The 144,179-nt window shown below is 43.8% G+C and overlaps 1 protein-coding gene, 1 long non-coding RNA gene and 1 pseudogene across 3 annotated transcripts; 1 reads left to right on the top strand and 2 right to left on the bottom strand.

Moving 5' to 3' along the window:
* Positions 1-2,575: 2,575 nt before the first annotated feature.
* On the bottom strand, positions 2,576-79,525 carry LOC143930073 (uncharacterized). The gene is made up of 3 exons (XR_013262704.1): positions 79,401-79,525; positions 72,660-72,714; positions 2,576-2,731 (listed from the first exon to the last, which is right to left on the bottom strand). It is a non-coding gene; the product is annotated as an uncharacterized LOC143930073 (long non-coding RNA).
* Positions 52,454-52,540, bottom strand: LOC143932450 (U2 spliceosomal RNA; annotated as a pseudogene).
* A 23-nt stretch (positions 79,526-79,548) lies between the features above and the next one.
* PPIF (peptidylprolyl isomerase F) lies at positions 79,549-96,836 on the top strand. Of its 2 annotated transcripts, none has more exons than XM_077453986.1 (6): positions 79,549-79,758; positions 86,372-86,402; positions 87,778-87,866; positions 89,973-90,069; positions 91,178-91,253; positions 94,034-96,836. In XM_077453986.1, exons 1-6 carry the CDS (start codon positions 79,564-79,566, stop codon positions 94,167-94,169), a joined length of 624 nt encoding a protein of 207 aa, XP_077310112.1. In that variant the 5' UTR covers positions 79,549-79,563; the 3' UTR covers positions 94,170-96,836. The 2 variants fall into 2 exon arrangements, with proteins under 2 accessions (XP_077310112.1, XP_077310113.1); XM_077453987.1 differs by lacking the exon at positions 79,549-79,758 and adding an exon at positions 85,839-85,941.
* Positions 96,837-144,179: the final 47,343 nt, after the last annotated feature.

A 144,179-nucleotide genomic window follows, 5' to 3' on the forward strand; every position in this document is an offset into this window, starting at 1 on the left:
TTGATATATGCTCCTTCTCTGGCTTTTATATCTTATATTCTCTGTTTTATATGTAAAATGCTCCACAGGTGCAGTGCGCTATATATACCACTCCCACTGATTGACAGTCTGCATAGGATTTAGATTGGAAGTGAGAGGGTATTACCCTCCCTCACCCAGGGGCATTGATCACACCCTCCACAGTGGTAGGTGCCTACACCTCCCACAGCTCCTCTGTCAGACTCTAAAGATGAGTAATGGCTATGGACCAAACTGTCTCTAACTGAGCGGGCTCAACGAAACACCACCTCGGGTCTGTTGTTCACATATTTAGAGATAACACTTCTCAGACAGTGCCAATGGTGGGCCAATACTGCCTGAAATTTCTCCAGATGAGCACTGAATTTTGTGATCACCTTGGTTGTGTTTTGAGCGGGGTGGGCCATAGTTGCAAAAATATTTTTTCTCTCTGATTCGACTTGGCTCTTTGATATGCTCGTTTTAGAATCTTTTTGCTATAACCTTGGGTTAATAATCGCTGGAATAGAGCTTTAGCTTCAGTTTCAAAATCCTCCTCCCTGGCACAGTTCCTCCACAACCTAAGGTATTGGCTGAAGGGGATGCTCCACACCAGGGAGCGAAGGGGATTGCTATTATAGTGCAAAATGGTGTTACCTGCAGTTTCTTTATGGTACAGGTTTGTGTGGATGGATCCATCCGGTTCAGAAATACTCTTAGGTCTAGGACTGGTATGCTCTGTGCATCAAACTGCATAGTAAACTTTACATTATAATCAGTTTTGGAGATAAAGGACATAAATTGTTGCAGGTCCAATGGAGAGCCCATCCATATCATAAGCACATCATCAATATATCAACGCCACAAGAGAATGTGGTGAAGATAGCCTGACACAGCCTCGTCAGAGAAGGGTGGTGAGGGATGTTTGAATACAGCACCTCAATATCAATAGCTACTAGGTAAGAACCCAGTGGGACATTGAGGCCTTTAACAGCTTTAAGTAAGTCAAGGGTGTCTTTGAGATAAGAGGATAATCTCATGTAGGGTCTCAACTAGCTATCGATGTACAGTATCTACTGGCCATTTCAGTGTAACAACCAATTTCTGAGACCATGGGACGCCAAGGAGGTTTGACTAGACAATTGTGCACCTTGGTGAGGGTGTAAAACGTTGGGGTCACAAGCCACTTAACATCTATACAGTCAAATAGGTCCCTATGGATCATGCCCTTGTGATAGGCATCATCAATAAGAGCCTTAAATTCCAACCGTAAAGTGGTTGTAAACCCACAAAAAAAACTACAAAACAAAGGCATAATGAGCTAATATGCATAGCATACTAGCTGATTATGAAATACTCACCTTAGATCGAAGCCCCCTGCAGCAGTCCCGGCACACTGCTCTGCCCGGCGACATGTTTCCCAAAATAATTTCCAGGTATCGCAGGCTCTGGCTGTGATTGGCCAGAGCTGCAAAGACATCATGCGGGAGCTGCCGATAATGGCACGTTAGCTGAAGCAACGGTACGAATGAGCCATTGCTTCAATGCTCATGTGATACGGGGATATCTCCTAAACCATGCAGGTTTAGGAGATGTCCATGGTAGCTACAGGTAAGCCTCATTATAGACTTGTACCTGTAGTGAAAAGTGGTTTATAAGGGTTTACAACCACTTTAAATCATCCACCAGTTGATTAGGGATTACTTTATACCATACCACATTGTGTAAGATTAACTCACACATGTTGACATACCTTTCTCTATCCATAACGACCACATTGCCACCCTTATCAGAGGGTTTGATAACAATGCGGCCCTTGTGGATGAGGTCATGTAGAGCACTACACTGGGATTGCGTCAAATTAGTATTGGAGGATTTCCTAAAAGACATATTATCCACCTCTTTGTATACTATAGCAGAGAATGGTGTTGCGCTACCTAGAGGGGATAGAGCTACTAAAAAAACAGTAATATGCAATTTATCTTACGTAAATAAACCATAAATAAATCTACCATAAAAATGTGTAAAGCCAAAAGTGTACAAACCAACAACAATTAGAAAATTTAGGATAACCAATGGTGATAATCTTCAATCTTAAAGTGAATAGATACTGTAGGCAATAATCCTTATATCTATCTGGTGATATTAAAGTGCTCCGTGCAAAACAAAGCCCATGTTATAATATCATAAACAGGAATTTGAGATGTGCAAGTCTCCTTCTGATACAGTGCTAGTTATTGCTACATATATCTCAATGTATATCTCATATATCTGAATGTGGAAAAAAAAAAAAAAAAGTACAGAGTATATATATATCTATATCTAAAAACCAATAAGCAGGCTCCATAGATGTCTGGCCATGTGTGCGATATCCTTGCATATTCGTCCATTTCACTGGCAACTACGTCACTGGGATGGTTGGTCCCCTTGCCTGATCTAGAGGGAGCTTCTCCACGTTAGGGACCTGCTGGCTAGAGTTTTTTGAGATGGCTCCCAACTCTTAATGTTAATGTCACCTTTAAACATAGATAGTTGTGTTGAACCTGCCACCTGTGCACTACGTGAGTTGTTAGGGGTTGCAGATAAAAGTTTCTTGATGGATCCTAATGGGGATTTCAGAGGTGAAATGGTGTTTTTTTTGCTACTAATACCTTGTGAATCATACCCACCACCATTACACTGCTTACGTGGTCGCCCTCTTCCAACTTTTTCTTTGTGTTGTAATGTTTGATCTCTGTGAAGAAATAGAAGACACAGATGAGTCAGATTCAGATCCATAAATCCTAGTCTCTCCATTCACATTCTGCCTATAAGGTCTACCTCTTCTAGATTCCAGACCCTTTTGCCATTTAAAGCATAGCCACCTGTGAATGCCATCTCTATGCGCAAATGGTCAACAACCAACCAGCATGAAAATGACTTGTTAGCCAATATTATAAAGTTGTCAATAGATAAACAAAAAGTAAAAATGTATTTGTAAGCTAATAAGCCTCAAATGCAAATGGTATATGACTATATTTTTCAAGGTATGTTACCAGTTCTAGGGACAGATGTTATATTCACATCCAATTATTATATGATTTGTACAAAGTTGGGAGACTGTCCCCTAGAGGTAGGACTTTTAAGGATGCACAGTTCACAATGAGGTGAGCACAACGTTGCTTTAAAACCAAGTTTAATGGATACAAAAATTAATAGTTACATACAGAGATATACACATCAATATGTAGAATCATCCAACGTGTTTCGCAAAGTAATATCTCCGCTTCTTCAGGGTAATTCAGGGTCTATCTGATTATTAAAGAGTAAGTAAATCCTGATGGGTTTACTTCCTTTGTCTCCCTGCAAAGGTAAAGCATAATGAGCTACTATGCATCGCATAGTAGCCCATTATGTGTCACTTACCTGACACAGGATCCAGCGATGTCATCGCTGTCCCCTGTAGTACAGAGTGTCCATCTTCCTCCGGGTGTCACTGCTCCGGCCACTCACAGCGCCGGAGCAGCGATGATGTCACTCCCGCGCATGCGCACGGGAGCCGCCACGAACGGCATATAACGGATAGTGCGCCTGCGCGCAGTGCCTGTCTTTTAGTAAATATCTCCTAAACCATGTAGGTCAAAGTGGTTTGTTAGGGTTTACAACCACTTTCAAATTGAAGAAAACAATATCATATTATGCTGTATAATTTTTCATTTATCGCATATTCAATTATTATTATTCCTCAGGTTTTATATAGCGCCAACAGTTTGCGCAGTGCTTTACAACATGAGGGCAGACATTACAGCTACATTACAATTTGGTACAAGAGAAATCAGAGGGCCCTGCTTGTTAGAGCTTACAATCTAAAAAGGAAGGGTCAATTGATACAAAAGGTAATAGCTGTGGGGAGATGAGCTGATGGATGAAGTAAAACAGTATTAGTTAGAAGCAGGATAGGCTTCTTTGAAGAGAAGGGTTGTCAGGGAAAAGATGGATAGATTAGGGGACAGTCGGACAGATTGGGGTAGGGAGTTCCAAAGGATGAAAGAAGCTCTGGAGAAATCCTGGAGGCGAGAATGGGAGGAGGTGACAAGGGAGCTAGAGAGCAGGAGGTCTTGGGATGACCGAAGAGAGCGTCTTGGTTGGTATTTTGGGACTAGGTTAGTGATGTAGCGGGGTCAGAGTTATGGATGGCTTTGTAAATTATTGTTAGTACTTTGAATTTTATTCGTTGGGTGAGTGGAAGCCAGTGGAGGGATTGGCAGAGAGGGGTGGAGGACACTGAATGGCTGTTAAGGTGTATGAGTCTGGCAGCGGCATTCATTATGGACTGAAGGGGGGATAGTCTATGTAAAGGTAATCCAATGAGGAGGGAGTTGTAGTAGTCGAAGCCAGAGATGACCAGGGAGTGAATAAGAAGTTTGGTGGTGACATTAGTTAAAAAGGGGCGTATTCTGGAAGTTTTGCAGAGGCTAAGGCGGCATGATTTGGACAGGGATTGGATGTGGGCCTGAAAGGACAGTTCAGAGTCTAAGGTTACCCCTAGCACCCTTGCATGCGGGGACGGACTGAGATGTGCCATTAATCTTGACAGAGAAGTCAGGGGAAGGGGCACGTGGGGGAGGAAATATTAAGAGCTCAGTTTTAGATAGATTAAGTTTGAGGAAGTGGTTTGACATCCAGGCTGATATGTCTTTTAGTAGATCAGTGATGCGTGAGGAGATTGATGGGGTGAGCTGAGGGGCAGAGAGATAGATTTGGGTGTCATCGGCATACAAATGGTAGTGAAAGCCATGGGAGGCTATCAGCTGACCCAGGGAGGACGTGTAGATCGAGAATAGTAGAGGTCCAAGGATAGTACCTTGGGGGACCCCAACGGAAAGGGGAGTTGGAGAAGAGGAAGTGGAGTTGTAAGTGACACTGAAGGTGCAATGAGATAGGTAAGATTCAAACCAACGGAGAGTGCAGCCTTGGAGACCAAGCAAATTGAGTTTTTTGATGAGGAGGGGGTGGTCGACTGTATCAAAGGCAGCAGAAAGGTCCAGGAGTAAGAGTATGGAATAATGACCATTGGTTTTGGCTGTTAGTAAGTCGTTTGTGAGTTTTAAGAGGGCAATTTCAGTGGAGTGCTGTGGACAAAATCCAGACTGAAGGGGATCAAGAAGGTTATTCTCAATGAGGTGGTCGCTCAGTCGGTTGTAGACTAAACGTTCCAAGGAGTTTGGAGGCAAAAGGGAGTAAAGAGATGGGTCTTAAGTTGTTAAGATTGGTGGGGTCTGAGGCCTTTTTGGTATGGGAGTGACTAGCGCATGTTTTAGAGGGTTGGGGAAGATGCCAGTAGAGAATGAGAGGTTGAAGATATGAGTTAAGGAGTATAGGATTGAGTCAGATGGTGACCGTAGTATTTGAGAAGGAACAGGGTCCAGGGTGCAGGAGGTGAGGGGCGCATTAGGAAAAAGTTTAGTGACTTCCTCTATAGTAGCTGGGTTAAAAGAGGGAAGTATTGATTGTGCAGGAGGACAAGTAGTGTAGTGTAAAGTGAGCCAGATGTATATAGAGTTGAGATCGAGATGAATTGTCTCAATCTTATTTTTGAAGTGATTAGCAATCTCCTGGGCAGTAAGTTAGTGGGTGGGGGTAATAGAGGACAAAGTAGAGTGGTAAATGTAGAAAAGAGTTGAAGGGGACTGCGTGAGAGGGTGTTAATGAGAGTGATAAAGTAGGTCTGTTTGGCAGTGTGGAGGCAGGAATGGTATTTTTTGAGGGCAGATTTATATGGGCTGAAGTCTTGCTGCAACTTCGTTTTACGCCACAGACGCTCAAGAGTGTGGCTATGTTTTTTTGAGGCTTCTGGTATTGTCTGTCTGCCAGGGTTGTAGTGATCGGGGCCTTAATCTGTGTGTAGTGAGGGGGGCAAAGGTATCCAGGGTGGCTGACAGTGAACTGTTGTAGACAGAAGTAGCCAAGTTGGGGCAGGACAAGGATAAGATTTTGTCATAGAGACAATCTGTAGCATAAAAAAGAAGAGAAGGATTAAAATGGCTAAGGTTTCTACGGGTAATAGTTTGGTATTTGGAAGGCAAGGAGGAGGCAAGACAAGGAGAGAGTGAAACTAATAAGGTGGTGATCAGATAGAGGAAAGGGAATATTGGAGAGGGTGTGCGGAGTGCATAGGTAGGAGAAGATGAGGTTAAGGTAGTTGCCAACAGATTGAGTAGAAGCACTTGTCCATTGTTTTAGGTCAAAAGAGGAGGTTAGGCTCAGCAGCTTAGAAGTGGCAGGAGTGTTAAGATTAACAGGGATGTTGAAGTCTCCAAGAATGATTGTTGGAATGTCAGAGGAGAAAAAGTAGGGTAGCCAGGCAGAGAAGTCGTCAAGGAAGTTTGATACCGGTCCAGGGGGCCGATAGATCACAGCAATTCTCAATGAAACTGGAGGAAATAGACAAATACAATGGGTATTAGCAGCGTATAAAGTTGTGCCCTCTATAATCGTCTTCCTAATTTTTTAATAGGTCAATGGGATTCTCTGGTCCCTTGCCCCCAGCTTAAGTGTAATGGGATCCAAAGGTTGTAAGGTTGTGCCCCTTTCAGGACTTTTAATATTTAATATTGCTTTGCTTGTGGCTTCTGTCTACATTCTATCCTTTATGATGACCTGATGAATGATCTTAAACTAGGAGGGTAACATACTCTGCCAATTTTTCACCCTCCCACTAAAAGGTATGATTGAAAAAGTAGACTAACTTTACAAAATTCTCCACCCCATTATAGATTTCTTGGAAGGCCTCTAAGCAGGTCTGTCTTGTTTCAAGTTTCAGATAACATCTGCCCACAGGCGATCAAATATTTTCTGTATCTTTATCGTATTCCCACTCATTTACTGCTTGTACAACTTGATCAATCCAGGTGTCAAAGTCATCTCCCCCCCCCCCCTGGGGTGGGTTGGGGGTCTTCCCAGAAAAGAATTGCAGTATCCTGTACCCGTAATTATAAGGCTTTCAATCAACTTCTCAATGTTGATGCAGAGGTAGAAGAAACCTCTAGCAGTGTCATAGATTCTGAGGTAGCCACATCGGGTTCTGGCGTAACCCATCCAGAACTCTGGATTTGTGTCTGACTTTCTGTGCTGGATCAGATGAGCTCTGACTTCATTGGTTAGCTGAAGATTAACCCCCTGGAAAATGGGGGGGATCCCTTTTTTCCACTCTATCGGTGCATGAGTGCAGACGATGCTTTGAATTGTTTTCACAATGAGGATAAGCACCGATTGGCCAGGAATTAGAGCCACCAGTGCCTGTCTGATCTGTTCTTCCATCCAATCATTCCCCAGCATGCCAATCACTACACAGATTAGCTCTGGTTTACCATTTTGCTCTTGGCACCATTCTACAGCTGCAGCTACATTTGGCATCCAGATAAGCATTAAAAGTAGCAAGGCCACCTGAAGTACAGCAGCGAGCAGTAGTAAGGTTTAATCTACAGAGTGCTGGAACTATATTGCCGGAGTGCATTTATGGCAGTGATGCTAATCCTAGACTGACTGGCTATGCAATATCCAAAAGAAAAGGAGGATGGTAGCGGAGGAGGGGGCAGGGGAACAAAGGGGACTTGCAAAATAATTTTGTTTTTCTGCCAGCTATTGCTGGGGTCATTTAAGAGCATATTTGCACTTAACATTAGTCTCGGGTAACCTGCATGCAGTATAGGTACAATATAGTAGGTGCAGTATAGTCTCAGCACAGGTGCAAGGTATATTTGGTTCAGATGCGGTAAAGGTTCAGTATAATGCGTTATAATAGGTGCAGTCTAGGTTTGAAATGAGTGCAGTATAGATTGGGTACACTTGGTGCTCTTTTAGTAGCTCAGTCCCTGCTAGCAGTATCAGCAATGGGAAAATAGTCCTCTTGAGTTCAGGATGCTGCGGTGACCCCTTGCTGTATTAGGGCCCCCACCGGTCCCTCCGGTGGTCAGTGGGGGGAAGCAGAGGGTGGGTGGATGCTCCAGTCTCCCTGCTGCAGCAATGCAGGTGCTGCAATGTTGGTGATGCTGGGTGTCCTCACTCCCAGTCTCAGGCTCAGATCTCCGCTGGTATGGTCTCCAACTGGCGAATATCCAGACAGATGTGTCTCCTTCCAGCTCCCTCGGTGATAACTTTTCTCGACATTTTACAAAAAAAATCTAAAAAAATAAAATTCTACTGCACAGTGCATATTATAGTGTTGCCATTATATGGCTACTGTCGCTACAACTCTCAGCACACTGCATAGAAGTCTATGGGCCTGCTTAGCTTTAGCTCTCCCTAGCCAGAGGAGAATGGTGCAACAAAACATCAGAATCTCAGGAGAGGAAGAGAAGAATAAACAGCAAAGGGGTGAATTCACAAAATGTTATCTACCACTTTGAGACCAACGGTAAAAAAAATCATAGCGTTTAAAAAAAAATGTTTCTGCAATTCACTAAAAAAATTCTACTAAAATACTGCATATGCCATTTCTTAAAGTGATGTAGTATTTTAATAGTGAAAACTTGTGGTATTTTAATGTGTGCACCCACTGGTCTCCTTAACAACCAGTGAATAGCTGTTTTTTAGAGAGCTAGCAGCCGCCAGACACTTGGCTCGTGCTGACTGACAGCTCTGCTTTCCACCTACTGCTAATTAATCTAAGGGGCAGGGGTCACCCAGTGACATCAATGGGTGACCCTGCCCCCTTGTGACACCACCGGGGCACACTCATTCACATGGGGAGGGGCAAGGATCTAGGGGCCCCCTTGTTAAAGGGGGCTTCTAGATTTTAATAAGTCCAGGGTCAGGGTTGTGGGGAAGAGGCCCTTGTCCTTATCAACATGGGAGCAATGTGTTTTGGGGGGTGAGCACCCCATCATGTTGAAGGCATGTGGCCTAGTCAGATTCAGGGATGGGGGGGGGGGCGCTCACTTGCCCTTCCCCACTCTTTCCTGGCCTGCTGGGCTGTATGCTCGGATAAGGGTCTGGTATGGATTTTGGAGAGGACCTCATGCAAATTTTTGTTTTTGTCATGATGTTCCCCAAAATGCAGGCTCTGGACCACTACTTATTTAACACATGCATGTATTTGTTTATTTGTTGATTTGACTTTAATGCTGTTTTATGCAGTATTTACAGAATGGTTTTGCTTTTTATGAATTGACATTTTTTAGTATCACATGCGATATTTTGTGAAAATGCGTCAGATGGCCCAAATACCGTAGGCAATATGCTTTAGTGAACTGAGTTAAATGTCTCCTGCTCCACATTGCTGTAGCCCTGTACCTAGCTACATATACTTGTAGAAGTCCTTGCAAATACAGTAGGTGAGAACACATCTAATGAGCACTGGTGGAAGAGGAAAACCTATGTGATACACCTAAGAGTAGAATGTGGCACACTGTGAATAGGAGTATGTAATAGAGGTTGACCCATATGGGTTTTTCTCTAGCCGATGCCGATATTTAGAAATCACGGCGGCCGATGGGCGATATATGATGCCTATTTTTTTGGGCCGATATGTTGGCTGATTTTTTTTTTCATCTCATAAAATCTAACAGACAACTTTCCCACTGTGGCATTTTTCAGCACTTTTGGGCTAAAAATAGCACCTGTAAAGTGCCTGCAAAACGGCTCCCCTGCAGTCTGTGTGAGAGCCCGAGTGCTTTCACACTGAGGCGATGCGCTGGCAGGATGTTAAAAAAAAGTCCTGCAAGCAGCACCTTTGGAGTGGTGTATACCGCTCCTCCACCACTCCTGCCCATTGATATGAATGGGCACCACTGCCGAAGCGCATGCAATGCGTTTTGGCAGCGGCGATTCACAGGCGCATTTAACCTCTTCCTCGGCCACTAGCTGGGTTGTATGCGCCCCACTAGCAGCCGAATAGCATCGCTAAAATGACGGTAAAGTGCAACTAAAACTATCAGCGTTTTACCATCAACGCCTACCCACTCCGGTGTGAAAGCAGCCTTAATAAGTGATACAGAAAATGTCTTACATTTAAACATTTATTAAACAAAACAAACCTCCAGTTTACTTGTATGTATAATTTAGATATTTTTTTTTTTTTTTTTGGCCGGATGGAGGTGTGAGTGTGTGTGAGCGGTTGCAGATGCACCGTCTGCCGTCCTACCGCTCTCCCTGATGGCAACTGGGTGTGAGCGCTGACCCACCCGATGAGCCCTGCCGCCTGAGTTGTTTTTTTTTTTTTTTTTTTTCTTGCTTGCCCAGCCCCCGAACCGTGTGCCGAAGAGGAGCCGAGATTGAGAACCGAGCGGGGACTCGGAGGAGCTGGGGGAAGATCTCGCCGCTGCTCGGGCTCTCGCGAGACTTCTGGAGTGTTGGAATGCAGCGTGGAGCGCAGCGTGCGGAAGTGTGAGGAGAGCAGATCCATTGCTGAAAGAGCTATTGCTGGATTTTGGAGGGCAATGCGTAGAGGTTTACTACAGAGAGGAGAAGTGCTGCGCTGTGGAGGACTGGAGGACTGGACCTGCTTATTGGAGGTACCTGTGGGAGAACGAGTGGGGGAGCCCCTGAGCTACTGGGGGCGCTATTGCTAAAGCAGGGGCATTTGGCCTGAGGGTAGAGGGGTGCTCCCCCCCCCTTTTTTTTCTCTTTCCTCTTGCTTTGTTTTTTCTGGGTGTAATATATTCACCTATATTAAAGGAAAGGAAGCCAGCTCGCAGCATCGCAGGCTTTTACCCTTTTAGGGGCAGGCTGTCGGCCCAGTGAACTTGGACATTGCATTCTTATACTGACACCAGAGTGGACGGACAGGGGGTTGTTTAAGTGGAATAAGGCATTGCTCCCCCCCCCCCCCTCCTGGCGCTCCCTTTTCAAAAACTCCTTCCTCTTCCCTATGTTGGCCTGATTCTCTCCCTGACTGATCTTCAACTTTGCTTGATTTAAACTGTTTTGCAATATAAATTTACAATCATGCTAAGCAAGAGGTCCACCGAAGACATGTCGCATGGTGAGGGGGGTCATAAAACGCGGGCAGCAAAGGAGAAAGCGAACCAGGCTTCCGCAGTGGCAGCAGCCGCTAAACTTGAACGTTTTGCCCATGCAGCCTCACCACCAAAAGGAGGCCATCATCAGTTGGAGGGGCAAACAAAGGTGCAGGTCGCAGGTGCAGATAGGAGAAGTGCAGGTCAACCTGTACCAGGCTCCGTTACCCCAAGCACCAGAAAAAATGCGAGCAACCTAGGCGCAGGGAATGGTAAGGCTACCTATGGGGTAAGTAACCCAGTAGAACTCCCAGAAATTGCGGATGGTGAACCTACACTGCGGGATATACTCCTAGCGGTAAATGAATGTAAGGACTCTATCTCTGGCCTTAATAACCAATTGAGTGGTATAAAAAGTGAATTACAATCAATGAGCCAATTGCTGAGCAACACTATTGAAAGAACTGCTGCACTTGAAGGTAGACTAAGCTCAGTTGAGGACGAGCTACCACCACTACAACAAAAAGTTTTGGCACTACAGAATCAAATTGCTAAGCAGGCATATAAGTTGGATGATATGGACAATAGAAATCGCAGGAACAACGTGCGTTTGATTGGGCTGCCGGAGGGTAGCGAGGGCTCTAACCCCGTAGCCTTCCTAGAAAGCTGGTTGAAAGAACTTTTAGGGGATACCTCCTTCTCTCCATTATTTGCAATAGAAAGAGCACATAGAGTCCCTGCTAGGTCCCGGCAGCCAGATGAACGCACTAGACCGTTATTATTTAAACTGTTGAATTATTACGACCGGATGATTCTGTTGCAAAAGACCAGAGATATGAGGGACATCTTCTATAAAGGGACTAGAGTATCGTTCTATCCAGATTTTTCACCGGAGTTGCAAAAAAAGCGGGCAGAGTTTATCCCTGTTAAGCGCATTCTTCAGAAATTTAAAATAACTTACGCTTTGTTGTATCCGGCTCGATTACGGATGACTGCCTTGGGCTCAACCCTTTTTTTTAATACCCCAAAGGACGTTGAAAGATGGCTGGAGGAACATAAAGGGGACTTCTAACGACTGTTACGTTTCAGAAATTATGATTTTTCCCTCCCTCCCCCCCCCCCCCTTTTTTTTTTTTTTTTTTTTTCGTTTGTTTAGTTTTGTTTGTGCTTTGAAAAAAGCAGAGGGGAGCTGTTTATCAGTAGTTGTAAAAGCATTGGGTATGGTGTGTTTAGTTGTCAGTTAGATAGCGACTAAAAAGGGGTTGGGGGGAGGTGGGTGGGGAGTATACACGAGGTATTATCTTACAGGGCAAGAATGTATACCACATTTGTTTGCACAAAATATGTTAAGAATCAATTTAAAACTTGCTTATTTACTCTTTTTCCCCCCACGTGAGGTGCAGGAATATGGGCATTTAGAAAAGGGAGAAGAAGGGAGGAAGGGAAGGGAGAGAAAAATCCCCCCTTTTTTTTTTTTTTTTTTTTTTTTTTCTTCTTCCTGGTTTCTATTTCTTGTTTATTTTTATTTTTGGTTTTATTAATGGTATTGAAATGCACTGTATTGGAAATGTTGGCATGAAGGGTGTCACGCTATGTTATGTCACGAATCGGGAATGTATCACAAAGGGGAGAGGGGTGGGGGGTGGGGGGGGGTTTTGAGATAGGTGGGAACTCTAACATGTATAATTATGGTATATTAATATACACGGTGAATAGGGGGGGGTGAGCTGGTGCCTTATCCCCCTCCTCTTCATTGGAAATCTTTTTTTTTATTTTTTCCCCTGTTTCCTTTTTTTTTTTTTTTTTTTCTCTCTTAGTTCTATCCTTGGTTCTATTTTGGTATTGAAATGCACAGTATTAGAAAGGTCGGTATGAGGGGTATTACGCTATGCCACAAAGGGGTAAGGGGTGGGGGGGGTTTGAGATAAGTGGAAACTTTAAATAGGTATAGTCATGGTATACTAATATATATGGTAAATGGGGGGGACGAGCTGGCTTCTTATCCCTCCCTCTTATTGTAAATTTTCGTCCTTTTTTTTTTTTTTTTTTTTTTTTTTTGGGGGGGGGGGGGGGGGGGGTTAGGGACTAGAACTAAAGGGGGTGGGAATTTGATGTTTAACAGCCCGATTGATATCGGGAAGGTGGGGCTTATAAAAGAGGGGGAGGGTGGAGGGATGGGACGGTGCTCTGGTGTTAGGGTGTATAGAGAATGAGAGGGCCACGGCAGGGACCCCTAGGGGAGACCCAGGTGGGTAGGGTTGTGAGGAAGGGGAAGGTTGGGGGGGTTGGGAGGGTGGGGGTTGGGTGGACGAGGGGGAGGGGTGGGTGGGTGGGCGGGAGGGGGATGGGTGGGTCCTCGAGCACGCGCTGTATGTATTGGGGGAATGGTGGACGTGGGGTGGGGGGGTGTTTTGGGGAGGGGGGGCTGCCCTCTCCCCCTCGCCCTTCACTATTTTTTCTTTTTTTTTTTTTGTAAACACTGACGCCAATGAGTAGAGTGAGTATTACCTCATGGAACGTGAGAGGCCTGGGAGATCCAAACAAGAGAGTGGCGGTTATGCTAGAAACAGAGGGTAGGGGACCTGGTCTGCTTTTTCTACAGGAAACGCATCTAACCCCAAATACAGCTTGGCAGTTAAACAATCGGAAGTTTCAGGCATACTACCATTCCTTCCACTCCTCCTATTCTAGGGGAGTGAGTGTCTTAGTAAGGAGGGGTACGGATTTTCTATGTAAGGAGTCCTTAATTGACGAGGAGGGTAGGTTTGTCTTTCTGTACTGTCTGATTGATGGGCAACATTATATTTTAGCTAATATTTACATACCTCCTCCTTTCAAGCTAGAGGTTATGTATAAATTATTTGCGTTCAGCCTGGATAAACTAGGTATCCCGTGGGTAATACTAGGGGATTTTAATGAAACACTGGATAGTAGCCTGGATAGATTCCCTTGCCCGGATGGGAATAAAATAGGTCGATTGCAGGGGTTCTTATTAGAAATAGGACTGAGTGATCTTTGGCGAACACGACACCCCCAAGAGAGACAATACTCCTGTCTCTCTAACACTCACCATACCCTATCAAGGATAGATATGGTCCTTGGGAATAAGGAGGCATCGGGGCTAGTACAGGATATAGAGTACGGTGTAAGGGGGATTTCAGATCATTCCCCCCTGTCTATTACTCTGAGTGCGGGAGATAGACTGGGCCCTGGGGAGTGGAGGGTGAATCCAGGTTGGCTGGAACTCATTGGAAGATCTAGCCATTTAATGGATAGGATTGGGGAATTTCTCCAAAACAATAGGGGCTCAGCGACACCTGGAATAGTTTGGGACTCCTTAAAGGCTTATATTAGAGGTATATTAATACAGCAAATTGCGATAATTAAGAGGCAAACTGGAGATCAGGAGAGCTTAATAAGAAATGATGTTATCCAGGCGGAGCGAGCGTATATAGAGGATCCATCGCTAGACAGGCAGAGGGCATGGCAGGAAAGCCAACAGGTATATAAAATGGCACTCTTGAAGAAGGCGGAGAATAGACGTATATTTCGACGCCAACATTATTTTGGCGAGGGGGAGAGGGTGGGTCGTGCCCTCTCCCTCTTGGTTCAAACTAATAGCTTTTCAACAGCGATACAAACGATTAAAACGCCGAATGGTGACCTTGTCTCCAATCCCTCTGTGATTATGAAGGTACTCAGTGACTATTATAAAAACTTATACAAATCCACTATACAGGGTTATCCTGTTGATTTTCTACACCAAACAGCAATCCCAACTCTATCAGAACATGATAAAATGAGTCTTGAACTACCACTCACGCTAGAAGAGTTAAAAAGCGCAGTGGCTGAAATGCCCAACCATAAATCCCCAGGCCCTGACGGGCTACCAATAGAAATTTATAAACGCTATGGCGAAGTGCTGTTGCCGGAACTCCTGGCAACGCTAAATCAGGCATTGGAGGTGGGTGAACTTCCCACCTCCATGCTGGAGGCAAACATCACCTTAATACTTAAGGAGGGGAAGGATCATCAAGAAGTTTCGTCATATCGGCCAATATCTTTGCTATGTTCCGATGTAAAAATACTAGCTAAGGCCCTAGCGATTCGCCTAAATAACTGTATCCATAAACTGATACACCCAGACCAGTCTGGATTTATTCCGGGCAGGTCAACCAGTACTAATATAAGGAGAGTTTTTCTTAATATACAAATACCTAGGGACAACGACGGACCTGGAGCTATATTAGCTCTAGACGCCACTAAGGCCTTTGATAGCCTGGAATGGGGCTACCTATGGGGAGTGTTGGAGCGCTTTGGTTTTGGCCCCTTATTTATCCAATGGGTAAAGCTGCTGTATAATAGACCTAGGGCAAAAATTAAAATGGGAACTGTATTCTCTGAAGCATTCCAGCTGGAAAGGGGGACGAGACAAGGATGTCCGTTGTCCCCCCTCCTGTTTGTATTGGCTATGGAACCCCTGGCTGTCCTAACGAGATCGCGTCCGGATATCCAGGGATTCCGACGGGGATGGGGGGAAGATAAAATCGTTTTGTTTGCGGACGATGTCATGTTCTTTATCGGGGATATGAACTCTACCTTGAATAATGTGGTACAGATGATGGGGGAGTTTGGGCAGCAGTCGGGTCTGGTAATTAACTGGAATAAGTCAGCACTCCTGCCGTTGACTAGACCTGGGGATCCATCTCCACCTACAATTATGTGTCTAGAGGTGGTCTCTAAGCTGAAGTACCTGGGTGTCTGGATTACTGGAGAAGTAAATCAGTATGTCAAGGAGAATCTGGTACCACTGTTGATAAAACTGAAACAGAAGGTCAACAATTGGTGTTGTCTCCCTCTCTCCGTGGCGGGGCGCTGCAACTTAATTAAAATGATCTGGCAGCCACAAATTTTATATATCTTGCACAACTCTCCAATTTGGATCAACCAAGAGTGGTTCAAGAAATTGGAATCGCTATTTCGTGATCTAGCTTGGAAGAAAGGGCAAGCTCGGATTAGGCTACAGACGTTGCAGCTCCCGGTCAAGAGAGGAGGAATGGCGATACCACATTTGAGATCATATTTCTTGTCAGCTCAACTCCAGCATTTAGCTGGGGCTGGGCTTCAAAGCGGAGAGTGCCCAAATCATAAATTGATGACTGATAACGCACCGCATAAATCATTGGTTGAAGTTCTGGAAGCTGACTCATTTCCTCATAGGTGCCCTACTAACGTACTAGTGGGGAAGGTGTGGCGGACAGTAAAGCAACTTACGGGTTATGTGGGAGTGACTGATTATACCCCTCTATGGTACAATAGAAACCTGGCTGAATTAAGCAGCATAGATAGATCCTTGGAATGGGAGAGGCAGGGGATTAGTAGGCTAGTGCAACTATATGAAGGGAATCTTATGAAATCCTTTGAAGACCTTAGGCAAGAATTTAGTATCTCCAACAAGACGTTCTATAAATACCTGCAATTGAGGCATGGAATTCTAGCACAGTATGGGTCACTAGTTATTGAAAGGACCGAAACTTCCCTGTTCCAGGGCCTTATTGACCGAAGGCAGGCAAAGGGCCAGATCTCTAGTCTTTATATAAAACTCAGGGATAGAACCTTGAAGGGGGAGGGACCCGATAAGAGCAGGCGTGGATGGGAAGGGGATATGGGGCCGATAACCCAGAAGCAATGGGACAGGACACTTGAACAAGGAAGTTTGGTTTCCATATCTCCATCACAGCGAATGTCTCACTTGTTTCTTATACATAGAGCATACCATACCCCTCATAAGATGTGGAAAATGGGTAGGAAACCTAGGGATGAATGCCCCAGATGTGGGGCACCAGGTGACCTTCTTCATATGGTGTGGAAATGCCCAAAGTTGTACAGGTATTGGATAGAAATTGTACAGAGAATAAACAGGACCTTTAAGACCACTTTGAAACCAGAAGCCAAGGTTTGTTTATTGGGGATCCTAGAGGAGGGTAGAATTCATTCTCTAACATGGACGTCTATACTAAGGTGCCTGTACCAGGCTAGGCGGTTAATAGCAATAAACTGGCAAGCCAAAAACCCTCCTGTATTGGAAGCATGGGCAAATGCAATCAACTCCACAATTTGGTGTGAACGAGCGATGTTCATAAAGCAAAATAATTTAAAGAAATTCAGGGCATTATGGAACCCCTGGTTGAGCGATATGGGTTACCCCTTGAGTGGGGTTGCCGAAGGATAGACCCAGAACTTGCTAGTTCGGCTCGTGGTTGCGGGGGGGGGGGCTCTCCATCCTTGCACCCCCTTTTGGTGGATTTTTCTGTGCTACTCCTCTACCTCCCTTTTTTTTTTTTTCTCCTTTTCTTTTTTTTTTTTTTTTTTTTTTTTTTTTTTTCCCTTTTGGCGACCATGACCTCCCAACCAGCCAACCATGAACGAGGTGGCTGGGGCAAACAGCGCGTGCTCGAGGCGGGGGGGAGGGTTAGGGAGGGGGGTCGAGGGATAGTTAAGTAGGAAAGCCTGTAGTAATTTGAGTGTTGTGTATATGGCTTTGTTTTTATTATATATGTATGATACGATGGTTTCTTTGACTTGTGAAAGCCATTGTAAGCTTGTGCTTAAAAAACTTAATAAAGAGAAATTGGTTAAAAAAAAGATATTTTTTTTAATCATCTGTGTATTTTTTCCCAAAAAAATTGCGTTTGAAAGACCTCTGCGCAAATGCCGTGTGACATAAAATATTGCAACAACCGCTATTTTATTCCCTAGGGTCTCTGCTAAAAAAAAATATATAATTTTTGGGGGTTCCAAGTGATTTTCTGGCAGAAAATACAGGATTTTTACTTGTAAGCAACAAGTGTCAGAAAAGATTTAGTCTTTACATGGTTAAACTGAGAACTCCACACTGAGTTGAGTTCATTCATAAGTATAAACATTGTATCTCTTTACTCTTTTCTTGGCAGACTGCCCAGAGAGGAGGAAAGTCGCTTCTCTGAAGATTCAGGCAACTTGCACTGACTTCTATTACAGAAGTCATTTGCAAGTCACGCTGTAGTTCTAATCAGCCTTTTTATCAGCACAATCGGCCGATGCCGATTAATTAAAAAACGGGAAATATCGGCGGATATAGTATGTAATTTGTGGGACTGGCTCTATTAAGCTCATTATAGAGAGCTTTAAGAGTGATATATACAGAATATTATGTACATATAATATTTTATATACTTTGTGAACACACTTAAGAATTAATTTATATGGACTGTTCTTTATTGTTTTTGAGTAATGTAGATGGCTTGCTTGGTACTTTGATTAAGGGGTAAGAGTATCCCACTATCTAATATCTTCAGTTGTGCCCAGTTAGCACCTGTCAAAACAGTAACCCTTTGCACAGACTCAGGTACCAGCAGATATCAATCAATGTTGTTTATAGCTCTCAAATATGTTCACAGGTTATCCATCCTTTGTACACTGTATGACAGGGGTTGACAAATTTGCTTGGATTCTAGGAGCCAGCTAAAAAAGTGAGGAGCCAGGTCCGTGACGGCGATCTGGACCTGTCCCTGGCCTGACATGGAGACGAGTTAGGGGAAGATAGCCCCCAGCCCCCCACATATGAGATCACCTCTCATTGGACACACCGCTTGAGTGCTAAATGGCCGCTGTGATTGGCCATTTAGCATGATCTGTGATTTGCTGTATCCAAGGGACACGGCCAACACAGAACTTCCCCGATGCGCGCCCATGGCGGCGTTCAGAGGGGAAGTAAACAGGAGGATGTCCAGGGACGCCCTCCCGGCAATTGGTGTCCGTGCTGTAGACATCTTTTGTCTATAGCGCGGGCACGAAGTGGTTAACAAAAGAATGTGACTTTTATTTCCGCCATGTTCCCGCTTATTAACGTCATATCCCCGCTAAGGGTTAGATCAGGTCCGCCTGAAAAACTGACAGGTGAACCTGATCAGACAGCCCTTGTGAAAGGGGTCAAGCAGGGAGGATTACAAATAATATTTTTTTTTTCCCTTAATTAAAATATTTTTTTTTACTTTTTACAAAAAAAAATAATAATAATAATAATAATATAATATAATATATATATATATATATATATATATATATATATATATATATATATATATATTAATATATAATATAATGAGAAGCCATTAGATTCACAAACTGGAGACTTAATGACTCACTCATAGCAGAAGAAATTTAAGCTAAACAGATTGGTGGGGACATCTCCCTTTACTTTCAGGATAATATTTCCCCAGAAACGTCACCAGATGTCTTATGGGAGGCCCACAAAGCCCGTATCAGAGGCAAACTCATGGAATTGGGCTCCAGGAAGAAGAGGGAAAGAACAGTTACAATCCCAGTTCATTAAAGAAATAGGATTACTGGAGAAAAATCACGTTAGCAAGTTCCCCCTCAATATGGCAATCCCTCACCAAGAAAAGAGAGGAGCTGAAAGCTCTTTTCTTTGATGAATACACCTCACAAAGACATCTGGTCTCCCAACAATTTTACGAGTGGGGGAACAAACCCACTCGTATGCTAGCACGTTCAATTGCTCAAAAAAAGTCAGCCTGCTTTATAGCGAAAATTAAATCAGCATCAGACAACTTGCTTTAAAAGACTAATGAAATAGCCAGGGAATTCAGAACATTTTATCAACAGCTATACCAAGTAGGACCCACCATACCGGATAGGGGTGCAACGGATCGTCACGATCCGTGATCCGAACGGGTCACCCTGCTCGGATCGGCACACGCCGCGATCTTGGCCTTAGGAAAGGCAGCGGCTTCGGCCTAGCTCCGAAGCGGCAGCCATCTTTCTACACCCAGGCCATTTACACTGTGATCGCTCCGTCAAATGACGGAGCGATCACTTGTAAACAAACCGGTGTCATGTCATGACGCCGGTTCCTCCCTCCCCTCTCTATACTGATCTGTACAGTGGAGGGGAGAGATCGGTGCAGCAGTGCTGTGGGCTGGATCTGTAGTGCCCACAGCACTGCTCTGTGACAGCCAATACCCAGCAATACCCTGCCAATACTCTGCAATACCCAGCCATACTCTGAAAATGTAGTACCAGAGAAACACAATAGTAATGATAAAGAATGGCAAGGGATTAGGAAATTGGAAAGGCGTAAAAATATAGTAATAAGGCCTGTGGATAAAGGGGGGGGGGACTGGTGGTGCTAACTAAGGAGGACTATGGGAGGGAACACAATAAATTAGTAATGGATAAAACAACTTACCAGGAATTGAAGAAAAACCCTAATAAAGAGTTTCGGTCTAAGTTAAAAGAGTTTCTAAACAAAGACATTGCAGATAAAATATTAAACAAGAAAGAGGGGTGCTACCTGTAACCGGACGCACCAAAAGTTCTGGTCATTTATCAGGTACCGAAGGTTCATAAAAATAGAACAAAGCCACCCGGCAGACCTATAATTAGTGGTATAGGGTCTGTCTACTCAAGATTGGGGGAATACCTAGATGTATTCCTGCAACCATTAGCAGGGAAGGGACAAGCTTTTTTGAAAGATAGTAAAGATGTGATTCAACTCTTGAAAGCAGTAGAAGTTGATGACTCCACGTTGCTTGTCACCATCGACGTGGAATCATTATATACTAATATTAGACAGACAGATGCCCTTGCCGCGGTGGCATGGGCATTAAAGCATTCCTCTAGCATGAAACTAAAACAAAGGAGGTTCATGCTGGAGGGATTGCGGATGGCAATGGGAGGTAATTTCTGGCATGATCATAAATATTACAGACAAATCAAAGGCGTTGGGATGGGGAACAAGTATGCCCCAAGTGTGGCCAACATTTTCATGAATAAGTGGGAGGAGGAGGAGATATTTGGAAAATGTTGGCCACACATTGTCATGTATAGAAGATTTATAGATGACATTTTGTTGATATGGAAGGGCAGTCGGGAGGAATTGGATGACTTTATCCAGAGTATAGGTGAAAACCAGTACGGGATCAAGTTTACAACCACCATACATTGTGATGTGGTAAATTTTTTGGACCTTGAGATATTTAAAAATGGTAATAGATTAAACACCAGAACATACTTCAAAGAAACAGACAGGAACGTATATATACCGTATAATAGTTGTCACCATCCGCAATGGAAAAGGGCAATCCCGAAGGGGCAATTTATAAGAATAAAACGTAATTGTAATTTAATCACGGACTATTACAAACAAACAGAAGTATTAATTGAGAGGTTCATAGAAAAGGGTTATCTAAGAAATGAGTTGGATCACATTAGGGACAAAGTAGGAAAACTAGATAGAGAACAACTATTGATGAGTAGAAAGACACCTAACAAGGAAAACAAAATAACTTTCATTATAGGTTTTAATAGCCAGTATAAGGAACTAGAAAGAATTATATTGAAAAATTGGCCTATAATTTGCAATGACCAGCACCTAGGGACAATACTACCTAGGAAACCAATATTTATATATAGGAGAGCAAAGAGAGTAAGAGATATGGTTGTAAAGAACGTGCCTGAACCCCCTAAGAAATTGTCTCTGTTTGACTACAAGGGCTTTTTTAGATGTGGGAAGTGTAAGCCCTGTAGGTTGACCAAGGGTTATAGAAAAATTACTGAATTTCATTCCCAAGTCACTAAACAACAATTAAAAATTAATAAGTTCATTACATGCAGCAGCATGCATGTTACCTACGTACTGGAGTGCAGTTGTGGCCTCCAGTACGTAGGTAGAACAACTAGGGCCTTGTCGAAACGAATTGGTGAGCATATTAGAAATATCAGAAAGGGATATAAATACCACAGTGTTTCTAAACACTTCAGGGATGTACACAATAGGGACCCTAGCCATCTTAAAATCTATGCAATAGATAGAATTGAACAAAGTTGGAGAAATATTAATATGCGTAGGGAAATTTCACAAAATGAAACTTACTGGATTTTTAAATTAAACTCAATGAAGCCCTGGGGTATGAATGTGGAATTAGACATTAATTGTTTTTTGGAAGACTATTGATTTATGGCTTAGGTTTTTATTTTTATTGTATTTTCAGTTTTATTTAATTTTAATTTTTCATTTTAATTTTATTTTCATGTTAATAAAAATAAAGATTAAAATTAAAAATAATGAAAATAAATAGAAATAAAATAAAATAAAAATGAAAATAAAAATAAAAGTAAATATAAGTAAAAAAGAAGAAAAAAGAAAATAATTTTATTTTTATTAATTTTCTTTTTTCTTCTTTTTTCTTTATTTTTATTTTTACTTATATTTACTTTTATTTTCATTTTTATTTTTATTCTTTTCATCTAGAATAAATTTTAATCTTTAAGGAAGGGCATAGGGGCATAAGTAATATAAAACATGTATAATTCTGGTGAATTACTATATGTGAAATTGTGAACTGTAATAGCATTTTATATATATCTGATACATATTTTTAAGAGCTCTTGAATATCCGTTGTTAACCAGTGGATGAAAAGACTGAAATGATTTGCCTATTAATGTGAAGGCTGTCCAGCCATGTACGTGGGGTTAATTTAGTTATTTTATATATGGAAAGTTTTGGGGAGGGAATTTGAAGGTCTGGCGGTACAAGTATAGGTTTGCAGGAGTAAAGATGGCCGATCTGCAACTTCCGGTGATGTACTTCCAGTGGAACTCTGTGGCCGGAGGTACAGCATCCAAAATGGCCCAACGGGGACATCCAGTTGCGCACTTCAGGTCTGTGATGACTTCCGGGTAGCCACTTCCGGTTTACATGTGGAACAGATGGGAGTGACACATTGTCATTTAGGTTGGGGTATTATAAAAGAGGGGAAGCAGAGTGTAATGACAGCCACCTGAAGACGCAATTACCTATTTATGAAACGCGTAGCGGCTGTTTGAACCCCGCGATTTGGAAGAGAGATTCGTGCATCCATGGGACACCACTGAAGGCTGTGAACGGAGGGTGAGGTATAATTTGTTTCCCACATCCACGTACATTGCTGGACAAGCTTAGTGCCGGCTGGGGCACTGGTCCATGTGAGTGCACATCTGATTGATTTTAAACGTTATTTTAAATAAATTTGCATTTGCTTGCTACACTATGATGGTCCTTTGCATGTCTTTTTGAGCCATATTAGTACTTTCCTTGGGGAGAAACCATTGATGTAAGCAGTGAAGGAATGGTTATCTTTAAATGAACCAAAGGCGATAACACAGACTAGGTCTGGTGAGTGGCCAATCTTTCCGGTGGTGGTGAAGCACTGGGTCTTTGTCTCTAGCTGACACTTTGGGTGGAGATAGAAGCCTTATCAGGAAAATCCTAAGCACTGAAGAGACTGTTTAGATTTATGTATTATATGCACGCAGCACTTTTTCCCACGGGAGATATTTAAGCACTTGTAATTTTTCTTACAGGAGATATTTTAAGCACTTGTAACATTGATGGTACATTGGAACCTATTGTGGCATATACTGTTTATGTTATAGAGTAAGCAGCAAGTAGTTTTTTTTTTTACATATTTTTCACACTATTGAAATTATTTATTTATTGTGGATGTTTTTTTCACAGGTTTTGTATATAAATTCTAATATGATTATTGGGGTTGGAATACTTTAGTTGTTTGTAGTTTGAGCAAGATAGGTTGTGTTTGGTGACACCGGTGCAGGAGTCAGGGGTCTGGTTAACAGACACAAACTGCAGTGGTGCCACCACAGACATATTTTTATATATATTGTTTTTTCTTTTTTGATTTTATCACCTGCAAAAGTGGTGTTTTAGCTGGTAGTGATATCAGTGTATTTTATTTGCCCTTGGAAATAAGACACCATTATAGCAAACAAAAGTTAGCGCAACCTCCATTATACCCATACATACTCTGCAATACTCTGGGATACCCAGCCATACTCTGCAATACTCAGCCGTGCTCAGCCGTACCCAGCCATACTCAGCCAATATTACAGTGAGGGAGATGACGAGGATATTACAGTGGGGACTATATGGTGGTGGAATTTTCACGGGTTTTTGCAAATTCAATTATTATTTGCCGATCTGAATAATGATCCGATCCGTGATTCTGATCCGAGGAACGATCCGATAGTTTTTTGATCCGTTGCACCCCTAATACCGGACAGTGAGACCAGACGAGTAGCAGTTCAAGAATATTTGTCTAGGGCCAACCTGCCAAAATTGTCTAAATCTGTTGTACACTCTTTGGAGGGGACCTTACCGTCGCGGAGCTCAAAAATGCGTTTAAAAGCATGGTTAGTGGTAAGGCACCGGGCCCAGATGGCCTGACGGTTGATATCCTCTTCTACATACAGCAACCACTTATTTCCCTCCCCAATCTTATGGTAGCTTTCCACGAATTTGGAGCAATATCTGATTTTAAAATTAACTTATTGAAGTCGGAAATACTGAACATATTAGTTCCACATAAGATGGCAGTCAGCTTACAATCTACATTTCCCTTTCAATGGCAACCAACAGCCCTAAAGTACCTCAGAATATATCTTACACCCAACCTTGCCTCCCTGTTTCTCAAGAACTACATACCTGTCTTAAATGCAATTAGGGCAGACCTACAAAAATGGTCACAGCTAGCACACTCTTGGCTAGGGAAAATTGCAATAGTAAAAATTAACATATTACCCAGGCTGCTCTTTGTATTTCAGATGATCCCATATAGAGTCCCCATGTTTTTTTTTAAACGTATACAATCTGTAATAGGCAGGTTTGTATGGAACCGCAGGAAACCACAAATTTCTTATAAATGGCTAAAAAGGCCAAAACTGTCTGGTGGTCTGGCACTCCCGGACTTCAAAAAGTACTTTCTTGCTATAATCTTAAATTGTCTGTTTGACTGGAAATTTCACAGAGAGTCAAAGCTATGGGTACAGTTGGAAATAGATTTAAGTGGAAAATACTTATACCTGCTGATCTGGATACCCAATAGATACCGCAAACTGCCCTTGACTACCTCTCCTCTCACCAAATCCTCATTCGCTGCATGGGATTCCTTATGCTGGACACATGGGTGGCCCTACAGTTCTACACTTATGCAGCTAACAGGGCATGACTATTTCCCACCGGGAAACTTGGACTCAAGATTTAATAACTGGATCTCGGAGTCACCTGTTGTGCTACATCAATTGGCAAATACTTCTGGCTTACTACTTATCTCAGACATTATCCCGGGAGGGATGATCTCATTTAGGAGTCAATGGAAATACCACAGCTTTTACCAGGCCTTATTGTCAGTGGCCTCCTCATCTCAATATTCATTCTTAGCTAGATGGGAACGAGAATTACAAGGTCAACTAATGGCTGATCAACGTACCAAGATTCTGCAACTCGCATTTCATCCATATCCTCCAAAGCAATGGAAGTTAATTATAAAATGTTAACAAGATGGCACTATACCCCAGCTATCCTTCATAGGACCTTTTCATCCATCTTGGAACTCTGCTGGAGGGGCTATGGGTACATAGGCACTCACGCCCATATCTGGTGGGCATGTCCATTTATTAGACCATACTGGCTTAATGTTATTTACTGGATCGAGAAAATTCAGGAAAGTTACATAATGATCCTTGGAGGATATTATTTCATTGTACGGATGAGCCAGTGGGACCATATAGGAGATCCATCACCCCACATTTGTTGAATGCCGCTAAGGCTCTTATACCAAAACTTTGGATACAAAGGAAAATCCCCTCCATTAGATTGTAGTTGGTAGAAGTAGATAGGATTTACCAGATGGAAAATAGTACGCTCAAACTTAGGAACAAAGCTGAATTAGCATCCAAAATATGGTCTTGCTGGCTCATCTTCAAGTTCTCACCCACATCTGCTGAAATCATGTCCCAAAAATGAGATCAGGACCAATGAGTAAGGTTTGGTTGTATGTGATATGATGCACTGTCTCGGCTGGACACCTACCCTACCCCCCCCCCCCCCCCCTGCTTCTCCCCACTTTTCCTGACTTGGAGCTTTCCTACTTATCCTTTTCTCTATATAGAAGGGCATAGTTAATAAAACAATCTGTTGAGATTCAAAGCTCACTAGAAATGCAGCCTAACTAGAGGGTGCCTGCAATATAGATGGAACTGCCACACAGGTAAACATATGGAATACCTTTTTCGTAAAGATTAGGAAGTGCTCAAACGTATATTGGAACAAGTTTAATCTATTGCATCCCTATAATGCACAAAGTATTTTATTGCTGTTAATATGCCTAAAAATGCCACCTGTGAAGAAATGTCATAAAGTTATCAGTGCATAAAGGTTTTGTTGAACCTGTTGGTTGCATTCTATTGTAATGTACAATATGCCTTCAATAAAAACTTATTGAACAAAAAAAAAGCAATCCTGCCCCTTGTCAGTGCAAATTATTTTTAGCTGATTCAGTTTCAACCTATAAAAAGGTCTCATTACCAAGGTGTCACACAAGAAACATATCATGATGGATAAAAGCAAAGAGATTTCTACATAATTCCTAAATAATCCAAAAAATGAATGGCACACAATATATATACAAGAACCTAAGATTTGATAGCACATAATTGAAGTATAATCAACCACATAATGCACAAACATAATCTGAAATAAAATTGTAGGATACAGTACAGGGTTTAAAACACAACATCTGTTGGCGCAACGCTTTTCGTGACCTGGTGTCACTGAGATGAGCTGAGATGGTATGTAAACAGACAACCCAACAGGCAACACCCCAGAGGACGGTCATGCATCAGGCTGAAATAAATGGGTAATGACAAAAACAAACTGGGGCTGTGAAAAATAAAATAAAATTGATGTGTGTTAGACCAAAGTACATGAGATCCCTTATTGGAAAAATAGGGAAAACAGTGCATGGGAGTCTATGAAGTAAACCAAACACCTGGAATCAGAAGAGGGCAAGTGAAAGATAGGAGCCCCTCATAGTGGCCTAGCAGGGCCATAAAGTAAGGAGTAGACTTGTGAGAGGCAGAGAGAGAATCATAGAGTGAATGTGTTGCCTACTAACCAGATTGGGATGTTTGCTGTGTGAGGTATCGAAAGGAATAGACAGAAGCCAAATGCTAGAACCATCCAAGGATAGCACCCATATAAGCGCAGCCGCAGCAGGCCCATCAACATCACAGATATGCGAGAAAAGGGAAGGGGAGGCACCATCATCAGTGCTGAAGAGCCGCCTGGAGGTTTGGCGCCAAACCGTTTCCCATAACACTCACAGATGGATAATTGGCGGCATAGCAGAGCCAGAGAACATGACGCCGCCCGTCCGGCGTGTGAAGCGTGACCTCAACATGCAGTACGCTCGCACCCACCCCCGAAAAGGGAAAAGTGGGGAAAAGGAAAGCCCTGAGGAATTCTATAAAGGTGGACTAGAGAAATATAAAAGGGCTATGAAGATGTTCTAATTGTCATAATGGGGAATAAAATAAGGAAGAATAGCATAAAATAATTACAGAACAGGGACATGGTGTTGCATATACAAGTCCCATAGACCCCCCCCCCCCCTTTTAGAAATGAAATTAGGGATGTATGCAGTTTGGGCTAGTAAATGCAATACCATGTTCCTGTTCTGTAATTATTTTATTATTTTATTCCTTATTTTATTCCTCATGATGAAAAGTAGAACATCTTTATGGCCCTTTTATATTTCTCTAGTCCATTCTTATAGAATTCCTCAGGGATTTGTGTGTGCTTTGGCAGTTTGGATGTGGGCTGTGTTGTCCCTGTCTTGGATTTCCTCTGGTCCGGGAGCTGCGACATGCACTGCCGGCGTTCCCTTCCCCCTGCCTTTCCCTTTGCTGGGGTGGGTGCACGCGCACTGCATGTCGACATCATGCTTCTCACGCCGGGTGGGTGTCATCACGTTCTGTGGCCCTGCTATGCTGGCGATTATTCATCCACGAGAATTATGGGAATCATTTTGGCGTCAAACCACCAGGCGGCTCTTCCGAATTGGTGATGGCTCCTCCCTTTCCCTTTGCTCACATATGTGTGATGTTGATGGGTCTTCTGCAGCTTCGCTTATATGGGTGTCATCCTTGGATGGTTCTAGCATTTGGCTTCTGTCTATTCCTTTTGATACCTCACACAGCATACCTCTGAATCTGGTTAGTAGGCAACACATTCACTCTTTCATTCTCTCTGCCTCTCAAAAGTCTACTCCTTACTTTCTGACCCTGCTAGGCCACTATGGGGGCACCTTTGTTCCCATGCCCTCTTCTGATTCCCAGTGTTTTGTTTACTTCATACACTCTCATGCACTGTTTTGCCTATTTTCCCAATAAGGGACCTCATGTACTTTGGTCTAACACACAAATCACTTTTAATTTTATTTTTCACAGCCCCAGTTTTTTTTTTTGTCATCACACATGTTCACCCATCTATTCCAGCCTGATGCATGACTGTCCTCTGGGGGTTGCCTTTTAAGTTGTCTGTCACTTAACATACCATCTCAGCTCCCGGAAAAGATGTTTCCCATGTGGGGATACTCATGACCCACAGTACCGTATTATATGCACATAGATACCCTGTGAGTATCATATAGGGTATTTTACCCTTTGGCTATTTTTTACACGTGTGACTATATTAGACCAACCATAAATGCATAATAGGTCATTACAGACATACTTTACATGCTTGCTCCAAAAGAGTTACATCAAGTCACAAAACGCTTTGAGCCAACAGCTGTTGTGTTTAAACCCTATACTGTATTCTTCCATTTCATTGTGGATTCTGTTTGTGCATTATGTGGTTGATTATACCTCAATTATCTGCAATCAAATTTTGGGTTCATATTATAATCTATATATATATATATATATATATATATATATATATATATATATATATATATATATATATATCACGTGCCATTCATTTTTTGGATTATTTATGAATTATGTATTAAATAACGTTTTTTATCTAATATTCTACTCTATGCAGGTATCTAATCATGTGTGCAGTATACTAATTTACTATCGAATATGAATTATTATTATGAGGCAATGTGCTACTTATTTTTACACATATTACAGATATTATTGATTATAACTCTACACAACATTTGACCCTTTGCGTACTTCCTTTAAAGTCTCACTTCCCTGCTCTCCTCTGTATACTGATAACATTGGTTACAGAAGGATTTCTAAACTTCTGAATGTTCCAGTGAGCACTGTTGGGGCCATAATCCGGAAGTGGAAAGAACATAATTTCACCATAAACCGGCAACGACCAGGTGCTCCTCGCACAATTTCTGATAGAGGGGTGAAAAGAATGTCATGGTTATGCAGTGATCTTCCTCTGTTTGCTTACCTCCCCTCATGTGTTCTGACTAAGAGGCCAGCCACTTCCACCTGATGGTTTTTATAACCTCTCCTCTAAGCATGGCTCCACCCCAGGCCCTATCAGGGAACCCTATATTAACCTGTGCACTGCTGATCAACCATTGTGTGTTTGGCTTCCTGTTTCCTGCTTGCCGTGTGCTCTACATTTGACTCTGTTACTGACCTTGGCGTGTTCTCTACGATTCCTGTCAGCTTACGACCTTGACCTTTTGCATGTCTCCGACCATCCCTGTCTGCCTGTGACCCTGAACCTTTGGCGTGTACTCCATTGTTCCTATCTGCTAGTTGCCCTGACCTCTGCCGTATCCCCTTACTATCCTTGTCATTCCAGCCTGCTGCTTCTTTCTCCTGTAGTCTACTGTGAGTTTGAGCTGTGAGACCCTAGGGGCCGCAACCTGGAGCCAGACTGCAGCAAAGTCCATCCTCACCACTGGAGACTTTGGTGAACACCTGCTGGCTCTTAGACTCCACGCACTGGGGAATCTATGCTCTAGCTCCTACTGGGATCTGTATTAGTGATCCAGTAGACCTGTGTCCTGAATCTCCCTGGGTACAATCCGCTGCAGTCAGTCCTAAGGTCCACTACCTAGCAGTGCACTTCAGACTCTTACAGAGTGCATCTGTCACCTGGTCTCAGGTGACCTGACAATGAATTATCAGAAGAGTTGTCAAAGAGCCAAGGACCACTTGTGAAGAGATTCAGAAAGACCTGGAATTAGCAGGTACATTTGTTTCAAAGAAGACAATAAGTAATGCATTCAACCGCCATGGCCTGTATGCACCCTTACCACACCATTGCTGAAGAAAAAGCATGTTGAAGTTTGTTTAAAGTTTGCTGCACAACCTTTAGACAAGCCTGTAAAATAGTGGGAGAATATACTTTGGTCAGATGAGACCAAAATGTAACTCTTTGGATGCCATAATTTAAACCATGTTTGGAGGTCATATGGCACTGCACATTACCCCCAAAAACCATACCAACAGTGAAGTTTGGAGGTGGGAACATCATGGCGTGGGGCTTTTTTTCAGCATACGGGACTGGCAAACTTTATGTCATTGAAGGAAGGATGAATAGAAAAATGTCTTGATAAAAATCTGCTACCATCTACCAGGATGATGAAGATGAAAAGAGGGTGGACATTTCAGCAAGTCAATGATCCCATACAGAAAGTCAAGGAAACTTAACTGGATTCAAAGAAAGAAAACAGAGCTGCTAGAATGGCCCAGCCAATCACCTGACTTAAATCCAATATACAATCTATGGTAAGAACTAAGAATCAGAGTTCGTAGATGAGGCCCACAGAGCCTCCAAGATTTGAAGACTGTGTGGAAGAATGGGCCAAAATCACACCCAAGCAATGCATGCGACTAGTTTCTCCATACAGGTGTCTTAAAGCTCTAATTGCCAACAAAAGATTTTGTACGCAGTATTAAATAAATTATCAGCATGTTCAATATTTTTCTCTGTCTCATTCCATTTTATATATGCATCACTTCATTTTTGAACTTCTTTGTTTTGGCTTCTTTGTATGTATGGATTGCATGGGTTGTTACCGACCATGTGGTGAAAATATCATGTCAATAGTACCTTTAGGAATATATTTACCTAGAAAAATGGTGACATGTAAAATACTTATTTTATCCACCTGTATATATGTGATGACAAATGCTCATGGCTGATTCATATCATAGAACTGTAAAGCAATGACAGCATCAAAATAGGAGTAGGCAAACTCCTCATTTTGCTTAATATTCCTAGGTACATTTAGGGGAAATGTATGCCAATTGTTTATCCTCAGTTTTATTTCTTTTGTAACCCCCTCTATAAGTTTTACATTTGTATTTCTGTATACTTTGAAATGCAGTAATAAAAATGATAGAAATAAAAAAAATAGGTGTAGGCAAGTACTTAATTGTTATATTGTCCTCAAGTGTTTCAAAATCCGGGCAAAAGGTCGGGCAGTAGACCTGGGCGTCCAGAATCAGCATGCACCTGACTGGCTTTGCTAGACCATGCCAGTTGCCTCTGAGAAAAGGCTTAAGAACTGATCTCCATCTGAGCCCTAATAATGGGGCCTGACAGGAAGATGGTATTGCTGGCCTCTCACACTGAGTGGATGGAAAGGCAATGACGTCACAGCGGTATGGCCTCTCATGCTCATAAAACCACATATAAAATATATAAAACATCCCTTATATACATCTAAGTGAATGTATCCTAAGGGCAACTTCAGGACAACCGACTTCAGTTCCCCCCCCCCCCCCCCCACCATTTATTTTACAATTGTATAAGCATTACCATTTGATGACATCACAACATCATTACTACTGTTTGTATGGTGGCTTTAGCAGCAGGGCCCCTGCACAGTGACCACAATCAATGTGAGCACATACACATGCTCTCTTTGGGGATGGGAGCCACACGCTGGCTCCCACCCCCAAAGACAAAAATTTATTTGCAACCAGTTAGCCCTTTTATTTTCCTATGCCCTCCCAGAAGATGGCCTGGCAGTGATAACAACTAACAAACAGAACATGTAATCGCATATTCAAGCTATAGACATTGAAATATTCTATATATGTGTAGCCTGGGCCTTGGCTAAGAATGGAAAGTGAAAGAAAAACTATCTGCAGCTGTTCTCTGTAGCTGCTTCCCTGCAGTAATGAACTGGTTAATGGCTATATCAACAAAAAGAGTGAGCTTTTGAACTGCATTTCCCAGAGGGAGATTGCCAGGGGGAGGGGGAAGAGCTGCATTTTCTCACGCTGTAGAGAACACAGCTTCTACTTGCCATGATGGAGCCCAGAGAATGCACACCGCTGTCCAATGTGCACCACCACTGCTGCAAATTTGAGGTCTGAGCAGCATACAGAGTACCACGTTTGGGAGTGCCATCAGCCAGGGTCACCTATGTGCAGAAAAAAGAGTGGACTAATCGCTGTATGTGACCGGATGGTGAGCTGTAGTATCACTGGGAATGGTAAACTGTTGCTGTGGGGATTTACTATCTGCTACTAGAGAAACTGAGCCCTTTAGGAACTAACCATATGGCCATCTAGTAGCCTTATTGCTGCCTGCGGGTTTGACTAGGACTACTGTATTCTCATGTGCACCAATGTTACAACTGGGCCCCAACGCTAACCAGCTGAAAAGTTAGGACTAAAGACTGTCACTTTACTGCTGTTATACAGAGACCTTCCTCTATTGCTTATGCTAAGAGGTACCTCTCAGGAGACACTGCACCATATCCTAGCCTTTCTCACAGTGCACTGAAGACTAGTTACCGTACTAACATTCAAATTGCAGTACATGCCTATATGCACGGTTTATTGCTGATTTTGCTGATTCATGAGTTAATTCCAGTCTAGAGGTACAGAATTCTATTTTAACCACTTGCCGACCGCCGCACGACGATGTACGTCGACAGAATGGCACGGGCAGGCATATGGGCGTACCTGTACGTCCCTGCCTTCCCGCGGGTGGGGGGCCCGATCGGGCCCCCCCGGTGCCTGCGGCGGTCGGTATTCGTTCGGGAGCGATCCGGGATGAGGGGGCGGCCATTCATTCATGGCCACCCCCTCGCGATCGCTCCCGACGAATGAAAATGCTCTGTGACATCACTTTCTCTCCTGTAATGTAAACACAGGAGAGGAAGTGATGTAATCTCTCCTCCGTGTCGGTATTTTTCGTTCCGACACCGAGGAGAGAGGATCGGTGAGTTGCACCAACACGACACTACACAGTAGAACATGCCAGGCACACTCACACCCCCCCGATCACCCCCCCAATTACCCCTGCCCCCCAGTCACAGTGACACCAATGTCATTTTTTTTTTTTTTTGCATTGGTGTCATTTGTGACTGTAATAACTGTTAGGGCAGTTAGGGTTAGCCCCCTTTAGTTCTAATGTACCCCCCTAACCCCCCCAATAAAGGTTTAACCCCGTGATCACCCCCCGTCGCCAGTGTCACTAAGGCTGGGTTCACATTGCAGCGGTTTATGAGAACGAATGTGATTCGCACCGCACTGCAGTGCAAATCACATCCGATCTCCGTGCGATTCGAGTTCAGCCATACAGATAGTATGGCTGAATTCGCGCCGCACCCGCCGCAAATTCGCACGGGACCCTTTTTTTGGTCCGCAGCAGAATCGGATCGCATGGGTGTTCACACCATGCGATCCGAGTTTGCAGATCGCACTGCGATATGCGAACTGATCTGGGGGTGTCATTAACATTTCACTGACACTCCCAGCAGTTCGCATAGGGCAGTGTGAACTGCCGCCGGGAGGCATGCGATGCGGGAACCCGCCGCGGATTCGTGGCGTTCCTGCATCGCTCCAGTGTGAACCCAGCCTAATAAGCGATCATTTTTCTGATCGCTGTATTAGTGTCACAGGTGACGCTAGTTAGGCAGGTAGGTATTTAGGTTCGCCGCAGCTTTTTATAGCGCCAGGGACCCCCATATACTACCGCATAAAGCCCCCTGATTGCCCCCTAGTTAACCCTTTCACCAGTGATCACCATATAACTGTTACAGGTGACGCTGGTTGGTTAGTTATTTTTTTATAGTTTCAGGGCACCCGCCATTTATTACCTAGTCTCACTAGTGTACCCCTAAATTTAGGGGTGTCTACTTTCCAAAATGGGGTCATTTGGGGGGGGGTTTGTGCCATCTTGGCATTTTATGGCCTTCAAAACTGTAACGCCCTTAGAAAGCCTGAAGGCGGTGCTTGGTTTTTGGGGCCCCGTACGCGGCTAGGCTCCCAAAAAGTCCCACATATGTGGTATCCCCGTACTCAGGAGAAGCAGCAGAATTTATTTTGCGGTGTCATTTCACATATGCCCATGGCATGCGTGAGCAATATATCATTTAGTGACAACTTTGTGAAAAAAAAAAAAAGTTTGTAATTTTCCCGCAACTTGTGGCAAAATATAAAATATTCCATGGACTCAACATGCCTCTCAGCAAATAGCTTGGGGTGTCTACTTTCTAAAATGGGGTCATTTGTGGGGGTTTTGTGCCATCTTGGCATTTTATGGCCTTCAAAACTGTAATAGGTAGTGAGGAGTGAAGTCAAATATTTACGCCCTTAGAAAACCTGAAGGCGGTTCTTGGCTTTCGGGGCTCCGTACACGGCTAGGCTCCCAAAAAATCCCACACATGTGGTATCCCCGTACTCAGGAGAAGCAGCAGAATTTATTTTGGGGTGTCATTTCACATATGCCCATAGCATGTGTGAGCAATATATCATTTAGTGACAACTTTGTGTAAAAAAAAAAAAAATTTTTTTTTTTGTCATTATTCAATCGCTTGAGGCAAAAAAATAAAATATTCAATGGGCTCAACATGCCACTTATCAATTTCCCTAGGGAGTCTACTTTCCAAAATGGGGTCATTTGGGGGGGTTTTGTACTGCCCTGCCATTTTAGCACCTCAAGAAATGAGATAGGCAGTCGTAAACTAAAAGCTGCGTAAATTCCAGAAAACGTACCTTAGTTTGTAGATGTGACAACTTTTGCGCAAACCAATAAATATACAGTTATTGACTTTTTTTTACCAAAGACATGTGGCTGAATACATTTTGGCCTAAATGTATGACTAAAATTGAGTTTATTGGATTTTTCTAATAACAAAAAGTAGAAAATATCATTTTTTTTCAAAATTTGCAGTCTTTTTACGTTTATATCGCAAAAAATAAAAATCGCAGAGGCAATCTAATACCATCAAAAGAAAGCTCTATTTGTGGGAAGAAAAGGACGCAAATTTTGTTTGGGTACAACATTGCATGACCGCGCAATTACCAGTTAAAGCAGCGCAGTGCCAAATTGTAAAAAGACCTCTGTCATTGACCAGCAAAATGGTCCGGTCTGAAAGTGGTTAAGTTACCTTGGCTTAGTGATATATACAGACTGTGTCTGAACCTACCTTCTGTGTGTAAATTTATGCTTAAACCACCATTTATTCTAACCCATGCCAAAACATTGAGTTCATTTTCAACTAAACAGTCTTGTATCTATTTCCCGGTACTAGTTCACAACCAAGTTAAAAAGTATCTACACTTGTGTTCCTGTAAGTGTAGATAGTAACTTTCACTCAACCAGGTGTGTTAGAGGATCTGGGGTTGTTCTTGGAGTCAAGGTGCAGAATAGAGAACCTAAATTACCAAGTGGCTCCTGCGGGGGTAGTGCTGCACCTGGGATTTCTTGTCCGGGATATCTGTTCTACAACCAAGTTACCAAGACAATGAGCCAGAAACGGCCATAATGAATCCCACTGCTGCAATCCAGTGGTATGAAGAGTAAAATGGCCACAGGTAGTCAAGTGTGGTAGCTGATATCCCTGGAGACAGCTGGACAGAATAGCAATCTGTCAATCGGTGTCAACACTTTTTACTGACCAGAAAGTGTTCATAATAGACTTGAAAACAGACCAAGCAACCTTTTGTACCTATACACTACTAGAGTGGAGAAGAGGGGCTTTCACATGTTTCCAAGCGACTAGCCTGTAATTAACTAATGATGTTGAAGCCCATCCGATTCCCCTGAAAATCTAGGGCTACAATCCATAGAGTAGCAGCCTTCACACCAGTCTCAGGACTCCCTCCTGCCTCCTTCTTAACAGATGTAGGAAAGCTGGTGAAGAACTTTATGAAAAATGGTTCTGTCCCCTTTAGCATGGTTATAGGAATCTGTGGTTCTTCTAGGAAGAGTTCCTCAGGAGACGAGGACTTTGAAACATGGATCAATCAAGCCTCTCAAGCATTAGAGGAATGGGATATCCCCATGCCCCTGAAGAGACAAGGAATAAGCAAGAGCCTGAGGGGACCTGCTACAAAAAGTGATTTGCAATTTAAAGCTAGGATAGCAGGACTGTACAGGACTAAATTACATTGAGGCATGGTATGCTGTGTTCGGGAAGGTTACAAAATACTTAATGATTAAGCACAAGATGTATGTGTATGTATGTCTTTGTGACCACAGTTTGGTGTCTTTGCCTTTTATTTTATTTCACAAAGATAACACCAATCAGTAGTTCTGGATGTGCAGCAATTTCTTTCTTCTTTACAAGTTTCTCATGGAGGCGGGCCGGGGCTAGGACTCTGCAAGATACTCCAATCAGCCTTATCTTTATACACCTGGAGCAGCAGTTCTTTTTCTTGTATATCAATACAGAGGGGAGAAGTTGTATGACTATATAATCTGAGTGGATGAGATCCTACACAAAATTATCCAGAAGAAAGGGATAGACTGACAGAGTCCGGTTTGACCAAGTTCTACAAGGTGCTTGTGCAAAGAATCAATTATCCTGAGGTTTCTCCTGAAGGGCTGCAAAAGCACTCTCACCTATCCAGAGTTGGTGAATGAAGAAGCTTTGTTGAATGAGAAAAATCATGACTCAAACATGAGGGAAAGCAAATGCTCAAGCAAAAGAAGGGTCCCGCATGCCCTATTCAGAAGAAAGAGTACTTCTCAGAGGATAATGACAATGAGTCAATATATATGAGACAGGTGTGAAGCTGTCAAGAGAGACCCCATCCCAAGTGCCAACTAAATCAGACAATGCAAGATCTGCTAGCTCAAGTGGTGCAAACTCACCTGCAGTTATACAAGACAGTAGGGATGAGCTTCGAGTTCGAGTTGAACTCATGTTCGACTCGAACATTGCCTGTTCGCCCGTTGTAATATTCCTTTAAATTTAAATTTCGTACCTGGGGGGTGTCTATAGTATGCCTGTAAAGGGGCGCATGTTTCCCGTGCTTAGAACTGTCCCTGCACAAAGTGTCATTTCTGTAGGAACAAAAGTCATTTAAAAATCACTCGCGGCTATAATGAATTGTCGGCTCCCGTAATACAGAGAACACTCATTGAAAGTCATTGGTAAAAAAAAAAAAGCGAGGGGTTCCCCAAAATTCAATTACCAGGCCCTTCAGGTCTGGTATGGATATTAAGGGGAACCCCGCATCAAAAAAAAAAATGATGTGGGGTTCCCCCTTAAAATCCATACCAGACCCTTTATCCGAGCATGCAACCTAGCAGACCGCAGGAAAAGAGGGGGGATGAGAGAGCGCCCCCCCTCCTGAACCGTACCAGGCCACATGCCCTCAACATTGGGAGGTCCCCCCAAAGCACCATGTCCCCATGTTGATGAGGACAAGGGCCTCATCCCACAACCCTGGCCAGTGATTGAGGGGGGTCTGCGGGCGGAGGGCTTATCAGAATCTGGAAGCCCCCTTTCACAAGGGGACCCCCAGATCCCCCCCCCGTTTGAAATGGTAAGGGGGTACAAAAGTACCCCTACCATTTCACAAAGAAAGTGTAAAAGAATGTTAAAAAAGACAAACAAACACACTTTTGAAAAAGTCCTTTATTAAAAATGAAAAAAAAAAAAAAAAAAGATTCCACCGGTGGTAATCCACTCTTGCTATCCAGAGATGGATGATCATCTCTCCGGGGTCCATCGATGGCTGATCTGATCCAGCGACGGGTGATCTCTCCGTCCAGTCCAGCGCAGCACAGTCCATCCATCCTTCCTCTGTCTCCACTGGCAGAGACATTGCGGGATCCCGGCAGCCTGACATTTCTTATATGAGGGTGGCGGGGCCACCCGTCACCTGACCCCGCCCCCCCTCTGACGCTAGTGGGGAAGCCTGGCTTCCCCAATGACGTGTGGGTGACCCCGCCCCCTCTGATGTAACAGAAACTCGGCCTTACAGAGTTATTTGACCGCCTCAAGGGAGCAACGGTTTTCACGAAGCTTGATTTGAGAATGGCATACAATCTTGTGCGGATTAAGGGGCGACGAGTGGAAAACTGCGTTTAATACCAGAACAGGCCATTATGAATACCTTGTAATGCCTTTTGACCTTGTAACGCCCCGCAGTTTTCCAGGAATTTATTAACAATGTCGTCTGAGATTTGTTGCTGTTATGTGTGGTGGTTTATCTCGATGATATCCTCATATTTTCCAAGTCCCTGGAGAGCCACCACAGATGTCTGTCGTGTGCGTCAGAAACTAAGAGAGAACTTTTGTAAAAATATACTACTAAGCCGCGCTTAACTTATGCAGACAACTGATTGTGCACAAAAAATAAAAATTGAAAACACAGTATAATTACCATATATAAATTAGTGAACATGTGTGCATAGTGTAAAGCACATATAAAAAACTTTCAACATAAAAATTGACCCTTACAACATAAATTTCCGTTATGTGGGCCTCTATCGGCATAAAAGAAAATAAAGTAAAAACATCCAGTATTTTAACAGTGAGTCCGTATGCATAAACCACAAAAACAATTATTATAAAGTGTGAAGATGAAGTCCTTCCAAAACTAAACCACCATATTCATGGAGAAACAGCCACTTAGTCCAATGAGAGGGTAAGTGTTCAATCCGCCACCAACATGTGATAAAAATTTGCCGCTTACCAGAAAAACATGACCTCCGACTACAGAGGGTCACACGAGACTTGTAAGAATGACTTCCGGCCAAAGGGGGATCCTCACTTTCCTCCTGGTTCCACTACTCCAGTGGGGATTGGGAAGAAGGCCTGTTCCCAAGCGTATTCCTCAAAGGCCCAAAGAAGGACTCAAAAGAAGGGACATCGGAACCCTAAAGGGAAGATAAAGCTCCAAATAGTGTATAACCCTTTATTTCTCAAAATAAAAAAATAAAAATGCACTTACAAATGTATAGAAGAAAATAAGCCTTAAGTCCGTTGCGCCGGCCGGACGCACACAGACAGACCCGTTCTCCTGGAAACCGTCACAAACACGAGGTGATGTATAGCGTACCACTCATCCCTACGCGTTTTGCAACAAAATTGCGTCATCCAGGGGCACGAGCGGCACGCTGCATCACTTCCATTTATATTGTCTCTATCCTCCAAACCTCACTCTGGGCACCTGGCTGTTCCCGCCAAAACCAAGCCTCATTCTGATGTCCATACCTGATTGGTCGGATCCCCACCCCCTAGACCAATTAAAGACTGGATCCGGGTCAGAGAACCACACCCCCCAAAGGGCAACCAATCGCATTAGTTTCCTAATGTCTATCCAGACTATAATGGAACCAATGATCAAGCACACAAAACACTGGTATATGTTATCCCACTAAATCTCCTGGGTCACACAGCCATCCACACTAGTACATACCTCCAACTGTAAAAGAGGGGAAGAGGAACGTGGGACATCATGTTAAAAATCCTCCCGCCTCACTTCCGGTCTACAACCATCCTGTGAAGCCAAGCCTCGCTTTCAGTCTGTGATGACTTCCGGTTCGGCGAGGTCCAGTATGCAAACTACTAGTATTTGGTGTTCAACTATATTCAGTGTAACGTGCGCCCATCTACATTAGTGTATATCTCTATCTCTTTGGGAAAAATTGTTAAAAAGGGGGAATGAACATGGAATACTATATTGGGACTTCTCCCGCCCCACTTCCGGTTTACGGCCGCCCCACTTCCGGTTTACGGCCGTCCATTGAAGCCAAGCCTCTCTCTCACTCTCGGCTGCCTAACGGTCCGGCGTCATCACTCAATGGCTGTGCCCACAGTAACCACGCCTCACTTCCGCTGTCATATCCAGTATATGGCTATGACAGTCAAGCCTCATTCCCATTTATTTATGTCATATCCGGTCTATGGCTCACTAAAGAAGCTACCAAGCCTCATTTGCATCAGCCTGTAGTCTCCAGTGCGTCCCGTCCGGTAGCCAATCACCGTCCGCTCGGGCACGCACCTGTTAGCCATAGAGTCAAGCTAATGTCCCTCACAAAGGTAGCATCTATATTAGGGCGCCACCTAGCGCCCCAATTGTGGAACCACACACAGTCCCACACAGAACAAAGTCTCCATTGATAATCTAATAGACAGAAGACGGTTACCACAAATATCAGCCCAGATACCAGGCTCAGGCTACTTTAAAATACAATCTGTATACTCTTACAGCTTGGGGGAACATGATATCACCCCAACAGAAGAGGAGAAAGGTACCATAGATGGAAAATTAAGAGATAAAAAATAATAAAAGATAAAAAATGATAAAATAAAAGTATAAAAAATACGATCAATGAATTTAAAAATAAATGATAGGGAACTTGTTCTGGTACATGGAGGCTCCGCCTACATTAGATGGAGGTGGGTCAATCACCAGACCCCTCTCCTCGCTAAGTCCTAAGATTGGAATACACCAAAAAACCTCCATAATTTTAACCCCAAGAAAAGGGCATTGGGGACTCCCTCATAAGTATCCCCTTTGGACATATGTCATAAAGCCACCGGCCCAGAGTGTAAGTCTAGTGGGGAGAGCTCACAATATCATAAATTGAACATAGTATGTAAACAGACTTAGAAAAGCTACCATCCTTGACCTGGTAAAAATAAAACATCATATAAAACTGTATTCCCCATTTTCAAAAAATTTCTCCAACAAAGGACATGGAAAGTTATTCAATAATACAAAACAATGCCCACAGCATACCAATTTCAGTCCCTATTATGGGCCCCACAATAACTGGGGTTCCTTATTTTACAAAGGATATTCACAAAGTGAACAAACAACTGGAAGAATGTGGCAGGGACGTGCGCGCCCTCACGAATTATTGATGAAAGCGTTCACGTCCATGTCCACATTCAACCCGAACGGAACATAAGTTTTGAGTCTGTATATCCAGGCCATTTCTTGTCTGGAGATCTCTCGAACAAATGACCCACTCCTCCAATGGGGTCTGTATTTGTCAATGCCCACATATAGCGTATTGGAGGGGTCTCTATTGTGTACTTCGTCAAAATGGCATGACACCGGATGTTTTTCGAAACCCCTCCTAATGTTGCCAATGTGTTCATTGATCCTAGTCTTCAGTGCCCTTTTGGTCCTCCCTACATATTGGAAGCCACAAGGACACTGAATCAAATATACTACTCCCTCGGACGAGCAGGTAATAAAGGATTCAATGTCATAGGATCTTGATGTACTCGTGGATGAAAACTTGTAAAGCTTCCTGTCTTTACAGCTATTTAAAGTACACACTTGACAATTTCTACATTTATAATAGCCTTTCATATCCTGAAAAAAAGATCTATTCGCTTTTGGGGGGTCGTGCACACTTGGTGCTACCCTGCTCCCCAGGGTTGATGCTCCCTTAAATACCACCTGTGGTTTGGATGGTAAGACAGTGCCAAGGACTGGGTCACTTGTTAACAAATGCCAATGTTTTTGTATTAGCTGTTTAATACTGCAATGTTGTGCTGAAAAAATGGTGATAAATGGGATCCTATTTTGTGCAATTGTGTCACCAGGTCTCCTGTCCCCTAACAATGTTGTTCTATCCTGTGCTCGGGCTGTTTGAAGTGCTTTTAATAGGTGATCGTTATTATATCCCTTTTCTAAAAATCTCTTTGAAAGGAGGGTAGCCTGATCTTCAAAGGTGCTAATTTCAGTGCAATTGCGCCTCAAACGCGTAAATTGCCCTTGAGGTACAGCCCTCAACCAGGGTTCATAATGACAACTGTCTAGGGGGATGTAGGAGTTACGATCGGTTGTTTTGAAGAAGGTTGATGTTACAAAACGATCACCCTCTATCTTAATCCTAAGGTCTAGGAAACATATCTCTGTCTGACTGGCCTCAAAATTGAACTTAATGCCCCTATTGTTCATATTGAGGATGGCCATAAATGATTGTAATTCAGTCTCCGCTCCCTCCCATAGGAGGAGGACGTCATCAATGTATCGTGCCCATAGGGCCACTTCCGGTCTCCTGGGGGCATCGATTACGTCCTCCTCCCATTCCCTCCCATCCCGATTATTCCACATCGTTTGGGCCTAGAAGCTGTTAGACTATACCTGGAGAGGGGGTCAGGCCTTGTGCCCACACAGATCGAGTTCATTATGGAACTTTTGGAATATGCAGCAAGTCACAACTATTTCTGGTTTGATAATCAATTTTATCGCCAGGATAGGGGAGTGGCCATGGGGGCTAAGTATGCCCCTAGCTTGGCCAATTTATTCATGGCCAAATGGGAGGAGGACGTCATCGATGCCCCTAGGAGACCGGAAGTGGCCCTATGGGCACGATACATTGATGACGTCCTCCTCCTATGGGAGGGAGCGGAGACTGAATTACAATCATTTATAGCCAACCTCAATATGAACAATAGGGGCATCAAGTTCAATTTTGAGGCCAGTCAGACAGAGATATGTTTCCTAGACCTTAGGATTAAGATAGAGGGTGATTATTTTGTAACATCAACCTTCTTCAAAACAACCGATCGTAACTCCTACATCCCCCTAGACAGTCATTATGAACCCTGCTTGAGGGCTGTACCTCAAGGGCAATTTCCGCGTTTGAGGCGCAATTGCACTGAAATTAGCACCTTTGAAGATCAGGCTACCCTCCTTTCAAAGAGATTTTTAGAAAAGGGATATAATAACGATCACCTATTAAAAGCACTTCAAAAAGCCCGAGCACAGGATAGAACAACATTGTTAGGGGACAGGAGACCTGGTGACACAATTGCACAAAATAGGATCCCATTTATCACCACTTTTTCAGCACAACATCGCAGTATTAAACAGCTAATACAAAAACATTGGCATTTGTTAACAAGTGACCCAGTCCTTGGCACTGTCTTACCATCCAAACCACAGGTGGTATTTAAGGGAGCATCAACCCTGGGGAGCAGGGTAGCACCAAGTGTGCACGACCCCCCAAAAGCTAATAGATCTTTTTTTCAGGATATAAAAGGCTATTATAAATGTAGAAATTGTCAAGTGTGTACTTTAAATAGCTGTAAAGACAGGAAGATTTACAAGTTTTCATCCACGACTACATCAAGATCCTATGACATTGAATCCTTTATTACCTGCTCGTCCGAGGGAGTAGTATATTTGATTCAGTGCCCTTGCGGCCTCCAATATGTAGGGAGGGCCAAAAGGGCACTGAAGACTAGGCTCAATGAACACATTGGCAACATTAGGAGGGGTTTCGAAAAACATCCGGTGTCACGCCATTTTGACGAAGTACACAATAGAGAACCCTCCAATACGCTATATGTGGGCATTGACAAATACAGACCCCATTGGAGGGGTGGGTCACTTGTTCGAGAGATCTCCAGACAAGAAATGGCCTGGATATACAGACTCAAAACTTATGTTCCGTTCGGGTTGAATGTGGACACGGACGTGAACGCTTTCATCAATAATTCGTGAGGGCGCGCACGTCCCTGCCACATTCTTCCAGTTGTTTGTTCACTTTGTGAATATCCTTTGTAAAATAAGGAACCCCAGTTATTGTGGGGCCCATAATAGGGACTGAAATTGGTATGCTGTGGGCATTGTTTTGTATTTATTATTGAATAACTTTCCATGTCCTTTGTTGGAGACATTTTTTGAAAATGGGGAATACAGTTTTATATGATGTTTTATTTTTACCAGGTCAAGGATGGTAGCTTTTCTAAGTCTGTTTACATACTATGTTCAATTTATGATATTGTGAGCTCTCCCCACTAGACTTACACTCTGGGCCGGTGGCTTTATGACATATGTCCAAAGGGGATACTTATGAGGGAGTCCCCAAGGTCAGAACTATGGTAAATCTTGATATATCCCGGATCTTAGTGTGAAGTGGCGTGTGGCAAGGGGTCACAAAAATCTGTCTATATGGAATGATGGGAACGTAATATTGATTTAACATTTTTTATATATTAATGGCACCCCAAGGGAGTCAGCAATGCCCTTTTTTTGGGGTTAAAATTATGGAGGTTTTTTGGTGTATTCCGATCTTAGGACTTAGCGAGGAGAGGGGTCTGGTGATTGACCCACCTCCATCTAATGTAGGCGGAGCCTCCGTGTACCAGAACAAGTTCCCTATCATTTATTTTTAAATTCATTATTGATCGTATTTTTTATACTTTTATTTTATCATTTTTTATCTTTTATTATTTTTTATCTCTTAATTTTCCATCTATGGTACCTTTCTCCTCTTCTGTTGGGGTGATATCATGTTCCCCCAAGCTGTAATGCCCCGTACACACGAGAGAGATTAAGTCTGACAGACCTCCAAAGGAGTTCCGCCGGAGTTTCGACGGAGTTCCGACGGAGTTCTGGCGGATTTTTCGACCGAACGGACTTGACCACACACCATCACACCAAACTCCGACGGAGTCGAACGTGATGACGTACGACTGGATTCGACGTAGGAAGTTCATAGACAGTAGCCAATAGCTGCCCTAGCGTCGGTTTTAGTCCGTCGGAGTAGCACACACACGAGCGAATTTTTCGAAGGGGACCGGGTCCGGCGGAGTTCCCTCGGGAAAATTTGAAGCATGCTTCATTTCTAAAGTCCGTCAGACTTTTGCGAAGCTAAAGTCCGTTGCAGCCCACACACGATCGGATAGTCTGACGGACTCAGTCCGTCGGAGTTTGGATGTCGAAAAGTCCGCTCGTGTGTACGGGGCATAAGAGTATACAGATTGTATTTTAAAGTAGCCTGAGCCTGGTATCTGGGCTGATATTTGTGGTAACCGTCTTCTGTATATTAGATTATCAATGGAGACTTTGTTCTGTGTGGGACTGTGTGTGGTTCCACAATTGGGGCGCTAGGTGGCGCCCTAATATAGATGCTACCTTTGTGAGGGACATTAGCTTGACTCTATGGCTAACAGGTGCGTGCCCGAGCGGACGGTGATTGGCTACCGGACGGGACGCACTGGAGACTACAGGCTGATGCAAATGAGGCTTGGTAGCTTCTTTAGTGAGCCATAGACCGGATATGACATAAATAAATGGGAATGAGGTTTGACTGTCATAGCCATATACTGGATATGACAGCGGAAGTGAGGCGTGGTTACTGTGGGCACAGCCATTGAGTGATGACGCCGGACCGTTAGGCAGCCGAGAGTGAGAGAGAGGCTTGGCTTCAATGGACGGCCGTAAACCGGAAGTGGGGCGGCCGTAAACCGGAAGTGGGGCGGGAGAAGTCCCAATATAGTATTCCATGTTCATTCCCCCTTTTTAACAATTTTTCCCAAAGAGATAGAGATATACACTAAATGTAGATGGGCGCACGTTACACTGAATATAGTTGAACACCAAATACTAGTAGTTTGCATACTGGACCTCGCCGAACCGGAAGTCATCACAGACTGAAAGCGAGGCTTGGCTTCACAGGATGGTTGTAGACCGGAAGTGAGGCGGGAGGATTTTTAACATGATGTCCCACGTTCCTCTTCGCCTCTTTTACAGTTGGAGGTATGTACTAGTGTGGATGGCTGTGTGACCCAGGAGATTTAGTGGGATAACATATACCAGTGTTTTGTGTGCTTGATCATTGGTTCCATTATAGTCTGGATAGACATTAGGAAACGAATGCGATTGGTTGCCCTTTGGCGGGTGTGGTTCTCTGACCCGGATCCAGTCTTTAATTGGTCTAGGGGGTGGGGATCCGACCAATCAGGTATGGACATCAGAATGAGGCTTGGTTTTGGCGGGAACAGCCAGGTGCCCAGAGTGAAGTTTGGAGGATAGAGACAATATAAATGGAAGTGATGCAGCGTGCCGCTCGTGCCCCTGGATGACGCAATTTTGTTGCAAAACGCGTAGGGATGAGTGGTACGCTATATATCACCTCGTGTTTGTGACGGTTTCCAGGAGAACGGGTCTGTCTGTGTGCGTCCGGCCGGCGCAACGGACTTAAGGCTTATTTTCTTCTATACATTTGTAAGTGCATTTTTATTTTTTTATTTTGAGAAATAAAGGGTTTTACACTATTTGGAGCTTTATCTTCCCTTTAGGGTTCCGATGTCCCTTCTTTTGAGTCCTTCTTTGGGCCTTTGAGGAATACGCTTGGGAACAGGCCTTCTTCCCAATCCCCACTGGAGTAGTGGAACCAGGAGGAAAGTGAGGATCCCCCTTTGGCCGGAAGTCATTCTTACAAGTCTCGTGTGACCCTCTGTAGTGGGAGGTCATGTTTTTCTGGTAAGCGGCAAATTTTTATCACATGTTGGTGGCGGATTGAACACTTACCCTCTCATTGGACTAAGTGGCTGTTTCTCCATGAATATGGTGGTTTAGTTTTGGAAGGACTTCATCTTCACACTTTATAATAATTGTTTTTGTGGTTTATGCATACGGACTCACTGTTTAAATACTGGATGTTTTTGTTTTATTTTCTTTTATGCCGATAGAGGCCCACATAACGGAAATTTATGTTGTAAGGGTCAATTTTTATGTTGAAAGTTTTTTATATGTGCTTTACACTATGCACACATGTTCACTAATTTATATATGGTTATTATACTGTGTTTTCAATTTTTATTTTTTGTGCACAATCAGTTGTCTGCATAAGTTAAGCGCGGCTTAGTAGTATATTTTTTAATTTTTTCTGTATTTATGTGACACAGTAAAGCCGCAGCTAAACGTTCATTCCCACAGGTATCACTTTAGAGTACATATATTTTACACTTTTTCTTTTACCTTAGCGCAGTTTCTCACATTCTTTCTTTGAATCTCTTTTGTAAACTGGAGAAGTACGAGTTCCATCGTGAACAGGTTACATTCCTAGGCTATGTAATTTCCACTGCTGGTTTTTCGATGGACCCAGAGAAACTTTTGGCAGTCCTACAATGACCTCGACCCGTGGGTTTAAGTCCTCTGCAGCCTTTCCTGGGCTTTGCCAACTACTATCAGAAGTTTATTCGTTTTTTCATCTCTGGTCAAGCCCCTGATTGATATAACCAGAAAGGACGGTAACCCACAGAGTTGGTCTCCGGGGTCCATAAAAGCGTTTGAGACTCTCAAGGCTGCCTTTGTTTCTGCTTGTGTGTTGACACATCCTGATCCTACGTTGCCTTTTATCCTAGAAGTTGATGCTTCTGAAACTGGAGTTGGCACCCTTCTGTCTCAATGTCCTAACTCTGAAGCCCCATACACACTATCAGATTTTCTGCTGATTTTTTCCTTCAGGTTTACCAAAACCATGTAGTGCAAGGGCCTGCCTGATTGCATACAAATTGAAACTCCTAAGGTTTGACCTCATATTATATGGTTTTGGTAAAGCTGAAGGAAAAACTCAGCAGAAAAACTGATAGGGCTTAAGAGCGCTATGCATCTGTGTGGCTAGTTTTCCAGGAAATTGTAACCTGCGGAGTGCAATTACGAGATTGGTCACAGAGCTGTTGGCGATCATTTTAGCCCTGAAAGAATGGAGACATCTCCTTCGAAGGTACCACTGTGCCAGTTCTTATTCTTACTGACCATAAGAATCTCCCATTCTTGTCTGAGGCTAAACGCCTATCTCCCAGAAGGGCGCGATGGGCTCTTTTCTTGTCGTGTTTTAATTACATTGTCTCATTCTTACCCAGTACTAAGAATGTAAGGGCTGATGCCTTGTCACGACAATTTTCCTCCACTTCCAAGTCGGAGTCGTTTCCAGGTCCTGTGATTCCTCCTGATCGTATCTTGTCTACGGTTCGCTCCAGTCTTGCTTATACTTTGGGTGACAAAATTCTTGCTACTCAGGTCCATGCTCCTCCTGAGAAATCTAGTGACTGCTGCTTTGTCCCAGAGAGTCTTCGTACTGCCGTGCTCCAGACTTACCATTCTCCCAAGGCAGCTGCCCATCCTGGGAAGAATCAGCTAATTTTGGCCATTTCCCAACAATTCTGGTGGCCTAGTGTATGGGCTGATGTAACTGCCTTCATAGCTGCCTGTTCCGTGTGTGCTCAGAGTAAGACTCCAAGACACCTTCCAGTGGGCCTAGTACAACCCATACCAAATGGAGAGAGGCCCTGGACCCACTTGTCTATGGATTTCATTGGGAAGTTGTCCAACTCCCAAGGCAACACTGTTATCCTTATGGTGGCTGACCGGTTCTCAAAGATGTGTCATTGTATTCCACTTAAGAAGTTGCTTACTTCTAAGGAACTGGCTTCCATTTTTGCTCGGGAGATCTTTCGCTTACATGGGCTACCCAAGGTGATTGTCTCGGACGGGGCAGTCAATTTGTCTCCCGGTTCTGGCGAGCCTTTTGTGCACAGTTGGGAATTCGGCTTGCTTTCTCTTCTACGTATCACCCACAGTTTATGGGGCCACAGAGCGAGCCAATCAGTCCTTGGAGCAATTCCTACGTTGCTATATTTCTGACCACCATAACAACTGGTCAGACCTATTACCATGGGCACAGTTTGCTCACAACAGTGCCTTGGATTCTGCCTCTCATATGTCGCCATTTATGGCAAATTATGGTTTCCAACCTTCCATGTTGCCTGACTCGTTTGTTCCGCAGAGTATTCCTGCATTAGAGGAGCATCTCCGTGGTCTTCGTTCCACTTGGGTACAAATCCAGGAGTCTTTGCGTCATGCTAATGATAGGTACAAACTCCACACTGACCGCAGATGCCTGCCTGCGCCTTCCTATTAGGTTGGGGACAAGGTCTAGCTGTCATCTCTCAACCTCCGACTTCGTGTTCCCTCACTGAAGTTTGCACCTCAGTTTATTGGGCCTTTCTGTATCCTTCGCAGGATTAAGCCAGTGGCTTATGCGTTGGACCTTCCTCCTAGTATATGCATCTCAAATGTGTTTCATGTCTCCTTATTGAAACCGTTGGTCTGCAACCAATTTACCACCTCGGTGCCACGTCCTCACCCTCTACAGGTTGAGAACCATGAGGATTATCAGGTACAATCAATTGTTGACTCCCGTAGGTTCCATGGGTGCACACAGTACCTGGTGCATTGGAAGAGGTACGGTCCGGAGGAACGCTCCTAGGTTTCATCCTCAGATGTACATGCCTCTGCCCTCCTCCGCGATTTCCATAGACATTTTCCCCTCAAGCCCGGTGGCCCTCCGAGGGAGAGGGGTCATGGAGGAGGGGGTACTGTCAGGGCTTGCTTAGCCCTTCCTTCTCTGGGCTGTCTGCTCAGCTGTCGGCTAATTTCCAGCTCTCATCTCACTCCACAGTTTCCCAGCTGTTCCTGATCCTGCTCGTCTGACCTGCCTACTTAAGGCTGTCCAGCTCACTTCATCTCTGCCTTCGCCTTCGTCACATCGCAAGAAACCATTTCCTGCGTTCCTGTTTAAAGACTGGCTTGCTGACATCCCTTCTGGCTCCTTATCCTGCTTGCTGTTCCTCTACTTGGATCCCTGACTTCTGGCCTGGCTGATTACCCAATTTGGTTACTGAACTCTGGCCTGGCTGACTACTTGATCCGGTTACTGGACTCTGGCTATGCTTTGACTATGCTTACTCTATTTACCTTTTTATTTTTTATTAACAAACAAGTGTGATTTAATTGTACTTCTGTCTCGGTTTGGTTCATGGTTTCTGACAGTTGGAAGAGCTAAAAATATGGGGTCTTGGAACTCAGAATTTCCCCTATGATGGGCACCTGCCAATCAAGTTGTCCTTTGACCCCTTCCTGGCTATGCAATCAACGACATTCAAAACATTTGCCTTTTGTGTACCCTCACCCTTTTGGAGCCAAGAGTTTCCGGATAGTAGGAACTTCCACTGACTTTGTCAGGAGCCTACTCACTTCCTTTGTCTCAAAGCAGACTACCCAGAGTATATGCTATATGCTACAGAAAGCCTCAGTGGAAGCAGTGGGGAAGCTATGACCACTGGAAAAGAATGAGAAGATATTGCAGCCAGAGAAAATAGTGTATGTTTATAAGCAACAGTCAAGGTCACCTGGGCCCTTTGTTGTCCTTGAAGCTGATTCTCAGGGAGAGGACAATAGGGTAGAGCTGATCTTTGAATTGTGTCAACCATAAAGCTGTAACAAAGCCATGGTAAGATCCCTGACAGTGTTCACAACACCACCGACTATCCAGTGAAGTCTAGCTCAATTGCTAATTGGAGAAGTGAATCCAGCTACCCAGTCTTGTCTTCTAATTTGGTGTGGAGAGCAAACGATTGCCATAGAGATGTTCTACCAGCAGAACACCCCATTTTCACCTGAGTGGAAAGAAAGAGTCAAAACCCAACTTCTGAGATGGTGAGAAATGTTTTTGAGGAGTGATTTTAATGTGGGGTGTGCAAAGAGTGCTCAGCACCAAATTCGCCTTCAGGAAGAAAAGCCATTCAAGGAAAGAGCCCAATGGATTCCACTGGGTGATCTGGAAGATCTCTGGGAGCAACTGGCAGAGTTAAAGAGGATCTTTCAAGAGTAATATAGTCCTTAGGCTTCCCCCATAGTGGTGGTGCGAAAGAGGATGTGTATAAAGGATGTGCACACTCAAAAGGAAAACCATCCCGACCTGTATACCACATCTTAGATAGAAGATGCCCTACAATGTTTGTCAGGGGCTAAGTGGTTCAGTGTACTAGACCTGAAAAGTGGGTACTTTTCATGCATCCAGAAGACAGAGATTAGACGGCCTTCATCTGTTTGCTAAGGTTCTTCGAAATCAACAGAATGCCCCAAGGTCTGTTGGGGGCTCCAGCAATCTTTCAGAGATTGATGGAAAAGATAGTGGGGAACATGAACCTGATCAAAGTGCTGGTATACCTAGGTGATATCATTATTTTTGGCAGAACCCTTGGCGAGCATGAAGAGCACCTGGAGAAGGTCCTGAAGAGACTTCATGATGAGGGGTTGAAGTTGTCCCTAAAGAAGTGCAAGCCTTACCAGCCTTATGTCACCTACCTCAGACATGTTATCTCAGCTGAGGGACTGGCCACTAACACCAAAAAACGGAAAGCTGTCCCCTCATGGCCAAGACCTACCAATGTGACCAAGCTTAGGTAATTCTTGGGGTTCTACTCAAACTAACAAAGGTTCGTTGAGGGATTTGCCAAAATAGCCTAGCCAATAAGTTGTTGAGGGGACAACAACAACAACAACAACAACAACAACAACAACCCAGACTCACCAAAAGCAGTCAAACAAACTGGAGGACCCAGGAAGTATCGGGAAAAAACCCAACAGCAGTGGATGGGTCAGTGTGAGCAAGCCTGCCATCAGCTAAAGTGGAGCTTAATGATTGCCCCCTGTTCTTACCTATGCTGATCCAACCGATCATTACAAACTACACATCGATGCAAGTCAAGATGGTGGTTGTACCAAGAGCATGATGGACATATGGACATCTGCAGCCTGCTGCCTAAAGGAGAACTTCTGTGAGCAGAAGTCTTACCCCCACTGAGAAGAACTATACCACCCACAAGCTGGGGTTCCTTGCCCTGAAGTGGGCAGTGGTGGATAAGATGAAAGATTACTTGTATGGTGCTGACTTTGTGATCAAAATCGTCAATAATCCACTTAAATATATACTTACAACAGTCAAGCTGGATGCCACTGGGCAAATGTGGTTGGCCGCTCTATCAGGGTTCTGCCTTATTGTGGAGACCCTATGGCTCGGAGACTTCCTCTTATGAGTGGGCTCATGACACCAGAAGGGATATAAGCTTTGTGTCAATGAGTAGAGCATCAGCCAAGAGCAGTGACAGGGACTGAAGCCATTGAAGCCTCAGTTGCAAGTAAGGACCATACCCTGATCCCCGGGGCGTTAGGCTCCAGCCAGGGACTGAGGTACCAGACTCATCTAGTGGTCATCCACCCTCCCACAAGACTTTCAGGATAGGTCCGAGGACCGACACCCTACTCATCAAACGTGAAGTGACAAACATGACAACACACACAAATAAAATAAATAAAAAGTGAGGAAAGGGATAGTGGAGAGGAGAGTGAAAATGTGACCATTGTGTAATACAATGGCCAGGCCCTCCGGCTAGGAATCAAAAATTCCTCTGGTCCTAGCCAAAAGGCCGGGCCCTAGAGGCAGGTGTGAAAAAGCGTGTGGTCTGGTGACGTGACCAAGGTGCCGAATATCAAAGTGCGGAGCACAGTGAACATAAGGCACCCCTGGACTGCCAATCCAGGGGCACATCACCATGGGCTTTTCAACAGAAGCGTCCCTGACCCCCCAACCCAGACCACGACAGCCCCCACCCCAGCCAGAAAGGCATGGAGATCCAGGAGCTTAGTGAGACCCTTTACCATCAGGTCAAACCCTCGCTCCCATCACTCCTACCTAATTACATTCGGGAAGTACAGGCCGTTCCCCCGGTGGGAGAAAGGGGAACAAACGTTCCCTCCCAAAAAACTGACCGGAGCTAAAGCTGCCACAATCCAAGCCAGAAGGCCAGGGTCCCCTCCCCTGGCGCCGACCAGTGGTTCTCCATTCTCACCAGAAGGCTTCCCAACTGATAAGAACAGATACTACACTTGATCTTAGCCAAAAGGCCTAGAGAGCTGATAGTCTACAAAGGGGCCCCTCGGATGATCCTGAAGAGAAGTGACAACTCTCCAAGGAGAGAAGAGAGAGCTCCTAGGGACATCCTTCACTGATAGTGAAGCACATTAGACGGGAACTTCCTGTGATGTCATATCAGCTCTGTGTATTGTACGCTTCCCGATACAGCATCACTTCCCGATATAGGCAATCTATATGTATATTGATGCAAGTGCCATCAACCGCAAACGCTGACCATAGTTGTAGTTCATTGATTCACAGGACACAACCATAATGCAGCCACGTGGGCAGTGCCCTGCACAGCCACACCCTTTTTGAATTGTGAAATCGGGTGCAGGGAGAAGAAGCATGGAACTGTCAGTCACCACTCTCTGGCAATCCCCTTTTACCACTGGAGCGCTGGGCTGGGGGCAGAAGCAGCTGGCTGAGGTTTTTTAGTGGATGCTGAGAGGCTGAGCCAACTGCCAATCAGGCATCTGGGTAGATCCTGACATAATTGAAACTCTGTGATGTTCTGGGTCACGGAACTGCAAAAGTAAACACATTTCCTGTGACCCAAAAAGCTTTGGTCATGTTTCTCTTTTAACAGTAACTGAAAACAAAATCTATATTTAGAGATCTGTAAATTCTGGTGTTAAAAACTACAGAAAAGTTTTGTTTATGCCAAATATTTCACACTTAGATTTGGAGGAACTTGTAATACCAGTTCAGGCCAACTGAAGATCAATTAGGTTACATCAGGTATGAATCAAACCGGAAGCATGTACTAAAGATAATGACACCAAACTAGACAAGACTTTCCTGTTCTGTAGCTATTTACCTTTCTTCATTAAATGCCTATTAGCTAATGTATTATTACGACAAGATTTAATCTAAAAATTAACAATTGGTGATAGGTAACCAGAGACAGAGGAGGGGAAATCAATACGCAGGAAAGATTTGCCTATTCTTCCACACGTGAGCAGAAATGTAAAATGAAAGCTGGTTATTCCCAGAGAAAATGTCATCAAGTTCCTAATGGATTGGCCAAAATTTAGTCAGTGGGTGACCCTGTTGGCACCACTCCTGGGTGACACTGTTGGCACCACACCACCAGACATCCTTCAACTGAAAAATTGAAGGAGACAAATGGAAAATTGTTGGCTGATCCATGCCTGCATCCAATCAGAATCAGCTGTCAGAATACATAAGCCACAGTGGGAGATTTGTTTAGTGTGAATGGAAGGATATGTAATGCTGCGTACACACGTAGCCGACTAACCGGCGGACTTCCCGCTGGACTGTCCGCCGGACTTTCCGAACGGGCTACTTGCCCACACACGGCACTTTTTCAGCAGACTAATATGGCATACTAAGTCCGCTGTACTATCCGCTCTACTTTTGAAATGAACGGACTCGCCCACACACGCAGAGGAAAGTCCGCTCATTTTGAGCGCGTCTCCAGGTAGGAGACGTCGCTGGCCCCGCCACCTGGTATGGACTTAAAGGGGAACCCCAACGCCAAAAAAAAATCGGTGTGGGGGTCCCCCCAGGTCCACATCAGACCCTTGTCCGAGCACGCTACCCGGCCTGCCAGGAAAGGGGGGGGACGAGCGAGCGCCCCCCCACCTCCTGAGCCATACCAGGCCCCATGTTGATGAGGACAAGGGCCTCTTCCCGACAACCCTGGCCGTTGGTTGTCGAGGTCTGCGGGCGGGGGGCTTATCGGAATCCGTGAGTCCCCTTTAATAAGGGGGCCCCCGGATACCGGCGGCCCCCACCCTATGTGAATGAGTATGGGGTACAATGTACCCCTAGCCATTCACCTGTAAAATAAAGTACAAAAAAAAACAACACACAAGGGTTAAAATAGTTTATTGCACAGCTCCGGGGGTCTTCCGTCTTCGGGGGGTCTCCTTCGCGGGCCCCGCCTACCTGGAGACACGCTCAAAATGAGCGGACTTTTCTCCGGGCGGGAAAAGTCAGTTCATTTCAAAAGTACAGCGGACTGGCATATGAACGGCTGGATTGTCCGCCGAAATGCAAGTCCGACGGGAAGATTGGAGTGCAAAACTACTTTCTAAGTCCGCTGTACTTTCGGGTAAAAAAATGTCCGCCGGAGGCTACACACGGGGGGATTGTCCGGCGGACTTGAGTTTGCCGGACTTTTCCACCCGATTGATCGTGTGTACACGGCATTAGATTTCTCTTCTTGAACAAAAAAAATTGTGGGTGTATGGCCAGCTTTAGAAAGTCTATTTGTAAATATTAGCGTTCAAAATTTCGACATTTAATTGGATTAATTGGATTCAATAGTAAAATATGTGTAAATCCTAGATTAAAGTTAGGTGACTCTTGTGTGAAAACGTTTAGGGCCCACTTACACTAATGCATTGTGGTAACAGACACAGCAATGTATATTACATGCATTGATGAAATGTGGTGCCATCCCTCATACTTTGCCAACTGCTATTCTTTAGTAAACATGTTACAAACCTGACCAATTCAGTGTGATCAAATGCCAAAAAATATATAAACAGCGGTTACCAAAAGGGCCTGTTTAAACCATCACCCTGTTCTACCACAATGCAAAGTAATATACATTGGCACAGTGTGGTGTCCTTTGTTCTAAAAAGCATCCAAACACCAGTCACCGATGGACATGTATTACGTGCCCTGCCAGAAATGCTACATGTACGTTTTTGGTACATTTTGGTACATTTTGGTGCATTGTGCAGTTTATTGCCTTAAGGTAACATGCATTAATGTGAGTTCACTAGTGCACCCGGATAGTATAAGTGGTCCGTGAATTGCCCTATTATTAAGGGAGTCAATCCGGTCTGGTAAGCCTTCTTCTTATGGAGGTGACCGGTGCCTATTGGTTTGAAGGTCAAGAGATACACACCTTTTCTATGTAGAGAGTGCTATTTATACTCACCTCTTTGTGAAGGGGCTTATGCGTTTGTTAAGCCTGGACATAGTGGATTAATAATATAGTACATTTTGTTAACACTTTTTGTGAGTGAGTGTTATTTTTATAAAATTTGAGATTTTACGGCAATATACTACACTATATTATACATTTTTGGTTTTATACTATCTCGGAGTGAAAACACGCGGTTATGGCTCTATAGCTGGAGCCATATACTTCTGGAGAGCTTTTAAATAAATAAAGCATATTTGTGATGTTAGAGAGTGATAATCAGTGGCGTATCATCCATGGGTGCAGGGTGTTCACTGAACACGGGCCACGAGGGGGTGGGGGGGATTGAGCTCTGACCCACACTGCACCCAAGGATGATCCGCCCCTGGTTGATAGTCGGGGGTGATCGGTGCGGCTGTGGGGGCAGTTACAGGCACAGATTCCCCTATATAGCTTTCAGCGAAGCAGCTGACAGCCGCAGGAGGGAGAGGAGCAGAAGCGGAGAGGGAGAAGCTTCTACTCCTCTTCCTCTCACGGCTGTCAGCTGCTTCATTGAAAGCTATACAAGGGAATGGGTGCCTGTAACTGCACCCACCACCGCACCGATCACCCCCTGACTGTTTTCCTGTGTCCTCCCCTGGCCCCTATGTACTCCTCCGCCTCCCCTCCTTGTTCCTCAGTAGAGCTGCCGGCTTCCCTCCTCTGCTTTCCTGTCGGCTGCTGCAGGGAATTTTCAGGATGGAGAGAGGGGAAAGGTGTTGGTAAATATGTAATTTACTGGCCCCTTCCTTCTGAATGAGCAGAGTCAGTAAGCCTCTGTCTCCTGTTCATTCACCTTTAGTGCAGCTGAGGCTGCAGAGAAAGGGACTGGAGAATCTTTGTCCTCAGTCCCTTTCTCTGTGTCAAAGAGGAGATGTCAGGTGTCTGTTTAGAAAAATATAACATTTGAACAAAAAATAATAAAAAAAATGTAATTGTAAAAAAAGAATATAAAATAAAAATTACTGACACTGTCCAACCCCTCCCTCCAAAAAAAATAAAAAAGCAGTGTGAAAGAATTCATTTTTAAAAATATTTTTAAAAATAGTAAAAAAAATGAAATAATAAAAATTTACCCCCTTGAAATGTTCCACATTTTGTCATGTTACAACCAAAAACATAAATGTATTTTATTCAGACTTAAATTCAATTGAGAATCTGTGGACAATCTGACAGAGCTTGAGCTATTTTGCAAAGAAGAATGGGCAAAAATGTCTCTAGATGTGCAAAGCTGGTAGAGACATCCCCAAAACAACTTGCAGTTGTAATTACAGAGAAAGGTGGTTCTATAAAGTATTGACTCCGGGGGTCTGGATACCAACGCACACCACACTTTTCAGATATTTGTAAAAAAAAAATTGAAAACCATTTATCATTTTCCTTCCACTTCACAATTATGTGCCACTTTGCATTGGTCTATCACAGAGATATGCAATTAGTGGACCTCCAGCTGTTGCAGAACTACAATTCCCATGAGGCATAGCAAGGCTCTGACAGCCACAAGCATGACCCCCAGAGGCAGAGGCATGATGGGGGCATGATGGGACTTGTAGTTTTGCAACAGCTGGAGGTCCGCTAATTGCATATCCCTGTAAAATCCCAATAAAATACATTTACGTTTTTGGTTGTACCATGACAAAATGTGGAAAAATTCAAGGGGTATGAAAACTTTGTGTACAGGGGCTTAAACCTTGGGGACAGCCTTCCCAGAAAAGTTGAAGCCATTATAGCTGAAAAGGGTGGGCCAACTCAATATTGAACCCTATGGACTCAGGCTGGGATGCCATTAAGCTTCATGTAAAGGCAGGTGTCCCAATACTTTTGGTAATATAGTGCATGTCGAATAGAAAGATTATCTGTACTAGAGAAATTCAGTAGAATTTTTGTTTTTCTTTAAGGCTTGGTGATGAATTACTAATCCATTACACAATACTCAGGGCAGTTCATTTTTCATAGCAAACAAATATTTACAGACATCTCTGCAGTAAAGAATATTTACAAAGCAGTTGAAATCAAGACAAAGGATAGTGGAGATGGTGACGCAGATTGATTTGTTTTGGGTGGAGCGGGCAGTTTGATCTTTGAAGCTTTCTAGGTGGAGAACCTCATTCAACGTGGCTTTAAAATGACTCTATTTCTGTAGGGTCAAAATAAAACTAAAGCCACCCTGTAAAAAAAGATGCTCTATACAGTACTTACCTTTCTGGTGGCCCGTGTCTCAAAAATGCGCCATACAGCAATTCCCAAACTTATGCAGGTATCCAACATTTCTGGGTGTATGAAACACCTCCTCCTTCACCAGGCTCTCGGGTTCCTACTTCTGAATTATATATACTGTAATGACACAATAACTGGTGGAAGGAACCCCAACAGAAGCAGATATTTGACACAGCCTGAAGTGTCAGATTCCTGTAGCAGCTGAGGCTACACAGTAAATATTTTGATGGGGCCACTGGAAAGATAAGCATATAGCATCTCTTCCTAAAGAGGAACTTTAGTCAAAAAATGAAGCCCTACTAGATCACTTCAGGCTGGCCCCTTTTGCAGGTATAGCTATGTAAAACAATAATTCAAAATGAGTGCCTATACAGTTTAAAATCCAGAAATACTGCCTAACCCCGCTCTGCACATGCTCAGTTGCTCTCCACTGTGGGCATTTTTTGGAAAATCAGAGCCACTAGAACAGCCTTTCTCAACCTCTTCAACACAGAGGAACCCTTGAAATAGTTCTCCAGTCTCTGGGAACTCCTGTTAAAAAATTAGAAATCTACAACTCATGATATATTAGTGTGATGGTCAGTGGGAAGAATGGTCCTTACACTTGTGGTCATTGGGAAGAATTACCTCCTTACAGATAGCTAAAAAGATCAATGGTGTCAGTGGAAACTTATCCGAGAGGCAGAAATTGCCCAATGCTGAAGGAACCCCTAGCAACCTTTGAAGGAACCCTGGTTGAGAATCACTGCACTAGAGGCTGATCTGCTGACAGCCCAAAGATTTACTGCTGTTCAGGGGCTCTGGGTTTCAGCAAAATGACAGCTTCCAGCAAGGAGAAACATGAACAATGCTGGAGGTAATTTACAGCACACTCTCATTTTGGTAGCATAATTATTACTGAGGAATGTATGTCCCTTGCTAAAGAACATTATTTTTTATCACGTTATTATGGGTAATGTTCTGCTTCAAAGACTTTAGTTTGATTTTGACCCTATGGTGGTAGGGCCACTTTATGTCACAGTCCCTCATTTATGGTAGTCTCTTCATATTTTATAAAGCTTCTGGGCTTGTTCACACTTTGGTAGGGTCTAAGTATACATATAGTATGGCACACATTATTTGGTGTTTGGCATTAATGTAGCCCATTCATTATAAATGGTCCGCCAACACACCACAACGGGAAAAAAAATATTTTTTTAGCATGGTTGTGCATTAGGTTGTAATGTGAAGTGTGTTGGGCTATACACAATAAATAGCACGCAAGTGTAATTGGGCGCTCAAAGATCCGATTCCTGGCTGATTTAGCTCTAAATGAAATAATGGGTTTTGGCTTGACTTGTAGCAGCTTCCCCAATTTTATTTTCCTCATGTTGAAACAATTTAAACATTCCTGAATTTAGACACACTGTACATCACACTATTTAATTTGCAAAAAAACAATGTTGAGCCATTAGACTGACATCATATAACTATTTTTGAACACAGCATGTATACAAAGTACTAATGACGAATGATGCTTGCGTTGCTCTGCTCTTTGCACCTTGTGTAATCTACCCGATCTACTACTGGTTATTCCTGTACTGTAAAACAATCTGACTCATTATTACCTTAGGATTGTCTGTAAGTGTGGCTTTGACAAACAATAACGGTATGTAATAAAAGATTTGCATTGTGTGATGTAATGATTGTCCTAGGACTCTTCAGTTATACACAATGTTAATCATTTTTTGGGAATGAGTTACTGTACTAGCCATGGTTTATACAGGTAATGTATGGAAAGGCGACATCCAGGGCTTTTTTTCTCAGAAAATAGGTACAGGAACTTAACCACAACCCTCCAAAAAAAAACCTCGCCCCCCCACACACCCTCCAAACCATATCAAATGGTGTGGTCAAATTTCACTTACAATGGAGGGGACTTAAACTGTGCATTATGTACAGAGTGTTGAGTTGAGGGGGGGGGGGGGGTTTACACACAGAGTGCAGCATTCAGGGGTGTGCTACGTACATTGTTCAGAATGGAGGGGTGCTCTGCATACAGAGTGCAGAGTTCAGGAGTGCACTTTGCCTTCTTCCACAGCTGCTTAACTCTACACCCCCTTTCCACATCTCACTTTCACTCCTCTTCAGCTCTGGCCTCTGCATGCAACCCCCCTTCCACTGCCCCCATCTTCCCCCTCCCTCCTTAGAAGCTCCACCATATGTCTTACTTGTGTTGCCGTACTAAGTTGAAGCACCCAGCCAGCTCTAGTACCTCCCCACACACACATCACTTGCAAGGAGATCATCCAGTAGGGGTTTTGGAATCTGCACTGCACCTCGGGCACCTTCATATCCCTTGTTCCCACCCTGCACTCTGTGGGAGCCGCTCAGGAGATCAGATCTGTGGGAGCTGTTGGGAAATAAGCTGTTACTGATAAACACTGAAGCCAGACTTTTGTGTTTACAAGTGACAGTGGTGATAAGGGAGCAGAGGCGGTGGAACTGAGTTCCACCAAGTTCCAACTGAAAAAAAGCCCTGGCGACATCAATATAGGTCCACCGAGAGATTGCAGAATAATATATTTTATAAAGATGAACCTCAGCTAGGTTAAGCCTTGAGATATTCACTTGCTGTGAGGAATAACAAATTTTATGCAAAAAAGGTATTTTATTTTTCAATCAATGAGTTATACCAACAAGAGACTAAATGGCCAGTGTTTATCCTAACCCTACAAAAGTCTTACCTTGTTGATGAAGCTAGACTGACTTTTTCGTGGGCCATACCTACACTATGCTAAAAGTCTGGAGAGAACATATTTTCCTTTTTTTTCTTTACTTTCAAGATCCAGGACGTTCCAGTTGTATTGTTACACTCCCTTCCATCCTGGTTCAGCTTCTCTCATGATGAAGAGGCGCCATAACTCCTTCCTTGTGGCAGGGTTTGGCACTGCTAGCATAAATATGGTGCCTATTAATCTTGGCAGGGCGGGCTATTTTTTTCTTAAATGTATTTTGGATACATTATCCTTGTTTGTAGTATTGTTGCCCTGATTTCTTCTTCCTGCTATATTGCTGTGAGTGGTGTGTGATGTCACTTATGGACAGTGGAATGCAGAAGTCCATGGTGGCCACTTTGTTGTAGCCAGGCACTCTTTTTTGCATTCTCTGTAGCTCTATCTCACTCTTCCTTTCCCAAATGTCCATCGGACACCGTCGCTGGAAGAGGGGGATGGAATATTGTTTTTAACGCAGACTGTTGGACAGGTTAATTTTGTTGGTTGGCAGACTGGTTGGTGAGTTGAGTTATGGAATGTTCTGTTTTTGTCTTTCATGCTTTTGCCCTTCCATGTGCTCCTTGCTGTGAAGGCCAGTTATAGGTGGGGGCAGGGGCCATTTGTTTGTTACTGGTGTAAATATGGTCCAGGGACACAGTGGGCACCTTCGCTGCCACTGTGCTATTGCTGGGTGTCCAGTGTGCTCCTGTTTCTCTAAGGGGGATTGGACTGTCTCCAGGCCCCCCTGCCCCTCATCTATCCATTTAATACATGTGCTCCCATTGTGGAGAGGCTTATAAATTCAGTAGTGTTAGGACTGCAAGCAATGGTGCCAAGAAGAGGCCTTGTAGCTTACGCATGCGTTTGCAAATGCCTGCTAACTAAACCCCTGTTTTTAACGCAGACTGTTGGACAGGTTAATTTGGTCAGTTGGCAGACTGGTTGGCGAGTTAAGCTATGGAATATTATGTTTTTGTCTTTCATGTTTGCCCTTCCATGTGCTTCTTGCTGAGAAGGCAAGAGAATTTGCAAGATTTCAAAGATTGTGACTAATAATTTGCTTTGTGAGCTTTTTTCCCGGCCAGCAACAAGCTAGTGGACCGGACACCTAAGGTGGATGAGGTTCTTATGCGCCTTGCCAGCCATGTTACTTTGCCGTTACACAATTAAATGACTTTTAAGGAATTCATGAATAAGAGAGCTGATACAGATTTTATAAATACTTAACAACTGGTGCTGCAGCTAAAACTGGCCATACAGTAGATGATTTGTTTCTTTTGTTCAGCCAGAGGGCTGAAAAAAATTAACAAATGGATTCCTCCATCCACACAATTGAGGTGGATAGAAGAATCCTCTCCACTAGGACATGTATGCTGACAGTGGGATTCTCCATTGTCTGAATATACTGATCAACAGCTACAGCTGGCTAATCAAGAAAAACGTTTCAACAAACCCATTCTAAAGATTAAATTCTGTAAAAAAAAAAAAAAAAAACCCAGGCACAGACACACATTGTTGAAAATTTGTCCAGTTCATGCTCTACTGGCCAAATTTCAATCCATCTATGGCCAGCGTAAGCCTTCCATAACTCTAGTATCTAAGGCTTTAAAGTAGAGCCAAAAGGTAAAACTTTTTCTTCTTACATTTTGGGGAGAGTAAGGGAGGGTTATTATAACCCCTTTGTTTTATGTTTTTATCTTTATCCATTCCCATTGCAGAGATTTCCTTCAGGTCCTACCCCATTGCCATAACAGGATATGAAAGGAAATCCCTCCAAAGTGAGGGTATCCTGGGGTGTCACCAGGACTAGTGTCCCCATTGGAAGATTTCCCCTCCATTCCTATTCTGAAGTCAACCCAAAATTTGTGATTTTTCTTTTAATTTCACTCTCTTAGATAATGGTAAACAGGACAAGTAGAGGGGCTGAAGCTACCTAAAAAGGTGCATGGACCTCAATAAAAACTTGACAGGTGGTTATAATCCCTCTCCACTTTATCCAAAAAAAATTATAATTTTTGCCTTTACTTATACTCTAAAGGTTTTGACTAGAAAATAGAACCTTACAGTTATTATGAGGGGGGATTATGATGGGTGGCAAATGACATTGGCTAACGACATGCTGTATCTGGTGGCAGGTGATGGTGATGTACAGAATATTGGCACCTGTTATCATCTTTAGGCCTGAAAGGCAACCGAAAATCAGTATCAGCTCTGAAAAAACAACATTGGACGACCCCTAGTTACCACCTCCTATGCTCACCTCTAGGACTTCTCCAGAGCCTCTTCTATCCTCTGGAACTCCTTGCCCCAGTATGTCCAGTCAGCCCCTACCCTGTCCACATTTATATGCTGAAGAAAAGCTTTATTTTATTTTTTTTACGTTAAACATGTGTTGTTTATTGAACAGTATTGCAGAGATTACAGTCACAGTAGAAAGCACCGAACATTTAAAAGGTGCTGCGTCATAGCCATAACAGTACATAAAGAAATATTTCTTCATCGCAATAGACAATAGGTATCATAGCTGAGCTAAGTTATATCACAGACATGTCATCTATTGCAACAGTACTCCAAAGTTCCTAATTACACGTGCCAGCCTCTTGCAACCACCCATCCCAGATTTTATTGTATTTAGCTGGGCATCCCCTATTTTTATATATGAATTTTTTATATGGGAGTGTTAGATTAACTTCCCGTTTCCAATCTTCTACCTTGGGTGGAAGGGGTCTCATCCACTGTCTAGCTATCACTTTTCTAGCAGAAAACAAGGTTTCCTGTAGGAAAGTCTTGGTAAATTTATCCAGTACTTCGGGAAATATCCCTAGGAGACAGGGTTTGGGGTCGAAAGCCAAGGGTGAACCCATGACGTCGTGTAGAAAGGATACTATTTGTTTCCAAAGTTCCTGGAGTTTGGGGCAAGACCAGATAAGGTGGAAGAAAGTCCCGGTCTCAAGGGTACATATCGGGCATAACACAGATTGATTTGTATTATATTTGGCGGTCCTAAGGGGGGTGAGGTATGCTCTATGAACTATGTAAATTTGAGAAAGCCTATTTTGGAGCCTGGGGGACACCATCTTGCACGTTTCCAGAGCCTCCTCCCATTCCTCGTCTGTCAGCTCACCTACATCACCCTCCCAACGAGACTTTAAGGCATACGCTAGTCTCGCAGAGACGGGGGCCTCGCATACCATAGAAGCATGAAATAAGCTTTTTGGAGTCTGTATCCTTCACTATGGCAACAATAGGGTTGGGAGCAAGCTGTGGCGGTGACTGCGGAAACTGTGCCCTAAGTGCGTGCTGAACCTGAAGGTACTGAAATAGCATATTGCCTGGAACACCAAATTCCTCCTGCAGTGTTTGGAACGTTTTAACAGTTCCACCGTGAATCAGGTGATGCATGTAGTATATTCCCCTTGAGACCCATAACTGAACACCCTGGATTTTTTGAAGTTCTGGTAATTGTTTGTTATGCCAAAGTGGGGTATAGTCATTTGGTGACATTACATTCAATTTAGTTAACGCTAGTTCCCAAATTCTCCTGTAGTGAAAAAGCATGGAGTGTTTACCTGGTCCTAGTGTAGAGCCCCCGACTCCTGTCGAAATAGCAGCTATCGGATCATCAGCAATTTGCGCCCAAGGGGGGCAGAGAAGGGTAAAAAAGCGTTGTTTATCAGTCTTGTCCACATGAAAGAGTTGAGACAATTGTGAGGCAACATAATAGTGATTTAGATCGGGAAGGGCCATACCACCCATATCTGTCGGGCTTTTCAGAGCCTGCCATGCAAGCTTGTGCCTATTAGTCCCCCATACAAAGGGCCTAAGAAGACTTTCAAGGGATTTAAAATATTTTAGCGGCAAGTATACCGGGGTGTGCCACAACATATACAGTAGTTTAGGTAATAAAACCATTTTAATCAAATTAATGTGCCCCAAACCCCAAGGGGGAGACGAGACCAGGCTTGAATTTTATTGCGAACTAGGGAGAATAAAGGTTCTATATTCAACGTTATATAATCTGCCAGATTCCTAGAGACATATACACCCAGATACGTAATAGTTCCAACCTGCTGAAGAGGCAGATTGGCCTGAGATTCCGACTGTGGAAAACTGTCAATGGGTAAGATTTGGGATTTTCCCCAGTTTATGCGAAGACCGGAAAAGCTACCAAACCACTCGATAATGCGTAAGGCTTTTGCGAGGGAGGGGCCAGAGTCCGCTAAGTATAGCAGCGTGTCATCAGCATATTGACTGATTTTTTCCATCAGATGACCCACCGTCAGTCCCCTGATCTCAGGGTCTGCACGGATCGACACCGCCAAGGGTTCTGCAGCCAAAGCATAAAGTAGTGGGGATAGTGGGCACCCCTGCCTGGTACCCCTACTGAGGCCAAACGCCTGGGAGGACCATCCATTTGCCACCACCTTGGCTGTTGGGTGTTGATACAGTAGCTTCACCCACCTAATAAAGTTAGGTCCAAAGCCGTAACCCTCCAGGCACCTCCAAAGGTACCCCCACTCCACAGAGTCGAATGCCTTGGCCGTGTCAAGCGACACCACCACCCGCTCACCCACTTCCTCGTGTGTAGCCTGTAGATTAATATATAGCCTGCATAGATTGAACGACGTATTCCGACCCGGCATGAATCCCGCTTGATCAGCCTGAATCAGGGTAAGGATCACGCCGTTCAATCGAGCAGCAAGTACCTTAGCTAAAATCTTAATATCTATCTGCAATAGGGAGATTGGGCGGTAGGATTCTGGGAAACCTGGGTCTTTGCCTGGTTTGGGTATTAAAACTATCGTTGTTCCCTCATAGAGGGCGGTAGTGTCAGGGTATCAAAAAGACACCCGTAGAGGGCGAGAAGCTTTGGCGCCAGTATTTCTTGGTAACGGGAATAAAATTCAATGGGAAGACCATCTGACCCCGGTGATTTGGATCTTGCAAATTCCGCAATGGCACATACTATTTCATCAGTAGTTAGGGGAGCCTCAAGAGCCTGCACCTGATCCTCAGTTACTTGGGGGAGGGAAACTTGGGCTAGGAATCTGTCCATCGGGGTAGTGTCGTCGGATACCGTAGTGGTGTATAAGTCCGCGAAAAAGTCCTGAAATCTAGCTATTACCTCAGAAGGGTCTGTGATCACCGTATCTCCCTGTCCACGCAGAGAGATAACAATCGGGGGTCTATCTTCCTTATGCACTAAATATGCAAGCAGCTTTCCAGCTCTTTCCCCGGATTCAAAATATTTTTGTTTAGTAAAAAAAAAGTTTCTGCCGAGCCTTTTCATGTTGTATTTGGGAAACTACCCTCGACTGTAGTCTGAGTGCGTCCGCGTTTGCCGTAGACGGATCATTTATGTATGTGTGTTCTATGGAGCTTAAATCCGCCACAGCCTTAGTAAAGGCATTTGCCGAATCAGCCTTAAGTCTATTAATGTGGGTAGTCATTACCGAACGAGCATGCAGTTTAAATGTGTCCCACACGGCCGGAACCAAGGCCGTGTGGTCATTTTCCCCAAAGAACCTTATCCACTCTGCCTCTATGGTGTCATCCTCGGGCAACAATGACAGACAGAACGGATTTAACCGCCACGTCCGTGGGGGCCTATTTAGGGGTACTCCAAGCACTACAGAGTAAGGGCTGTGGTCCGAAAGCAGTCTGGGGCAAAACATTACTTCCATGAGTCTGGGAGTAAGTTGTTGAGATATTAATATAAAGTCAATACGCGATAGGGAACCATGGGTGGGTGAGAAGCATGAGTATTCTTTCTTTTGAGGGAATTTGTGTCTCCAAGTGTCTACGAGATGAATGGTGGCTAGGAGATTGGAGAGCCTAGTGGTTCCCGCTTGCCCCGCCATCAACTCGGGGGGCTTGAGCCTATCCAGTGAAGGATTAAGCGTAGTGTTGAAATCCCCCAACCAGATTACAGGAACCGCAGGGTGCCTGGTCATATAGGACAGTCCCTCAACAATTAATGCCATAGTGAATGGTGGGGGGATATAAAAGGCCATAATAAAGGTAGGGTTCCCCATACAGCTTAGCATGCAGAAAAACAAACCTGCCCTGCGGGTCAGTAAGAACCTCGCAGAGCTCAAAGTGGACAGACTTAGCTATAAGCACCGAAACCCCCCTCGAGTGAGACGTGTAGGTGGAATGAAACGCCCACCCAATCCAAGGGCGCTTAAGGGCCATCTGCATTCCACCCTCCACGTGTGTCTCAACCAACACCATCACCTCCGCCCTTTGTTTCTTAAGGAACGTGAAGGCTGCTGCGTGCTTAATTTTATCACGCAGGCCCCTCACGTTCCAGGTAAGAAATCGTACAGATGCCATGTAAAGTCATATACAGTAATGAATACAGCCAGCGTTCCACATAACAGCTCCCCTGTAAGCGCACCCCTATACAATAGTTCTCGATCAAGCCCAGCTAGGGACTGCATAGGTATTATTTGTAATAAACATTCGGTAAAAGTAACACATAGTCCAATTATGTACTCCAACTCATTTATAGTAATCTTCTGCATGAAAACCCAAACCAACCTACCCCCCTCCCCCCGCCCTACCCTGCACCTGCCCCAACTTGTGCGGGTATATTCCCTCAAAAACCAAAAATGCCTGGCTGGGAAAACCAGTTTCATTGAATCAGAAAAAAACATATGAGAATAAATCTGAGAGAGAGTTGTAGCCACCGATACCAGAAGGCTAAATGAGATAGGCCACCCTGCATAACAGCACACACCGGTGACCCGTGTAAAGAGGCAAAAGTGTCAGTTGTGGTCAAGTCACAGTGATCAACCACATCATCGCAATAAGAAGTCCCAGCAGGCAATAGAGCAGGTTTTCGCTGCACTATGCAATTGGTCCGTAGGACTAACATATTTCCCCTTGCTCCGGGAGAAAAGAGAGAAAAAAAAATATTTGAAATAAAACGAACAGGTATGCATGTAGAAAAAGTCCCTCAGTGGGGACACCAAAAAAAAGGAAAAACTTCCATAAACGTTGACACCACCAGCAGGCGTGAGAATTCTTCCTCCGTCTGACCCGGGAGTGGAAAGCTTCTGTCTAGGCCTAGCAGACCTCAAAGTATAAAGGGCCCAGAAGTCCCGGACGCCACAGATGCCAGCATCCTAGCGATGGTGGAGCAGGATAAGGAAATCGGGTAACATGCTATGGCTCCAGGACACCAGGGGAAAAAAAGAAAAGAGCTTAGCTCACCCATCCCGCAGTTTCTCAGACAGCTCTATCCTGAGTCGCTCTGCGTTCCAGCCATGCTATGACCTCCCTGGGTTGTTCAAAGAAGAGTGCCCAGTCTCCGGCCTCCACTCTGAGGCGCGCTGGGAATAGCATAGAATATTTCACTTGTTGCGCACGTAGTAATCTTTTGGCCTCCATGCAGCTCTGTCAGCGTTTCTGGATTTCCGCAGAAAAATCAGGAAAGATTGCCACTTTAGTATTGCCGACAGGCATGTTACCTTTTTCCCTGGCCATGCGCAGGGCAGCATCTCTATCCTTATAGTTCAAGAGCTTTGCAATAAAGGTGCGCGGGGGTGCACCCTGAGGTGGAGGTCTGGCAGGCATACGATGAGTGCGCTCCACCGCCAGCATGGGGGAGAAAGACTCTCGACCATATGTGTTAATCAGCAATTGTTCCAGAAAAGTGGTTGGGTCTTTACCTTCTGCTCCTTCTGGAAGGCCAATCAATCGGATGTTGCATCTACGTATGCGATTTTCCATTTCGTCCTGCTTAGCAAGCATTAAGTCTATTTGTTTCTGCATGTGGTCAGAATAATTTTGCAATGGCGGGAGAGCGTCCTCCACACTGCTAATATGGGCCTCAGTATCCCTTACCCGTTCACGCAGCTTCTGAAAGTCCTGCCGTATTAAGGAGATGTCCATTTGCACTTCCTCAATTTGGGATGTAAGGGATGTGCGGCATAGTGTAATAGCCTCAAGAAGCCTGTCTGTGTCTCCCGCCGCACGCGGTCCTCCCGTCTCCTCCGCGCCGCCATTTTCCTCCCCCTCCTCACTTACATGTCCGCGGTATTGTGACAGCCTCGCTGCCGCAGATCGCTGGGATTTCGAGGGAGACATGGTCACCTGAGTGAAGGGAAGTCTTCCAGACCCGTTCGGGTGAGTATTTGTGCTGTGGTGTCGCAGGATTAATGTGGGAGACAGGATTACTCAGCGGAGCTCCGGAGATACACGTCCTACGCCATGCAAGGTCAGGCCACGCCCCCCCACCCTGTCCACATTTAGGTGACCCCTGAAAAGTCACTTATTCAGGTAAGCCTACGCCACCTCCACCTAAGAACGGTAGCCAAGCCACCTCCACCTAAGAACGGTAGCCAAGCCACCTCCACCTAAGAACGGTACCCAAGCCATCTCCATCAGATCATTCCCCGCAGCTATTACCTTTTGTACCACCTCCCCCTCCCTTTAGATTGTAAGCTTCATGAGTAGGGTCCTCCTATTCCTTCTGTGTTGAACTGAATTGTAATTATACTGTCCCCCCTCTACATTGTAAAGCACTGTGTAAACTGTTGACTATATAAATCCTGTATAATAAAAATAATGATATATCTAGAGACTATGCATTCATACACTTCTGTCACAGCAGTGTTTGTTTGTTTATCATGTTTGACACTTTAGTGGAGTTTGGTTTTTAATTTCAGTTTTTGTATACAACAGCACTGATGGGATTTTCATTGTCACAAGACTGAGTGGATGACCTATGGTCTCTTCGGAAACAAAAAAACCTGCCAGTCAGGTTTTGTTTTTTTCTTTAGTACTGCTATAAAGAAGGGGAGGTAGATACAATACTAGTCATCCTTTTCTGGCCTCATTGTCCTTGTTTCCCTCTGCTGTAGCATCTAAATATACATTATCCTCCCATTGTAGATGGATCTTCTTTAACAAATTGGTTAATACATCCAGATGTAGCCAGATTAGATTAGCAGTTTGGAGGTTGAACGGAGGAGTCTACAGGAAAGACGAGTCGCCGAGACAGTCATCTCTACTTTCCTTCAAGCTAGGAAGGGTCCCACTAATAGATTTTACTCTAGAGTCTGGGACGCATTTACCTCCATTGCTTCAAAAAAAGTGCTTTTGAAAACCTTCTTTGAAACATCAAGTTGTAGACTACCTTCAAGGAGGCCTGGCATACAACACTATTACAATGCAAATCTCAGCCATAACAAACACCCAGTGGGCTTTGGTTGCTTTAATCATCCAGCTCCTCAAGGTTTAACTAAAGCTTATGCTTCCCAGGAGACCAAACTTTCCTCACTGGGATTTGTCCCTTGTTCTACAAGCTCTGACTACTGCTCCATTTGAGTCTTTTGATTCTGTTTCACTGTGGTATCTTATTGTGAACTTCAGCCATGAAGGTCTTGAAGCTTCGGCCCCTAATGACAATTAGCCCTTTTGCATGACATTCTGAGGTGCTAAAACCGGCACTAGAATTTGTACCCAAGGTCATCTTAAGATTTCACCAGGAAATTGAATGAACTTTGCCTATTCTCTATCTGAATTTAGTTTAATGCCGCGTACACACGACCAGACTTATGTCCGACAGACTTTCGAAGGAGTTCTGCCGGAGTTATGACCGAGTTCTGACAGACTTTCCGAATGAGCGGACTTGGCCACACACAATCACACCAAACTCCGACGGATTCGAACGTGATGACAAAGGACTGGACTCGAATAAGGAAGTTGATAGCCAGTAGCCAATAGCTGCCCTAGCGTTGGTTTTAGTCCGTCGGAATAGCATACACACGAGCGGATTTCTCGGTAGGAACTGGGCCTGGCAGAGTTCTTGCGGAAAAATTTGAAGCATGTTCCATTTCTAAAGTCTGTCAGACTTTTGCGAATCAAAAGTCCGTTGCAGCCCACACACGATTGAATAGTCTGCCGGAATCATTCCGTCAGACTTTTGATGTTGAAAAGTTTGGTCGTGTGTACGGGGCATTAGAGGACATTCATGCTTATTGTAAAACTACCCCCCCCCCACCTCACATTCCAACACAAAGAAGATTTGCAAGGTTACCAGCTGGTCTTCTTAGTTTTGTGTCCCAATAGGGGTTGGATGTATTACCCAGATTCCCACTTTGGTCCTTCCGTACTATCTTCTGAATTGAGCCAATGTTAATAAAACTTCTGATAGTGCATCCACCCTATGGTTTGTGATTGTGCTCACTCCTACGAAGTCCACATCAATGATGACATGGGGAGGCATCAGACACATGGGAAAAATTCTGTTCATGGCTCCTCTCTGTGGCAACACTAATGCCTGCCCTTTTGTTTTTGTTTTTTTCCCTAGTAACATGCAGGTGGAGAATTGACACCTCAAATGCACATACTCGCCAGCACACCACAGATCGTCAATTATGTCCAAATCTTTGTTGAAGAATGATCACATTAAAGAAGATATCTGCAACGTTTCGGAGCCACGCAGGACCCCTTTGTCCATGTGATGAGAATTGACACCGGCCACTTCACGAGAGATGCTGAACAAGAACGGAAGGGAATCTTAACAAAGCAACTTGGGCAGTCTGGATCTTGAAAAGACACAATGAAGGGAACAGGTATGCTAGGGTGATGGGCTCATTTTGTGCTACGCTGAACAGCTGTCCAAGGTTCAAGTGGGTAGAGCTAACTCCATTAGTGATGCCATGGTGAAATTCCAGGAAAGTAAAATTATGATATGTATACTTATGCTATGGGAAATTTTAAACAATGAAGCAAAGAACTAGCTATAAACTCGTAAAAAGTAGTCAAAGAGCTATAGGCACTTTAGTAGACATAAACTGATGCTGCTTATCTTGGCCTGGACATTTAAGCTTCAATTACCTAAGAAAAAAAGGTTTATTTTAAAAGGGTTATGCCCCATACACACGAGTGGATTTTCCATCGGAAAAAACTTGGATGGTTTTTCCAACAGAATTCCGCTCAAGCTTGGCTTGCATACACACGGTCACACAAAAGTTCTCTGAACTTTCCACCGTCAAGAAAGCGGTGACGTACAACACTACGATGAGCCGAGAAAATTAAGTTCAATGCTTCTGAGCATGCGTCGAATTGTTTCCGAGCATGTGTAGGAATTTTGCGCTTCGGAATTTGTACAGACGATCAGAATTTCCGATCGGAACTTTTTCCAACCGAAAAATTGAGAACATGCTCTCAACCTTTCGCTGGCTGAAATTCCGCCAGCAAAAGTCCGATGGAGCATACACACTATCACATTTTCCGACCAAAAGCTCTCACTGGACTTTTGCTGGTGGAATTTCCTATAGTGTGTATGGGGCATTAGGGTCCTTTCACACATGCAGACTGTTCAGACTGACTGCTAGTTTTTCAGGCAGACCTGAACGGACGCTCTATGCGCCTCTATGGAGCGTCGGATGTCAGCCGTCCGCTGACATCTGATCCGCTCTGCTAAATCCAATTGGATGGGAACCATATTTTCCATCAATCCGGCAGATCACATCAAAAAAGACAGGCGTATCTGTTTTCATCTGATCTCCCCATAGAAGAAAGCAGGGCTCTGACAGGTCAGTCTCTGCACCGTGAGCACAGAGCACCGTCATCCTCCAGCTCAGGGATCAACAGGGCGATGCCTGCTGAGCAAGCGGAGTCCGTGAAACGGACAAGCATGTGTGAAAGAGCCCTTAAGGTTATTTCTCACCTAAATGGTTGCAGACACTGCAGGTTTTCACATTGCAACCTTGAGATTGCATCAAGTGGTTAAAATGAAAAGACACCCCTATTCACATGACAGTTTTGTCAAAGGACATGGTAAAACAAACGCCAGGGGGAAAAGTGCACTTTGAAGTAAAGTCGGTGTAGATCCGAAGGGGACATGCAAGGAAAATAAAAAACAGCATTTTAGCTTGCATGATTGGATAATAAAATCAGCAGAGCTTCCCCTCATTTCAGATCTACCCCTCAGATTTACAACGACTGCACTTTCAAGTGCACTTCGCACTTGTAGTTTGCACTTGTTGTGCAAAGTGGGTTTGCCTTTCGTAAATAACCCCCCAGGAACTTGAAAAAAAAAATTTTTTTTATCATCCTTGCAACGTAGTTCACACAGGGCGATTTTTTTTATTTTTATTTTTTTTAAGAAGCTAAAGTTTCTCTTCAGTTTTCAATTACATGGAAAACAAAACCACAATCAACCTGACAAGATGAACAATATTTGTTTTACCGTGATAATCTTGTTATTTTCTATTCTTCCTCTGCGCCTTTTATTTAAAGTAAACCTTGGCAAAAAAAAAAAGGAAAAAGTAACTGTTAAAAAAATGCAGAGTACTGGGAGAAAAAGTAAAACCAAACTCTACTTCTCACAGTGCGAAAGTCCATGTCTGATCCCAATATTCAGAGGCCAGATCATTTCTACGTGAGGGTAATGGGCAAGTCAAGTGCATTCTTCAATACTGCTTATAGGGACAATGGGGGTTATTTGCAAAGTCCACCTGAAATTGCACTGAAAGTGCATTTGGAAGTGCAGTCACTGTAGATCCGAGCAGGACATGCAAGGAAGATAAAAAACAGAATTTTAGCTTGCACGTGATTGGATAATAAAATCAGCAGCGCTTCCCCTCATTTCATATCTACCCCTCAAATTTACAGCGACTGCACTTCCAAGTGCAGTGCAATTTCAAGTGCAGTTTGCACTTGCAGTTTGCACTTATAGTGCAAAGTAGATTTGCCTTTCGTAAATAACCCCCAATGTCGCCTTGCCCACTCAGGACAAAGTTACAGTGTCTATGTATTGATACATGTAGTAGTATAGGCACTTATTTTTAATGTTTTACACAGCTATACCTACAAAATCATGACGTGATCTAGCAGGACTTAATTTTCTGACTAAAGTCACACTTTAGTAAAGTGCTTTAAGTTTTAAATAGTTTTACACTATGGAGATGCCTCTGTTTAAAGTGTCAGCCCTGAGGAGCTAAGGGGTATGGAAGGTTTTCTGGCACTGGTCCTGAGCTGTAGAAGAGCGAAGGGGTTACTGCACCTGGAGAGTGGTGTTGAGTGGTACATGGTGGCTTCGTGGTGTAGACAGGGGGTGACCTGAATGTTCTGCTAACTGCTGTCACTGCACAAGTCTGGTGAACCCTCCATTCACTTGGGAAACCTAAATCTCCTTTCACACTGCCTGACCATTCAGGTCCGCCTGTCAGTTTTGTCGGCGGACCTGAACAGGTGCTCCATGCTAGTCCATGGAGCGACGGATGTCAGCTGTGCCATGTCCACTGACATCTGACCCGGTCCGATCCGCTAAAACCGGATGGATGCCCCTACGTTCGCATCTGTCCCTGGCGGATCGGGTGAGATCTGATGAAAAGGACATGCTGTCCGATCTCCATAGTAAATAGCGGCGCTCGACAAGCCCCTCCCTGCTCAATGAGCAGAGAGGGACCTGTCATCCGCCAGCTCAGTGGAGATCAATGGAAAGATCTCCTGCTGAACTGGCTGACAAAGGCGGACTCCGAGGCAGTGGACCCGCCTCGTGAGAATAGAGCCTTAGCCCTTGTACACACGGTCGGAAATTCCGATGGAAACGGTCCGATCGGATTTTATATTGTTGGAAAATCCAATCGCGTGTGGGCTCTATTGGACTTTTTCCGTCGGAAATTCCGACAGAAAAAATTTGAGAGCAGGATCTCGAATTTTTCGACAACAAAATCCGATCTGACTTTTTCCGATCGTTTGTAGAGCATTCCGATCGGACAAAGTGCCACGCATGCTCAGATCAAAGTACAAGAGTAAAGCTATTGGCTACTAGGCTGAACGTAGTCCCGTCAGAACGAACGAACGTCATCACGTTCCGAACGATCTGATTTTCCGACAACTTATGAGATTCAGATCAAATTACGAGACCAAAGCTATTGGCTACTAGCCGCAACGTAGTCCCGTCGTAACGAACGAACGTCATCACGTTCCAAACGATCGGATTTTCCGACAACTTTGGTCAGGGCATACAACCGATTTAATGTGTCTTGGTCCTGTTTGATCTTATGTTAGGTATGTGGATTTTGTTATGTTATAAATTGGGGGGGGATGTCTCAGAGAGGTCGTAAAACTGTTAATTATAGATTTTTTTATGGTCAGTAGAAACTAAAAGACTTCCTGCCAGCACCCAATTAGCCGTTTACAGCTCTGCAAAGGCTTGTGTTCAGGTGTCTACTGTGCCTAAGTTGAGATAACAGGTTCTTTTGAAGTGCATTAAAAGTTAAGGCTATGAATTGCGTGAACTGTAGGAGGGATAAGATCACGAGCCCAACTTTGTCCAACCATGTGTATGCAACACCAGTTTTGGACAAAATCCGACAGATTTTGTTGTCGGAATGTCCGACCGTGTGTACAAGGGCTTAAGTGTTCCTTGGTTTGATGTTAACAAAAGATGGCAAACTGCCCTGGCATTCCCCTTTTCTCTGGGATCAAAGGGGTGTTGACAGAGACCATCTGACCAATTAGGCGTCTGAGGAGCGGCCATCATGTTTATGACTGTATCATGGCTCTTACAGTTTTATACTATTATTATTATCTTCCAATATGTGCAGGTTGCATTCTAGAAACCTGTAGATTATTGTTCAGCATTAAATTTAATGTCCAGTGATACCAAACACAGGGGATATTAAATGGGCCCATCACCCAGGAGGTAGGAGGCCTCCCCTTCTGTATGCTCTAGCGTAGTCTTGTATGACCTTGATTTGTTCAGTATGATATTCCCCCTTCAAATATACACTTTTTATTAAAGTGGTTGTATCCTCCTCTTGCACACTTTTACCTACAGGTAAGCCTATAATAAGGCTTATCTTTAGGTAAAATGAATATCTCCTAAACCTTTACGGTTTAGGAGATATTCCTATTGCATGCAGCCACTGACATCAGCGCAGGGCCGGTGCTACCACTAGGCAAACTAGGCAGCCGCCTAGGGCGCACTTCTGCCTGGGGGCGCCGGGCCATTGGTGTTCCTACTCTCTTCTCTCTGCAGCAAGCAACTAAGTCTCAGCATCAGCAGGCAGCCACCTTCGCACATAGTGTCAGAGGTGCAGCCTGACTCCCGAATGAATGGAAGCAAGTAAACATTCATTGATGGGCACTGGTAGGCTGCATTGAAGAGCACTGGTAGGCTGCATTGATGGACGTTGGTAGGCTGCATTGATGGACGTTGGTGAGGCTGCATTGATGGACGTTGGTGAGGCTGCATTGATGGACGTTGGTGAGGCTGCATTGATGGACGTTGGTGAGGCTGCATTGATGGACGTTGGTGAGGCTGCATTGATGGACGTTGGTGAGGCTGCATTGATGGACGTTGGTGAGGCTGCATTGATGGGCGCTGGTGAGGCTGCATTGATGGGCGCTGGTGAGGCTGCATTGATGGACGTTGGTGAGGCTGCATTGATGGACGTTGGTGAGGCTGCATTGATGGACGTTGGTGAGGCTGCATTGATGGGCGCTGGTGAGGCTGCATTGATGGGCGCTGGTGAGGCTGCATTGATGGGCGCTTCATTAAAAAAGGTGGGGTATGCATGAGCAGGGGAAATGGGGTGGAGTCAGGGGTGGAGCCGGGGGGGCGGCAAAATTAGGTTTCGCCTAGGGTGTCAAAAATCCTTGCACCAGCCCTGCATCAGCGGCGCATGCGCTGTGAAGGTCCAACAGATGCTGCCAGAAAACCAGAGCTCCTTGCCGGAATGGAGGAACCCCGCACATACGCGGGAATGATGTCATCGCAGCCTCGGCCACTCACAGCGTCGGATGCCGCAAACCCAGAAGAAACGCAGAGGCAACATGTCAGCACCCTAAGCGGTGACCAGGAGGTGGTGCGGACATTTCGTTCTAAGGTAACTATTTCATAATGAACTACTATGTGGTGCATACTATCTCATTATGCCTTGGCCTTACAGGTTTTTCTTTTTGGTCAGGGCATACAACCGCTTTAATGTGTCTTGTTCCTGTTTGATCTTATGTTAGGTGTGTGGATTTTGTTATGTTATAAATTGGAGGGGATGTCTCAGAGAGGTCGTAAAACTGTTAATTATTGATTTTTTTTATGGTCAGCAGAAACTAAAAGACTTCCTGCCAGAACCCAATTAGCCGTTTACAGCTCTGCAAAGGCTTGTGTTCAGGTGTCTACTGTGCCTAAGTTGAGATAACAGGTTCTTTTGAAGTGCATTAAAAGTTAAGGCTATGAATTGCGTGAACTGTAGAAGGAGGGATAAGATCACGGGCCTAGGCCTCTTCTTAAGACAAGCATGGCTGAGACCTGAACAAAATGGATGTTGCCTACAGCTTTTCATAGGCTCAATGTGCACAACCTTTACAGGTATGTTTTAAACAAGCTGCTAGCAGGCTTCAGAACTACTTGCTAGTTGAAATGGTCCCTCACTCACAGAATAATCTCCCTCTAGTGCAGATTCTCAACCAGGGTTCCTCCAGAGGTTGCTAGGGGTTCCTTCAGCATTGGGCAATTTCTGCCTCTCGGATGAGTTCCCACTCACACCATTGATCTTTTTAGCTATCTGTAAGGAAAAAATTCTTCCAAATGACCACAAGTGTAAGGACCAACATAACACTAATGCCGCGTACACACGATCAAACAATCCGGTGTAAAAGTCCGCCGGACAATCCCCCCGTGTGTGGGCTCCGGCAGACTTTTTTTTACCCAAAAGTCCGGTGGACTAAGTAGTTTTGCACCAAAATATGTCCGCCGGAATTGCAGTCCGGCGGACAATACAGCCGTGTGTGCGCTAGTCCGCCGTACTTTTGAAATGAATGGACTTTTCCCACACGGAGAAAAGTCCGCTCATTTTGAGCGTGGCTCCAGGTAGCCGGGACCAGCAAAGGAGGCGTCGCTGGCCCCCCGTCACCTGGTATGGAGTTAAAGGGGAAGCCCTATGCCAAAAAAACAGCGTGGGGGTCCCCCCTAGGTCCATATCAGACCCTTATCCGAGCACGCAACCCGGCTGGTCAGGAAAGGGAGTGGGGACGAGCGAGCGCGCCCCCCCCCCCCCCCCCCCCCCCCCGAGCCGTACCAGGCCACGTGGCCTCAACACAGGGGGGTGCTTTGGGGAAGGGGAGGCCGCGTGGTCCCCCACCCCAAAGCACCTTGTCCCCATGTTGATGAGGACAAGGACCTCTTCCCGACAACCCTGGCTGTTGGTTGTCGGGGTCTGCGGGCGGGGGGGCTTATCGGAATCCGGGAGACCCCTTTAATAAGGGGGCTCCCGGATACCGGCCCTCCACCCTATGTGAATGGATATGGGGTACAATGTACCCCTACCCATTCACCTGTGAAAAAAATGTAAAAAAAAAAAAAAAAACACACAAGGGTTAAAATAGTTTATTGCACAGCTCCGGGGGTCTTCTTCCGTCTTCGGGGGTCTTCTCGCCGGACTCCTCCGCTATCTTCTGCTCTATTGCTAGCTCTTTTACTAGCGGAGGAGCCCGGCTTTCTTCTTCGTCGCCCTCTTCTTCTGACTTCAGGGGTCTTGTTCCCCTCTTCGGTTCTTCTTGCCGGGCCTTCGTGCCTTCTTCTAAATCTTTTACAAGTGGTGGCCCGGTCTTCTGTCGCCGCCTTCTATTCTTCTCTTCTGGAGATGTTGCCTCGTCGCTGTCTCTGGCCACAATGACAGGCACGTGGCGCGCGGCGACTTATATAGGGACATCGCCGGGTGATGTCCCCGCCCATTATGATGTCACAGTCCCAGCATCCTATATACACATGAACAGTGCCCACTATTATGTACGGGTACAGGGAGGTAGAGGTGTATACACATGAACAGGGCCCATCGGTTATGTACGGGTACAGGGAGGTAGAGGTGTATACACATGAACAGTGCCCACTATTATGTACGGGTACATGGAGGTAGAGGTGTATACACATGAACAGTGCCCACTATTATGTACGGGTACATGGAGGTAGAGGTGTTTACACATGAACAGTGCCCACTATTATGTACAGGTCAATGGAGGTAGAGGTGTATACACATGAACAGTGCCTACTATTATGTACGGGTACAGGTGTATACACATGAGCAGTGCCCACTATTATGTACGGGTACAGGGAGGTAGAGGTGTATACGCATGAACAGTGCCCACTATTATGTACGGGTACAGGGAGGTAGAGGTGTATACACATGAGCAGTGCCCACTATTATGTACGGGTACATGGAGGTAGAGGCGTTTACACATGAACAGTGCCCACTATTATGTACAGGTACATGGAGGTAGAGGTGTATACGCATGGACAGTGCCCACTCTTATGTACGGGTACAGGGAGGTAGAGGTGTATACGCATGAACAGTGCCCACTATTATGTACGGGTACAGGGAGGTAGAGGTGTATACGCATGAACAGTGCCCACTATTATGTACGGGTACAGGGAGGTAGAGGTGTATACACATGAGCACTGCCCACTATTATGTACGGGTACAGGGAGGTAGAGGTGTATACACATGAGTACTGCCCACTATTATGTATGGGTACAGGGAAGTAGAGCTGTATACACATGAACAGTGCCCACTATTATGTACGGGTACAGGGAGGTAGAAGTGTATACACATGAACAGTGCCCAGTGGCATTGCTAGGCGGGTGCGGGCCACACCTGGGTGACACCTGCCAGAGGGGTGACACCCGTGGGTAGCGCCACTGGTCTATATTGATGGAGGGTGGTCTGTATTGAGGGAGGGGGATCTATACTGCGGGAGGAGGGTCTGTAGTTAGTGGAGGGGGCTCTGTACTGAGGGGGGGGGGGGTGACGCCACTGACAGTGCCCACTGTTACGTACATGGAGGTAGAGTTCATACAGGACTGCACTCACACTGAGGAAATCATTTAGTACAAGTGTTTCACTTTCCCCACATGTGTTGTCCATGATGACATACAGACTTGAGAACATTGATGAGACATGAGAAGTGTATGTGCTCTACTTACTGTCCATGGTCAGTGTACTCGGCACTGTACACCGTACACAGCACGTTCCGTGTACAGCACGCTCCTCCATGTGGCCGCGTTCCTCCCGGCAGTCGCCGCACTTCCTCCTGCGGCCGCCGGTGTCGCTGTGTGCGGTGTGTATATATGGTGTGGAGGTCGGTCTATGGACACACATACATCAATACACACCATGCTGGCTCTATCTAGTAGGCTGATCCTCCGGGGCTGCCGGGCCGGTACCGGCTCACTCACTGTATGGAGAGGCTGCAGCTCCTCCGAGGGCTCTGCGAAGGGGAACCCGCTGGTCTACCTGGATGTGACGGCGGATAACAAGCCTCTGGGGCGGATCGTGCTGGAGGTGAGACGTGTGATGAGGAATTGTGCATGTAGGTGACATGGCTGTGATCGGTGCAGGAAGTGCGGTGTACACAGGGGGCCCTACCACCAGGGGGCGCCATTATCAGTCAGGATTGGTATATTGAGAGTGAATTTTATATATATTATTGCCAAATATTTTATTTTTTATTTTTTTTGTTGTAGAAGTTGATTGGATGAGAGCTGGTACAGTAGTTGAGGGATCTGTAGAAGTTGATTGGATGGTATCTGGTATGTGTAGGTGAGGGATCCGTAGAGAAGCTGATTGGACGGGAGCTGGCATACGTAGCTGAGGGATCTGTAGAAGCTGATTGGATGGTATCTGGTATGCGTAGGCGCGGGATCCGTAGAGAAGCTGATTGGACGGGAGCTGGTATACGTAGCTGAGGGATCTGTAGAAGCTGATTGGATGGTATCTGGTATGCGTAGGCGCGGGATCCGTAGAGAAGCTGATTGGACGGGAGCTGGTATACGTAGCTGAGGGATCTGTAGAAGCTGATTGGATGGTATCTGGTATGCGTAGGCGCGGGATCCGTAGAGAAGCTGATTGGACGGGAGCTGGTATACGTAGCTGAGGGATCTGTAGAAGCGGATTGGATGGTATCTGGTATGCGTAGGCGCGGGATCCGTAGAGAAGCTGATTGGACGGGAGCTGGTATACGTAGCTGAGGGATCTGTAGAAGCTGATTGGATGGTATCTGGTATGCGTAGGCGCGGGATCCGTAGAGAAGCTGATTGGACGGGAGCTGGTATACGTAGCTGAGGGATCTGTAGAAGCTGATTGGATGGTATCTGGTATGCGTAGGCGCGGGATCCGTACAGAAGCTGATTGGACGGGAGCTGGTATACGTAGCTGAGGGATCTATAGAAGCTGATTGGATGGTATCTGGTATGTGTAGGCGAGGGATCCGTAAAGGGAAGCTGATTGGACGGGAGCTGGTATGCGTAGGCGAGGGATCCGTAAAGGGAAGCTGATTGGACGGGAGCTGGTATACATGAACAGAAGGATCTTGGCTTCTGAGTCTAATGGCCCGTACACATGATCAGAAGATTATACAGATTTTGAAGAGATTGTACGATAAATTAATCATCAGTACACTGCTTTTGAGACCAGATCATGGCAGTTCATCTGATATAGTCTGATGGGACAAGCATTAAAATTTTCTCGTACGATTATAGATTGTATAATATTTTGTTTAATCCGTACGGTTGTCATTTAAAAAATACATTACTTCTGAATTTTTAGTCTGTCGTACGAAAAGTTAACTTTGATAAACTTTTCTATATGAGAATAGCAAGCAGAAAATACAAGAGGCGATCATTTCATCCGCTTAATCTCATTGTGTGTAGCAGGCATTCGTTGGCACTTCAGTATAAGCTATGATCATAGAAAATCCTTTGTAGGAATGAGAGATTTTAGGGTGCTATGTGACTGGTGTGGGGCGAGGGGTTGTTGTACTGATTCAAGGTCACGGTGCGTGTTGTCTGAACTGACCATGTGCTTTTTATTAGGACACTGTGTGTACAGTGACCCCGGCAAGGTGACCTTAGTGGCGTGTGTGTGTGCGTGCGTGTGTGTGTGTGTGTGTGTACAGTGACCCCGGCAAGGTGACCTTAGTGGCGTGTGTGTGTGCGTGCGTGTGTGTGTGTGTGTGTGTACAGTGACCCCGGCAAGGTGACCTTAGTGGCGTGTGTGTGTGCGTGCGTGTGTGTACAGTGACCCCGGCAAGGTGACCTTAGTGGCGTGTGTGTGTTAGACTTTGATAGTCTGTAGACTTCCTGCCACAAGGGAACTTGCTGGCTGGTGGATTCTTAGTAATTCCACTTGTGTAATTTTACTTGTGTAAGTCGGCTGTCAGAAGTAGTTTCTGTATGTTCCTGCACGCCAGTCCTTATTTTGCTGTGTACTGAAAGCGGGTATCAAACCCTAAACCAAAAAAAAAATGTACCAGTCATTAGATGTGGTGGCTGCATTCGTTTTTTCTTTTTATGCGTGGAGGTGTTTTTTTTTTTTTTTTTTTTTTTTTTTCTCCCCCTTCTTCTTCTGTTTTCATCTATATAAAGTTGTGTGAGTCTATACCGTACCAAAGTCCTAGCTGCCTCCCAATTCTGTTATCCCCTGGTGATCTGACTAGTAGCGCACTTCTTATTCTTATACGGGATTTATATAATACCGATAGTTTACACAGCGCTTTACAACATGAAGGCAGACAGTACATCTAAGAATTGGTGAGCTGCAATCTAATAAATGTTTGCTATTTGGTTTTATTACTACTTGAAGTGGTACTGCTGTATTTTGTAGCTTGGCATGACGAGCTGTGGTCTGTTTTATTGGCCTAGTAATTGAATGAAAAGCCTCTTTGGGAGGTAGCTACCTGTAAACCTACATACTGTCCCGGAGTATGCACGTGTCTGTTTGTTATTCCAGAGATGACGGTATCATTAATTGTTCTGAAAGCAGAACTTCACCTTTTTTTTTTTTTTTTTTTTTTTTTTTTTTTTTTTTTTTCAAAAAGGAAGTTGGAGTGGTTGTTTGTTTTTTTTTTTTTTTTATTTTATTTTTTTTTTATTTTTATTTTTTTTCAGACCAAAGATCCGGTAAACGCTTTGCTAGAGTAACTTTATGGTGGTCATGATTAGTTCAATAAGAAACCTAATTTACTGGCCCATGGAGGTTCTGGCTTTTTTATATTAGATTGTAAGCTCACATGAATAGGGCCCTCCTAACCCTCTTGTCATATATTGTAGTGTTCCTTTATATTAAGCATTACACATATTGGTGGTAATGTAAACCCTGTATTATAATTGGTCAATGCTGAAACGCGCACAAAAGCATGAAAATGCACAGCGAGCCACCACTTAGCTTGTTGAGCTACTTTAGGGCATTTGTCGTGCGCAGTGCAGCCCATTTAAGCAAATGAAAGGCACGTGAAAAAACGTGCAAAAGAGAAACCACGTGAATGCACGTTTCTGCTACGCTCATGTATGAATGGAGTGTGCCTGGGCTGGGCATTTTTTTAGGCAGCAAAGATGACTTGGGAAGAGAAGTGAGGGTTAAAAAAAAAAGCTGCTGGTCTTATCAAAGTCACATAGGATTCGCTCCTTACCAAATGTTGATGCAACTTCTATGTGTTGACCTAGAAGTCTGGGGTTGAAATCGCAATGGAGTTGCAACAAAGTAGTGCAGGAACCTCTTTCAAAGTCGCACTGTCGTATTGATTGTAAGTGGCATCATTGAAAAAGATGTGTTTGTTTTTTTTTTTTTTTTTTTTCTTTCCCTTACCATGTGATTTACAAATTCTGATGTGTCGCTGGAAAGTGGCACCAGTGTGAACTAGGGCTAATGGGTAATCTCTGTGCAGTGGGGCTTGATCATTCTTCTATTGCTGAGAAGAGCGAAGTGATTTGACCGTGTATGTTGGATGAAGGAAAGCAACAAGTCGAAGGAAATATAGCATGGTTAAGGTGCCATATAGGCTAGGCAGAGGTCTACCCACCAGTTCTCGGGCATTATCTGCCAGTCAGCCTGAGTTCAAACAACCAAACGGGTTTATATAACCTGTCAGTGTTGCTTAGCATGTCATGCTTGTCTCCCACTGTGCAGCTCGTTTTGCAGAGTGGCCCGATCACTGACTTCTGGGGTCCCTCCATGGCTCCTCCTCACATCAGATAACTTCCTAGGAGAAGCACTCCCCCGGGGGACCATAGGCACAAATGCCGGATTCGGCCCCTTCCTCCCGGCGCCCGTGTCATTGGATTTTAATTCACGGGAGCCAATGGCTGCGCTGGTATCAATCTATCCAATTAAGAGCTGGGACCCCGTGCAGAGAGGGACAGTGCGTCTCCGGCGTGGGAATTACGGGGCTCAGGTAAGTACAAATAGAGATGGATATAGACAGGCAGGGTATGCTCCCAGCACAGCCTGATATCTGAGATAGATGTGCTCTCATGCCCAACCTGGTCAGTTTGAAGTAGGTGAGCAGGGGGGACTGAAAGAATCATTCAATATTTCACACAAAGGAACACCATGGCATGCCCATCTGATAGACAATCAGATTATTTCCTGCTTTAAATCTAGTATTAATTGGCATATTGCACGGTAGGATATCTGATAAAAGGTTATCTGCTCTGCATTATTTACAGATCAGGTGTAATCCAGAAATGCTGGTAGAAGGTAGTCATCAATGTTGTGGGTGTTGAGCGATACTTCAAGATGAACTTCCCTCCTGAGTCAGCATTTTTATCACCTAATAATAGATTTGGATTTGAAAACCTTGGGACTTGATCCAAAAAAAAAAATCCTCTTTCCAAAGAAATGTTTTGTAATTCTGTTGTGTGGGGTTTTTTTTTTTTTTTTTTTATTTATTTATTGTTCAGACTTCATGCAGAATTAGCATCTCTCTGATTGTCTACATAAGCCCTTAGCAATACCATAAGCTGTGCTTAGCTATGACATGCTGTGGAGGATAATAAAACGCTTTGCAATGATTGGATGCTTGTTCAGCATTGTCTGTCTGGGTGCATTCAGTCTAGCTGCGTCTACACAAAATAGAACCTGACATTGCAACTATGCATCTTCCAAATACCGTTCAAAATTCACCTCCCTGTGTGTCATTGGTTTAATTGGTCGTTTGACTGAAGAACGATTAGTCCAATCAGGAGGGAGCGATCGGAAAAGATGATGTTTTATGCGATGCGTGTATGGACACCATTAGACTGAAAGTGAAGCAAGAAGTCTGACTTCACACTTGTGTGGTTTTATGCTTGACAATGCACAACAATGGGATTACGACTATTTGGTGGGGTAATACCGGTTATTAACCGATTCAGCCTCGGAAGAATTTGCCCCCTTCCTGACCAGATCAATTTTTGCGATTCAGCACTGTGTCACTTTAACAATTGCGCGGTCTTGCGACACTGTACCCAAACAAAACTGATGTCCTTTTCCCACAAATAGAGCTTTCTTTTGGTGGTATTTGATCGCCTCTGCGGTTTTTATATTTTGCACTATAAACAATAAAAGTGACAATTTTGAAAAACTTTTTTTACTTTTTGCTATAATAAATATACCCCCCCCCCCCAAAAAAAAAAAAATGTCCTCGGTTTAAGCCGATATGTATTCGTCTACATATTTTTGGTAATAAAATAAAAATCGCAATAAGCGTATATTGATTTGCGCAAATTTTATAGCATCTACAAAATAGGGGATAGTTTTATGGCACTTTTTTTATATAATATATCTGATCTGATGATGAGTCTCCCCTTTTTTGATCTGCAGCATTCAAATGTGTGGTCAGAATTTGGCATAAACGTGAAAAAGCGTGGATCCATCCTTCCTTGTATCAATGGTTCAGGCTGGTGGTGGTGTAATGGTGTGGGGGATACTTTCTTGGCACACTTTGGGCCCCTTAGTACCAATTGCACATCGTTTAAATACCACGGCCTACCGGAGTATTATTGGTGACCATGTCCATCCCTTTATGACTACAGTGTCCCCATCTTCTGATGGCTCCTTCCAGCAGGATAATACACCATGTCACAAAGCTCAAATCATCTCACCACTGGACAATGAGGTCTCTGTACTCCAATGGTCTACACACTCACCAGATCTCAGGCCAATAGAGGACCTTTTGAAATGTGGAGATTTGTATCATTGATGTGCAGGCCAACAAATCTGAAGCAACTGCGTGATGCTATGTGTATCAATAGAGACCAAAATCTATGAGGAATGTTTCCAACACCTTGTTGAATCTTTGCTACAGAGAATGAAGGCAAAAGGTAGTCCAACCTGGTACTAGCAAGGTGTATATAATAAAATGGCCTGTGTGTGTTTAGAAGTTGTGTTTTTATTTTTATTTTTTTGTACCCCCCCATAGTATAAAGCCAAGTTCTGTTTAAATAATGAATGATTTGTCAGCAGAATAAATGATCTCTTGATTAAGTTCTCATATTATACAGCGGCTGTGGCCCAGTGAGACATTGTGCTCAGTAAACAACGCTTTCTTCTCTCATGAGTGACAGACATTGCAGGGAACGTGCTACTTCCTGTTAGTGACGGGCCGTGTATACCACAGACAGTACATGGGGTTTTATGCTGAGATCTGTCTGGGCAAACCTCCAAAAATATGGAACTTTTTATTCAACCATGCCTGGAGTAAAGCTGGAGGTAAAACAATCCAATAGGAGAATGTAGCACATCATGGCTTATTGAAATGTGTGTGTGAAATAGGACAGGAAGTCAAGTTCAAACATGCTCCGGCATTTTTCATGTTTAGAAATGCTGCATCCACGTTCTGAAAATCCCAAGACACAGAACTCCATACTGCTGATGATGTAAATGTCTGCTTCCTTATATAAGAACACGAGAGATGCATTTTCTTCTATCCCTGATGTATTTGGAAGTGCGTTTTTTTTTTTATTTTTTTTTTTTTTTTTTTTTTTTTTTTTTATTCTTGTTTTGCCGCTGTAAACATGAGTACATACTCGTATATAAATAGTGTGCTTGGAAATGTAATTGAAATAATAATAATACATTTGAAACATTTGCATTCCTTATACTCAAAATTATTATTATTTTTTATTATTATTTTTTTCAGTTGAGAAATGATGTGGTGCCAAAAACTGCAGGTAAGTGCTTATTAACCACTTCAATGCCAGACAGTTTCACCCTTAAGGCAGTGCTGGAAAATAATGGTGGCCACACAAAATATTGACACTTTGGGCCCAATTTGGGCTTTTTTTTCACTTACGGGTGTACTCACTTTTGGTGCCAGCTGTTGAGACATGAATAACTGTGGGGAAAAAAAATAGAGAGATAGATTATATATATTTATTTATTTATTTTTCTATCCCAAATCAGTGTATATTATTTAGTCTTTGTGAAAGTTAGCATATACAACTTACAGTGTATATATTTGAAAATTGATCAGTCCTGATGCACTGGCAGCCTATCATTTCATAAAATCATGCCATATCCTAAAATGTCAGGGCAGTACAAACGCCCCCAAAATACCCCCCCCCCCCCCCTTTACTTAAAAAAAGACACCACAAAGTGTTTGGTACGCACTGTACCAAACACTTTGTGGTGTGTGTGTTTTTTTTTTTTTTGTTTTTTTTTGTAAAGTAAAGGGGGGTATTTTTGCAGCATATGATCAGGGACTGGTGACAGTATGGGGTGTGTTTTATTTATTTTTTTATTTTTTATTTTTTTTTTTATCTTATTTTTCTTCTCCATACTGTTACTATTGCAGTATAGTGTCAAAGGTACCACATGCACCTGGGGTGGTGATCAGTAATTTTTCACTGGTTACTTATTTCAGTGCTAATCTTTACATAAGCAATCATCTTAACACTCTGGCATTCATTTAATGTGCCATTGTGTACTGTTTTGATAACTGTGATTGTCCATAGCTGTCACAGGTCTGCTATGATTGCCCCTGTACCATGTGAACAATCAGAGATCACAATAGAACACAATGTCTATGAATGACAAGCCATTGTTTGTTTACAACTGACACCTGGTTGGTCACAGCGATCTCATGGACCAGGGCCACACATAGTGGCCCAGTACAACGGTTTGTGGTCTGCTGTGTCCCAGACACAGAGGGTCACAAATAGCACTGGTGTGCGGCCCCTAGGGTATGCATGGAGTGCTCGAATGGGAGGACGCCATGACATCCACCCGGGAAACCAGAGCACCTGCCCAGGCTATTGTAATAATATGTTAAATCGGATTGCACATCAATGGAAAACCGAGATTAATAAAACCCTGTGTATAGGAAGCTGGTCTATGACCAGAGGTTATGTGAAAAAATTGGAGGTATTATACGGTCAGAATTTTCAACTGGCTATCCTATGTGATTTTTGTACAGTGGCTCCTATGTGTTTTCTACTCAAAAACCGTTACTTGGCATTGAAATTTCTTGTCTGTTACTTGCACATTTTAGATTTGCCCAGATGTGTTTGTAGTTTTAAAACGTTTTTTTAATTGTTCCTGTTACAGAAAATTTCCGATTGTTATGCACTGGCGAGAAGGGCTTTGGTTATAAAGGATCCACTTTCCACAGAATAATTCCTGATTTCATGTGCCAGGTATGTGTAAGTCTCGGGCAGCAGTTATCCTATAGGACCGGTGTCTCCAAACTTTCTAAACAAAGGGCCAGTTTACTGTGCTTTTTTTTTTTATTTTTTTTTTATTTTTTGTGTGGGGGCTGACCATCGCCAGTGGGAGTAAACATTAATTAATATCCCATCATTGGTCGGTGTCAGTGGGGAGGAATAGTGCCCCATTGGTCATGTCAGTAGGAGCAATAGTGCCCCATCATTGGTGTCAGTGGGAATAATGATGCCTTATCGTTGGTGTCAGTAGGATAAATGGTGCCCCATCACTTGTGTCAGTGGAAGGAGTTGTGGCCAATCATTGGTGTCATTGGGAGGAATGGTGCCATATTATTGGTGTTAGTGCAGAAATTACTTCCCCCATTGTTGGTGTCAGGGAGGCGGAATAGTGCCCCAAGGGCCGGACAAATAGCTGCAGTTTGGAGACCACTGATCTAGGAGTATTGTCACCCACTTTTCTAACCTTTTTATCAAGTGTACTGTTCATACGTGCCTACAATGTAATTTAAATGCCAGGGTCATCAGGAATGTATAGTTACTTGATTTGACCACTTTCCCCTGTCCACGTAGATGCAGAAATTTGTTACCATCACTTGTTAGCTGTGGGGCAATGTACATATGAATTTGAAGTGGAATTCTAGACAATGATCTGAAGATCACATCTGAAAGCAGTCTGTCACAACCCCAAATCATTGTAACTATATTGAACTATAGAAACAAAAGTTGCTGAATTTGTCCTTCTGTAGCCACCACTTCTCCACCAGCTTCTGGCTGAACAGTGAAGTGCGCAGGAACGCATTGACCACTGTAGGACATCCTTCTGCTTTCCACTTTGAAAGGGATGTTCAGTATTAGGCTGGCTATATACATGTATTGAAATTACACTGGTTCAGCAGGGACTAGCGAAATTTCAATTCATGTGTAACCACTGCGGTTGAACAGAAATCGATCTACTGACTTTTGCTCAACTGCCCTGTCGGATACATTCCACTTGATCAGCTCCGCAGGCAATAGGCTGCAGTACTGATCTGTGTGTTCTGACAGTGGGGAAGGATTTGCCCATCCACCTTGAATGTGTGAATAGGGGAGTTGGGTTAGTCTTTGGTTGAATGAAAAAAAAAAAAAAAGTCAAAAATTGTCCATGCATGGGTAAATGTATTGGCAGCACTCTACAAAACAATAGACAGCTGGCTCAAACTACTGCCCTCTCATAGTTAAAGGTTAATATCGATCTTCAAATTCTTGTGCATGAGGCTTTTTTAAATTGGACTAGTAAACAAAACAAGACCTTTGCCTCGTATAGCAGGCATACTCTGTTGCCTTAACCTACTCATTCCATGCCTGTTAAGCACCCAACTCCCAGTGGATTCCATACACCCACCCCGCATACTCTGGTGCCAAGTTAGTGTTTGTTTTAGATTGGGGAGCACATTAAACACATTGCCCTGACTCCCCCCCCCCCCCCCCCCTCCCCTCGCTGCAAAGGTAGTGGCTGGTGCCGTGGTTGCAAACTTTATGCCCATAGCAAAAATTATTGCTCCTGTCATGTTTGGCGGATAGTAACACCGGGGATATGCAATTGGCAGACATCCAGCTGTTGCAGAACTACAAGTCCCATGAGGCAAAGCAAGACTGACAGCCACAAGCATGACAGGCAGAGGCATGATGGGAGTTGTAGTTTTGCAACAGCTGGAGGTCCGCTAATTGCATATCTCTGCATTAAACCAAATTGGACACACCACAAATGTGTGCAATGCAGGCAGTTGTAAAGCATTGGTATGCCATTTATAGGGTTAAAACAAGCAGTGAAGAGGCATTATATCACTTCCTAACCACCTGTCAGACACTTGAAGTGCAAAAATTTAGCTAAACATCTAAACTTTGTCCTATAGCTCTCCTATACACTGGAAGGGAGGAGACTTCTATTGAGAGATATATATATATATATATATATATATATATATATATATATATTAGTTTTCCTTGTCATATTTACTGTATCTGTTTGGCTATATAATTCCACAGATTTCTGGATTAAACCCTTTTTGGGGCTTTTTTTTTTTTTTTTTCCTCTTGTAGGGTGGAGATTTTACGAATCACAATGGAACTGGTGGGAAATCCATTTATGGAAGCCGCTTCCCTGATGAAAACTTCTTACTAAAACATACAGGGCCAGGTAAGGCCAGCTTTTGCATGCACAGAGCAGAACATATGACAGTCCTCAAATGATTTGCATGGATTCCTCCACCATCCTAAAATGAGGAGTAATCCGCTTATTCTTTGAGTATTTTATAGCATGAATACCTTTTTGTTCTAAGAAGGTTCCACTGCGCTACACACCAGTTCATTGGTGGGCTTTTTGGTTTTTGTTAGTCCCCGCTCATCATAACCTTCTGGTTCTATAATATAGTGCTATATACCAGCAGTTCTGGATGTATAAGTAGCTAATGTGGTGAAAAGGAATAGCTTTCAATGCCCAACCTATTATGCTGAAGTTGTGTTATAATTATTTTTATTTTGGGGATGGGACATGGGATGACTATTCTGTGGGTTTGTTTCTTCTCTGATCTTTTCTAGTTCTCCCATCCTGTGAAAGACTCCCAGGACATTGCTAAGTGAGGCCTTGTCATTACTGCTCACCTCCACCATCGCAGGAGCGAGCTTTCTCAGATTCGTACCCCCTCATGTGCCATTTCTCTCCCCTGATGCAGTAGTTCTGAGACCAGCATTTTGAGAGCTCGCTCCTGTGATGGTGGAGGTGAGCAGTGATGACTAGGCCTCACTTGGCAACATCCTGGGAGTATTCCAGTCAGGCCTCATGAGGTATGTAAATGGACTACATCTATAGTAAGGACATTACTCAGCTTCAGTCAGAGCTTCCCAGTTTGTTTTTATCCGCAGAGTACCCTTTTCTGCATAGGCAGTTTTTTGGTAAAGGTGAACTTGCCCTTTAATGGACTGAGATGTAATTCAGGCCCAAAGCGTCAAATTCTGTAATGTTGCCCATGTGCACCTGTGTCTGCCATCCTGGCCATTTGGACAACAGATCCACTTTTTTGCTCCAGAATACTTTGTGTGCTGGATATATTTTATATCCAATCCAAAGTTTATTCTCTGCCAATTTACCACTTATTACTGCCTATTTTGTTTTCTATATGTGGTTTTTCTATACATAAATATGCTTGGTTCAGTTTTTCTTCACAGATATTTTCTGTTGGCTTTAATTTTTATTTTTTTCCTTCTGCAGAACTGTTCTGTAATTTTAATGTATTTTATTTATTTAGGTGTCCTCTCAATGGCTAATGCAGGACCAAACACAAATGGTTCCCAGTTCTTTCTCTGCACAACAAAAACTGAATGGTGAGTTTTGTTTTGTTTTTATCACTGGTGTGGTGGTGATCAGGGACACTGACAGCATGTTGTATATAAAATATTATTATTATTATTATTATTATTATTATTATAATATATTGCTAACCGAGTAGTTCAATGTCACCATAGTAACTTTGTACTACTCATGGGAGGGTGGATCAGGGTTGTGGGGTTTTGGTTTTGTTTTGTTTGTTTTTTGTCATGGATGGGTTAAGTTTGTGAAAACGAATGATCTGTGATTGGCTACAGCTAATCACATGTACAGGGTGCTCTGATTGGCCCAGGTACCATGTGTTAGCTGTGGGCCAAGCACAGCTCACTAGTAAAGGAAGCAAAGCGGTTATGAATCATCATATTGCTTCATAACCGCTTTGTTGACATTGTGATTGCATAGCAATCACATGATCACTGGGATCCTTCTGCTGTGTCCATAGCACACAGTGGTAGCAGGGGGTGGCCAGAAGCACCCCCTGTCTGTACAGGCAAAATTAGGTATGGGTATGTCGCTTTGCCTCTACATACTCCCTTCTAGCAGTAAATGTATTGTGGTTAAAAAGGAAAAACTGAAATATCACATTGGCATTAGTAATTAGACCCTTTTCAGCAACACTAGAAATTTTAGCTCCGGTGCCTTGATTGGAGTCCTGGAAAGGCACACTCCTCTATAAAAGGCCTCACAGCTGAAAATGCCTACCGTATCAGAGCAAAAGCCACGAGGGCAAAGGAACTGCCTGCAGAGCTCAGAGACAGAATTATTGCAAGGCACAGGTCTGAGGAAGGCTACAAAATGTCCACTGCACTGAAGGTTCCCAAGAGCACAGTGGCCTCCGTAATGCTCAAATGCTAGAAGTTTGGCACAACCAGGACCTTTCCAAGAGCTGATTGCCTGGACATGCGAGTGGGGAAAAAGGCCTAAGTAATGGACCAAGAACCCGATGGCCACTCTTACTGAACTCCAGATCTCCTGTGTTGCGATGGTACCAGAAGGACAACCATCACTGCAGCCCTCCACCAATCTGGGCTTTATGGCACACACTGTATGGTACAAGATTCTCTGGTCTGATGAAACCAAGATTGAACTGTTTGGCCTCAATACTAAACCTAATGTCTGGAGGAAACCAGGCACTGCTAATCGCCTTCCCAATACCACTTCAACAGTGAAGCATGGTGGTGGGAGCTTAGTGTTGTGGTGGTGTTTTTCAGCAGCAGGAACTGGGAGACTGGTCAGGGTTCAGGGAAGGCTAAAAGGAGCAAAGTACATAGATATCCTCAATGAAAACCTGTTCCACAGTGCTCAGCACCTCAGACTAGGCCAAAAGTTCACCTTTCAATATGACAACAATCCTAAGCACACAGCCAAGAGGTGTGGCTTAGAGTGGCCCAGCCAGAGCCCTGACTTAAACCCTATTGAACATCTCTGGAGAGACCTGAAAATGGCTGTACACCAACGGTCCCCATCCAACCTGACTGAGTTTGAGAGGACTTGCAAAGAACAATGTCAGAAAATCTCCTAATCCAAAAAAGACTCACGGCTGTAATGGCTTCAACAAAGTAATAAGTAAAGAATCTGAATGCTTAAAGCGGGAGTCCGCCGGGACTCCGCGTTTTTTTTTTTTTTTTTTTTTTTTTTAAAGCCAGCAGCTACAAATCCTGCAGCTGCTGACTTTTAAAATAGTGACACTTACCCGCCCAGCGCGCCCGCGATGTCGGCACCCGAAGCCGATCGCTAGATCGTATCTCGGGTGCTGCCGCCGCCATCTTGGGTATGGGAATCAGGAAATGGAGCCTTTCGGCTTCATTTCCCGGTTCCCTACTGCGCGAGTTGCGCTGCGCAATAAGGACGGTCCCCGCTGCCTCTGGGATCTGTGTGTTTCCCAGCAGGCAGCGGGGCACTTGCGGAAGGGGGCTGGCACTTGCGGAAAGGGGCGTAATCTACGCCCCTTTCCGCAGAGAGCTATCCCAGAAGTGGGTTCAGGTACCTGGATTCCGATGAGCGGAAGGTCCATTTTAGGGTGGACCTCCGCTTTAAGTACATGTGACATTTCAGTTCTTTCTTTTTAATAAATTCACAAACCTTTCTAAAATTCTGTTTTCACTTTGCCATTATGGGGCCCTGAGCATAGATTAATGAGGAAAAAAAAAATGATAATTAACTGTAACATGGGGCTGCAACATGACAAAATTGAAAAAAGTGAAAAGGCAGTCCGAATACTAGCTAGATATGCACTGTATAATAATGGAGCAGTTGTTAAAGCTTTTATCATTACACAGGTTTCCCTGTGTCATTCCATTTTATTACACATATCTTAATTTCTGAACTTGTTTTGGTTTCTATGGATGGATGGTTACTGACTGAAAATATCATGTTAATGGCACCTTTTTTAGAAATCTATTTACCTAGAAAAAAAATAATGCAATAATAAATATAAATATATATATATATATATATATATATTTTTTTTTTTTAGGGTGGGTTTTTTAAGTATAGCACCATTTGCATGTTGAATACGTATGAAAAAGACAACAGTTTCTCTTTTTTTATTTTTATTTTTTCTCTTTTCACATGACTTTAAATTTAATGTTTTAGTCAGAGCTGAATTTTGAGAAGATTGATGGAGAGGTGTATTGAACACTGGAATGTATTTTTGTTGTGGCCGTTCATTTGATCTAAAAATTGCTGTTCTAAAGACTAATGAATCTTTTGCAGTATAGTTAGTTAGTAGTAATTCTCACTACTGTTAAATTTTATTTTTAACTTTTTCTCCTAGGCTGGATGGGAAGCACGTAGTATTTGGCCATGTGAAAGAGGGCTACGATGTAGTGAAGAAAATGGAAGGATGTGGACAGAAGAGTGGTCGCCCTACAAAAAAGATTGTGATTGCAGATTGTGGAGAACTTTCTTGAAAACCCCCCCCCCCCCCCCTTCCTTTATTTTTTTTATTTTTTTTTCATGTGTCTTGCAGCTGTGAATTTCCTATCCACATCTGAGAAAGCAGATGTAATGTTGCTTATCAGGGACCGAGAAATGTGATTTCTGCTCTAAGCCATAAATGAACCCATTTAAAGCTAAAGGGGGTAAACGACTAACCTTGGTACTGCATTGTGTTTACCTCTTCCATAAAATGACGTTGCTCATTTTTTTTTGTTTGCAAACCTAAAGTGATGGCAGCCAACACTGATCAAGACTACTGGGATATTTTTACACTGGATAAGCGTGGCTGTGCTTGCATTTTGATTTGATGGCTTTTTTCCCAAAATGTTTGACAAGCTGGATAGCATGAACTGCATAGAAATGTTCCTTTTTAATGTGTAAGACAAAAAGTAGTAACTTTTTCTTACTGGATGATGAACACCAAAACTGTCATACTGTGTTCAATGCCTGTGATCAGCTGTAATGAGTAGAACATTATCAAAGTGTTTTTGAATATGTGTATATTGGGGTACTGGGCCAGGCACTAAATTTATGCTACTGCACAGCTTAAAGGAGTTTTCAATGTAACTCCGAATGCCTAGAGGGGTCACCACTAAAGGTTTTTTTTCTTTGATAATTTGTGAGAAATCTTCCATGTCTGTGTTGGGGAAAACCAGCAGCCGACCAACTTCTGTTTAGCACTCTCAGCCAATGGTAGAGAGAGCTGATCAGAGTGTTTTGGTGGTGGTCCCGTCCGGCTGTCAGAACACAATAGCTCACGCGGGGGTGATCACTATACTAACTTTGCATAGTTAGTATAGCGGCTCCAAAAGGAGCTGACACACTGGGTTGAACTGAAAAAAAAAACGAATAGCGTGTACCTGGCTTTAGAGCCCAGATAGGACTGACCAGTAACCCAATCTTACCAAATCCGATATAAGGGCAACCATGCACAAGTTAATTAAAAACAAGCAATTGGAACCCTTTTTACCATGACTTGCAATTTTGAGTATTAGGCCATGAATATTTACTTGTGCACTATATAGTTAGAAGCAACTGTTCAAATTAGACAACAGACCTTCATGTTACATTAGAGCTGGATTTACATGTGTACACGCAGCCGGCATAGTAATGCACACATGTAGGTTTTAATGGGTCCATAGAGTTTCACTTTCTTTCACACTGAACTGCAGTGCAAAGATGTAAACCAGCCACTTGGGAAGAATGGAGTTTCTACTTTGCATGCATTTTCATGCACCAAATGGAAAATTGTAAATAGGCTCTTGGAGCTATGAAGTAAGAGTAATTGTTTATCCTCAAAGTGGAAAAACGCCTTTTTTGAAGTGAACCTGTGAAACTTGGGAACTACCCATTGCTGGCATAGGTGTGGTCTCCTGGGCTGTTCTCCCCATCCTGTCTTTACTGTGCAGCGAGTAAGTGCCATGGAAGAAGTATTCAGACTTTGAATTCTGCCCTCCATACCATCTCAGCAGGTATTAACGCCAGGATAAGGAAAGCTGACCCAGAACCTACACCAGCAATAGCAGTTCTCACACTTCTGTTTTCATTGGTTCTCTAGAAAGGTAAAATGCAATATGCAAATTTGTTACTTTTGCAGAACAAACCATGTGTATAGTTTCTATTTTATTTTTCTAAAATGGCCTATTTAATTGTGGGGTGTTGTGTGTTTGTTTTTTTAATAGGGAGCCTCCAATTAGCTCCTATACTTTGCTGTTCACATGAACACATTTAGGCTGGATTCACACCTATGCATTTTTAGTGCATTTTGCAGATTTGCACTACAGTCCATTTAACATGGTTTCCTATGGAACAATTCTGTAGTGCACATCTGCAAAAAAGCACAAAAAATGCATAGGTGGGACTCCAGCCTTACACAGTGCTCACAATCCACTTGTAGAATTCAGTTCACTCACAATAATTGCACAGGAGATTGAGCTTCCTGAGCACAAAAACAGAAATATCCTAGTAACAGAGTTTAGCATTACATTTATTTTTGATTATAGAATGTCATTAAAGCGCAGGTCTGCCCACCCCACAAAAAAAAATAAGTCAGCAGCTACAAATACTGCAGCTGCTGACTTTTGCTGGTATTGAAACCTGGCAGTGAAGCCTTTCGGCTTCACACTGGTTCCCTACTGTGCATGTGCGCTGCACTTTCTACTTGGCCTGCTGGTGGAGGAAGGAGGAGGGGGGGGGGGCAAGCTTTGCCGTGGTGCCGTCTCTGGAAGTGGGGAAGGGGACCTGTCAAAAAAACAGTTCCCCCCCATCCCCCCCCCCCCCGAAAGGTGCCAAATGTGGCACCGGAGGGGGGGGGGGGGTGACTAAGCGGAAGTTCCACTTTTAGGTGGAACTCTGCTTTTAAGACTTTATGATAATTTTAAATTAAAAAGGGTTATTCTAAATACTTGAAAATCAAATAGCCTTATGAGCTGCTAATCTGAGAATTTGACAAGAAAAAGTAATTTTAAGTATGCAAAATTTTCTACATCATAAACTGTTTGCACTAGCTAGTGGAAGCATGATCTCCACGACACTTGTACTAATATTGTTTTTGTAATGCAAAGGATTCTTTTATAATTGGTACTTCTGTTTTAAAATGTTTACAACACTTGCACATTAAAACGTTTTATTACAAAGTTGCAACGTTTGATCTTTTTAAGGGTGTATTTTTATTTTTTATTTTTTTTGTTTATATATTTTTAGGTCTTGACCGTTTTTCTGACATTTTGTTTACAAGTAAAAATCTGTAATTTTTTGCTAGATAATTACTTGGAACCCCCAAACATTATTATTATTATTAATAATAAAATGGATAGATATGTATATATCTCTCACAGTTGCGCTCATAAGTTTACATATCCTGGCAGAATTTTTATGATTTATTTGTAAATTTTTCAGAGAATATGAATAACACAAACTTTTCTTTCACTCATGGTTAGTGTTTGGCTGAAGCCATTTATTATCAATCAACTGTGTTTAATCTTTTTAAATCGTAATGACAACATAAACCACCCAAATGACCCTGATCAAAAGTTTACATACCCCAGTTCTTAATGCTGTGTATTGCCCCCTTTAACCTCAATGACAGCTTGAAATCTTTTGTGGATGAGGCTCTTTATCTTTTCAGATGGTAAAGCTGCCCATTCCTCTTGGCAAAAAAGCCTCCCGTTCCTGTAAATTCTTGAGATATATGCTAGCGCTCAGGACATGGGGGGGGGGGGGTAAATGAGACAAAAAACAAAACAAAGAAAAACTCCTCTGTGCAAGTATTAAGTGAAACGGCATGTAATCTGAGACTTACATGGAGGTAAGAGGTAACAAGCTCCGAGGAGGTATGGGCTCCTGGATCAGTCCACAGCGCCCAAGTATCCTAAACAGTCTCCAGGTGGGATGACTTTGTTTTTATATACATACTTTTTTTTTTTTTTTTTTTTTTTGCAGAGACTCTAGTGAATAAAATGGTGGTCGTTACAATATTTTATGGCACGCTGCATTGTGCAGTGGTCTTTCAAATGCAATTTTTAGGAAAAAAAATACACTTTTTAATGAATTAAAACAAAACTGTAAAGTTAGCACAATTTTTTTTTTTTTTTTTTTCTATAATGTGAAAGATGATGCTGCACCAAGTAAATAGATACCCAACATGTCATGCTTTAAAATTGTGGAATGGCGACAAACTACAGTACTTAAAAAATCTCCATAGGCAACACTTTAATTTTTATTTTATTTTTTGTTAGAGGAGGTCTTTCACTAGAATTATTGCTCACTCTAAAGATGAGCATGCGCTTTTTACTTTTTTATTTTTCTTATTTATTTGACTTATCTTTATTTATTTATTTTTTTTTTTATATTCCTATTACAAGGAATGTAAGCATCCCTTGTAATAGAAATAAGCATGACAGGTCCTCATTATTGGGGAGATCTGGGGTCAAAAAGACCGTAGTTCTCTAATTTTACCTTTTTAAAATAAAAATAGTTTTGCCCACGGACCACACGTGACAAAAGTTGCGCCTGGTCCTCCAAAGGGAATAGAGCCGAGTGGGGGGGCCATCTTGTCCTCACTCAGTTTCCTGCTTGGCCATCGGATTGGTTCCAGTTTACCGACGGCTCCGGTAAGCTTGGAAACGACTGTGAAATGGCGGGGCACCTTTCCCACTGCCTATAAAAGTGATCTCGTGGCAAATCCTTCCATGGGGCCACACTTTTATTTGAAGGCTGGCTGCCTAAGGGGGAAAAACATAGTTATGGCTGCAGCTAGCTGCCATAACACTGGTATTCAATGTCAAAATCATGACGTACGTTCCCGGTTAGGCGGCCGGCAAGTGGTTCAAGGAGTTGTAAAGGCAGAAGGTTTTTGATTTCCCCACTGACTGGCTGAGATGCAGCAGTGGCAGCTTTGGTTCTCGGGGCTGTCAAAGTCAGTTAGCCAGTCGGGAGAGAGGAGGCAGGGCCGAATGGAAACTCCATGTCTGAATGGACACACGGAGCTGCAGCTCAGCCCAGGTGCCCCTAAAGAAAGCTGCTTGATGTGGGGGCACTTGACAGGAGGGAGGGGCCAGGAGCAGCGAAGAGGCACCCGAGAAGAGGATGATTCAGGCTGCTCTGTGGAGAAAAAAAAAAAAAAAAAAACGACACAGAGGAGGCGAGTATAACATGCTTGTTTTAAAAAACAAAAGAAACAAACAGCGCTAAAAATAAAAAAGCATTTGCCCCCTTAATGCCCATGCCTTTTTTTTGCAATACAGCACTGCACTGTTTTAACTGACAATTGCGCTGTTGTACCCAAACAAAATTTATAGCGTCCACAAATCGATGTGTATGCGCCCGACGTACAATAATGTGACAGATACTGGTGGCCTAGCTGTCATAAATACTGGTGTAGACACCTTACGTGTTTTAGACTAATTGTAGTCCTTCTTCAGAGGCTTTATGTCAAATGGGTAGTAGTAGTTTTACAATATAAATATATCATATTAGTACCATTATAATGCAAAGAAAAGCCCTCAATAGCATTATCAGCAGCAGTTCTCATACCTTGATGGACATGAGGCTCTTGGCGGCAGAAGTGGAGCATGCAGGAACATCAAATAATACAATTTTAAAAGGAAGCCACAAACTCAGGACAATGGATTTTTGCATCTCCCATGGAGGGTTTGCCAAGGCCAAGGCTCTATCAGAAAGCAAAGAAATAATGAAGCCTACTTTGCTTCTGTCCATGGGGACCGCCTGGGGCAGCATCTGAAAGTATATCCCAACCTGGTTTAGAAACCCTCTGCATGAACTTGACCACCCCCAAATCGCTGGGGAAATGGAACGAAACCAGAAAAAACACAGGTAATATTTGAAGCAGGTGCCTGCACAGAGACTGGAGCAGCAGCAGGGCAGGCCTGCGCCTCTGGTTGTACCCGAAAAGCGGACAGAAGAAAAAAAAGGCTGCACATCCAGAACTCCCGATTGCCTTTTAATGTTCACAAGAATAACTCCAAATACACCAACATTTGGTCACATAGACGCTTTTCACACATATATTTTGTGCTTAATCATTACAATGACTGAAGTAACTAATAGAACTTAAATAGACCGCCCCAGTAACTACAGGTGTTCTGGGGGCGGTGCTGATCAGTGATCCAACACAGGCTGATTAATCACAAAGCTTCAGCCCCTAGGAGCCTCAGATTGGAGACTTGAATAAAAGATAAAACTGAAGATCCATGTTCCCACGTGCACCGAGGAATCCCCCATACACACAAGAAGATGGACCGACAATCGGATAGAAACATAGTGGTTCACATACATAATACCAACTAATGGAAAATAAACCAATTATCCCATATAGATATGCATGTGTGTGCAGGCGCACACATACACACAAGGGACACATGATTTTATATATATATATATATATATATATATATATATATTCCTCAATATAGGACCAATACAGAGTCCAACATGATGAATTCATGTGTATACATACATGCCTAGATCATAAGAAACAAATTCCACTGCAGTGTCTGTAGAGACACACACACACACACACACTAAAGTGCAAACACAAAAGGCATATTGCACCAGAATGCTAGATCTATATATGTATACTATATAAATAACAAAATAAAGAGCTGATCCAGTGTATCTATATAAAGATCCCCACAGTTGGAATAAATAGGGACTACTCACAGATGGTCCTAAGGCACAAGAAACATATATAAAGTACCATCTCGAAAGTAAAACCAAACCCGATCGGGGCATAGGACACAGTGCCCTGTTATTAATTTCAACTCAGTGTGCCGAAAGCCAGAAACAGCCAATGTACCGGAACAGCCACAGTGGGAGGATCCAGGTGAGCAGCACGAATCAGAAGCGTCTGTAACGATATGTCAAACTGATCCATGCAGTGGTTCTGCTTATCCAATGTGGAAAAAATATTACCACTAGGTGGATTTCCAGCATCTTCTGAATTCATGGCCTTCGCCTACTGTCAGGAACCATGAATCAGACCAAGACAGAAAATGTACAAATCACACCTTTTATTATAATGATAAAAATGGTACAGAGCAGTAAACGTAATCAAAACATAGCCAGGGATCGGAAGCCAAAGCGGATAGTCAAACAAGCCAGTAAATTGGGAAACCAGAGATCAGCGCAGCAGAACGGGAAAAGGAACCAGAAGGGACATCAGCCAGGCAAAGTCTTCAACAGGAACACAGCAGAGAATCTCCAGATATGTTTGACCAAGGCGAAGGCAGGAAAGGAATAAACAAGGCAGTTTAAATGGCCAGAAGGGGCTGGCTGTAGACAGGACTGACGAGCAGATAATAACCAGGTGAGCCACTGGAGGATCAATGATTGCTGACAATTATCTGGCAACCTGAGCACGGAGAAGGGAGCTGCTGACAGTTTCCCACTGAAAAAACAAAACAAAGGGGGATTCTGAGTGGTGTCATTGACCAAATATAACTAATAACTATTTTTTTTAAATATTGAATTAAACTATAGATGAACTTAAAAAAATAAGAGGTGATACTACAAAGGGTTATAGACACAAGAATAGGTGGAGAGATGGATCATAGTGTGTTGACATCACATTTAGTGATACCGCTTAACCTCCCTGGCGGTATGATTATGTCGGATTTTAGGTGTTGAAAGCAGTACAATGTTTTGCATGGAAATTTGGCGTTTTATATTGTAGTCCTGTAATTCTTAGGAATAACTCATTTAAATCTGTCCAAACCAGAGTCTAGCAGACATCCCGGGTATGATAAAATTTGAAAAACAAAATCATAAATTAAAATATAATAAATAACTATAAATAATTATACCAAATAATAATATAATAAAATTTATTCAATAATGTAATCAAATCAAAAACACTGAAATTTGCTCAGTTGCAGAATTGTCGCTGTCATTACTTTTCAGTATTTGATAACGGATCTCCCCACAAATCACTATCGCTCAATTCTGCCAGGGATTCTAATTTATTATCGCTGTTTTCTAGCTGGTCTAAAACTGCTTTTGATGTAAAGGGACGGTTTTGGTTGCTATGGACAATCTCCAGTTTCCAGGCAGAAAGAACAGTTTTTATTTATATAAAACGGCATGCAGGGCACTGGGCAGACCACTAGGGACAAAAGGGATGTGAAATAATTACATATAGTAATGTAATCTGTAAGATTACATTATACTGCATGTATAGTGTGTGTTTCATTTTTGAATTTGGCGCCCTTCTCCGTCCCCGTGCGTCGCAACGCTCGCAGGGAACGGAGCTTGGCTCCATGATAGATCGAGCGGAGGACAAACCACTCACACTGCGGGGAGACATTGCTGGATCCAGGGGACAAGGTAAGCATACTCATCCTGGATCCTGCGATGCGATCCCGAGTCTGGCTCGGGGTTACCGCTAATTATTCTGAATTTTCACCCCAAGCCAGACTCGGGAATACCGCCAGGGGGGTTAAACTAGGCCCACAATTTGATTAGCTGTCAGTTTGTAGACTGAGTGTCTTTCCCTCCGAATCAATGATAGGAACTGAGCTGCTAAATCTCTTATGCCGCGTACACACGACCGGACTTTCCAGCAGAAAAGGGCCGAAAGAATAATTTCATCGGATACGCCAATCGTGTGTGGGCTTCATCTGACTTTTTTTTTTAAATTCTGACAGACTTAGAAATAGAACATGTAAATCTTTCAGACGGAATCAATTCCTATCAGGAAAACCGTTCGTCTGTATGCTATCCTGACGGACCAAAAACGATGCAAGGGCAGCTATTGGCTTCTGGCTGTTGAACTTCCCTTTTCTAGTCCTGCTGGGTTGTTCATTATCATTTTGCCAACTTCACTTTCGTGCTCCCATAACACGCACCTGACTCCAACAGTCAAAGTTTAAGTTTTATTTCTCTTTATTTGTGGAATAAGTCTGGGGTTGTTTACTGAGAGATATGAGATGCTCCACCAGACCCCACTATATGAGGGTGTGATCCAAAGCCGTAGCTTTGTTACTGGACTCTCTTAAAGCGATCTTTTCCTGATTCTATTGTTTCCTTTAGTGCAGCACTCCCAAGCTAGGCAAGAAAAGCATTACTCTGAATAATTCCCACCGCCGGACTGATAGATTTCCTTTGGGTGTTGGGCCTAGAGCCACAGGCCATCACCACCTATTTCCATGACTCACGTGCCAACATCCCTCAGTCATTGGAAGTACTGTCTTAATAATTTATGCTGCGGTCCTTGGACTCACAATATATAGTTCCAAGCACTTCTGCACTAGTTTCTCTGGGCTTCCACTGACCTATCCTCTCCCAATCAACAGTCTATGTTTCACTCACATAAAGTCGATCACCCAGTTATCTTCTTCCGCTTTACTCCTGCTTCCTCCTCAGTTCTCTCCCAAAGTTACATGCTGACTCCGCTGCACTTCAGGCGTCCAGCCTGAACCTCCTCTAGCACTCCCCGACTTCTTTCCTTGCTCTGCGGGGCCCTAGGCCCTCTGTCCGTACTCGGGTCCCCAGACCCTTCCTGTCCGTGCTTGGGCCCTCAGGCCCTTCCTCCTTAGAAGTATGTGACCCCCATTTATATAGGAGACCTCCTTTCGACCACACAAGTTAATGATTGGTCAAGACTCCCACATAAACTTCCTGCCACTCAGGTTTCAGTCCATCCTCTCCTGCTAGTGCAATTCACCGTCAGACAGAGAAGGCATCTCTGAACCCAAGTGTAGGTGGCCAGACCCCCTACTACTCTAACACTTCCAACCCGGAATCAAAACAACCAGGCCTGGTGGAAAGAACCGCAGGCCTGGCTAAATTTACCTATACTAGATCCTACGCTACCAATTCTACCATATCACATCTACCCTTAAGTAGAGGGCGCTACATAATATTCCAATTCAGTAACTTCCTTCTGCCGTGCTTCAGTTTATATACGGTAGGTCACTAAGTGCTAAAATGAGGGTAGAGCATGCACACAAATTTTCGCCAATCTGCATGCTACGCACGTGCTCCTAATCGCTAATGCATGCCAGCATTTCCCTTATGCACAGAGGTGTTGGTGGCTTAATGCGCACGGGCATATGCCCACACAAGTTTCTTTCTGCTGCTGAGAATCTGACCTTTCTTGCACTGTGTTTTCAGAGGCTCTGTTAGGGCTGGTCTCAGCCCTTCCTTCTTTGAGCTGGCCGCTCAGCTGTCGGCTATTTGCCAGCTCCTGTCTCTCCACAGTTACTCAGCTGTTGATGATATCCTGCTCTGATCAAGCCCCTGCCTGATATGACCAGAAAGGATAGTAACCCACAGTCTCCGGAGTCCATTAAGGCCTTTGAGAGTCTCAAGGTTGCCTTTGTTTCTGCTCCTGTGTTGGCACATCCTGATCAAACGTTACCTTTTATCATTGAGGTTGATGCTTCTAAGACTGGTGTTGGCGCCCTTCTATCTCAACGTCCTAACTCTGAGCGCGCTATGCATCCTTGTGGTAACTTTTCCAAGAAATTGTCATGTGCAGAGTGTAATTACAAGATTGGTGACAGAAAGCAATTGGCAATCATTTTAGCCCTAAAGAATGAAGGCATCTCCTTGAGGTACCACTGTGCCAGTTCTCATTCTTACTGACCACAAGAATCTCACATTCTTGTCTGAAGCTAAATACCTCTCTACCAGAAGGGCACGATGGGCTCTTTTCTTATCAAGTTTCAGTAACATTGTCTCATTCTTACCCAGTACTAAGAATGTAAGGGCTGACGCCTTGTCACAACAATTTTCCTCCACTTCTAAGTTGGAGTTGGTTCCAGTGCCTGTCATTCCTCCTGATCGTATTCTGGCTACAGTTTGCACCAGTATTACTTCTCCTTTGGGTGACAAAAATTCTTAGTGCTCAGGCCCATGCTCCTCCTGAGAAACCTTGTTACCACTGCTTTGTCCCAAAGAGTCTTTGTACTGCCGTGATCCAGACTTACCATTCTCCCAAGGCTGCTGGCCATCCTGGGAGGAATCAACTCTTTTGGGACATTTCCCAACAATTCTGGTGGCTTAGTCTACGTGCTGATGCAACTGCCTTTGTAGCTGCGTGTTCCATGTGTGCTCAGAGTCAGACTCCATGACACCTTTCAGTGGGCCTCCTACAACCCATACCCAATGGAGAGAGGTCCTGGACCCACCTGTCTATGGATTTCATTGCGGAGTTACCCATCTCCCAGGGCAACGCAGTTATCCTTATGGTGGTTGACAGGTTCTCAAAGATGTGTCATTGTTTTCCACTTAAGAAGTTGCCCACTTATAAGGAACTGGCTTCCATTTTTGCTTGGGAGATCTTTTGCATGGGCTACTCAAGGTGATTGTCTCAGACAGGGGTAGTGTCAGAAACCATAAACCAGACTGAGACAGAAGTGAAATTAAATCACACTTGTTTATTAATAAAAAAAAATAAAAGGGTAAATAGAGTAAGCGTAGTCAAAGCATAGCCAGAGTCCAGTAACCGGATCGAGTAGTCTGCCAGGCCAGAGTTCAGTAACCAAATCGGGTAATCAGCCAGGCCAGAAGTCAGGGATCCAAGTAGAGGAACAGCAAGCAGGATAAGGAACCAGAATGCATGTCAGCAAGCCAGTCTTTAAACAGGAACGCAGGAGATGGTTTCTTGTGATGTGACCAAGGCGAAGGCAGAGATGAAGTGAGAGATGAGAGCTGGCAATTAGCCGACAGCTGAGCAGCCAGCCCAGTGAAGGAACGGCTAAGCCAGCCCTGACAGGTAGTCAGTTTGTGTTCCGCTTCTGGCGAGCCTTTTGTGCACAGTTGAGAATTCAGCTTGCTTTCTCTTCTGCGTATCAACCCCCCAGACTAATGGGGCCGCAAAACAAACCAATCAGTCCTTGGAGCAATTCCTATGTTGCTATATTTCTGGCCATCATAACAACTGGCTAGACCTATTACCATGGGCAGAGTTTGCTCACAACAGTGCCTTGAATTCTGCTTCCTGATTGTGCCCATTTATGGCGAATTATGGTTTCCAACCTTCCATGTTGCCTGACTCGTTCCGGAGAATATTCCTGCTTTAGAGGAGCATCTCTGTGGTCTTTGTTCCAACTGGGCACAAGTCCAGGAGGCTCTGCGACATGCTAATAATAGGTACAGACTACATGTTGACCGCAGACGCCTGCCTACGCCTTCCTACCAGGTTGAGGACAGGGTCTGGCTGTCATCTTGCAACCTCCGACTTTGCATTCCCTCACTGAAGTTTGCACCTTGGTTTATTGGGCCTTTCCGTATTCTTTGCAGGATTAACCCAGTGGCTTACGCATTATACCTTCCTTCTAATATGCGTATTTCTAATGTATTTCATGTCTCTTTATCAAAACCTTTGGTCTGCAACCGCTTTACCACCTCGGTGTCACGTCCTCGCCCTGTATAAGTTGAGAACAGTGAGGAGTATGAAGTACAGTACATTGTTGACTTCCGTAGGTTCCGTGGGCGCATACAGTACCTGGTGCATTGGAATGAGTACGGTCCAGGGGAACGCTCTTGGGTCTCATCCTCGGACATACATGCTCATGTCCTCCTCCGTCCCCTCAAGCCTGGTGGTCCTCCAAGGGGAAGGATCGTTGAGAAGGGGGTACTGTCAGGGCTGGGCACAGCCCTTCCTTCTCTGAGTTGGCCACTCAGCTGTCGGCTAATTGCCAACTCCTAGCTCTCAACAGTTACTTAGCTGTTGATGATATCCCGTTCGTCAGTCCTGCCTACTTAAGCCGTCCAGTCCAGAGGAGCTCTGCCTTCGCCTTGGTCAACATCACAGTAACTATTTCCTGCGATCCTGTTCAAGACTTGCTTTGCTGACATCCCCTGTGGCTACAGATCCTGCTTGCCGTTATACTACATTGATCCCTGACTTCTGGCTTGGCTGACTATCCATTCCGGTTACTGAACTTTGGCTATGTTTTGACTATGTTTGTTCTTTTTACTTTTATTATTAAACAAGTGTGATTTAACTGTACTTCTTTCTCAGCCTGATTTCATGGTTCCTAACAGACTCTTACTTGTGTTCCTGTGACTCCAGCATCCTGGAGACTCTCTCTCCTGAATACACTTAAGAGTCTTGTTCTGCCTTCCTGCTATCAGGTGTCTCCATACATATCTGCCACTCCGTGACCCTATCTTCCAAAGTTCTCTTTGGTGACCCTCAGGGAAATTATACTTCTTGGGGTCTTCTGAGGCCTGTGCCTTCAAGTTGTCTAGTTGCATTCCCTTAAATTCTTGGTTAGCCTGTTCCTAGTGGATACAAAAATCCCATCCATGATAGCTGATTTGGTTGACTCAGAGGGGGTATAAGGCCGCGTACACACGCGGGGACTGTTCGCTCAACTTTGTCCGTCAAACAGTTTCAGCGGACAGTCCGCTCAAAATTAGCATGGATGGACTTGCCCACACACGATGAACGAACAGTCCGCTGAAACCGTGCGCGATGACGTGAACGGCACGTACGACGGGACGAAAAATACGACGTCCTATACACTGCAATGCAAACTTCGGCGTGTAAATCCTTTCTGAGCATGCGCGGAACTTAGTTTGACGAACAAGCCTACACACGAGGGGACTGTTCGCTGAAACGGACAGTTTTTCGGAATTTCCGAAAAACTTTGTTCAGCAGACTGTCCGCTGAAACTGTCCGCTGAAAGCCCACACACGAGCGGACTGTCCGCCGAGACACTGTTCAGCGGACAAAGTTGAGCGAACAGTCCCCGCGTGTGTACGTGGCCTAAGAAGTTCTTTTTTTTTATTTATTAGGCTCTTGCATCACATGTAAGATGGATGTAAGATGTGTTTAAATTACCACACAGGAGCCTTTAGATGTATTTGAAAATGCATTTGGTAAGGTTGGGCTGATGGAAGTTTTATAAAATATGAGCTGTAAGTAGTGAGCAGAGTTTACTGTGGGTTTTGCCTATGGTTTATCTTATTGATATGATAAATATTTCTTTGGCAATACTTTTTAGCTTTATTCTTTCCATCAGGCCTCAACTTTTTCCTTCAGAATTAGCAGACTTGCTCTTAGGATCTGCAATCATTAAATACACATGGCAGACTTTATTTTGGATTGTGCTTTGATGACACAGCACAGCAACTAGTGCGAAGCTTGGAAATTCATGTGAAAGGATCCTTTCTTACCTACTGAATTGCTCAGAAGGGGCAAAGCCATTACTGATGCTGGATGCTAGTCTTAGATCCCCCAGCTGGAAATCACACGTAAAACTGAATGCCTAAAATTCCCAATCCTGTACATAGTAAACTAACTTCACTAGATAGACAATATGATTACTATTTGCTATAAAATCTCTATGAAATACTTTGGAATTTGAATTTCTTTAAATAACGACTGGAGTGAATCAGTAGGGATGAAGTGTGGGTTTGTTGTTACCATGAATTTGAGATGAACGCTGCAGGTTTGAGATTTGAGACCCATAGAAATATATACAGCTTCACCCAGGACATTTTTTTAAACCATAATACACTGCATGGCCTTTCAACTATAGCCAAGCGGCTTAGAAGGGCCAATAAGGGGCTTTTGGTAATCTGGCCCTCTCATTCTAAAGAGTATGGGGCACAGAGCAACCATAATGTCAATGATTTGAAAAATGTTGCAGGGAAAGCATAGGAAGAGATGGCAAACCACAAAGGGAACAATTGGGGCCAGTTAGGAAATTGTACTTTAATTCGGATTGCTAGCTCTTTGAGCAATAAACCTATTTGCTCCATTTTTTTGTTCTTTTTATTGGGTCCATTTTTGTATTTTTTGTGGTTGATTTAGGGTCAACATTCACATTCAGCTGCTGTCATGTTGATTGAAAAACCCTAATAATAAATAATGAACTTTTTGTTTTTAGGGGGTGGTATTTTAAGGTTGGCATTTATTTTGGTTTGGGGATATATTTTTTATAAGGTGTTAATAATATCTTTATTTTAGGCTAAACAATATTTTGTTCCAAGGCTTACCTTTAACCACTTGTGGGCTGCCTGCCATGCAATGTGATTGTACAGGGAGTTTGCCAGCAGGGCCAGGCCAATGATTCATGGCTGGGACCTGCTAATTGGCTGTATCCAATCACAGCCCAGAGAGCTGTGTTGACAATTAACACAGGGCTCTGTACAGAGGGAATGATCTTTCTGTTTCTTATCCCTGCAAAGAAGGCAAATAAATGTGTTTATATACACCCTAGACCGGAAGTGATGTCATTGCGTTGCTCTGGTCCTCCAAGCCCATAGAGGTAGTCAAAGACAACCTAGTCTCTCATTGCCTATATGACCAGCCGGCCGCATTTCTTGGGTGCGTGGTTGGAAACAGTAAGCCCAAGAAACACCGGTGAGCGGCGGAAGGGGGTCAGCCCCTCCTGCCACTTCGTAAGACGATCCAGTGGCTAATGAGCCACTCAGAACGCTTTCACAAGAAAGCCAGCTGCCAGCTGGAAAAAAAGATACCGGGGTTATGACTAATAGCTTCAAGTATATACTGTATATATACGTATTGCGGTCTGGAAGTGGTTTTAACGATATCTTTGCAGAAATTAGCCAGCGGCAGGACAGTTTTGTAACAGTGAGGACAGGGATGGCCAGGTGGTGACATTTGGGTTGGGTATCAAGTTCTGGATACAAAATTAATTGTATATCACATAAGTCTTGTGAGTACAAGGAAGCTTTTTTAGGGTGTGTGTTTAATTCTGAGAAGGACATCACAGAAAGGTGCAGATTGTTATACAACTATATATATATATATATATATATATATATATATATATATATATATATATATATATATAATCTCACAAAAGTGAGTACACCCCTCACATTTTTGTAAATATGTTATTATATCTTTTCATGAAGAAATTACACTTTGCTACAATGTAAAGTAGTGAGTGTACAGCTTGTATAACAGTGTAAATTTGCTATCCGCTCAAAATAACTTAACAAACAGCCATTAATGTCTAAACTGCTGGCAACAAAAGTGAGTACACCCCTAAGAGAAAATGTCCAAATTGGACAATATTTTGTGTGGCCACCATTATTTCCCAGCACTGCCTTAACCCTCTTGGGCATGGAGTTCACCAGAGCTTCACAGGTTGCCAATGGATTCCTCTTCCACTCCTCCATGATGACATCACGGATCTGGTGGATATTAGAGACCTTACGCTCCTCCACCTTCCATTTGAGGCGGTCCCACAGATGCTCAATAGGGTTTAGGTCTGGAGACATGCTTGGCCAATCCACCACCTTTACCCTCAAATTTTTTAGAAAGGCAGTGGTCATCTTGGAGGTGTGTTTGGGGTCATTATGTGTTGGAATACTGCCCTGCGGTCCACTCTCTGAAGGGAGGGGATCATGCTCTGCTTCAGTATGTCACAGTACATGTTGGCATTCATGGTTCCCTCAATGAACTGTAGTTCCCCAGTGCCAGCAACACTCATGCAGCCCCAGACCATGACACTCCCACCACCATGCTTGACCGTAGGCAAGACACACTTATCTTGGTACTCCTCACCTGGTTGCCTCCACACACACTTTACACTATCTGAACCAAATAAGTTCATCTTGGACTCATCAGACCACAGGACATGGTTCCAGTAATACATGTCCTTAGTCTGCTTGTCTTCAGCAAACTGTTTGCAGGTTTTCTAGTGCATCATCTTCAGAAGAGACTTCCTTCTGGGATGACAGCCATGCAAACCAATTTGATGCAGTGTGCGGCGTATGGTCTGAGCTTTGACAGGCTGACCCCCCCACCCCTTCAACCTCTGCAGTAATGCTGGCAACACTTGTACATCTATTTCCAAAGACAACCTCTGGATATGACGCTGAGCACATGCACTCAACTTCTTTGGTTGACCATGGCGAGGCCTATTCTGAGTGGAACCTCTCTTGTTAAACCTCTGTATGGTCTTGTCCACCATGCTGCATCTCAGTCTTCGGGTCTTGGCAGTCTACTTATAGCCTTATGTAGAGCAATTCTTTTTTTTCAGATCCTCAGAGAGTTCTTTGCCATGAGGTACCATGTTGAACTTCCAGTGACCAGTAAGAGAGTGAGAGCGATGACACCAAATTTAAACACACCTACTCCCCATTCACACCTGAGACCTTGTAACACTAACTAGTCACAAGACATCGGGGAGGGAAAATGGCTAATTGGGACCAATTTGAACATTTTCACTTAGTGGTGTACTAGTGGCATCTAGATGGCATTGAATGCCATCAATGTATTAGTGGCATCTAGATGGCATTGAATGCCATCAATGTACTAGTGGCATCTAGATGGCATCAAATGCCATCAATGTACTCGTTTTCAAAGTGAGTGAAAATTAATTTTGTTTGTGTGCGTGTATTTTTACCTAGGCTGTGTATAAACCAGATTTGATGCATTCTTGGTACACATTACATATGAACACTCAAACAGATGTAAACACAGATAAGAATGCACATAAATGTATGCAGTACATAAAAGTGTAAAAAACAATCACTTAACCATGCTGAGAAGAACCGCCCTCATGTGAACTAGATGTAAGCATTAAAATATATCTAAAGTTACAACTTTTTTTTTTCTGATTTTTGATAGTGAAGTGAAAGGTTAAAACATTTTTTTTTTTCATCTGTTTCTCATTAGGGACATTTTCCTAGACTTTGTCCTGTAGACTCGGGAGGAACTGAGAAAATATATTTTCAATATGAGGGAAACTCCAAAATTTAGACTTAAAGCAGAGCTCCACCCAAAAGGGGAAGCTCCGCATGTTCGCACCCTCACCCCTACACTGTCACATTTGGCACTTTTTGGGGGGAGCGGGTACCTGGTTTTGACCAGATGATCTCTGAGTATTTCCGGCCCCTCCTACTTCCCGCCGTTGCCTTCTGGGATACACACATGTCCCAGAAGATGCCGGGACCATTCAGAAAGTGCAGCGCAACTCACGCATGCACAGTAGGAAGCCAGCTGTGAAGCTTAAGGCTTCACTGCCGGTTTCCCTTAGTGAAGATGCAGGCGCCTGCACCCGAAGCGGATTGAAGAATCGGCTCGGGGTGCTGACATCACTGGATCCTTGGACAGGTAAGTGTCCTTACAGTGGAGAAAATATTTATTTGATCCCCTGCAGAATTTGTAAGTTTGCCCACTTATAAAGAAAGGAAGTATCTATAATTTTTATCAAAGGTGTATTTCAAATGATAGAGACAGAATATCAAACAAAAATCCAGAAAAAAACACATGATACAAATGTTATAAATTGAGTTGCAGTTCAATGAGTAAAATAAGTATTTGGTCCCACAATCATTCTGGCTCCCACAGACTGGCTATTGTATGTGCTCATGTGGTACACAGATTAGTCCTGTCAATTTAAGAAGGTTCTTCTAATGACAACTCGTTATGTGTATAAAAGACACCTGTCCACAGAATCTCTTTCTTCCATTCTAATCTCACGATCACGGGCAAGACCAAAGAGCTGTCACTGGATGTCAGGGACAAGATAGTAGACTTGCACAATGCTGGAATGGGCTACAAGACCATCAGCAGGAAGCTTGGTGAAAAGGAGACAAATGTTGGAGCGATTATTCACAAATGGAAGAAATACAAAATAACCAGTCTGGAGCTACATGCTAGATTTTGCCTCATGGGGTAAGGATGATCATGAGAAAAGTGAGGGATCAGCCCAGAACTACACTGGAGGAGCCTGTGAATGATCTCAGTTGGGAACGCAGTCACCAAACAAACCATTGGTAACACAATATATTGCCATGAATTGAAATCCAGCAGCGACCGCAAGCTCCCCCTTCTCAAGAAGGCCCATGTGTAGGCTTGTCTGAATTTTGCCAATGAACATCTAAATGATTTAGAAAAGTATTGGAAGAAAGTGCTGTGGTCAGATGAGACCAAAATTTAGCTCTTTGGCATTAACTTAACTCGCTGTGTTTGGAGGAAAATAAATGCTGACTATGACCATAAGAACATCATCTCTTCAGTCAAGAAGGGAGGTGGGAACAATATGCTTTGGAACTGTTTCTCTGCTAGAGGTATAGGCAGACTTTGCCGCATTGAGGGGCCAATGGTAGGGGTCATTATTAGTAAAATCTTGGATGAAAACCTTCTTCCCTCAGCCAGAACTCTGAAGATGGGTCATGGATGGGTCTTCCAGCATGACAATAATCCAAAACATACCGCCAAGGCCACAAAGCAGTGGCTCAAGAAGCAACTTAAGGTCATGGAGTGGCCTAGCCAGCCTCCAGACCTCAAGGCCCCTTCCACACAATGCAGATCCATTTCAGCGGAGTCCGCCAGCTCAGCTGGGGATCACTCCATTGATCTCCATGGAGTCAGTGGATGACAAGTCCGTCTCTGCTCACTGAGCGGGGAGGGACCTCTCAGAGCCCTGATGATCTCTATGGCGAGATTGGACGAAAACAGACAGTATGTCCATTTTCATCAGATCTCATCCAGTCCGCCATACGTCTGTCTTAAACGGATCGGATTGCAGACGGGTGTCAGCAGGCACATCTCCGCTGACATCCGCCTGCCCATAGGAGTCAATGGATGTCCTGCTCGGATCCCCCTGAAAAACGGACAGTTGGATCCGAGCGGGCTTGTTGTGTGAAAGGGGCCTAAAGGAGAAGTATGGGGTTTTTTGTTTTTTTTTTGCCCATCATACTTACCTAGGTGGATGCAGCATCAGACTGATGCTGCATCTGGAGTGCTGAGCTGTGGAGGGGCAGGGAGTGATCGTCTCAGGCTCTCAGTAGCTTGCTGAGAGGCTGAGATTGCCATCAAACGAGGCACCTGGAGGATCCAAACTTTATTGCCGTTATGACAAAGTGCCTGAACTTATTCCTGTGACGTCAGCAGAGAGCGGACTTCAGACTGCTCTCTGCTGAAAACGGGTCACAGGAGTGCAAAAGAAATTGCACTCCTGTGACCCACAGGAGAAGCCCAGACAAACTATCTCAGGCTAGTCTTCTCCTTTAATCCCATAGAAAATTTATGGACGGAGCTGAAACTTCAAGTTGCTAAGTGACAGCCAAGAAACCTAGTTGTATGTAAACTCTGTTCTACAACTTGTACCTACAGGTAAGCATATAAGGTAAGGTAATGTTTTACAGGGCCCGCGCCGTGACCGGCGACTCCCGCGTGCAAGCGGGAAGTGATGTCATCGTGGCTTTGTCCAATCACAGTGCCAGAACCCCCGAACCCACAACTAACTCTGGTGAAAGATGTTGGCCGTGTGAGCGGAGTGCGGGCGGCACTGCAGGGCATCGTTCTAAGGTAAGTATTTCATAATGCGACGCATACTAGCTCATTATACCTTTGTCTTGCAGGGGGGGGGGGTTTCTGGAGGTTTACAACCTCTTTAAGGATTTTGAGAAGATCTGTAAAGAAGAGTGGACCAAAAACCCCCTGAGATGTGTGGAAACCTGGTAACCAACTACAAGAAATGTCTTGCTTGGGGGATCAAATACTTATTTTACTCACTGAACTGCAACTCAGTTTATAACATTTGTATCATGTGTTTTTTCTGGATTTTTGGTTTATATTCTGTCTCTATCATTTAAAATACACCTATGATAAAAAAAAATAGACCCTTCATTTATTTGTTAGTGGGCAAACTTACAAAATCTGCAGCGGATCAAATAATTATTTTCCCCACTGTATATATATATATATTTTTTGCCCAGACTGGAGCTCCTTTAACTTTTATTACTGATGATGATCAGGACAATTAGACAGGGGAAATTTTCCTAACATGGACACAGAGAACAATAAAAAGTTGACAAAGGTTCTACCCCATCACCATTCTATCCAAATTATGTTGTAAAAAAAGTGTCTTTAGTTATTCTTTAACCACTGCGCAATCCTTAAAGTTGAATCTTTCTAATTCAAAGAAAGGAACTTTTTAGATTTGTATTAGCAATAGCACTATATCAGTTTGTCCACTAGATGGCAGCCTTAGGTCATGTAGTTTTAGTAACATTTTAGTTATAGAAATCTAGACAGTCCTAAATGTCCTTGTACTGTTTTACCCAAATGGTTTCAGCTTGAATTCTACTCCCACTATTATTTTGCAGTTTTACGTTACATTAACGTTTTTTTTAACAAATGCCAAATACTGGAAAAAGGGATTACTTTACTGTGCACATGCTGTGATTTAAAAACATTAATTGCTATAATAAACATCAAAAAAATAACACTTGGTGCTAAAAGGGATTGATCCTAATATATATTATATGGTGTAGAGCAGGGGTCTTCAAACTATGGTCCTCCAGTTATTCAGAAACTACAATTCCCATCATGCCTAGTCATGTCTGTGAATGTTATGGGATGCATAGTTCCCGCAAGAGCTGGAGGGCCGTAGTTTGAGGATGTAGAATATATGCAGTGAAGCATGGTGAACATTGTAGTTCTACAGAAAAGATACATAGGATGCAGTTGGTAGCCATTGGGCGACGTTGGCAGTGGGGAAGTAGTATGTTTCCATAAGGTTGGGAAGTGAGTGATGTTTGGTACAAGGATATTTGGCGGCTGTGCATATGGAAAAGAGTGCAGGTGGATATTTGTTGGGTTTAAGCAGAATGGTCAGTTGGTGGAATTTTGAGTTGTCAGTACTTAAAAGGAGATGCAGTAGTTTGCTGCTGGATAGGTATAACTGACAGTTGTGGTTAGGCAAGACATGCTGGGTATTGTAATACAATTTGAAAAGGCAGCATCTGTTGGATGTTATTTGCACAGGCAGAGTATGCTGGGTATTGTAGTTCAGTGCGAACAAATTAGGCAGGATATGCTTGGTGTTGTGGTAAAGTGTAAGCAGCAGTGGCAGATTATGCTGGGTTTTGTAGTACAGTGTTTTTTGGGGGGTTATGGGGTCGGGGGGGGGGAGGTGGTATGAAAAATGGCCCTTACCAAACAGAATATTGCACTAAACCTGTAGGTAAATAAGAGAACCAGGACCTTCAGGGCCTCTGTAAATAGATGGGATTCCCTTCCTGCAGAGGAACTACTGCAACTACTGCAATCAGCATATAACATTAACCATAAGTATATAAGTATATAACATAGGCGTGCGCAGCCTCTTGCATTAGCAAAGCTCAAACACACGACTTTCTATGCAGCCTCAGCTGCATGGAACAATGAATGAATGGGAAGTGCTCTGTGCTGAGTGGCTTCCTGTTCATTCACAAACTGAAGTGTAGCAACTATGCTTCAGATATGAATGGACACGGTGAGCGAATGTGTTTACTGTGTTCATTTAGAAAAGGAAGGGGCTGGTAAATTACACATTGGAAGCCTGGGCAGTAGGGGGAATCAGCACTGCACATAATAATTCGTGTGTGCCATGGCACACCTGGCACCACCCCTGCGCACATCTATGTACGCCAGTAAGGAGATAATACAAGCTTTATATAAGAAAAGATCAAGAATAGTACATATATATAGTACATACATCCAATGTACAAACAGCCTCCTCCCCCCCCCCTTTTTTTTTTGTCTTCCCGCCCCTACCGAGCTCCCCCCCGTCCTGCCATCAGCGACACATCCCACAGTGGGCGGACCCCCACAGGGGGTTAAATTCACCTCTTTGAATGTACGGGGACTTTCCACCACTGAGAGGAGGTCCAAGCTCCTCTCCGATCTTAAAAAATCCAACACCCAGATCGCGTTCTTACAAGAGACGTGCTTTAGTCAGCAGGCGGTCCCCAGGCTTGGCAACCGAGGCTTTCCTACAGTGTACTATGCTCCCTCCTCATCTCAAAATCCAAAGGGGTCAGCATCTTAATAGCGAAATCAGTGCCATGGACCTTACTTGAGACGAGGGCAGACCCGCAGGGTTGCTACTTGCTCGTCAAGGGCAAGATCAGGAACGACATTATAACTATGCTGAACGTATACTTCCCGAACGTGGGTCATTTAGATTTCATGAGAACCCTGACCCCTATACTCCTGGAAGTTGGCGAGAGGGTCCTTCTGGTGGGTGGGGACTTCAATTATGCCCAAGAACCACTGCTGGACGTGTCGAGAGGAGCATCTCACCTCATGTACTCCTGCCTTAAAAACCTGAAGGCGGAACTGCATGGTTTGAATCTGGTCGATCCCTGGAGCGATGTTAGCGAGGGCCCTGCGGGGTCCGAGACAGCGCACCTTCATTCCATTTATCACCACTAGACAGGGCTCCAGAGCCAACACGTCAATAGAAATAGCGCAGGAATTCCTTTGTTACTATTATAAACTTTACAATCTCCACCCGGGGGCAGACACAGAGACCATAGCGTCTAGGAAAGCGGCGGCGGGGGAATACATCAGGGCCTCCGGCATGCCTACTTTGTCTGTAGAGGTCCGTGACTCCTTGGAAGCAGACATTACAGCTGAAGAATTCCAGATGGCCCTGGCCCAAATGGAACCGCAGAAGGCACCGGGGCCTGATGGCTTCACCTTGACTTATTACCGTACCTACACAGAGCTACTGACACGGCACTTTCTTAAGGCATTTAATACGGTGAAGGAAGGAGGTGACATGCAGGCTGACTCGCTATGGGCGTTCATATCATTAATACCTAAGGAGGGGAAGGACCTCTCACAATGCGGGAATTTCCGCCCAATTGCCCTTTTGAATGTGGATCTGAAACTTTTTGCTAAGATCCTTTCAAACAGATTAGTGCCGCATATCCCAAGCTTGATACATCTTGATCAAGTGGGGTTTGTCCTCATGCGGGAGGCACGGGATATTACGACCCGAGTTCTTAATTTGATTCATGCTGCCTGTGGGGAGGGGAGGCCTTTTCTCCTTCTCTCTACGGACGCAGAAAAGGCCTTTGACAGGGTGGCCTGGCATTTTTTGCAGGCCACCCTGGCACATGTGGGTCTAGGTCCCAGCATGCAGAATTGGATATTGGCGTTGTATTCTAAGCCTTTGGTGGCGGTACGGGTGAACGACTGGCGCTCGGAATACTTTTCAATCACTAACGGGACACGGCAGGGGTGCCCCCTGTCCCCATGAATCTTTATCCTGACACTGGAACCCTTCATGTATCATGTACGTAAAGACCCCAATATAACGGGCCTACGGAAATCTTCAGCTCACCACAAGCTCGCGGCCTATGCGGACGATCTTATTTTCTCTAACCCCACCATCTCCCTCCCAAATATCTTGGAGGCGCTGCGAGTGTATGGGGCACTCTCAAACTATAAGGTCAATTGCACCAAGTCCGCGGTTTTAAATGTCTCTGTCCTGGAGGTCGAGGCCCAGGGCCTGCGCTCTGCTTTTGCATTCCACTTGGCAGCTGACTTCATTAGATATGGAAACAAAAAATGCAGCGCTAAAATAGTCACCAAACAGTGAAGATAAATGAAAAACAACAAATCAGTGGCTTATTTGGCACTGAGCCAAAAAAAATTTGATAATATGAACAGTGTTAGTAAACCCATAAAAAGTTTCCTTTTACATAAAAAAACTGATGATAAGTGAAAACAAAAAAAGCAAACAAAAAACACACCCAAAAAAAAAAACACCATGAAAATGAAATAAATGGATGACTTGAAGTCAGGCACAAAGCAAAAGAGGAACAATAGTCCCTTTAACCATATAAAGTCCTTTCACAGTGGAGAGTGGCCGGAACTAATAATGATACAGAACGTCCCAATATCTCCACAAATAAAATAATGAGGGCAATCCAATCGCCAACTCTTGGGGTGTCTTCTTACAAATAACACAGCTCACTATGCATACACAAGAAAGGTAATGGGTACACTTACCCGAAGGTGTGGACCCACACACCTTAGTGATGAGTCATTCAGGCATCAAATAATGGTTGTCTGCAGCCCTCCCATAGGGATGGCGTGGATTCCAGCTGTACCAAACGATCCTCCGTGATCTCTCCAATCAGGATGTCGAATATGGAATGCCACGAAATTGGACTCCCCAAAAGTACGACATAAATTCACACCCAAATAGGTGCATAAAAATAAAAGAGGGGAAAAACACAGAAGGCCACCTGATAGAGCAGATAAATCCAATAAAAAATGGTAATTTATTAAGATAAAAAAATCAATAAAAATTGGATACATGCATGTACAAGCCATCAGTGAAGAAGGGTACACAGCAACAAAAACTATCAATAAAAAAGCGTGGAAAATCTTGCCTGCAGGCTATGTACCCTCGGGTACATGATGCGCTTTTCCCCATCGGTCCCTCCTGATTTTCTGTCTCCTCACCCCCCCCCCCCCCCCAGTCTCTTGCATACATGCTCTGTGTGTGCTGCTGAATCCCCCCTTCCGCTATCTTCAGTGCCACATGATGAGAGAACACAGAGGAGCACAGCTCACAGGACATGCAGGGAGAGAGGTGAGCTGAGGGAGGAACATCAGTTTGGGGTGGTAAGCTGAGCACAATACTTGGCAAAGTTTAATGCCAGGAGGTAAGTTTGTGTGGAAATATGTGAAGGGTTGGAATAGCAGCGAGTGTGTGTTGGAGCCCTGCAGAGTTTGCAGCCCCCCAAGCTAACATACATCTCCTAAGCAGGAACACATCACTATCTCCCCAAGAATTCTGTCCAGTTAATGTGCAGTTAATTTATGACCTTTCTGTTTAACCCTGTGTTATCCAAACTCTGTTCAATGAAAAGTGTAAACTCACCACATAAACACTCTATATACAAAATAACATTCCCCAATAAAGATCAGAACATGATGTTCACATTTGCATGGAAGCACAATTGAATGAATGCTGATTATTCCGAGAATTACCATATTTATGTTTATTGAGGATTGTTTTTTTTTATGTACTAACAGTTAAAGTGGAAAGTAAACCCATCGATTTAAACAGTTAAAAAAAAAGGCATGCCGGGAATGCTAACTGCACATTGGCTGTGCTCTCGGCCAAACTATCAAACCATCCAATGGCTGGTGTCATAACGAATCACATGTGCAGCACCATAGCAGTTGAAGATTAAACAGAGGCAAAGATGGCAGCTTCCTTGCCTGAAAACGATAGGGGAGTTTACTTCCACTTTAAGCTTCATACACACAAATACGAAAATTGGATGAAAAATACCACTTTTGAAGTGTTTGTGCATATGAGCGTATCTTCTGGTATGGGGTTTAGCAAAATGAACAGGACGTGTGGCTGAGACTTTCTCTCTCTCACTCCATTTCTTCCTTCTGGGGTTTCAAAACCAGCAACCCAGGAATAGGAAGTGCATACATAATATATTTACAGGCATATATTTACAGGTATTAACAGTAGAGGGCAGCAGATCTATAGACATTGTACTTTGCATTATCATGTACTGTATGTGTTAGTACAGTTTTAAAGCATCACTCAAGCTAAATTACAAGGTTTATGCCAATTCATATTCTTCCACAAGTAAAGCTTTCAGTACGAAGAAACATTCAATTTTACTTTTAACATAATAGTTTGAGATTTATTCCTGCAACTATCTGAAAGTTTATTCTGCATTACAGAAACTGGTAGAAGAATGGTCTATATATCAAATATCCTGATTTGGCAGCTCTGCATCTATGGCTACACTCCCCAAACTATTGTATCCTTTCAGAGCTTTGCTGGGAAGTGTGATTAAGCCCCGTGTTTTTACATTTCTGCGTATATCAAAAAAAATTGGTCAGTAAGAATACAAAAAAAAAAACACACTCCAATGACTAATAGTGGATGTAATACCCTTAATTTCCAGCTTTAATATCTTGCTAGTCAGTGGTCTCAGATGAGCTTGGAATGTCGCTCTTCACTGTCTTTTGTGGGTTAATAGTAAAGCTAAGACTTCCTAATTTATTTCATGAGTTGCCTTAATGTGGATACTGCAAACCTTGATAAATTTACCAGGTGGTCTTAGCAGTGTCAGTGGCAGAATCCTCCATCCCTGTGCCCAAAACGGCATCATATTTATTGTATGCCCTGACAATTCCCAAAGGTGGCTAAATATGCAATATTTGGCACCCCAGAGTTAATAGAGTGGTGTATTAATGAATGATATTAAGCAACATTCCACCATTCTCTCTGCTGCAAATGACACCTTAAGCCTTTCCTTAAGGACCTTCCTACAAGAGAAGACTTCAGTACTTTGTATACCTCTATCCAGTAAACTTTCTCATGGTTCCCTTTGAATCTGATTGTGAAATATCTTGATGGTAAAAAAAGCTTATTTCTCTATTATACAAAATGTCCAATTTGTTTTCAGAAGGGAGTCAAACCAGAACGGGGCTAAGCACCAGTCTTTTATGCTTAGCGTTAGACTAATGCCCCATACACATGATCGGACTTTGCGCCAACAAAACCATGGATTTTTGTTCGAAGTTTGTTGGCTCAAACTTGTCTTGCATACACACAAATGTAGGCCAACAATTCCGAACGTGAGAACGCGGTGATGTTCGACACGTACGACGAGCCAATAAAAAGGAAGATCAATAGTCATGTGATATCTCCATTACGAACGCTAGTTTTACAAGACCAAGCGCTTCCAGCTCGTACTTTTTGATTCTGAGAATGCGTGAACTTTTGTGCGCGGACTTGTGTACACACAATCGGACTTTCCGACAACAATATTTTGTTGATGGAAAATTTGAGAACCTGCTATCAAATATTTGTGGGCGGAAAGTCCGACAGCAAATGTCCGATGGAGCATACACACGGTCAGACATTCCGACAAGCTCACATCCAATATTCCCATTGGAAAATCCGACCATGTGTACGCGGCATTAGGCTGGGTTCACACCTATGCAAATTGGATGTGGGTTTCTCCATAGCTCTCTATGGTGCTGGTTCACATGTTTCCGGGGCGGCTTGCGGAGTGCACTGCACTGAAACTCTGTGCGTCTTTGCCTCTGTTTCAGGGCCGAATTAAGGCAAAGATTCTGCCCTGATTCGTCCCTGTGCGTTGCTGTGTGATCCACAGCCAGTTTAGGTGTAAACCGAGGCTAAAGTTGAAAAAAAAACTCAAAACCTAAACCTGTATTGTGGAAACGTTGCCCAGAAAAAGCATGCAAAAGAGAAAGGACAAACACCAATATTTTTAGTAGACTCTCTGTAGCCAGGGGCGGACTGACAACTGATGGGGCCCCTGGGTAATAGGAGATTATGGGGCCCCCGGGCAATAGAAGATTATGGGACCCCCAGGCAATAGGAGATTATGGGACCCCCAGGCAATAGGAGATTATGAGGCCACACAGTACACACACACACACACACACACACATACTGTCCCTGGTTTTATTGAGGCTGGCAACCCTGATGGGGTCCCCTAGTGGCATGGGGCCCTCGGGCAGTGCCCGAGTGCCCCAATGGTCAGTCCGTCCCTGTCTGTAGCTGATCTTTTCTCAATGACTATTTTACAAATTTGCCATGCTTTGTTTTCATCTCAATTCCCAACACTTTAACACAAAGATAAAGATCTTTATTTTACCCATATGACTGTAATTTTGAAATCTAAAGGGACACAGCTTTAGATAACTGTCATTTTTTTAAAATGGATCCTGATGTGTTAGTATTGTGAATTGAGCCTTATCTCTCTGAGTGGAGGTGGTCATCTCGCTTTCTGATGTCAGAACTGGCCCCCACCCAGTGACTGGTAATCTGATGGGTGGTGGGGTAGTCAGGGCTGCTGTTAGAAATCCTGGGACCCCGTACAGCCTACCTGATGGGGCCCCCAACCTCAACCCATGATCCTGCTCATCTGCCTACCTCCAATGCAAGCCGCAAAAAAAAATACAAAATGGAAGGAGATATGTCCTCCTACATCTAGGTGGATCGGAGGGTAGTTGGATGTAAACAGACAGAGGAGTCCATCTACACCTGACTGCCCATAGAGCAGTGTTGGCTAGATCTGTGGCCACTATGCATAAACTAAGTGGATGCAGATCTGTCATCCGTCCACTCTGCTCTGATGAGTGGGAAATCAGTGGACAGATCTCCCACTGAGCAAAGTGGAGTCCCCCCTGTGTGATAGGGGGCCTAAGGCTGCATTTCATTGTCCTTCAATGATCATCATCATGATAATCACATTTTGTCACTTGTGTCAATCTGAGGAGCACTGTATGCAGGGGCGGACTGACCATTGGGCCACTCGGGCACTGCCCGAGGGCCCCGTGCCACTAGGGGGCCCCATCAGGGTTGCCAGCCTCATTAAAACCAGGGAAAGTATGTAAAAATCAGTTTTTTTTTACATTTGTATCTAAAATGTCCCTTACCAACATCCTTTTGGTCTAAAAATCCTTAGATTATAGCTACCCCACCTCTCCAGTACCTTCTCAGCCAATAGAAACATATCTGCGCATACTGTGTGATTGTATACTGTGTGTGTGTGTTTGTGTATACTGTGTGGCCCCATAATGTCTGATTGCCTGGGGGCCCCATAATCTCCTATTGCCCGGGGGCCCCATGAGTTGTCAGTCCACCCCTGACTGTATGTCAGTGGGATAAAGGAGGGGAACTTGGCTCTGTTGGAATGCATGAAAGTAAAGGGCTCTAGGGGAACTTGAAGGGAGAAAGAGGGGCTAAAAGGACTTTAAGGGCTAATCTGGATGTGTGGCTATCGTGGTGTTTGACAAGCAGTGAGGGGGCAATATATCATTTACGCACTGCCTGTTTTAACTCTGAAAATGCAGACCCACAATACCTCAGCCATGTTCATTGCATGCACTTGCAGGGTAATTGTGGTGCACCCCTTTCATGGTGACATGCCATTTAATTTTTGACATTGAACAGCACTGAGTGTCTGCATCTCCTTTTTCAGGTGGGGTGGTTGGGGGTGGTAAAACTTCAGCTCAACTGCCTGCTTGTACTGCCTCACCCAGCTGTGTGAATAGGCCCCTAAGGTCTTCTATACAAGTGTGGGCATTCCTCTCTAACGGTCAACACACTGAATGTCTGCAGGACACCCTTTCCATCCCAGATTACTTTCTATCTCTTCCAACTGTTCAGTGGGCCAGTACATTCCCTGCAGTCATTTAAGGTGGCCGTAGAATAGATGATTCCATTTTATTTCATTCCTACTACGGCCACCTTAAATGACTGCACTGAGCTGCTAAACAGTTGGAAGAGATAAAAAGTAATCTGGGATGGAAAGGGTGTCAGGCAGACAGTCTGTGATGGGAATGGTCATGTCTGAGACAGGAGGCTGCAGGATGTGAGTATTGAAGATTAAGGATGAGCTCAGGCGTGTTCGCATGTTCCACGTGCAGAATCCGCCAGGAAGTCGGCGCAGCGCTGCGCTAATCACAGGCAGTGAGACATTGCCCTGATGCGCGGCTGCAGAGATCGGGCAATGTCTCACTGCGTGTGCTTAGCACAGCGCTGCGCCAACTTCCTGGCTGGCTCTGCATGTGGAGCATGCGAACACACCTGAGCTCATCCCTATTGAAGATACAGATAAGTTTCTGGCCCTGCATGTACTGTACCTTGACTTCTTTGTGATCACTCTGTGTGCACTGCTGGCTGCTGAGTCTGTATCAGAGGGAGATGGATGGACATGGGCTGCTGCCTTTGCCTCTGCTTACAGCATGGACCTATTGGTCCCAGTCTGCACTGAGCCTGCCACCGTTCTTCTGCTGCTGAAAGCCCTCAGCACTTACTTGCTGAAGGAGGCAGGCACTGTGTGAGCCGAGTCACTCTTCCGCCAGGAGCACAAGGACTAAGAGAGCCGGGACTTCAAAATCAGCATCGGCAAATGTGGCCAGGGTAAATCCGCATATGAGCCGAAATAGAAAAAATAGTCCCTCCGGCTACAATCTCCTGGGCTGTCTGCATGAACTGATGGCTCACCCAGCCCAGGGAATATGGTTTCCCAACTGGGAACCACAGAGAACAACATTATGCTTAACACAGTATGTACCGTATATACTCGAGTATAGGCCGACCCGAATATAAGCCGAGGCCCCCAATTTACCCCCAAAAAACTGGAAAACTTATTGACTCGTGTATAAGCCGAGGGTGAGACATGGCTGTCCATCCCTGTGTGTGTGTCCGTCCATCCCTGTGTGTCCATCCATCCCTGTGTGTGTGTCCGTCCATCCATCCCTGTGTGTGTATCCATCCATCCATCCATCCATCCCTGTGTGTGTGTGTGTGTGTGTGTGTGTATTCATCCATCCATCCATCCCTGTGTGTGTGTGTGTGTGTGTGTGTGTGTATCCATCCATCCATCCATCCCTGTGTGTGTGTGTGTGTATCCATCCATCCATCCATCCCTGTGTGTGTGTGTGTGTGTGTGTGTGTGTGTGTGTGTGTGTGTGTGTGTCCGTGCAGCCTTGTGTGTGTGTGTGTGTGTGTGTGTGTGTGTGTGTGTGTGTGTGTGTGTCCGTGCAGCCTTGTGTGTGTGTCCAGCCTACCTGTGTCCCAAGCCTCCGTCCCGAGCCGCCGTCGTCCCGAGCCTCCTCCGACCCGTGCCGTGCCTCCTCCGTCCCGTGCCTCCTCCGTCCCGTGCCGTGCCTCCTCCTTCCCGTGCCTCCTCCGTCCCGTGCCGTGCCTCCTCCGTCCCGTGCCTCCTCCGTCCCGTGCCGTGCCGATGGATCGCCGCTCTTCTCGGCGGCCATTCTACAATTCAAAATTCCGCCTCCGCCTGTGATAGGCGGAACACTCAATTTCCCAGCAGCCTGTGTTCCGCCTATCACGGACATCCTCTCATACTCGTCCGTAGTATGAGAATGAGCGGATGTCCGTGATAGGTGGAACACTGACTGCTGGGAAATTCAGTGTTCCGCCTATCACAGGCGGAGGCGGAGAAGGAGGCGCGGCTTTTAAATTTTAATGTCCGCCGTCTGTCTGCTCGATACGCTGATCGAGCAGTCAGACAGCGGTGACTCGAGTATAAGCCGAGGGGGCACTTTCAGCCTCAAAAAAGAGGCTGAAAATCTCGGCTTATACTCGAGTATATACGGTATAAACTTGCAATGTAATACATGATGCTTGCAACTGCTGGCTGGCCCCCTGTTTCTGTTTCAATATGTTTATTGAAAATTTGAATAAACAGAAATAAACAAGAGACTACAATCTGCTCCTTGAGCGCCCTCACAGGGGCTACAAAGCATGAATACGAAACCAAAGGGCAAACCATCACATTATACTTCTAATAAACACAAGAAATGGAAGGAAAATGAGTAGGGCATGGTATCGAGACTGGCTCCAGTACCAGTATTTGTTAGCAATGGGAGAGATTACAAAGAAGAGTAAAGAGAGATAGGGAACAAAAGAAGGAAGGGTAAAGAGAAGAGAGGGGGAAGAAAGGAGGGGGGGAAGCTCGGGTGTGGATGCCTCGCCGAGAGAAGTTAGACCAAGCCCAGGCATGCAGCTTGGAGTGCGGGGAACTCATAGGAGATCCACGGCTCCCAAATTTTTAGAAATTTAGCATGAGAATCATGGACAATACTGGACATACGTTCCTGAAGTAACATAGCAGTCATGCGGGTTTTAACCCCTTGAAAATCTACCCGTTGGGACTTCCAGGCTTGAGCAATGGTCCGCTTGGCCGCTATAAATAGATAGGTAGCCAGCTTCTGTTGAGGGTCTTGCAAGCCAGGTACCGGGCAATGTAGGAGAGCTAGCTTAGCATCCCTTCGGATCGCTAGTGAAAGAGTGTCTGCAGCAAACCAAAATCCCTAGACCAGAACCCCACCAGCCTTGGGCAAGCCCACCATGTGTGCATAACATCACCTCGCTGTCCACAGTTGCGGAAGCATCTGTCAGTACTCCCAGGGAAAGCCCGAGCTGTGCGGGCAGGTACCCAATACCATCGGAACATTACTTTATATGCGGCCTCCAGGGTATTTGTGTTGAACGAGCATTTGGCGACTGTTTTCCAGGCCCTGCTCCAGTCCTCTGGGTCTACTGGGGCCTGAAGGTCCTTTTCCCATTGAGTCATATAAGAGAGGGGTGCTGATGGCAGGCGACCATTCAGGGAGGCATAAATGGCCGAAATAAGGCCTGGGGACTCTGGGGCGTGTTGACATGTATGTTCAAAAAACGTTTTTTGGAAGGGATAGGTGGACATGCCGCGCAATGTTGCAATCCAGTGCTTTAATTGGATAAAGTGATAGTGCTCATTAGCTGGCGCCCCTTGTGTTTCTCGGATACTCTCCCAGGAGGGAGGAAAGGAAATTTTGGACTCGTAAGTAGCCATGTGAAGGCCACCAGGAGAATGCCTGGGGCTCCTCCAGACCCGGGGGGAAAAGAGGGTTATGGGTGATGGGGAGTAGGGGTAGAAGGGGGACATCAGATTGCTGGAAAAGCGAACTGAGTCCCACACCTGCAGACCATGTAGCAGCATGGGGCTCAGGGAGGGAGGGTGCAGATTCCTGGGGAGCCAGAGGAGTGCCTGAAGTGCACAAGGGTCACAGCCAGGCACCTCCAGGAGCACCCACAGAGGAACATCCGTGGTTGCATGAAGCATAGTCAACGGGAAGATCTGGGCTGCTGTGTAGTATTTAGAGATATTGGGGACCCCCAAGCCTCCCCGGAGCCTATGGGTATAAAGGGTCGCTCTAGGTACCCTGGGGCATTGCACACCCATATAAATTGGAGGATCCTATTCTGCAGGAGTCAAAGGAAAAAAGTGGGTTCCTGAAAAGGCAAAGTACGAAAATAATAAAGGACTTTGGGAAGGATCGTCATCTTCGCCGCTGAGATCCTGCCTACCCATGAGAGTGTGGAAAATTGCCAGGCTTGCATAAGGGTGGACACCATTTGCAACAGGGGATAATAATTGGCCGAGAAAAGGGAAGAGTAAGATGGCGTTAATTTGACACCTAAATAGTCAATCGAGTGGGATGCCCAACGGTAAGGAAAATGGTCCTGGAGTCACCGCACCAGTTCCAGAGGAAGGTTAACATTCAGCGCTGTGGTTTGGGAGGGGTTAATTTGAAGACCCGAGAAGGCTGAAAATCAGTCTAATACTAGTTGCAGGTTGGGCAGGGAGATGAGCGGGTTTGATATAGTCAAAAGGGCGTCGTCCGCAAAGAGGTTCACTTTGTGCGGCCCTCTGTTTCATGATGGCACCCGGGCCCCTGCCAGCCGGAAGAGAGGCCCCATGGTCCCCCCTTATCAGCGGCCCTGGGGTTACTGCACAAAAAGCAGCAGGATAAGTGGATAAAGCACATGTAACCTGGACTGTAGCTGATAATTGCTGTGGAACATCTTTCTTTGTTACTGCTGTATTATCCCTCTGCAGTGTGGGCAGGGCTAAACTGAATATTCATTGGTGCAAAATGCAGTAGCCATCTTTTTTGTTTTGTTTTTATTTGCCATACACATAACAATAACATTCAGTACAATAGCTGAACATTGCATTCCATACATTACATGTCCTGCATAATCCATATTAAATAGCTATCCAAAATAACACAGCATGTACACAATTATATCACCTTGTTCTCCTAGGATAGCCTATAAAATTTCACCCATTTAAACCATATTTGTTAATTGTTTGGGACACCCCCTAGCTTCATAAGTCATTCTATACAAAAGGCAGATCCTAGTCACTTTTTTCTATGCCTCAATGCCAACCCATTTAGAACAGACCCAATGAATCACTACTACTTTCCTTTCGTAAAAATACAGTAAGCGAAGAAATTATTTGGTGGCAGCATCCACATTCTCATGGTCTATCAAACCCAGTAGGCATCTCTCTGGGTTATAAATATTGGGCAGGTCAAAAATATCTGTGAATAAAGTCGTAACCTGGGACCAAATTTCAATGCACATTTATGGAGTGGCTCCAGTGCAGGGGCTGTCATCTCAGCTGTCGCTGGGTCAACTGGAGGACAGTGATTGGCTGACATAGCGACATAGCAAGGGAGTGTGTCTGCAGGCTGGTGAGGAGAGAGGAGGGGTCGGGCATGAAGCAAGCAAGTGTATGAGAGAGATACTGAGCTGTTGCTGCTGGATGAATGGATCCCTGGCTGTCATAACTGATTGCAACCAGTTGAGAACCTTCACTCTAGGACAGTGATGGCGAACCTTGGCACCTCAGATGTTTTGGAACTGCATTTCCCTTGATGCTCATGCACTCTGCAGTGTAGATGAGCATCATGGGAAATGTAGTTCCAAAACATCTGGGGTGCCAAGGTTCGCCATCACTGCTCTAGGAGGATGTGATTTGGATGCCTGGTGAGATCAGACTATACTAGAGAGAACTCCCAACAATTGCAAGGAAGGAAAAGAGAGATTTTCTCAGCAAGAAACTAAGGTTGTAAAAGTCAATCTGTCGTCTACTGGAAACTGCTGTTCTTTCTTCAAGGGCCCCAACTTTGCAGGCCAATTTTTATTTTTCATCATTAATTGGACAGTGGGAAAAAACTAGGACAGTTATACCAAGTTAGGACCTTCTTTGTATACTGTTGCTAGGTAAAAGCAATTCAGTTCTATTTGTTACTGACAGTCAGAAATACTGCAGGTGTCTAACCACATGTCTCAGTGTAACTTTACTGTCCTATTGATAATTTGTATAATTACACTTGCTAATCCTCTCTTCATTTAGGCTATGTTTAGCCTAATAAATTCTTTAAAATGTATCAAGGTGTGTTGGTAAGTGCTGGGTGAGCGAGGTGTGTCAACTTTAGGTGTGCAAAAAAAATCACCAAACAATTCAGCAGGTCCTCCAGGGGTAGTGCTATGCACATATTCACAGACACAATTAAGCAGTAACAGGGGATGCACAAACACTTATGGTATTGATCACTTCGGAGGGTTTTCCCCTCCCCCCTTTTTTTATTATTATGGTATTTTGGGTAAGCCATAGTATACATCCAGATATTATGGAATAACATAAAGTTGAGGTAGAGGGATTGCATAGGGGGAAGTTGGGTTTATTTGGTGCTAGCCCAATCGTTGTACAATATAATAAGATGGAATATGTCTTTATGAGGTAATGGCAACAGGAAGAATAGAATGTTTCTTAGTGGTGATGTTTGTTTTTCTCTTTCACTGTGTAGCACCCTGGAGTTTGGGCAGGGATGCTCCTCACAAATTTTCTTGCCAGGAGTGGTCTACCTGGTCCATTGTTAGAGATCCATTGATTTCTCCCTAAGTTTTGCACTTTTCTCTTCTACCACTAGGTGGCCAGCTACTTGGTGGTACTAGATATGAGAAGAGCAATTCAAGGTCAGGTTATGGGTACATGGGATATCTCAGCCAATGGGCAGGGGTTTTCTTGGATTCCTTGGCCTGCTGGGAGAACATATATATATATATATATATATATATATATATATATATATATATATATATATATATATATGGGTGGAGTCAGGAGATCTATGTTCTGTGCCACCTGGATGGCTGTCTGGGTGGACGTGTGTCGTGTTGCCCCGGTCTGCTAGGCCGGAGATTGGATCTATCCTGGGGTCATCTGGCTGCTAGGCTGTCTGAGGCCTATCCAAAAGCAAGAGAGCAGTGCAGGGTTGGGACGCAGCTTGCAATCCAACCAGAAGTGATGGTTCTGCCTGCCGGAGAATTTGTCAGTGGTCAAAGGTAGAGGGGAATCTGTCACCACAAAGGGACCATCTGTCTTATTACCAGGGACCACAGTGAGTAACTGAAGCAAATACCGGAGCCACATTCTTACCAAATGGGCACAGTGTAGAATCTGGAAACTTCAGATGGTTATCAAGTCAGGGACCTAGCCAGCGGAGGTCATGCTTGCAGAGAAGCCTTGTGTGCCAAGCCAGGGATGAGCAGGCCAGTGGGGTCAAGCTTGAGAAGTAACGGGAGTGCCAAGCTAGGGACCCAGTAGCGGGGGTGATGCTTGAGGAAGATACCACCGTAAAGATTGGAGTTCTAGGGATTGAGTGGCAGTGAATCAGAGGGTCTAGTGAGAGACCGGGAGCTCAGTGAGTTTAAGAACTACAAGGAGAAGTTGTAGTAAAAGTGAAGGAACTGTTGTGTTTGGTGTTTGGAACTATTAAAGACGGTTGCTATAGGAGACACCATCCCTACACGTGCAGATGTGGCTTCTTGCTGGAGACTTTTCCCTGCACGATTGTTCTCTTATTAAAGTCTCGGAGTCTGCTAATTGAACTTGCAACTATTAAAGGGTGTCCTGGACCTAAGCCTCTTTCCCCCATAAAAGTTTGTAGGAGAAATAAACATCTCTTTTGCATTTAATAAGTATCTGGCACCCAATAACTTCCACCTTGCACCCACTATGCCTCACAACCCACCACATACTAAAGGATGTCAGCTATCTCTTGCCCTGGAGGTTGTCATTAGACTGAAGGAGGGCAGGGACCTTGCTACATCTGTGTTGTTGTGTTTGTTTTTGCTTATGTTGTTGTTTATGGGGGAATAACTTGAGATAGGCACATATACAGGATATAATGTGTATGTTGATAATAAATATGAGTCATGTTTTTTTCACTGTTATGTCTTGTTACACTAAATCTCAATAAAAAATTGATAATAAAAAAATAAATAACAGGGTATGCTTGCATTGTAGGATGTCAGGTACACATTTCTCTCCAGCATGAAGAACTGTGAGCAGCACAATAGTGACCTAGACAAATCTCACTCCAAATCTCATAAAACCTTGAGGCACAGAATAATCTCATAATGCAATTATATGATTATTATTCCTTATTCAACATTCTAGCGTAAAACTTCCACTAATTTTGGCTTTCGCTGAAGCTGCAGGTAACATGTACAGCTGCCCATACCAGTGAATTACTGTATTGGGGCTGTATTTACTGTGCTGTGAATTGCTGTATTGGGGCTGTGCGCATGTAAATACTGATGGTTTATACATCAGTATTTACCTGCACACATGAGTATGGTTTATTTTGCCAAAAGCCAAAGTGGCACAATTGGAAATTGTCAGGACAGGACAATGTGAGCTGCCTTTTCAGGATTTGTCAGGTGGTGGGAGCATCTTACATGTATGTGTAAGGGGCCTGGATTAATTGCCAGTTCCCACCAAGCTGACCAGGGACCATGCCCCACTTCTTCATAAGATAGTGTATGCACATCCCTGTCTTTAGGAGAAACTCCGCCATATTGCGTCCCATAAACGAAAGGATGAATTGGCAAAACAGCTTCTCAAATTCACTCTTTTGCACTCACAGTTCAGAAAAAATTTATGATTTACCCACCTCTGCCGCACTGCACAGCCCGGCGGGCTTAGATTTACAATGCCGTTTTCTATGTCCCCTCTCCATTTCTGACGTGTTTGTATGATAAAGAGTCAGCATTGTTCTCTCTGTCCAAAGAGCAGGGAAGTCATCCTAGAAGCAGAATCACCTCCCTAAATGCTGACTTAGGAAATTATAGAACTTATCTTTAGGTCAGCATGTAGGAAACAGAGTTGGGAAGAGGTATTGTGCCTACCAGACCTGCAATATAATGTCTCAACTTTGCTTAGTGCCAATTCGGGGAGGCACAAATAAATCAGCCACTAAAGTCAGATAACAATGGAAGACAAGGAACATAGATGGTCCTGGTGGGATATAATCCCAGGATCCAGAGCTGCAAGAATATTGACTATTTTTTCATTTTTTTCTGTAAAACTTGATTGACTTCTTGTAACAATATGTCTATTGTTGGTTTTCTTTGCTCCTTTTATAACAAATCAGCCCCAGGCTGAAAACCTGTCATGCGCAGTATGGATATTTCAATATACCCAAAAATGGTGAAGCTGATGCCAAGTATTAACCAAACTTGGTGAGACAGCTTTGGAAATCCAGATTGATGACATAATGGAAGCATTTTTACAATTTGATCCGTTTCAGATAAAACTTTAGTCAGATATAACTTTAGTTATAGTACAATGTTCCCTAAAGTTTTTCTATATCAAGTTTAATGCTCCTTTTGTTTGATTTCACAAGTAGAAAGTTTTATTTTCCAGTAAGTGTTTTCCCTCTTGTTCCTCAAACACTCTACTATAATGGCAGGCAGGAAAAGTGGATTTGGAAAACAGCTGTTCTGGAAAAGTCACCCATCACTATAGATTCCCAGTGTCAGATATACAAGAGCGGGTGTTCACAATAGGACCCTGGCAAAAAAGAAAAAACACCAAAATACAGAGCTACCAACAACTAATTTGTCTCATCCAAGTGTCTGTGTCCCCAGTGGGGCAATTTGCCTTCTCTATTGTCACGGAAATTGAGAAAAAAATCCAAGGTCTGGACTTGCCACCAGAACAGGAATAATGGGATTGGGGACATTTGTTCCAATGACAACTCTAATACACGATCAGAATTTTGGACAGCAAAAGACTGATGAGAGCCTTTCATCGGAAAATGCCGAATTCCCGCCAGTAAAAATTCAGAGCATGTTCTCAATTTTTCCGTCTGTAGCAATTCCAACATGCAAAATTCCTATGCATGCTCGGAGACAATTCAACGCATGCTCGGAAGCATTGAACTTGATTTTTTCTTGGCTTGTCGTAGTGTTGTATGTCACCGTGTTCTTGACGGTCGGAATTTGGTGTGACCGTGTGTAGGCAAGACAGCTTGAGCGTAATTCCGTCGGGAAAGCCATCAGAGCTTTTTCCGACCATAATTCTGAACGTGTGTACGTGGCATAAGAAGAGGTATTCCCTTAATATGCATAGATTGCCCCTTACTTCCATTGTTTCTATGGGATAGAAAGTAAAGGGATGTCTTCCCAATGTGACACAAATAGCAAACAAAAAATATCATGGTGGGCTTTAAACATTTTCTATTCAAAAGTTTTGGCTTTACATATCCTTTAAGCTGGGGGTCAAGAACCCATAGGTCACAATCTACCAGTAGATCGTAGACAGGTGACTGGTAGATCGCGGTTTGGGCTTGCTGACCCGCCATTCAAAAGCATCAAACAGAGTACAATTCAGTGGAACCACTTGTAAAGTTGAAACTGTAGTAGGGAGCAAGAGTGGAATAAGCTGATGCCTCCTTTGTAATGCTGGCTCCAGTTCCATGCGGAGTGATACCAATTGAACTCCACCTCTTATCCCAGCTAGCGGTCTCCAGAGTGGTGGCAGCAGCAGGAAAGAAAAGATCTTCAGGTCAGTGTGAAGCAATACCCCGGGCATAATATTATAGGGCTGCTTTCACACTGATGTGCTGCTATTTACCCACACCACTCGTGCAGCGCAGTGTATCTGCACATTTTCTGATAGTTTGCTGCACTTAGCCATAGGCTTCTATTATATCCTGTGGGTTTGTTGCACTTTCTGAATGCAGGAGTTTTTGTGCACTTTCAGAAAGTGCATCACACCTGCAGGATATAACAGAAGTCTATGGCAAAAACCCAGGAAAGTTGCAGATGCACTGCAGTGCATTAGTGTGAAAGAAGCCTTATAGGGGGCTCAGAACAGTAAGGGTTCATTACATTTGGAGGTTGGGAAAACCCCATAGTTAAGATATGTTTTTGTCACCCCCGCCCCAACTGCACCCCCTTTAGCTGCAGTAGCCAGGGGTGTACAAATGTCACAGCTGCAGCAGGAGTTATACGCCCTGTCATGCCAAGCATGACCCATTTAAGTGAATATGGCCACACTGTAAGTGCCCTGCAACCTTGTGCAGTACAGCAAACAAGGCGTTAAAGCAGGCAGTGTTATGTTGCTTAAACCCCTTAGACCCCACAGAAGCATGCAGTTGCATGATGCTTGCAGAGTGGCCTCATTTACTTGAATGTGTAGTGATTGCCATGCGGTAGCACCCACCAAATGCAACAGGGGGGTTTATTCCTGCTGCAGCATGTGTACACCTTTGTCTGATGTCAGAGCATCTAAAGGGAGTAGGGAAGAGGGCAGTAAAATGCTATTCAAACATGTTTCAACTGATGTGAACAAGTATAACACCTTATTTCCCATTCCACATTGACTCCAAAGCATTTTGTTAATAAAGGAACATTTTTCTTATTGATAATATTAATAATACCTAAATGAACTGGAGACTGGGACCTGCAGGACAGATGGCTCTGGCAACAAACCTGTACTGAGAGAAATATGATGGCCACTACAGACATTTTTTAAATACTTGCAAGATAAATTAAATGGAATTAGAAACCATTTTGTCTAAGGTTTGTCAAAGATCACTATATGCAAAAAGTCCCTATAATGGAGGCAGAGAAGGGGACATTTATCAAATTGAGTTTGTGCACCTGCATCTATGCAGAGAGCAAGAGGAGGAAACATCAGACTTTGGAAGGGATCTTCCTCCTACATCTGGGCATCCTGATGTTCATGGTGTCATTTATCAGAATGGCTGAATCCTTAAGGGGCCACTTGGTTCTTCTTATGGCGCGTAAACACGACTGGAATTTCAGGCAGACTAGGTCCGACGATCTTCCCGGCGGACTTTTCGGAGGAGTTACGATGGCCCTTCCGAACGAACAGACTTGCCCACACACGAACTGACTAAGTCCGTTCGTTTTGAAGAAGTTCAATAGCCAGTAGCCAATAGCTTCCCTTGCGTCGTATTTGGTCCGTCGGACCAGCATACAGACGAACGTTTTTTTAAAATAGGAATTTAGTCCGTCGGACAGATTTGAAACATGTTCTATTTTTAGGCCCATCTGATTTTTTTAAATGAAAAATTATTGGATTAGCCCACATGATCGGATTGTCCGATGGACTGATTCCATCTGACCTAGTCTGCCGGAAAGTCCGGTGGTGTGTACGTGGCATTAAAGGCTAAATTCTCCTTTTCGGCAGAATTCCAGTTTTCATAATAAATAGAACTGTTTTCCAATGACATTTCGGGCCCAGCCACCCCAATGTTCTTTTCTCTCACTTACCTTATCCACAGGAGGTTTAAAATCTTGTCAGTTTTTTTGTATTTTTTAAAGGATTTTCAGATTCCATCACTCCCTCATTTTTTTTACTTCCTGTTAGGTCATCTCTCACTTTCTATACAATCTGATTGTACAAGCTTCTTTAGATCTCCCATCAGCTATGTAGTACAAAGGCCTGTCTGATTTGATACAAATTGAATGGATTGATCGGGTATGTCCTCTATTCCATAGTTCTGGTAAATCCAAATATTGCATAGTGTATGGCCACCTTTACACAAGTATATAGAAGTGAGTGGACGGAGACACTCACTTTTCAAAACTCAATTACATCGCCTCATAGCAAAAAATTCACATTCTCACATGTTTGTTTTGGATGCTTTGGGGCATTTTCACTCGTCATTAGGGATTAGCTTGATTTTCGTGTCGAACATAAGTTCAACTCGAATATCAGGTGTTCGCTCGTTTGCCGACATTATGGGGCGTTGGCGGAAAATTTTAGGGATGCGGAACGCCCCATAATGCATTGCGAGATCCCAGTACATTGCTGTACGATGATTGGCCAAAGCATGCACCGACTTGTACTGTTTCTAATACACTTCAGGCAGTGTATTAATAAATAAATATATATATATATATATATATATATATATATATATATATATATATATATATATATACTCTGCATTTAGTGTAGCCTATATCTACAGTGAATTTGTGGTGTACTGTTTCTAATACACTTCAGGCGGTGTACACAATATCTAATACAGTGTGTACAGTTTCTACTACAATTCTGGTGGTGTACATAATATACAATACAGTGCAGCCATTGTGCAGTTTCTAATACACTTCTGGTGGTGTACACAGTATATAATACAGTGCAGCCATTGCACAGTTGCTAATACATGGCAGGAGGTGTACACAGTATTTAATACAGTGTGTACAGTTGCTTATACACGTCAGGCGGTGTATTAATATATACACTCTGCATTCAGTGTAGCCTATATATACAGTACATTCAGTGGTGTACACAGTATATAATACAGTGTGTACAGTTTCTACCACACATCTGCCCCTCTGAGCCTGCCCCTGCTCTGCAAGGTTAATCATTTATTGGATTTCAGTTCTTCTCTTAACAGTTATCAATCTTTTTATAGTATAAATAGTTTTGCTAAACAATTGCTTAAAAAACGATTGCAAAAACCTGGCAAAACTTGTGTTTTTAAAGCAGCATTCTACAGCTAATGCTACTGGCTTTTTTATAATTTCCAGTGTGCCTTTGGGTCAAAGCTGAATGTAACCACCATGTAACATCAACATAATATCATACAGCCACAAATAGCCTGATGCTAGCTTTAACCCCCCTAGCAGTAATCCCGAGTCTGGCTCGGGTTAGGAATTTACTGATAGAAGCGGTAACCCCGAGCCAGACTCGGGATCGCTTCACTCGATGCAGGGGAGGACACAGGGAGACTTACTTACCTTGTCCCCTGGATCCAGCGAAGTCTCCCGCGCTGTGTGATCGAGCTGTCCTCCGCTCGAATTCACAGTGCCGAATGCCGCCGAGCTCCGATCCCTGCGACGTTACGGCGCATGGGAACGGAGAACGGCGGCAAATTAAAAAATGTAAAAAGACACAAAACACACACAGTACTGTAATCTTACAGATTACAGTGCTGTATTAAAAATTACACACCCCCTTTGTCCCTAGTGGTCTGTGCACTGCCCTGGATAAAGGAGAAAAAGGAGAGAAAGGGGCGCCTCTGGGTGCAGATTTTTTTAAAAGGTTTTATTTTCAGTGTAAAAAACATAAAATTTTGCACTCACATTTAGTAGGCAAAAAGTAAGCATTAAACACCAGGGGTCATCTGGTATATCTGATTTTTGGGACGTCAGCCAGTGGTCCGGTCCACATCTGTCATCTCATCGCGTTGTTCCTGTTCCTCTCACATGCTGTCCACTGCAGGTGTTTTGTATGAAGCAGCCGGCTTGTGGTGGACACGAGATGTGCGGTCTTCAAAACGAGGCTTGGGAGGCAGAGACGACCAGGGCGCGGGGCTGTGACGTCAGCGGGTATGCGACGCATTTCTTGAGCGTGCGGGTCGAGATTGTCGGACGACCGCGCTCTTTCATCAGGCAGAATCAGACTGATTCTGCCTGATGAAAGAGCGCGGTCGTCCGACAATCTCGACCCGCACGCTCAAGAAACGCGATGAGATGACAGATGTGGACCGGACCACTGGCTGACGTCCCAAAAATCAGATATACCAGATGACCCCTGGTGTTTAATGCTTACTTTTTGCCTACTAAATGTGAGTGCAAAATTTTATGTTTTTTACACTGAAAATAAAACCTTTTAAAAAAATCTGCACCCAGAGGCGCCCCTTTCTCTCCTTTTTCTCCTTTATCTACAGCAATCCAGGAGCTCAAGTTTCAGCTCTTTTAAGGTGGCAGCCCTGCATGCGGATCCATCCCCCCCTCCCCATCCCTTTTCCCCTCCCCCTCTCCATGAACTAAAGAACATTTATTCCCTCCTTTTTTTGGTCTGGACAAAGTAGTGCATTCCCTGCACTCACCATATGTAACCTTATAGACTCCCCTTTTTTTCAAGTGGGAACCTAATATCTTTGATTTGCGCCAAATACTTGTCTTATGTGCACTGCCCTGCATGCACTTTTATATTATAAATACAGTTTTTTCTGCCTGGAATTTGGAGATTGTCCATAGCAACCAAAACGTGTCCCTTTTTCAGTGTTTTAGGATTTGATTACATTATTGAATAATTTTTATTATTCTTTATTATATTATAAACTTTATCATACCCGGGATGTCTGCTAGACTCTGGTTTGAAGAGATTTAAGAGAGTTATTCCTAAGAATTACAGGACTACAAAATAAAACGCCAGATTTCCATGCAAAATAATTGTACCGCTTTCAGCACCTAATTCCAGACTGAATCATACCGCCAGGGAGGTTAAGGAAGATGCAACAAAAACAGAACTAGCTGGCTCAAGAGGTGTCTGCACTGGACTATTTTTTTAATTTGTTGTTGATTAGTCCCGTTCAGCAAGGAAGTACAACAAAGGACAAAACAACAAAGAACAAAACTAATCTGGAAACTGTATGATATGAAAAATCCATATTCACTGTCTAACCCTCTTTATTTGGTGTGTGGAACAGATGTAGAGTATTAGGACTTTACTTTATATATGCAATTGATTTATGGATGTTTAGATGCAGAATTTGATTTAGTATGCTAATCCATTGTTAATCTATTTCTTATGATCCGTCTCAGGTGTCTATAGTTACTAATTTTGGCTTTAGGGAGCTAGAAAACTCTTATTGGTCTTTCATAGTAGTTTATGCCAATTACTATGTTGCTACGAGCTATATAGTGTAATACTAGTTCTTTATAGTCTGGGTTCCCCTTTTATCACTGTGGGCTTTTCCAGGTCATGTTTGGTCAAAAGACTTATGATTAGTTGTATTAACAAGTTGGAAGACTGGATAAGCATCAGCTCATGCTGACATCAAATATTATTGCCCTGCTGGTAGTCTTTAACCGGCTCCTTGCACAGTCATCTCACTTAGGTACTTTACAGAAATCTCCAGTAGGGATATTTACTGATATTAGGATCAACCATTCTCACATATTGAGTCCTCCTGAAACTCACAAAAACATGGTCTAAAACCCTTTTTTTTTTATTACTGCTGTAGACAGAAAATCGAACAACCTGGAAAAGTGCCATGGGGCTGCCTGGTAAAGGATCCATCAAAATAATTGCATAAGGTGTAAGGGAATTTTTTGGTTATATGATCTTTAAAAATTAGCACAATCCAAGGAGATTGGCAGCCCAACTTAACCATTATTTGCTGCAATTCACTATTTAGGGAAATGCACAATGCGATCTGTACAACTTTATGCATTGATTGTTGAAGACAGAAATTGTCATTGTAGGAATGAGTTAGTTTGTTAACTGTGATATATTGTATATGCCTATTGCTTTAATGAAATGCTTAATGTTCAGTTATTTTTTTCTTGCTTAGTAGTAGGTATGTGTATATAATTTGTGTAAATGCATGTCACAAATGCTGTATATATGCTACAGTTATTTATTAGTAATATTGCCAGTCAAACTTTACATGTTTAATTGAATGTACAGTAGCCTGGCTACTCTAGGTGACTGTGTGAGCACAGGTCTGGTGCACACTTTCTAAATTTAAGGTTAAGTTAGTTATTGCTGGGACTGGGAGGGAAGACCAGCAGCAGTAGAGGCATTAACGGACAGTATTCAGCTCTGTGTATACAAAGGAGCATGGGGGAACGCATGTCCATAATTAGGGTGGTAGTGACACAGCCCAAAATGGCTCAAAAGGGATATGGTCCAGAAATATTTAACCAGAATAAAGGTGGATAAAGCACATGGACCAGATGGCATCTACCTACGGATCCTAAAAGACCTGAGCGTAGGGCCAATGTGGTACCTATATTTAAAAAGGGAACAAAGTCTTTACCAAGTAACTACAGACCTGTTAGTTTAACTTCTATAGTCGGGAAGATACTGGAGATAAATAATTTAATAAAAGACCACATAGACGAATTCTTGCTGAAAAAAAATATTTTAAGCAACAGACAGCATGGATTTATAAAAGACAGAAGTTGTCAATCAAACCTGATTTCTTTTTATGAGGAGGTAAGTAAAACCTTGGACAGAGGGGTGGCTGTGGACATAGTATACTTGGATTTTGCAAAAGCGTTTGATGCAGTCCCCTGCACGCGGCTCAAGCGTAAGGTAAAGTCTACAGGCTGGAAATATCAGTTTGTAAATGGATAGAAAACTTGCTAAAAGACAGAATTCAGAGAGTAGTAGTTAATGATTTTTACTCTGAATGGTCTAAGGTTATCAGTGGTGTACCCCAAGGTTCAGTGCTGGGACCCTTACTTTTTAATACCTTTATAAATGATATTGGGACTAGGATTAAAATTATTTCAGTCTTTGCAGATGAAACCAAGCTATGCAGTGAAATAACATCCTTACAGGATGTCTCCAATTTACAAGCTAACCTCAATGCTCTGTGTTATTGGGCGACTATGTGGCAGATGAGGTTTCATGTTGATAAATGTAAAGTTATGTACTTGGGAGCTAAGAATATGCATGCATCATACATACTAGGTGGCATACAACTGGGAGAAACAATGGTGGAGAAGGATCTGGGGGTTTTGGTAGATCATAAGCTCAATAATAGCATGCAATGTCAAGCTGCGGTTTCCAAAACAAGCGAAGTCCTTTCTTGTATTAAGAGAGGTATAATTTTGCCCCTGTCCAAATCATTAGTAAGACCTCATCTGGAATATCCAGTTCAGTTTTGGGCACCAGTTCTAAAAAAGGATATCGGGGAACTGGTGAAAGTGAAGAGAAGGCAAACCAAAGTGATAAGCAGCATGGAGGAGGTCAGCTATGAGGAAAGATTAGAGGAACTGAATTTATTCACTCTTGAGAAGAGGAGATTAAGGGGGGATATGATCACCATGTATAAATATATAAGGGCTCCATATAGTGAACTTGGTGTTGAGTTATTCACTTTACGGTTAACAAGGGGACACTCTTTACATCTAGAGGAAAAGAGATTTCATCTCCAAATACTGAAAGGTTTCTTGACAAGAAGAGCTGTGAAAATATGGAATAGACTCCCTCCAGAGGTGGTTCTGGCCAGCTCAGTAGATTGCTTTAAGACAGGCCTGGATTCTTTCCTAAATGTACATAATATAACTGGGTACTAACATTTATAGGTAAAGTTGATCCAGGGAAAATTGCCTCTCTGGGATCAGGAAGGAGTTTTTTCCCCTGCTGTAGCAAATTGGATTCTGCTTTTCTGGGAGGGGAGTTGGGTTGCCTTCCTCTGGATCAACTGTGGGTATAGGATTGCATGATATTTTTTATTTTCTTATTTTTTTATGGTTGAACTAGATGGACTTGTCTTTTTTTCAACCTGACTATGTAACTGTGAGCAGGCAGGGCCAGCAGTTGCAACTGAATTTCAAAACCCATAGCCAAATCTTAGCCCTTGTACACACGGTCGGACATTCTGACGGAAAATGTCCGATCGGACCGTGTTGTTAGATAATCCGACCGTGTGTGGGCTTCATCAGACTTTTTCCGTCGGAAAGTCCGACCAACAAAGTCTGAGAGCTGGATATAAAAAAAATTCCGACAACATGATCCGATCGGATTTTCCGACAACTTTGTCCGACCGTGTGTATGCAACACCAGTTTCGGACGAAATCCGTCGAACAAAATCCGACGTATTTTGTTGTCGGAATGTCCAACCGTGTGTACAAGGGCTAACAGGAAATAAATTCAAAACACGGAGTGAAAGTTGCTCAACCATCAGTAGAAGTAACTGGAGTATAGAATCCTACTACACCTGTCAGAGCTAATAAATGGTGCTCCCTGTCAACTATGGAATGAAGAAGATGGAATGTGAAGTAGCACGATGCTGACTTTACACTGTACTACAGAAAGGACCTGTACCACAGCAGCTGGTAAAGGGATACAGCATTGTGATTGTAAAACACTGCTGACCAAATTCATAATAGAGGAATGACCAAGCTGGTGTGAAATGTGCCAGCTGTAGGAACAAATCAGTGGGTTCTCTAGTTAGATCCCATATTATGATGTTTACTGTTAAAACACATTGCTTCGGGTAATAATTCCATATCAACATTGGTACGTTCAGCTTTTATTATAAGCTTAGAAAATAACACATGTGTAGGCTTTATACACAATTATTGTGCATTTTTGTTAATTGTGCTTTAATATGCATTCTTTATGACTGGCTGACTAACTAAGCGTCACTGGGCAGATGTACATACAATTTCTGTATATAATGATTTCTACCATTGCGGTTTTAAATACAGCAATAATAAAGAAACATGAAAAAGTATTAGGTATAAAGAATGTATAGCTTGTAAAAAGCAAGAATGTGTTTAGACTAAAAAGCCGCATTAAGTGTTAACTGGTTGTTATCGTTACAAAAATTCTACAGGAAGGGCAAGCAGCAGAATAAAAATAAAGAGCCATTGAGAGCTGAAGCACAGGGGTCAGTGTCCTGGCCACACACCTTGCCAAGTGAAGGTTTACTTTCTGGGAATTGTCCCTAGGGTGTTCTGGAGACTGGCTATACTGAGCAACAAGGAGACAGAAATATGACTGATTGGGGGTGGTTTCACAGGATATGATGACTGCGGAATAAGGGTAAGCTGTAAATATTGGATCCCAGAAATAACTCCATTCAAATGAATGTTCAAATTAAAGCTTTTATTTACCTACTCATTATTATTACCATTGCATTTAGGAACTTTGCCCTAAAACGCAGCACATATTTACCAATCCAATAAAACGCCTTGTCTCTTCGCTAAAGAATCAAATATAAAACAAAGCAGTCATTATGTTTCTGAACAGGTCACGTGCTCAGCAGCAGAAGTCTTCCTTCTAAGCCCTTGTACACGCGGTCAGACATTCCGACGAAAAATGTCCGATCGGACCGTGTTGTCGGATAATCCGACCGTGTGTGGGCTCCATCGGACTATTTCCGTCGGAATATCCGACTGACAAAGTTTTAGAGCGGGGCTATAAAATTTTCCGACAACATGATCTGACCGGACTTTGTCCTATCGTTTGTAGAGAATTCCGATCGGACAAAGTGCCACGCATGCTCAGATCAAATTCCTAGACCAAAGCTATTGGCTACTAGCCCGAACGTAGTCCCGTCGTAACAAAATAACGTCATCACGTTCCAAACGATCGGATTTTCCGACAACTTTGTCCGACAGTGTGTATGCAACACAAGTTTCGTACAAAATCAGGCGGATTTTGTTGTCGGAATGTCCGACCGTGTGTACAAGGGCTAGGACTAACACTATAACCTTTTGTTGCTTCCGTTCGGTTTCTCTTTCTTACATTGCCCACTTATCACAAGGGACGTTCATAGAGATATGGGCAATACGTAACAAGCAATAAGCACTGCAGAATAAACATTCATTCAGTTTGTGGATGTTACAAGATGGAAGGGTTTTTATAGAACAATCCTTGTAACTAGTTATAATTATTCTATACATATCTGTTGCCAGGTGGTAGAAAACACATAAAGGGATAGTAAAATAACAACAGACAAAATTGTAATGTTACAAATGTACATTCTCACAGTGGTGAAACACAAATGTAAAGAAAGAAATGTGCTTACAATTTAGATCTGAGCTGCAGGCAACAAGGGCCCTTTCACATGGAAGGACCAATGAAACCCTTCAGTCTCCTCTATATAGCGGCGGGTGTCAACTGACGTGTCCGCTGACACACGTCATCTTCCGATTCGATCTTGTCTGCTAAAGACAGACAGATGGGGATCCATTCCCCACCCGTCTGGCGGTTCAGATGGGATGGGAGTTGGGTGTAAATGGACAGGAGATCCGTTTACATTCAACCAACCCACAGAAGAGAGCAGCCTGTGTATGTCTGCTCTGCATCAGCGGTGAGGACATGGACCAGCCATCCACCTGCTCAGTGCAGACAAATTCTACGTTTTGCAGGTGGACTTCAACAGAGCCCACCCCATATGGAAGGGGCCTAATATGTACAGTTAATATACAAGAAAGTGTCTGCTTTACTTAAAGCGGGAGTCCGCCGTTTTTTTTTTTAAAAGCCAGCAGCTACAAATACTGCAGCTGCTGACTTTTAAAATAGTGACACTTACCCGCCCAGCGCGCCCATGATGTCGGCACCCG

Source organism: Lithobates pipiens, unplaced genomic scaffold, assembly GCF_037356315.1.
Source record: "Lithobates pipiens isolate NorthernLeopardFrog02 unplaced genomic scaffold, aLitPip1_a1.2 Scaffold_25, whole genome shotgun sequence".
Classification (NCBI taxonomy): Eukaryota; Metazoa; Chordata; class Amphibia; order Anura; family Ranidae; genus Lithobates; species Lithobates pipiens.

Excerpts from the sequence above, each read along its gene's own strand:
- PPIF (XM_077453986.1), top strand. The coding sequence starts at position 79,564 with ATGGACACACATACATCAATACACACCATGCTGGCTCTATCTAGTAGG. Across the intron at positions 79,759-86,371 it reads TGGGGCGGATCGTGCTGGAG|TTGAGAAATGATGTGGTGCC; the intron begins GTGAGACGTGTG and ends TATTTTTTTCAG. Across the intron at positions 90,070-91,177 it reads ACTAAAACATACAGGGCCAG|GTGTCCTCTCAATGGCTAAT; the intron begins GTAAGGCCAGCT and ends TTATTTATTTAG.